Source organism: Neomonachus schauinslandi, chromosome 1 (genome assembly GCF_002201575.2).
Source record: "Neomonachus schauinslandi chromosome 1, ASM220157v2, whole genome shotgun sequence".
Classification (NCBI taxonomy): domain Eukaryota; kingdom Metazoa; phylum Chordata; class Mammalia; order Carnivora; family Phocidae; genus Neomonachus; species Neomonachus schauinslandi.
This window is the reverse complement of record NC_058403.1, coordinates 196,239,819-196,377,138: the sequence shown is the minus strand read 5'-3', so window position 1 is coordinate 196,377,138 and position 137,320 is coordinate 196,239,819. Positions and strand designations below refer to the sequence as shown.

Genomic DNA, 137,320 nt, shown 5'->3' with positions numbered 1-137,320 from the left:
TCTAGACACTAAAGAGACTATGTGGTGTGATTCTACTCCCATAAAATTCAAAATGATAATGGAGACCACAACAGTGGTTACTCCGGGAAAATCCTAATTGAGAAGGGGCACAAAGGTGGAGATGACACAGGTGAATACTATAAATATCGAATGAGCTGTGTCCTTGGATTTGTGAACTTTACTGTAAGTTAGAGCTTAATTTTAAGGAAAAAAATCAATAATAGTCCTCTATACCAACAAAAAACAATTAGAAAATGAAAACTTTAAATACATCCCATTCACAAGAGGAACAAAAACTATAAATTACCTATAAACCTTTAAAAATTATGTCAGAAAGGGCTGCTGGGTGGCTCGGTCGTTAAGCGTCTGCCTTCGGCTTGGGTCATGGTCCCAGGGTCCTGGGATCGAGTCCCGCATCGGGCTCCCTGCTCCGCGGGAAGCCTGCTTCTCCCTCTCCCACTCCCCCTGCTTGTGGTCCCTCTATTGCTGTATCTATCTCCATCAAATGAATAGATAAAATCTTTGGGCGCCTGGGTGGCTCAGTTGGTTAAGCGACTGCCTTCGGCTCAGGTCATGATCCTGGAGTCCCAGGATCGAGTCCCGCATCGGGCTCCCTGCTCGGCAGGGAGTCTGCTTCTCCCTCTGACCCTCCTCCCTCTCATGCTCTCTCTCATTCTCTCTCTCTCTCAGATAAATAAATAAAATCTTAAAAAAAAAAAATCTTTAAAAAATAAATAAATAAAAATAAAAATTATGTCAGACAAATAATAAAGCTTTACTGAAGGACCTAAAATTAAGAGGCACAATATAAACAGCTTCTCTGTTTTAATTCAACAACACAGCAAGCCTAGAAAGTGGCAATGAATAAAAGCCCTGGCAAAGAAAGAGAAATTGCATCAGATACGGTGGCGAACAAGGTCAGGACTATTTTAAGAAGTAGTAAGGCACTGTCTCCACAGCAAGAGCAATACCTGGTCACCGAGTTCACTAGTCAGGCCAGCACAGACATTTAAAATGCAGATCAGCAGACATGCACTCTAAGAAGCTTGGTTTGAATTTCAAATTCTATGGACAACATATTTTTATAGCCTCAGATTAAGCACTTGGGTTTGATATGAATCTTTTTGTAAAGAGAAGCATACTTGGTGCCTTCACACTGCACAGGTGTATCTGCAAATTTCCTCAAAACTGGTTTATAAATCCATTATTTCTATTACCTCTTCTGAAATTTGGGGCACCTGGCTGACTTAGTCAGTAGAGCATGCAACTCTCTCTTTTTTTTTAAGATTTTATTTATTTATTTGACAGAGAGAGAGAGACACAGCAAGAGAGGGAACACAAGCAGGGGGAGTGGGAGAGGGAGAAGCAGGCTTCCCGCCGAGCAGGGAGCCCGATGCGGGGCTCGATCCCAGGACCCTGGGATCATGACCCGAGCCGAAGGCAGACGCTTAATGACGAGCCACCCAGGCGTCCTGAGCATGCAACTCTTGGTCTCAGGGTCTTCAGGTCAAGACCCACATTGGGCATGAAGCTTACTGAAAAAAATTAAAATTAAAAAAAAACAAACAGATCCACTTAAGCGCTAAAAGCATAATGATAAAGTATTATGCCCTTAAAAAATCATATGAAATTTATTTAGTTTTTTAAAAATTAAACTTAAGTCAGGAATGCTAAGTAAAATTCTGGCAATACTGTATCTCTGGTTGACAATCCAATCCAAGGCACAAAATAGCAAAATCATTCTTAATTGAAAAGAACACAATGGACTGATAAGTAACTCCAAAAGAAAAGAACAACACACAAAGCTTGGGTTACACAGCCCTAGACTTTATGAAAACTTATTTCTAACCAATTTCAGAAATAATAAATTGATATGGACTGTGACAGGAAAAGACACATTTTCAAAATACCCTCAATTTCATGGACGAAAAAACTGAAGCAGAAAACACAAAAGCATGTCTGTTCTCTAAAGCACAGAACCAAGGGAACCTACTGTTTCCTTAAATTTAAGTGTGTTCTTGCTTTTACATATGTCTATAGGTGCTGATACAGATTAGGTATTTGTGACGGAGAGACAACAATCCTCCTTCCCTCAAACCCTGGGGACTATTTCAAGCACATGCTCACAAACCTCTCCTTTGAGGAGGAAGGAAATATAAGGACTGTTCTCAAGGTACACAGGGTTGCCAATCTGAGCCTGTCCTACCAATCTAACCAGGACTGACATATCATCTAGAAACCAGAAATGTGTGCAGAGGCCTAGAGCAATGTGGGAGATTTGAAATAAGAAAGGAAAAAAGGCTTAAAGGTATCTATTTTGTTGTTTGTCCTCAGAGAAGAGATGGCGGATTGTTTCGACTTTTGGGTCCTATCCCAGGAACAAGGGACACAGTGGCATAGTCCTGAGGACACCAGGCTGACAGCAAACAGGGAGCAACGAGAAAAGGAAACTTGGCAAGGAGGCCTGAAATGTGCCAGCCCATCAAGAAACAGCCAGAACAGAATTAATTTAGGACAAAGAGAGAAGACAGAATCCAGTGATCTCCTTTCCTGTTTTTATTATTCTAAAGATTAGAAACCCAACACTTCCTCAGATACATAGATACATATCTTTGTAAAGACCCTTTTGAAAGAGTCTCAACTGCGCTAAAAAGAGTCGGGGGTTGGGGGAGCTTAAGGAAAGAATTTTTCAAACACAGGTCCAAAGTAGTACAGGGGAAATCAAAATGAGAAAACACCCAAAGAAAGAAGAAAGGTGCCCCATCCCTTCTCACCTGAAATAGTGCCTACTCACAATTTATATGGGATTATTCTAACAAGAAGCTACAGGAATACTTCTGCTGTGACTAAATAGTTCAGGTGAGCCATACCTAAGCCAGGTAAGTTTCTGCCTCACACAATTACAAGTGAATCCAAACATGGTCAAGCCTAGAAAGTACATGTAGAAGGATAGGATAAAATTTTCTAAAAACAAAACACCACAGAACACTTAAAATGAAACTGTCTAAACTGCTAAAATATGGAATGAGGAGCTTCCTGGACTTACCTCATGCTACTGAGCTCACTGAAGACCCAAAGCTGAAGAGAGAAGCTTCTGCACAACTGAAAAAAAGATGCAGAGGGACAGTACCAGGCCTGTTCTCACAACCTCGGTTTTAGATGTGACCAGTAATTCTCATTCCTTTTCTCCACCTCCATCCTATTGTAGCTCCGCTAAAAGAGAAGCTGAGCACAGTGGGGGCAAGCTGACAGGACTGAGGCAAAGGTGAACTGAGGTGACCGGGAAATGCATATAGACACTTCTACTTGGGATTTTCCCTCACCACAACATCTTTTGAATAAAATCTGCTCTGTTGCAGAACAGAAACAAAAGAACAATATTTCTTGTCACTCACCAGAATTTCAAGTAGCTATAACTGGGTTTGTAACTGGAGGTCACTCCAGGTACAAATCTGTTACCTTGGACTAGGGATACTCACATGTGTCCTGCTATTAAAGAGATAAAATGTGGAAATAAAACCTCTTATACCTAGGAGACGTGAACCCAAAGCTCCGGTCACAGCATGACCTTGGGGACCTCATTTAGAACCCACCCCCATTAAAAATGATTATCAGCTTCAAACAAGAAAAATCTCCAGAGTAAGGAATTATGCAACCATGAAATAGCTCCTGTCTTCCCTGTGGTATCTCAATGATACCACAAAACTGTTAGAACTCCAAAAGGGTTTTAAATCACTGAATTCTGTACTATTTTAAAAGATGCACCAAGAGGCAGCATACATCTAAAAATCAAGATATGGCTACAACCCAGAGGACTCTTCTTTGGTGGTGAAATCACACTTAAACATTCTGATGCTACACTACTCTACAGATTATCTGAAAATATAATCAAAGACTAGATTACTCAGACATGGACACTGGACTGTATTCAGCTGTAGCTGGGAGGAAATGATGAAGTGTCTACCACAAAATAAAGATCCACTGAGTTTTGCTCTTTGGGGATAATCTGCTGCTACATATGTCCCACATAGGGGCTGAGACCAACTCAGGATGTCTCTCCCAAGGACTAGGTTCTTGGTATCCTATGTTCCTGCGTCCTGTGAGACCTCTCCCCCTCAAGGCCAAACAGCACAATTCCTTATACAGTCACACATTCAGAAAACAATACAAGGAGATTTCAGGGCACAAAAGTGACAGACACTCCCTCCATTTAAAACTACACATCACTGGGGGTGATATAATGACATATCTGAACATCTATCGGGTAGATAAAGACTTTACTAGCAAGTACCTACAAGCAGATGAGCAACGTGCAAAGTGAGTGTGGGGAAAGCCTATAAAAAGAGGTAAATGACTTGTTTAATGCCTCACAAAATGCAAGAGAGTTTGAAAGCTTCAAGAAGATTACATTCCAGGGTGCCTGGGTGGCTCAGTCGTTAAGCCTCTGCCTTCGGCTCAGGTCATGATCCCAGGGTCCTAGGATCGAGTCCCACATCGGGCTCCCTGCTCAGCGGGGAGCCTGCTTCTCCCTCTGCCTCTCTCTGTCTCTTATGAATAAATAAATAAAATCTTTAAAAAAAGAAGATTACATTCCAGGGGCGCCTGGGTGGCTCAGTCGTTAAGCGTCTGCCTTCGGCTCGGGTCATGATCCCAGGGTCCTGGGATCGAGCCCCGCATCGGGCTCCCTGCTTGGCGGGAAGCCTGCTTCTCCCTCTCCCACTCCCCCTGCTTGTGTTCCCTCTCTCGCTATGTCTCTGTCAAATAAATAAATAAAATCTTTAAAAAAAAAAAAAGAAGATTACATTCCATCTGTCTTCTACCCTCCAGTGAAACACCAGAATTACTACTTTTAGGAGCACCTGGGTGGTTCGGTCTGTTGGGCATCTGACTCTTGATTCTGGCTTAGGTCATGATTTCAGGATTGTGAGATCAAGCCCCACGTCAGGCTCTGTGCTGGGTGTGGAACCTGCTTGAGATTCTCTCCTTCCCTCTCCTTCTGCCTGCCCCCCTAAAAAAAAAAAAAAAAGGAAGAAAGAAAACAAAAATTTAAAAATTCACTGGGGTAACTTCCTGGAAAATGGCAGAGTAGGAAGCTCCAGGAATCCACCCTTCCACTAAAACAACTACTGAATTGGAGAAACTGAAGTAACTTTTGGAACTCTGGAGTGTAGCTGGAAAACATGAAGCTTCCCAAGGCAGAGCCTGATGAAGAGGTTGGTGAATTTTGGTAAACTTCGGCCTTTTGTGTAGCAACTACCCAACCTCCAACCCTAGGGCAAGTAGCAGTGGGAGGGCTGCCCTCATTTCTGGTGAGGCTTGCTGGAGGTTAGGATGGGCAATAAAGACCTTGTCCTCCAAATATGTATTCTGATTGATGATAGCTGCTTTTGATCACTGAGGAGCAGGCAGAGGCTGGTGACCACTGCTTTCAACACCCACAGGCTGAAACAGCTTCTAGAAACATTTAAGAGGACAATACTTGTTTTTACTTTTTTCCCCCTTTGGGAGATAGTCATTTAAGGAAATCTTTATCAGGTCACTGTCTAACTGCAGAAATAACTGAACAGAAATAGATACACATTTCTAATATTAGTTTGAAAAAGCCACAAATGGAAGTCTCTAGCACTCAATGAGCAAAAACTAACAATCACTGAGAAGTGGGAGAGTCAGATTTGTGAAATTAAAACATAACACTCAAATGTCCAGTTTTAATAAAAAATTACAAAACAAAGAAACAGAAAATTAATGACCATTCCTAAGAAAAAGAAAATGATAAAAAAAATTCCTGAGGAAGCAAAAACACTGGAATTATTATTAATCAAAGACATTAAATCAACTGTCTTAAATACATCCAATGGACTAAAGGAAACCATGGTCAAAGGGATTCAGGAAAATGTATGAACAAAACGAAAATATCAGTAAAGAGATAGAAATTACAAAAAGGACAAAACATAAATTCTGCAATGTCTCAAAACAGAAAAGTACAATGACTGATGTGAAAAACTCACTAACAGGGTTCAACTGCAGATTTGAGCAAACCTAAGAAGTATCAGTAAGACAACTGAAATTATTCAGTCTGGGAGGCAAAAAAATTAAAATAAAAACTAAGGAAAAGTAAAGAGTCTTTTTTTTTTTAATTTTATTTACTTATTTGAGAGAGAGAGCACAAGCAGGGGAAGGAGCAGAGGGAAAGGGAGAAGCAGACTCCCTGCTGAGCAGGGAGCCCAATGCAGTACTCATCCAGGCAGACACCTGAGCCACCCATGCGCCCCAAAAGTAGAGTCTGAAGGACCTGTGAGACATCACCAAATATAACAATATATGCATTACAGAAAGAAACGAAAAAAAGGGCAGAAAAAAATATTTGAAAAAATGGTAGCCAAAAACTTTCCAAACCTGAGAAAAGCCATGAATGTACATGTGCAAGAAACCTAATAAGCCCTTCTTTGAGGATTAACTAAGACACATTATAAAACAAAAACACACTACTGAACCGTTGAACCCCAAAGACAGAATATTTAAAGCAGCAAGAGAGAAGCAACTCATACTGGACAAGGAGAAACACTAAGATTAACAGCTGGTTTCTCTCCAGAATCCTCCAGAAGGCAGTGTGATGACATATTTAAAGTACTGACAGAAAAACTGTCATCTAAGAATTCTATATCCTGTAAGGCAATAAAAAGAAAATTGGAAAATTCACAAATCTGTGGAAATTAAACAACACCCTTAAACAACCAATAGGTCAAAGAAATTACAAGGGAAGTTCTTGCCAGAGCAATGAGGGAAAAAAAAAGAAATAAAAGGCATCCAAATTAGAAAGAAGTTAACTGTTTGCAGAAGACACAATCTTATATGTAGAAAACCCTAAAATGACCCAAATACACACAAAACCACTGTTAGAGCTAATAAATACATTCAGGAAATTTGCAGGATACAAAACAGCCACACAAAAATTGGTTGCATTTCTATATGCTAGCAATGAACAATCTGAAAAGGAAATTAAGAAAACAATCCATATCTATGTACAATAGTATCAAAAAGAATAGGGGCGCCTGGGTGGCTCAGTCAGTTAAGCATCTGCCTTCAGCTCAGGTCATGATCCCAGAGTCCTGGGATGGAGCCCCACATCGGGCTCCCTGATCAATGCAGAGTCTGCTTCTTCCTCTGCCCCTCCCCCATTCATGCTTGTGTACTCTCTTTCTCTGAAATAAATAAAAATCTTCAAAAAAAAGAAGTCTGTGAGTAGGTCACTAAGAGGCATCTTCTTTACTTTGTCTTGGACCATTCATTCTGGAGGAGATAATTGCATGCCATGAGGATACTCAGCCCACATGTCAAGGAACTGAGGCCACCTGCCAAAAGCCACGTAAGTCATCTTGGAAACAGACCCTCCAGCTCCAGGCAAGCTTTCAAATGACTGCAGTCCCAGAAGACATCCTAACTGCAACTTCATGAGACACTGTGAGCCAGAACCACCCAGCTAAGCCACTCCTAAATTTGTGGTCCTCAGAAACTGAGGCAATAAGTGTTTACTGTTTTAAACTGCTAAGTTTTGGAGTCAATAGATAACAAATACACAAGTCTTTTTTAGCAAATGATGCTGGTACTGGAACAAGAAGTTATCCATATGGGAGAAAATTAACCCCAAACCCAATCTTACAGAATACACAGAAATGAATTCCAAGTGGATTAGAGATCTAAATGTAAAAACTAAAACTCTACAACTTCTGGATGAAAACACAGGAGAAATCTCCAACATTGAGAGGTAGGCACGTGTTCCTCAGACACAACAAAAGGCAATAACCATAAAAGAAAATACTGATAAATCAGACTTCAACAAAACTGAAAACTTCTTACCTTTAAAATGTATCTGTGAGAAAATAAATAGGCAAGCCACCCCAGACTGAAAGAAAATATTCACAAAACATGTACCTGACTGGTATTCTATATAAAGATCTCCTAAAATTCACTTTAAAAAAAATTAACAGCTCCATTTTTTTTAAATGGGCAAAGGATTTGAACAAGTACTTCACAAAGGAAGCTATACAAATGACCATTAAGTACAGGAAAAAGTGCTCAAAATCACTAGTAATCAGGTAAATGCAAATTAACACCACAATGAGGTATCACTATACTTTCAGGAATATGGCTAAAATTAAAAACACTAACAACACACTACATGTTGCTGGGGATATGGAACAACCACAACTCTCATACATTATTGGTAAGACAATAAAATGATACAACCATTTTGAAAAGGTATTAAAAGTTTCTTATAAAACTAGACATATATCTACCCTATGATCCAGCAATTCTATTCCCTTCTACCTCCCTATTCCCCAAGAGAAATGAATGTATATGTCCCCCAGGAACACCTGTACAAAATCTTCATAGAAGCTTTACTCATAGGGGCGCTTGGGTGGCTCAGTCAGTTAAACATCTGCCTTCAGCTCAGGTTATGAACCCAGGGTCCTGGGATCGAGTCCTGCATCGGGCTCCCTGCTCAGCAGGGAGCCTGCTTCTCCCTCTCCCTCTGCCTCTCCCCCTGCTTGTGTGCTCTCTCTGTCAAATAAATAAATAAAATCCTAAAAAAAAAAAAAAGAAAGAAAAAAGAAAAAGCTTTACTCATAAGTCAAACACTGGAAACTGCCCAGAAGTCCATCAACAGAACAGATAAACTGCAATGTTCATGCAATGAAATAGTACACAGCAACCAAAAGGAATGAACTAGTGATACAAACAACAGCATGAATAAATTCCCAAAACATTAAAATGTGTGAAAGAAGCTGTACACAAGAGTATTATACCCTTTAGTATTATTTAGTACACAAGAGTATTATTCCATATAGTATTATTCCTTTTTTTTTTTTTTTTAAGTAGGCTCCACACCCAGCATGGACTCCAATGCAGGGGCTTGAACTCACAACCTTGAGATCAAGACCTGAGGTGAGACCAACAGTTAGACATTTAACTGACTGAGCCACCCAGGTACCCCAGTATTATTCCATTTATATGAAATTTTAAAACTGGCCAACTAATCTATGATGAAAAAATTCAGAGCAGAAGTTGTCTCTGGCTAGAACAGAGCAGCATTTTAATCCCTATATTAAAACAAATTTAAAACATAGGTGGTAGCAACAAGAGTGTTCTGTTGAGAAAATACTTATTTAATTATTAACAACTTAGGGACGCCTGGATGGCTCAGTCGGTTAAGCATCTGCCTTCCACTCAGGTCATTATCCCAGGGTCCTGGGATCGAGTCCCGCATCATGCTCCTTGTTCAGCGAGGAGCCTGCTTTTTCTCTCTGCCTGCAGCTCCCCCCGCTTGTACATGCTCGCTCACACTCTCTCTCTCTCTCTGGTAAATAAATAAATTCTTTAAAAAATTATTGGGGTACCTGGGTGGCTTAGTTGGTTAAGCGTCTGCCTTCAGCTCAGGTTGTGATCTCCTGGTCCTGGGATCGAACCCAGCATTAGGCTTCCTGCTCAGCGGGGAGTCTGCTTTTCTCTCTCTCTCTCTCTCTCTGCCCATCTCCACTGCTTGTTCTCTCTCTCTCACAAATGAATAAATAAAATCTTAAAAAAAATAAAATTAACAACTAATTTGTATAACTCTGACAAATAGCAGCTTACCAGTTATCAATGTATTATCTCTTGGCTCTAACCCCAACCTCATTGCCTGCTCTAAAAATGGAGCTGGATCCATTAAATATTTTTCCTTTGCCAGCTGATATTAAGCTTTGTCAGAAGACACTTGAAGAGATTTTGCTAAAAAGAAAAGGCTTCAGGGCACCTAGAAGGCTCAGTCGGTTAAGCTTCGGACTCTTGATTGATTTCGGCTCAGGTCATGATCTCGCCGTTGTGGAATCGAGCCCAGAGTCGGGCTCCATGCTCAGCATGGAATCTGCTTGAAATTCTCTCTCCCTCTGCCTCTACCCCACCTGTCACTCACGTGCTCGCTCTCAAAATAAATAAAATTTTCAAAAAAAAAAAAAAGAAAGAAAGAAAGAAGAAAAGAAAAAAGAAAAGGCTTCTCCACCTGGTTCTAGTATGCTCCTCTCACCAGGCCCCTGACAACACCCAGTCACCTCCCCTCAGTGCCTAGCCACTGGTGGGTGCCTGACTCCCACAATGCATCATGGTCAGCAGTACACAGTGGCCAGCAGCTTCCTCTGACACCTCACCCAAGTAGTTTTGTGGCAGAGTGCTTCCAGCAAGACTCCTCTCCATAAATGGCTTTCTCCAACATCCTAGAAGGTAGATTTCCAGCCAGTTCTAGCAGGTAGACTTCCAGCATGTTCTGCCAGTGTGGCACCACAATGACTTTCTCTGCCATCCATCTAGGCACCACCACTGCCTTCTCCAAAATATGGATCTTGGCCCTGGGAGGGTGTCTTCCTCGAGTGTCCTGTATCAGCCCTAGGGGTAATGGCTGTTCCTATATATGCTAATCCTATATTACTCAGAGCTCACTCTACTTTTTACTAGCCAATCTTTCATTACTCCAATCCCGTTACAGTTAACAATTCTTTTTTTTTTTGGTTTCTTTTATTGACACTTGTTAACAAGGTGGTGGAACATTCATTACTTTGGCAGGCATTTCCTTGAAAGCTGGGTGGTCTCTTCCAGGAATGTGGGTCACACATTTTCTTCCTTATGGTCAGAGGTTTCCTGTCATGGCACTCTTAGGGAAAAGCTTTTAGCATGGTCATGGAGTACAATGAAGGAATAATTGGTGAACTCTGGCCTACTCTGTCAGCCATGTTGGGCCTGTCTGCTTTGATCCGGTTTCTTGTGGTTTTGTTTTGCAAGGACAGACCTCGGACTTTCCATAGTGAGGCATCACTCCTTCTTCCATTTCTCCATTTTCTGTGTGCCCACGTCCTTCCCAGGACTCCCACGACCAGTGAAGATCCCAGAGCAACAGAGGCAGCTGCTAGCAGAGACACCAAGGAGCGTTAAGGGGCAGGGGACAAGAAGTCAACAATTCTTTATATTAAACTTTACCTGTTCCGAGGCGCCTGGGTGGCTCAGTTGTTAAAGCGTCCAACTCGGTTTTGGCTCAGGTCACGATCACAGGGTCCTGAAATCGCTCCACCCTCAGCAGGGAGTCTGCTTGCCCTCTCCCTCTGCCCCTCCCCCTGCTTGTGCAAGCGCCCGCGTGCTCTCTCTCTCTCCCTGTCTCCCTCTCTCAAATAAATATTTAAACTTTACCTGTTCAAATTCCTATGTGGTTTTTGTCTCCTAAATGGACACTGACAGTTGTTTCAACGAGTTGAAAAGGCTAAGTGGCATAGACTGAAAGTGAGAAATTTTATTATCTATATAAAATTCATACAGCTCTGCTTTATTCACAATTCTACTGATAAAAACTAATACAACACTGTAAATAGCCAAGTTATCATGCTTAAGGGTCCAAGCAGCCCTTCCTGGTACACTCTTCATTGGGAAGTTACTCAAGCTTAATATTTGGCTCCCTGAGGCCAAAGTTACCTTTCTTTGGAGACACTCATGAAATAGTTAATACAACCACATATTTTAGAATACATCTTCCCAAACACAGTAGAAACTTCTTAGCATTTATTCTATGTTTTATGCTAAACAAATCACTTTAATTTTCACGCAGAATATAAAACCAAAACAGCCTATGTACATCTTGTGCTTGCCTGAAGTATCTAGTGGGCTACTCGGCCCTGACCCATTCAACATCCTCCAGCTGAGCAGAATCTTTTATTTTTATTTTTTTAAGATCTTATTCATTTGAGAGAGAGAGAGAAGAGAAGAGTAAGAGGGAGAGGCAGACTCCCCGCCGAGCAGGGAGCCCAATGCGGGACTCAATCCCAGGACTCCAGGATCATGACCCAAGCTGGAGGCAGGTGCTTAACCAACTGAGCCACCAGGTGTCCCGAGCAGAATCTTTATAAATAAGTTTCAAAATACTCTCCACTAAATCAAGTTTGTGACCAAAGAGCAACTATAAAGTCTCCAAATCAATCAGGGACCATTAATATAAAATCTGCAAAAAAAACTTTTTAAAGTATATAATCAAGTATATATGTTGAGACCCTGTAGAACAAATATCGTACTAAGACTAACACAGTTCCTGTCCTCAGTAAACGGAAAGTGAGGATGGAGGGCATCCTCCCCACACTCTAAAAAATGTCTAAGATTCTATAGCTATCCCACCTGAGGAAAGAATGGTATCCTAGAAACCTTCACAATATTTTCAAGTGTGGGAATATAATCATGGAGGGTTTCAAATTCCCCAGAAACACTCTAGGTGCTAACAACCAGTGTCAATATCCATGGTCAGGAGAAACTTTTCTGAGAACAGCATTTGATAATGTTTCCATAGTCAATAAATAAGAGAAAAAATTGGGGCGCCTAGGTGGCTCAGTCGGTTAAGCATACAACTCTTGATTTCAGCGCAGGTCATGACCTCAGGGTTGTAAGATCAAGCCCCGCATCAGGCTCTGCACTGGGTGTGGTGCCTGCTTAAGATTCTCTCCCTCTCCCTCTGCCCCTCCTCCCCACTAAAAAAATAAAATTAAAATAAAAATAAGTAAAACTGAAAAACACAACATCTAAATCCTATAGCAGTTATTTGCATTATAAATCTAACTTTAAGCCAAATCACAAGAGTTGGTCTCCCACTCTCTCCCATTCTCTACCCTGGCAAGGGAACAAACCTGTTCACATCACTTCAACTACCAAAACAACGTTATAGTTCAGATACAAGGCCTCCATATGGTCTCACTGACTATACTGGTTTAGACAAAATTTCAATTTTTTGGAAAAGAAAAACTGAGTAACACACACACACACACACACGAAATAGCTGACATGGGAAGAAAGTACAGCAGCAAAGCAAGGCAATCAGTGTACCAGAGCCATTCACACAGTCTTCAGCAGACACAGCAACCAGACAGGCTGTAGGGAGCAAAGGCCATGGCTACCAAAGGGCTCCGAGATGAGGAGAGAGGAGAAACAAAGTCCCCTGCCTGGCTCTCATGACTTATTAGTCAAATGAAGAACTGCAGAATGAATTATCTGAACTTTTTCCTATGAAGGATTATTTATATCTTAATCTCAGGTTGCATGAAGACTAGAAATCTGACCTGCTCTGTTCAATGGGAATGACCCTAACAACAGTCCTATTCTTGAAAAGATAAAATCCTTAAAGGAAAATTGGATTTGTTTTTATCTCCCCTAAGTGCTTTTACCTAAAAGTAACTCTTGATGCTTTACAGGTGTTTTCTCATTCACCCTCAGAGTCTTGATAAGGATTTTTACCATAAAGAAGTTTTACACACAACTCCAAGATGTAGACCTTCAGCAGCCCCCAAGAGCCAGTATTTCAAAAGGGCCACAGTACAACAATAAGGCTTGCTCCACAGCACAGATTACATTTCCCCAGGTAAAATGAGTACCTACTCACAGCCCAGTTTCCCAGGTATCATGCCAGGGTGCAAAGCTGCTTAAAAGGAAAGGAAAAGTTGTCTACATTTAAAAGATGAGGAAACTAAAGCATAAAGAAACTAAGCAGATGAAAGCTAAAGGAGAAAAATGAAAAAGCTGTATCTAGTCTACTTTATAATTCGTTCTGAATCTAAACATCTGTCTAAATTCATGACAAATATGAAATGCCATGTTAGTTCTTCTTTTAAAAAAAGCTGTTCATTCTAGAAAAACCCCAAGCATCAAGATCTATTTTGTATATATAAAAAAATCACTATATGGAGGTTTATAGAGGCTTTATTCATAATTGCCAAAACTTGGAAGTAAGCAAGATATCCTTCAAAAGGTGAATGGATAGGGGTGCCTGGGCGGTTCAGTCAGTTAAGCATCAGGTCATGATCTCAGGGTCTTGAGATGGAGCCTGCAATGGGCTCCACTGCTGGGCCTGGAGCCTGCTTAAGATTCTCTCCCTCCCTGGGGCACCTGTGTGGCTCAGTTGGTTAAGCGTCCGCCTTCAGCTAAGGTCATGATCTTGGGGTCCTAAGATCGAGCCCCACGTCGGGCTCCCTGCTCGGTGGGGACTCTGCTTCTCCCTCTCCCTCTGCCTCCTCCCCCCTGGCTCATGCTCTGTCTCTCTCTCTCTCTCTCTCAAATAAAGAAATAAAAATCTTAGGAGCGCCTGGGTGGCTCAGTCAAACAGCTGCCTTCAGCTCAGGTCGTGATCCCGGGATCCTGAGACTGAGCCCCACATCGGGCTCTCTGCTCAGTGGGGAGCCTGTTTCCCCCTCTCCCTCTGCCCCTCCTCCAGCTTGTGCTCTCTCTCTTTCACTCGTTCTCTCAAATAAATAATAAACATTTAAAAAAAAAAAAGAAAAATCTTAAAAAAAAATTTAAGGGGCGCCTGGGTGGCTCAGTCGTTAGGCGTCTGCCTTTGGCTCAGGTCATGATCCCAGGGTCCTGGGATCTGGCCCCGCATTGGGCTCCCAGCTCCACGGGAAGCCTGATTCTCCCTCCCCCACTCCGCCTGCTTGTGTTCCCTCTCTCGCTGTGTCTCTCTCTGTCAAATAAATAAATAAAATCTTTAAAAAAAAAATTTTTTTTTAATTCCCTCTCCCTCTCCCCCTCCCCTACCCCACCCACCCCCACACGTGCGTGCTCTCTCAAAAATAAATAATAAATAAATAAAACAAAAGGTGAGTGGATAAATAAACTGTGGTCCATTCACACAATAGAATATTATTCAGCACTAAAAAGAAATGAGCTATCAAGCCCTACAGACATGGAGAAACCTTAAATGCATATTACTAAGTGAAAGAAGCCAATCTAAAAAGGCTACATACTGTATGATTCCAACTAGGGGACATTCTAGAAAAGGCAAAACTATGAAAACAGTAAAAATACTAGTGGTTGCCAGGGGTTCAGAGAGAGGGAAGGATGAAAAGGCACACACTGGATTTTAGGACAGCAAAACTATTCTGTATGATACTATAATGGTGGATACATGCCATTATACATTTGTCAAAACAAATACATTCTATGGAAGGTACAACATCAAGAGTGAACCCTAATATAAACTATGGACTTTGGGTGATAATGATGTGTCAATGTAGGTTCACTGACTAACAAATGTACCGCTCTGCTGTGGGATGTTGATAATGGAAGTGGCTACTGAGGACAGGGGGTCAGGTGGTACATGGGAACTCTCTATACTTGACATTTAATTTTGCTATAAACTTAAAACTGCTCTAAAAAAATAGGTCTATTTTATAAAAAGCCAAATTATTTAAATGTTCTTATTTTTTATCTGGGTGGTTGTTAGACAAATGTATACATGTATAAAAATCAAATTCTGTCCACTTTATATGTATTTTATATGTATTTACAAGTATATGTATTTATATGTGTATATATTTTATTTATATGTATTTCAATAAGTTACTTTGAAAGGAAGAAATTAATAGGGCAAACTAATCATCTGAGGGAAAATAACATCTGTGCTTAAATTAACACTGGAAGGCAGAGCCTTGACGACACATGGGCATTGTCCGAACACTGAGACTCCCTGGCTCTGTGGCCTAAACATCTTATTCTCAGTTTCCTCCACCGTAAAATGAATGCACTACTGCTTGTCTCATAGAGCTGTTAAAAAAGAAATTTTTTCTCATCCACTTAGTTATTCAAAAGAAAAACAGGCACACCAGGAAATAAAGATTCCAATCAAGTGAGAGGAATATTACATATTGGTTCTCTCTCCCAACAAACTATAAGAAATACAGTAAACTATAAATATAGACACTGGGGCACCTAAGTGGCTCAGTCAGTTAAGCGTATGCCTTCAGCTCAGGTCATGAGCTCAGGGTCCTGGGGCTCCCTGCTCAGCGGGGAGTCTGCTTCTCCCTCTCCCGCTGCCCCTCCCCCAGGCTCGTGCTCTTGAGCTTGCTTTCTCTCGCTCTCATAAATAAAAATCTTTAATAAATAAAGATACTTAATATTTTTAATAAAATGCCCTCTAAAGAAGCAGTATTTTAAGAGTTAATTTTCTCACTTCAACTAACTCCCACATGAAAGTTTCATTCATCTTAAATCCCCACCTTACCTTCCATCCAGAACATATCATTTTAGCAGCTCCATTAGAATCAATTTAATTCTTTAAGAGATTTGGGAAGCTTTAAAAGAGGACAAGAAACTAGTCACTGACCACTGCCCCAAGAAGTCAATGATGAAACAAAATGCAATACGCCAAACAGAGCTATGAATAGGCAAAATATGGAAATGACTTTTAATGGGGGGGGGTGGATTTAAGGGATGAACACTCCACACCAAAAGCACTGTGTGCTGCTTCCAGAAATGAAAATCTAGAACCCCTAGCTAAGACCCTCTGGTTGATGCCAATTTTCTAACACTACACATGAGAGATCGTCAGACAAAGAAGCTTCAAACTTTAAAAAGTTACCTGTAAATTACAATTAAAATTCATATGCAACTTTTTAAAGTAGCAAAATGCAGGCCACATGACTCACAGTCTAAAGAAGCAGTGTCCAGTGTGGCAACTGGACCTGAACAATAGAGAAATGAAGGATGAATTCTGTGAATCCTGTGAATGACCAAGAAACCTCCTGGCCTGCATCAATTAACAGAAATCCAGGGGAGCTTGGGTGGCTCAGTTGGTTAAGCGTCCGACTCTTGATTTTGGCTCAGGTCATGATCTCAGGGTCATGAAATCCAGCCCCGCGCTGGGCTCCTCACGGGGCATGGAGTCTGCTTAAGATTCTCTCTCTCTCTCTCCCTCTCTCCCCCTACCCACATTTGCACATGCACACACTCCCCCCCACCCCCCCCAAAAAGAAAGAAATCTAGAAGCATGACAAAGCACTGATGTAAGTTCTAAAGCAAACAGACCCCCCTCCATCTAGAAGCTTGTGTCCACTTGAAATAAATAGTTCCTGGTTACTTCAACTTGACACCTCAATGGAGTATCATTAGTTCTTGACCCAGTATAGGTAGATATGAAAATCTGGTAAAAGCAGAAAATGAAGCCTGGAGCTGAGAACTATGAGGGATGAATAACAACAAAACTGGGCCCAGGGCCCATAGGACTGCTCTTTAACTTTTCCTGAAACAGTGTCCCTCTGATGTAGTCTGGGAGTCGGAGCCATTCTACTCTCAGATGTATACTGAAGAGAAATGAAGGTATGTACACACAGACTTTTACAAGAACATCTATTGCATCTCTATTCATAACAGTCCCAAACTGGAAACAACCCATATGCCCATCAGCAAATGGTATAGCCATAAAATAGAAAACTATTCAGGAATAAAAAGGAACACAACAAAATGGATGAACCTCAAAAACATCATACTAAGCAGAAGAAGCCAGACACAAAAGACTTCTCATTATTCTCAGTAGTTCTATAAAGTCTTGGCTAACACCAAGTTAGCAAATAAATACCAAGCCACTACTCCTAGGGGAAATACCAGGTTAGGTTTCTGTGAGCCTCTGGTCACATTTTTGTCAACCAATCAATTCATAACCCTCCAGAGCTACATACATAGAATATATAACCTTGTATGTATGTTTCTGTTTAAAGACACTTTTAATATACAGTAGTCTCCCCTTATCCATGGTTTTGATTTGCACAGTTTCAGTTACCCAGCATCAACCACAATCCAGAAGCAGATGGTCTCCTCCTAAGGTATGGTCAGAAGGTCAGTAGTAGCCTAACGCTACGTCACAGTGCCTACGTCATTCACCTCACTGCATCTCATCATGTAGGCATTTTATCATCTCATATCATCACAAGGGTGAGTACAATACGATATTGTGAGACAATATTCATGTAACTTTTATTACAGTATATTGTTATAATTGTCCTAATACTTTATTAGTTATTGTTGTCTCTTTCTGTGCCTGATTTATAAATTAAACTTTATTATAGGTATGTATGTATAAGAAAAAACATAGTACATGTAGGGTTCAGTAACATCCCCAGTTTCAGGCATCTACTGGAGGTCCTGGAAAGGATCCCCTGTAGATAAGGGGGACTACTGGATATTGTTGACACATTAACACTGCACTCTCAGCCAACAGTACTATAATTCATGTCTGAACAAAACTTATCTAATACACGTATTTTTTCCATAAGGGGCATCACAACCTTCTCATGCTTAGGAAGATTAACGGCGCTTCAGAACTACACTTGAGAGGGCGCCTGGGTGGCTCAGTTGGTTAAGCGACTGCCTTCGGCTCAGGTCATGATCCTGGAGTCCCTGGATCGAGTCCCGCATCAGACTCCTTGCTTGGCAGGGAGTCTGCTTCTCCCTCTGACCCTCCCCCCTCTCATGTGCTCTCTCTCTCATTCTCTCTCTCAAATAAATAAATAAAATCTTCAAAAAAAAAAAAAAGAACTACACTTGAGAGACATTTTAAACAGCAAAATTCCCAACAAAAAAACACAAAAATGTGAAAAACCATGGCACGAAACAGACCATGAAAAGGACACTTGTTTACAGAATTAGAGCTAAAACAAGAAGGCAGAGTGTCACCTTGTTCCACTTCAGCTGGGAATGGACACAACAGGCAATTCAAATTTTTTGCGATTTCTGGTCGGCAAAGAATTCACCAGCGAAGTGGCTCAAATTTTCTTAATTCATTGCCAAATTAAAAAATCAGGAAATTTCACATAAAAATTCAGATTTCTTGTTTTCTTTAAAAAAAAAAAAAAATCACAAGTGGTGCCTGGGTGGCTCAGTCAGTTAAGCGGCTTCCTTCAGTTCAGGTCAGGATCCTGAGCCTGGAGCCCCAGCCCTGAGTTGGGCTTCCTGCTCAGCAGGGAGTCTGCTTCTCCTCTCCCTCTGCCCCTCCCCTCCAACTTGTGCTCTCCCTCTCTCCCTCACTCACTCTCTCTCAAATAAATAAATAACATCTTAAAAAAAAAAAAAATCAAGATGTGGTAACACAACTGGCTGGAACTGAGCAACAGTGACCCTTTAGATAAGGCCTGTGCTTGCTAGATCACCCTAGTCCCTATCTCTATGCAATGCCCTTACACTCTGCTTCCCTAAATTTGTCACCAGCTAGCCCGTGATGTAAACACATCGTTTACCAACACGGATGTTTATATAATATACTGCTGACTGTAAAAAGGTACAAGTCAGGATATATAGCATTACCTCATTTTTGTAAAAATTAAAGACAGGGAAAAAAGTCTGGTTATACACTAAAACACAGGGACGTTAAGGATGATCCTTTTTTTATTTCTTCTTGTTACTCATATATTATCTTTTTTTAAACTAGAGAATATAATTACTTATATAAGTTGTTTTTATTTTTTATTTATTTTTTAAGATTTTATTTATTTGACAGAGAGAGACACAGCGAGAGAGGGAACACAAGCAGGGGGAGTGGGAGAGGGAGAAGCAGGCTTCCCGCGGGGCAGGGAGCCCGATGCGGGGCTCAATCCCAGGACCCTGGGATCATGACCTGAGCTGAAGGCAGACGCTTAACGACTGAGCCACCCAGGCGCCCCAGTAAGTTGTTTTTAATAGCAGCTTTGAGTTATAATCATACAATTCACCTATCTAATGTGCACAATTCAGTGGTTTTTAGTATATTCACAAACATGTGCAATTATCACTACAATTTTAAACATACTCATCACCTCATAAAGAAACCCCATAACCTTATCTATCATTCCCCTATGTGCTCATCCACCTTCAAGCCCTAAGCAACCACTAATCTACTTCCTATCTCTATAGATTTGCCTATTCTGGGTATTTCATATAAATGGAATCATATAATATGTGATCTTTTGTGTCTGGCTTCCTTCACATGTTTTCCAGGTTCATCCATGTTGTGGATGTACCAGTACTTCATTCTTTTTTATTGCTAAATAATATTTCATCATATGCACATACACTTTATTCATCCATTATCAACTGATAAGACAGCTGTTTCCCCCCTTGGCTATTATAAGTAACACTGTATATAAACATTCACATACAGGTTTTTATGTGGACATGTTTTCATTTCTCTTGGGTAGATAACTAGGAGTGGGATTTGTGGGTCATATGGTAACTCTATGTTTAACCATTTAAAGAACTGCCAGACTCTTTTCCAAATCCTGGTAAAAGCACAGATCCATTGGCACAAATATACAAACTGCCGGACTCCTCTCTAACTGCATCATTTTACATTCATACCATTCTCTGTGTATGAAGGCTCTGATTTCTCCACATCCTCACCAACACTTGTCATTACCTGACTTTTCAATTACAGAATAAGTCGTTCATAAGCGTTCATTCAATCCTAACACACCCAGAGTTTTATGTACTTCAGGCTGCTCTTACTCACAGACATCAAATTTTAGACTTGAAAAGAGACCAGTTGGGGGCGCTTGGGTGGCTCAGTCAGTTAAGCGTCTGCCTTCGGCTCAGGTCATGATCCCAGGGTCCTGGGATCGAGTCCCGCATCGGGCTCCCTGCTCAGCGGGGAGCCTGCTTCTCCCTCTCCCTCTGCCATTCCCCCTGCTTGTGCTCTCTCTCCTCTGTCAAATTAATAAATAAAATCTTTTACAAAAAAAAAAAAAAAGAAGAGAGTCCAGTCCTAGACCTACTCACCTAGACTGCCCACCTTCTGTAAAATGAAGGGACAGGAGTAAATGATCCAAACTCCCACCCGCAATGAAACTTTTACAAGAGATTAGCAGCAAATTTTCTAAGCACTAAACAAAATGAAGTCACTAACGGGGATCCAGCCCTCAAGTGAACATGTTTTCCCATCAAAACTCATTTGCGGGGCGCCTGGGTGGCTCAGTTGGTTAAGCGACTGCCTTCGGCTCAGGTCATGATCCTGGAGTCCCGGGATCGAGTCCCGCATCGGGCTCCCTGCTCGGCGGGGAGTCTGCTTCTCCCTCTGCCCTTCCCCCATCTCATGCTCTCTCTCTCTAATAAATAAAATAAATAAATAAATCTTTAAAAAAAAAAAAAAACTCATTTGCAATGCCTCCTACATAAATGCAACTTTAAAACATAGTAGCAAATGACAGTCTTGATCTATCACTTTTCGTAAAAGAACCAAGGTATCTTAGGCTGTCCCACACAGAATCCACTGCTCAAATCCTGCTGTAATAGAGGAGGAGAAATAAAATCTAATTTGAAATTGGGGCAAAAGCACAGATCCAGTGGCACAAACACACAAAATCCCCTACTGCTCCCTTGCCCCAAGCCAGAGACAGAGTGTACTGTGCAGCCTTTCCCCAGCTGTCCCATCACTGCTCCCCACAGTCTCAGGGCAGCACTGGGAGGGCAAGCAGCAAATAATACTGACACAATTACAGCGGCCCAAGGTGGCGGTGAGACCAAAACCCAACCAAGAAGAAGGTCTAAGAAGCTCGGCACCCACTGCTATGTTCACCCAGTGCATGTTTTCCAAGAATCAATACTGGATCTGAGCCAGGAAAGGGATGGACCACACAGCCCCTTCCGAGATGCAGAATTACTTTCCGTTTTCAGGCTTCAGTTCTGCACTTTGAGCAAGTTCTGCCTCTGTCCTACAGCACTGCGGATGGGCCTCCATAAGACCCTACAGGTGCAAGCACTTCAGGCAAGGTAGGAGGTGGAGATCCATGGCCACCAAATCCCCATTTTCACGTGTTTATTCTGCCCATTTCCCTGTTTAAATACAGAAGGTATTTTGAACTCAAGACAAATTTAACACTCTTGTAAACATCTAGTTCTCATCTACTACATGCAGGGGTTAGGTCTTACCAGAGGAAATAAAAAAAATATTCTTAAAAGAGCAAATACTATTTTGTTTTTTGTATAAGGGCAATACCCCTTATACAATACACCCCTTATACAAGTACCCCCAGGGACTGGAATATCTGGGGAGTGTTTCATAAAGAGGACCTGAGCTGGACTCTAGAGAAAAGAGAAGTGGGGATGAAGAAGAGCTGGTATCCCACAGAGGAGCAAAAGCCATTGCACTTGGCTGGCAAGAGAACTGTGTAAGGAAATATCGTGTGTGGAATGTCTAGCAAATCATTTGGTTAATGAGGATTAGGATAAACCCTGGAGAGGTGGGCTGGGGCCAGCTGAGCAGCAGCACCTTGAATGCCAGGTTAGGACATCAGATCTCATCCCATAAGCCTGCAGCAGTTTCTGACTTCAGTGTAGGATCTCCAGTCTCTCCAAGTGTGTCTGTTGCTCATAACAGTTAAAACTGCTGACATTTACAGGTGAATTACATAAATACAAGGAAGAGTCTTTGTGTTCTCACAAGTAAGACCGTAGCAACAGACCGCCAGCCTCCTCTGGTTCAGCATCTTCTCCAAAAGGATCTCCTGATCAAGGAGCTGGTTTCTTTCAAAATTAAACATTCAGAGATGACAGGATCCCGACACAAGCACACAAAGTATTGTTGCTTGACTTAGTCAATTCATTCAGGCTTTTTGTATGACCACATACATGGAGCCTGTGCAGAGGAGCCAAGGGACCACAGGGAAAGAGCAACGTGTTCTGGAGCACTTAGAACTCTTCCTAGACCTGTACACTTTGCCCACGGTCTCTAACCCTCCCACCCTTGCAGGAAGGGGGCCTGACGGCCTGTTTTCATTGGGCAAAATACATCTAGTCTCTTAAAAGTTAATTTGACAGTTCCATACCATCCACAACGACAAAAGTAAGTTTCATTTCTTTTTCTGACTCTAATACAGTCCTACATTTCCTGTGTCTCCTGATGACACTGGCAGAGTATCTACCTCTTTAGAAGATAAAACCAAGTCATCACCATAATACTCACTTTCTTCTAGAGCAAAAAGAAGACCTTACCACAAGTCCAAAAAATGGTCAGAAACCAAAGAAATTATGTTCCAAAATAAAACTCGGGCATCTTGGACATTTAAGCAGGCTCTTCAGGAAGAAGCAAACACTGAGCTCCAAGGAGCACAGGAGCCAGGCAGAGCGTTAGCCCTGCCAGAATCACAGGGCCGTGACACTGGCCTGCCTGGGTTCGTGGGGGCTTTGGCCTGTTTCGTCTAGTCTTAGTTTTCAACTAAGTGAAAAACACTCGCAGGAACCACATCTAAGAAAGAGGTAGGTGTGTATTTCTCACTCGGGAGCAACAGAAGACTCCCGAGAGCATCAGGCTGGCAATGGACACGTTTCAGGGATGCGGGTCAGAGGAGATAATTTCCCGCTACCCCGCAGGCCGGCCTTTGGGCGCAGGGCTCTCCGACCTCTCCCCGCGGCCGTTCACCGGCCTCGGCGCTGGCGTGTGGGAGGCTCCACGGGCGGCGGGTCAGGACGCTCGAGCGATGTGTGAACGATGCTTGGCGGATGCCCCGGCCCCGCGCGCGCCAGCTCCAACCCCGCGCCCGCCGCCGCCCGCCCCGCCGGCGTCAGGCCGGTCTTTCGGCCCGGCTCCTGTCACTCACCGGCCCGGCCCGGGCAGCGGGCGCCCACGGCTCCCCACGGGAGCTGGGCCCCCCGGGCCTCCAGGTTTCGGCCCGCCCCCGGCAGGCAGCGCAGGTGGATGAGCCCCGCAGCAGCGGCCCAACACCGGCCGCTCGGTCCAGCTCCCGGCGCTGCCCACTGGGTACGGATCAACAACAAGATGGCGGCCAGCCGAGGGGGCAGGGGCCGGGCGTCATAGTAACCAGGACGGCGAAGAACCGCCCCAGCTGAGGATGTCTCCAATCAACAGCCTCTTCATCCGACGCCTAAGGGAGTGCTTCTCGCTGACAGGTCGGCCGACCTGTCACTCAGAGCCTGCCTCTCACGGCCCCTGCCGAACGCCTTGGGACGTGACTGTGACGGCGAGGGCTGGCGCATGCGCGCCGTTCCCAGAGTTGCTGGCGGCAGAGCTTTTACTGGAGGCTCTGAGGCTCTACCGCCCTTGGCCTTTTTGCGTGGGCAGCCTTTTTGCGAAGCCGGCAGCGTCTTCTCACACACGCGCGCACACTTAAAGAATGCCTGCTGTGTGCTATATGATTTTTTTGCCACCCACCCTGGAAGGGAGGGCTTGTTGTCTAGGTTCACTGGTGAGGAAACTGAGGCGCAGAGGGGGAGGCCTGGCCAAGGTCACGCCACCTCTGGAAATGGAGGCACCGGATCTCGTACCTCCTCCTACTGATTTCAAAGCATAATACCCACTTCCCAACGCCTTCCCCAGCGTTGCCTCTCATCAGTGGCGAGGTGCAGCCATGTGTGCTAACCCCAAGCAGTCCCTGGCCCATTGCCCACGTTTGTCCTTCTGCCTTGAGTTCAGTGCCCAGCACAAGCCCTGGCACACAAAAGAAACTCCTCTTCCTGCCCTAGAGCATCTTGTCTTGAGTGCCTGACACAGCTTTTGCCCTGGATTAGCATGATCTATCTCAGAGGCTGACTGTGAGTCCTAGGAAAATGGTTATCCCTTGTTCCTGGTACAGAGCACCTAACTCTGGGCTTGGCTTCAGGGTTAGGAGCTCAAATGCAATCACACAGCCTGGAACCACATCAAGTGCCAGAACTAGCTAGTTATGTGACTTTTGAGCCTTAGTTGCCCCATCTATAAAATGAGGATAACAAATGAGCCCTTAGACCAGGGTGAGTGCTCAGGAAAGTCTGCCTATAACCACTTCCAGTAACAGCCTGCTATCAGGTTGCTGCCACTGGGCCAGCTTTAACACCCTCACTTTCAGGGGAGCACCATGAAGCATGTTTTTCCTACAGCTTCTTCCCCGACCTGGGACAGCATAACTGGCTTAGGAAGGGAGGTCCTCCATTGCCCTGAGAGGGTTCAGGTTCACAGACTTGGCAGAGGGGAGAATATTGAAAGAACTTAGGGCCATCTCAGTAAAGGTAGCCTCTATCCAGAGAGCAGGTCCTCTTGGAGAGCTGGCAGTAACCTGAGACCTGATTCCAGGCCCCGCAAGGGGAGTGAGCCAGCACTGCATCCAACAGAACCTGCACTCCTGCGGGTTATTGTAGGCCACCTGGCTATGTGCAATGGCTCAGCTCAGCTCAGCATTGGGAGGGCTGAGGGCCAAGAAACCAGAAGAAACAGATCAGGAATAAGTGGAAATATCCTGTCAGAAGGGGGCTACCATCAATCCCTCCATGGCCATCCTTGCCACAGGGTTCTCAAGTCTGCACCAACTCTCACCTCAGTGAAAAAGTTCCAGATCCTTCCCAAGACAACGTCCACACACAGACTGCAAATGGCACTGGAGGTTGGTAAGGGCCCTCAAGCAGCAACAATATCCTCTGTTCAGTGGGAAATGGAAGCTCCCCGGCCCTCCCCATCCGCTAGAGCAGGTGGTCTCTAAAGGGACGGGCTGAACGGAGGCCTCCTATGTCCCTAGCAAGGATAACAGCCTCTTATCTCGGCGTTAATCACGGTCAGGCAGAGCATCATCCAATGCCTTCTCAAAAGAAAAATAATCCTACTGGGCGCCTGGGTGGCTCAGTCGGTTAAGCAACTGCCTTCGGCTCAGGTCATGATCCTGGAGTCCCGGGATCGAGTCCCGCATCGGGCTCCCTGCTCGGCGGGGAGTCTGCTTCTCCCTCTGCCCCTCCCCCCTCTCATGTGCTCTCTCTCTCATTCTCTCTCTTTCAAATAAATAAATAAAATCTTTAAAAAATAATAATAATCCTACTACTCCCTAGAGGGTTCCCGGAGGCAAGGCCCTCTCCAAATGAGAACAAGGAAGCACAGATCCCAGAGCTTCTCCCACAGGTGGATTACAAGGCTGGGACTCTGCTGTTTGTAATTTTGTTTATTGTTGAATCAACTTGAAGACTCAGCCCGTGATCATGGGAAAAAGAAATTCCACACATAGTGAAGCAGCTTCTTGGCCTCAGAGCCAGCGCCGGGCTCCTGTGAGCGTGTTGAACAGGTAATCTCTGCCTGTACCTGAGCTCAGATAAACAGGAGGGAGAGAGGGCACTGCTGGCCTCAGAAGAATAGCCTCCTTCCCTTAAAGGTAGGGGAAGACCTTCCAGAACCGTTGGTGAGACCCTCCAGCTCCTTGATCCAACTTGTCCCCTCCCTCCTTTCTCAGCAATCCTGTGAAGTCTGGCTCAAATGCACAGGGAAGCATCCTTGATTCCCACAAACTGGACACCAGCCCCCCCGAAGCCCAGTGCCAGATTACTCTGCCATAAATCACTGATGACAGTGTAATATCTGAGGGCCTCTTCCCTCACCACGATTTCTGCCATAGGCAGGAACCAGACCAGGTCTGAGTCACCTTCTGGTCCAACAGGTGTTTGAGAAACGTTGGCTGAAATGCGAATGGGGGTGAGAATAGACCCCACTCAGGGAAAGAGCAAATAGCGGATGCCTGGTGGTAAAAGGAGATGCTGAGATGGGCTGAGGAGAGAAAGTGGACCCAGGTGGAGAGTGGTTTGGGAAGAGGGGGACTCACGGGAGTCCTGTGCTCTGCCGTCAAAGAGCTGCTGATGGGAAGAATGAGAGGAGGCAATGAGTTGAGCCCTGCCCCCAGGGAGCAGCTGGAGGTCTGCTCCCAAGGGGGTCAGGGGCCCACCTGTTTCCTCCATCCTGATGATGCTGCCATGGGCTCTACCACAGGGGTAGCCATCCACAAGGAGGCAGGCTTGACAGGGGAGTACTCTAGAACAGCCTCAGTGCCCACTATACAGGATGGCAGGTTGGCATACCAAGCTCATGACACTGCTAGGTGTCTGGGGCATCTCCATCCTCGGTGCCTCCACGAACCCCTCAATGGACTCCTCAGTTCCCTGGATACTAGGGCAAAGTAAGAGTAGGAATAAAGGAAAAGGCTCTTGGTCCCAGCGTGAGTTTAAGGGATGGACTCTAGGCATAGAGGTATGCAAAGGAGGCTGACCTGTTTAGTAGCAGAGCCTGGGCTGGTTTTCTTCGTGTCTGTAGCATCTGGGCCAACCTAAAAGGCCAGGAGGAGGGACCAATCAGTGAGGGCAGCAGACCTGCTGGCTCCAGGAACCAGCACCATTTATCTGCCCCTTTATACTGGGGATAGCCAATGTCTGTAGGCAATGCCCACATTGTTACCCCCACCTTCCCCTGGATTCAGTCCTGTGCCCACAAAAAAAACCTCATTTGTAGGGGCAGATCAGGTTTGAAGCGGAGGGTACGGGGTCAGAAATAGGGATAAATGCCCAATGCACGACAAACTCTGAGTCTCAAGCACTGGGTCTCATCCACACCTACCCCACTCCAAGACCGGGCTTTGCCAATAAGGGAGACAACTTGCTCCCAGTGCCTCTCCGCCTCTGACCTGAGGACCTCTGGAGGGAGAGCAGCTCCCATTAATATCAGTTTGTCTGCACATCACCTCGGGCATTGTCATCAAATCTTGGTGAAACCACCTATCACAGATGGGGTCCATTAGTGGGCTGGGGTGAGGCAGAGAGCAGAGGGATAGGAACCTTACCCCTGGAAGAGCCTGCTGAAGAGCCAGCCCAGAGCCAAGAGAAAGAGGGCACTGGTCACGGTCAGCACCACCACAAACCAGGGTTCCGGCTGCCAGAAAGCCTCCGTGTCTGTCACAAGCAGGGGTGTCATCATTGAAGGCACCTGAAATGGGGGCCACAGCCCTTCCAAAATGTCCTGATCATCCAGCCTTCAGACCCCTCCAAGAGTTGGGCCACCACACACCGCAGAGTTGCTCTTCCAAATTGCTAGGCTCTTAACACTCAACGGCTCCCTCTGGAGTGCCTTCCCCCATTGCTCCGCCTGGAAAACTGGGTCTCATCCCCCTTCAAGATCCTCTCTCCCCACCTCCCAAGGTCCCAAGGGTCCCCCTCACTGCAGCTTTGCGGGTGCGGGTGGCCACTGTGCTGGTGCTCCAGGGAACGAGATGCACAATGACAGTGGCTGTGGTGCTGAGGTGGGGAGTGGAGGGACCTGCATCAGCCACCCGGATCAATAGCTCATGAGTATGGGGCTGCTCTGGCCAGGGGGGCCCCAACATGTTGTTGTGCACCAGGATGGGTCCTTGCAGGCTGAATCGGCTCTGACTATTCCCTGAAAGCAGAGTGGCAGAGGAAGGCGATCATTGCTGGCCTCGGCCTGCTCCTTCCCCAACAGCCAGGAGGTCCCCACGGCCCTCACCTCCCACGATGCTGTAGGAAAAGACCAGACGCTGTGGCTCCTGAGGAACCCAACAGGACACCTTGGTCACCTCCACACTACGGCCCAGGGGAGCGTAGATGGTGAGTTCCTGAAATGGGGGCTGGCACTCGGGGGCATGGTCGTTCACATCCTGCAGGAGGGTAGCCAGGTCACCCCCAATTCCCCAGGCCAGCCCCTCAGTCTCCCCCAACTACAGCCAGAGCCTAGAAGTCAGAAAACAGGTTCCAAAGGTTTCCATTATGAGGCACCACTTCCCTCCAGCCAACCAATGGAGGAAACTTAAGCCCAGTGTAGAAAAGTAGAATGCCAGAGGAAGATCTGAACACTTTCCAAGTTTTGCCAAGGCCTCGGGGCTCAATTACCTCAACCTCAATGGTAATGGTGCAGGAGCCAGAGCGGCGGTGGGTGGGGTCCTGGTCTTGGCTCTGGTCGGTCACTAGGACTGTGAGCCTGTACAATTTCTGCAGCTCATAGTCCAAAGATCCCAGGAGGTGAACCTCCCCTAGAAGAGGTGCCCCCAGCCTCAGCCTGCAGTCAACTCTGGTTCCACCCCTCCATCCCAGCCCTGGGGTGCGAGTACCGCTGAGATGGTCCACAGAGAAGGCGGTGGGCCCACCAGAGATGTCGTACTCAATGCCGTTGTGTGGGTAATCCTTGTCCGTGCCCACCACAGAGCCCAGCAGGGTGTGGGGCCCTGCATCCTCCCGGATCCGGAATGTGTGTGGGACACAGGCTGGGGAGAACTCATTGACAGGAGTCACCATCACCAATACCGGCACCTCAGCTGGAAGCCATTTGGCAGTCACGGAGCTGGCCGGGGGGTGCCCAGCCCTTCCCTGGGGTCTGAGGAGGGAGACATGGCCCTGCCCTGGGGGTCTAAGGAGGGAGTGGGTCTGGAGGAAGGAAGAGCAATAGCCATTCCTCACGGTGGCGGGGGGGGGGGGGGATGCTAGATGTCAAGGAGAAGAGAGATAATGCCCCACCTTAGGGGTCTGACCTGGAGACAACCCTGCCCTATTGGTTTCTGTGGGAGGAGAGGTGACCCTATCTTGAGGCTAGGGAGAGGAGTACAGAACAGCCCTGTCCTGAATGTCCAGGCCTGGGTATGGTCACTCACTGGTCATCAGGGGCCGACCACCATCAAGCACCAGGATGGAGGCTGCATGCTGAAAGCAGGCCCCAGGAGTGTCACAGTCCAGTGTGGCATTCACCTGGCCAGAGGGGTCACAGAGTGAGGCTGAGCCAAGGCCTGGGTGAGCCTAGAGCCACACTGGGCTGCATCAGGTCAGGGCATCCACACATAGTCAACCCTGAGCCTCTGTTTTCTGGACTACAAAGCAGATTGACTTTACCACCATCTCCTTCACCGCCACGGTCTCAGCTCCCACAGACCCTTGTCCCCCAACCCTCCACCTTCCTGTGCCGAGCACCCTGCACATAGGTCCGGAGGCGGGGACTGGGCACCTCCAAGGCCCTGCCTCGAAGGCAGAGGCTAGCTGGGCCAGGAGGGCTGTGGATCCGCAGCTCGTAGTCGAGGGTGGAGCCAGGAGAGTCTGGATCAGTGCAAGTGAAGGTGTTCAGCACCGTGCCCACCGGTGTGGTCTCGGGGATTTCAGTCCTGGGAGCAGAGTGTGGGCCGCAGGGCAAGAGTCGAACAGGACCACGAGCCATGGCCATCACCCCAATAGCTTAGGTAAGGTTCCTGTATACTCACACGAGCATCGCTGGGAGGCAGCGCGGGGGCCAGCGGTTGACCGAATGCACGTTCACGGTGAGATCGAGGTCAACACTGGCCCACGGCCTGAGCCGCTCATAGGCCTTCACCTGCAGCCTAGTGACTGCCGCGCCCCGGGCCTGTGCCAACTCCAGGGGCGCGGTGGTGCGGACCACGCCGTCCTCTGGGCAGGGTAGGGGTGGGGAATGCTGATTTAGCCCCTCCCCCAGCTCAGTCCTGTCCCCAGCCTCCCACCGGATCCACCGCAGCGGGAGGGCGCTGAGCCTGGCACTTCTCACCACCTCCTCCGAGGCTCGCCTCTAATTCTAGCCCAGCCTCCAAACGCCACCGCGCCCCTGTCTGCCTCGGCTCCAGCCTCGTTTCTCAGGAGGGCGAGGAGGTAGCGCGGGTCACTCTGGACCAGCCGCAGAGGCATCCCGCACCACCCCCACCCCCAGGGCCCCTCACCACGTCCGATGGAGAAGAGCGGGCAGGGCACTGGGGAGAGGATTTCGTAGCGCACGTCGAAGCCCCGGGCTCGAACCTGAACCACCTTACTGCCGGGGGCCAGGTCGTCCAGGATGGTGATATTTGGGGCCTGCCCCCTGGACCAAAAGGGGGGGCACTAGCTCATGCCCGCTCACACCACCCCTAGCCCTGTCCACAGGCCCCTCCCCCAGGAGTTCCCTTATACAGGAGCTAGCTGGGGACACTCCAGCAGAGCCACACCTTAACCTTACTCCTAATTCCCTGGGGCTAGGCCTGGCCACCCCCACTGTACCCAGGGTAGGGAAGCCTTACAGGAAGGAGATCTGACTGGAGGGAACACGCAAAACTTTCACCTTCAGCATCCCATGGCAGCTTCGATTTTGGCCAAAGGTCACCAAAATCTGAAGCTGGAAAACCTGTGGTGCACACAGAACAGGAAGGGGACTAGTGTGTCTACTGTATGTGTGTGCCTAGTCTTCCCTGCAAACAGGCACCCCCTGCCTCAGGCCCTCCACGGACAAGGAGCCCTAACCCTCACTCTACCCCAATACCTGTCATTCTGCTGACAGGTACTCCTTTGAGTCCCGTTCTTGGGGGCCAAAAGTTTTTCTTTTAGGATGCAAACAGCCCAAAACAGTGTGATATCTGAGTCATTCACAATATGATACCATCTTAGAGTTGCTAAGAACCAATCATTAAGACATGGAAGTTTTAAATCTTTTTTTTTTAAAGATTTTATTTATTTATTTGAGAGAGAGACTGAGAGAGAGAGAGCACATGAGAGGGGAGAGGGTCAGAGGGAGAAGCAGACCCCCTGCTGAGCAAGGAGTCCGATATGGGACTCGATCCCGGGACTCCAGGATCATGACCTGAGCTGAAGGCAGTCGCTTAACCAACTGAGCCACCCAGGCGCCCAAGACATGGAAGTTTTAAAGAAGGAACTTCTCGGGATGCCTGGGTGGCTCAGTCATTAGGCGTCTGCCTTTGGCTCAGGTCATGATCCCGGGGTCCTGGGATCGAGTCCCTCATCGGGCTCCCTGCTCCGCGGGAAGCCCGCTTCTCCCTCTCCCATTCCCCCTGCTTGTGTTCTCTCTCTCTGTCAAATGAATAAATAAAATCTTTAAAAAAAAAGGAAGGAACTTCTCTAACCTCCAGACGAGCCACTTTACCCAGAACTTTCTCTTCCTGTGTGACTGCTCTGAACACTCTCAGTTCTATTAAAGGGAGAGCTCCCAGAGCCAGGGATCCCTTTTCTTTCTGGAACTCCAGAACCCAGCACAGAACCAGGCCAACGTGGGAGAACAGCCAGCATGTGGAAACAGGTACGGATGTGGGCTACGTCTGAGCAGGGCAGCAAAATTTAAGAGGCCAAGAACAAACAAACCTCCAGGAAATTGTGTCCATTGCATGCCCCATCCATGGGTATCCCCAGGTTCCAAGTCAAGCTCACCTTTTTAGCCTGGCCTTTGAGGCCCTGGGATGGTGCCAGCAGCCAACCTTGCCCATTGATGGAGAAAGGTCCAGGGAAGTATGGAGGGTCCTGGGCACTGTTGATGCTTATCTGACAGGACAGGGATGCTGGAGGCCCCAGCCGCAGCCCCCAGTGCCCCCAAATCCCCCAACAACCCAGCTGGTACCTGCCCATACCCAGCTCTCCCATAACCCATCACTGGGTGGCTCCCCAACCTCCACCCTGACCCCTGGCCCTGATCCTCAATCTTTTCTGCTTTTAAATCAATTATTTTGTTCTTTTTTGTTTGTTTGTTTAGCAACATTTTGGGGGGGGATTACAAAAGTGATACAGAATTTTCATAAAGAATTCAGAACACACAGGAGAACCTGAAAGAACACAAGCCCTTAAGATGTCCTTGTAGGAACAGCCATGGTCACTGGGGGTGGGCAGCCCTCAGTGGCTCTTTCCAAGAACATGCATCACGCAGAGGCTTAGTGGACACTAAAGGGTCTCTCTGCAGTCTGTGTTTGGCCAGAGAGGAGCTGGGCCAAGGAGGGGCCAGGCTTGGTTTCCCCATGTGCCTCCCCCATCCTGTCCCCCCACTGTCCATGTGCTGGGCTCACCTGGGCACGCTGGAGTTCCAGGCCTGGGAGCAGCAGAGTGTACAGCTGGGCCCCAGGTGTGACTGTTTCCCGAACCTGAATGATTTCCCCAGCTAGCCAGAGGGGAGGTCAGGGAGGCTCTGTTCAGGCCATGCCCTCTCACCCCCCGCCTGCTGCCCCTGGCCTCACCTGGGCTGGCAAATCGGCCAGCGCATGGGCTATAGCCAGGGTCCCGGTACACATCCACATAGAGTGGTATCTCCATCACATGGTTGCCACATGTGAACCGAAGCTGCAGTTCATAGTGGCTCACCGCTAGGGCGTCCAGCCGGGCCGAGCTGCTTAAGGTCACCTGTGGCAGATGGGCAGCGTCATGTGGGACTCTAGGCGCTCCATCCCCCTACACTACCTCTGGTTTGGTGAATTAAGGGCCTGCCCTTGCCTCCCCATGGTTCCCATCTGGGCCCATGACCCTACCATGCCCACATAGATCTTCTGCCACCTGCTCAAGCTGGGTTGGTTGAAGAAGGTGGTGGGTGGCTGCACATGGACCAACTCCAGGACGGGCATGTGAGCAGTGCAGTTGAAGGAGAAGGAATGAATGACGGTGCCAGGTCCCTGGCTTTCAGAGACATTTATGAACCAGGGCAGGCAATGGAGTTCTGTGAGAAAGAGACAATTCAGGCTGGAGGCCCCCCAGGCTCATGGAACCACATAGATGAGCTCTTCAGCCTCAGGGCCAGGTCGCATCTCGGGGCCAAGCAACCATAACTCTTCCTTGTCCCCCACATCCAACCAGGGCTCAGCACATTGAGCAGAACAGGAGTGAAGACTTGGTTGAGGAAGCAGCCACGATAAGGAATGAGGGTCAGGGAGTTAGATCTTTGCCCTTCCCTGGCTCTCCCACAGCCCCTGCCTGCATGGTAGCTTATCCGAGAAGAGTCACGATTCCACTCCACTGTGGAGTGTGTTGGGGCATGAGAACTGGGGTTCCCCCACCCACCGGCTCCTCACCAGAGACAACCAGAGCAAGCAGAAGCACCGGGGGCCTGAGCAGGGCCATAGTGGCCTGAAGATACAGACAGCAGATGAGACTCCAGAAGACCAGACGTGTTTGTCAGGCCTACCCTGTTGCTAGGTCAGTTGCTTAAACACAGCTGGGCAGGCTGGACTCTTGGGCCTCCCAGATCCTAGCCCCGCCCATCCTGGTGACTTGAGCTCTAGACTCCAGGCAGGCATTAAGAGGCCTGGACAAGGGGCGCCTGGGTGGCTCAGTAGGTTAAGCATCTGTCTTCAGCTCAGGTCATGATCCCCGGGTCCTGGGATCGAGCCCCACATTGGGCTCCCTGCTCAGTGGGGAGCCTGCTTCTCCCTCTCTCTGCAGCTCCGCCTGCTTGTGCTCTCTCTCTGTCAAATAAATAAACAAAATCTTTAAAAAGAAAAGTTAAATAGCTTGCCCAATGTAAAAAAAAAAAAAAGAGAGAGGCCTGGACAACCCCAAGTTTTACTGCTTCCAGTGAATTCTCCCATTCGTTACTATAACCCAAAGGAAATGTTAGGGGGAAAGGATCAAGCTTCAGGTAGGGAAACTGAGGCTTAGGGAAGTAAGTCTTGGTCATGCAGTCTTTGGAGACACAAACACAGCACCCAGGAAAACTAGGTTAAGGACTTGCTACGCCACAGAGTCCAAACTCCAGTTGCCCACCCCGTCTCACCATTAAGAACATTATCTGCCTAGGGTGCCTGGGTAGCTCAGTCCATTAAACCTCTGCCTTCAGCTCAGGTCATGATCCCAGGATCCTGGAATCAAGTCCTGCATCAGGCTCCATGTTCAGCAGGGAGACTCCTTCTTCCTCTCCCTCTGCTGCTTCCTCTGCTTGTGCTCTCTCTTTCTCAAATAAATAAAATCTTTAAAAAAAAAAAAAAAAAAGAACACTATCTGCCTGTAAATCTGAGCCCAGCCATCAACAAAATCTCTTAAAAGTTGCCTACATCCCAGAAGCAAAAAGAATCCTTGGTGATATAAATCAAAATAGTGGTTATCTTTGGGGATATCAAGGGGGCACAGAGTGTCCTCCCTGGAGTAGCTGGGACTAGTCTATACCTCGATCTGGGTGACAGGTGTACAAGGGTCTACAGATTTTAACATTCATTGAGCTATACCTTTGAGAGTTGTCCATTTGTTATATTTATATGTCAATATTTATTTATTTATTTATTTTTAAAGATTTTATTTATTTATTTGACAGAAGAGAGACAGCGAGAGAGGGAATACAAGCGGGGGGAGTGGGAGAGGGAGAAGCTGGCTTCCCGCCAAGCAGGGAGCCCGATGCGGGGCTTGATCCCAGGACCCTGGGATCATGACCTGAGCCAAAGGCAGACGCCTAATGACTGAGCCACCCAGGCGCTATATGTCAGTTTTTAAAAAGTTGTCCACACTTGCTCTTTCTATTTCTTCGTCTCTCACTCTCTTCTGCCCACTATCATCCAGTTTGTCCCTCTCTTCGTGAAACTGCCCTCGTCAGAGTCCTCAGAGACCTGCATACTACTGACTTCAGTTCATTCTCCAATCTTACCTCCTCTAGTGTTTGATGCTTGCTCCTTGACTCCTAAGTGCCCACACTCTCTCGGTTTCCTCCCACCTCCCTGGCTGCTCCTGCTTAGCCCGTTTGCTGGTCCTGCTTCCCTACTACCACCAGGGCTCAGTCCTGACTGCTGCCCTCGGCTGTCTACACTCACCTCCCCCAACACATCCAAGCCCGTGGCCTTAAATACTATCCACTCGCTTTGCCTTCCAGATCCAAGGCTTCAGTGCCAATCTCTCTCCCAAATTCCAGAGTCACACACCCAGTGGCTGCCTCTGCATCTCATGTTGGATGTCCAACAGGCATCTCAAGGGTCGCATATCCACGAATAAGCGTTTGGTTTTCCTCCCCAAACCCATTCTTCTGCAGTCTCTTTCCTGGATCAAGTCACAGAAATCTCATCCAACCAGTTGTTCAGGCCAGAAATCTAGGAGTCTTGCTGGATGCTCCTCGTTCCCTATCCATATTCATGCAAAAGCAAGACTTGATTAGCTCCAAAACATACCCCAAAGTCACCCCCTCTTGTGCCCCAGCCCTACCCAGGCCCAGGCCCTCCCCTCTCTTGGTGGGTGAGGGCGGGAGCCTTCAGTCTGATTACAGAGTGGTTCTCCTAAAACAGCGGGGATTACCCAAACAGGAGCCAGCCCAGGTCATTCCCTGCTCAAAAGCCCAGTGCTCCCTATCACACCAAGAACAAAACCCTATTTTTCTTTCTAGGGTTGCTAGGAGCCTGGTTTTGCTGACCTCCTTCCCCCCAACAACCATCGTCTAGACACCTGGGCCTTCTTTATGTTAAGCCCTGTGCAACTCCTCTCTTCTCAGGGCCTTTAACTGGCTGGTGCTTCTGCCTAGACTACCCCTCTTTTTGTTTTCTTTTTTTGAGAGAGAGCAAGCATGGGGCAGGTAGTGTTCAGAGAGAGAGAGAGAATTTTTTAAAAATTTTATTATGTTATGTTAGTCACCATACAATGCATCATTGGTTTTTGATGTGGTGATCCACGATCCATTGTTTTCGTATAACACCCAGTGCTCCATGCAGTACGTGCCCTCCTTAATACCCATCACCGGGCTAACCAACCCCCCTCCCCCCCCCCCTCTAAAACCCTGTTTGTTTCTCAGGTCCATAGTCTCTCATGGTTCATCTCTCCCTCCAATTCCCCCCCCCATTTTTCCCTTCCTTCTCCCAATGTCCTCCATGCTATTCCTTATGTTCCACAGATAAGTGAAACCATATGATAATTGACTTTCTCTGCTTGACTTATTTCACTTAGCATAATCTCCTCCAGTCCCATCCATGTTGATGTAAAAGTTGGGTATTCATCTTTTCTGATGGCTAATGTTCCATTGTATATATGGACCATATCTTCTTTATCCATTCATCTGTTGAAGGGCATCTCGGCTGGGAGAGAGAGAATTTTAAGCAGACTCCACGCTCAGCGTGGAGCCCAACTCTGGGCTCCATCTCACCACCCTGAGATCATGACCTGAGCCAAAATGAAGAGTCAGATGCTTAATCTATTGAACCACTCAGGCGCCCCTAGAATACCCTTCTTGATCTCCCATGATGGCTCATTCAGATCCCATACAGAATGCTGCCTCCTCTGTGAGACCCCTCTCCCAGACTAGCCCATCCACCCTCCTTACGGCTATTTTTTTGTCTACTGGCTTGCCTAATCTGTCTCAAGTTAGACTGTATCCTGGAACCTAGCCTCCGATTCTGGAGCGGCCTCCAGGAACGGGCTCTGACCATTCTGGACAGAGAGTGCCGCCCTAATCCCCTGCACTCTCTCTAGGTTGGCTTGTGGTGCGGGCAGAGGGAATGCAGGTGTCGCCGAGGTAATCCCTGCTAACCGCACGCTCCCCACTAGAGGGCGGCCCTGCCTAGCTCTGCCAGACGCGGGGCTGAGAGGGCGTGGGCTGGGCCGTAGCCGAAGCCCCTCTCCCGTGCCGCCGCGAGGTCCGGTGCTTCCGGAGTCCTCAGAGGGGCCGGACCCATCATTTCCAGGGTTTGTCGAGGCCCTTCCAGGAACGGATTCAGTGACTCGTGCCCGGAGTGGGCCACAGCACTGCTAGGTCCGACGGTTGGGGGCGCTCTGTCCGCACGTGGGCGTGGCCGGAGGATCCGCGCGCTCACGGAGCCCCTGCGGGAGGGACCGCAGTCCTATCCCGGGAAAAACGGGGAAGCTGAGGCTACCGCGGGGAATCGCCTTGTCTTGGGTCATGCAGCCAAACCGCCCAGGGTGTGGGGGAGTCCCAGGCAGGACCCGCCCGGCTTCCAGCCACAGCCCCGCCCCTCCTTCCAGAGCCGGAGAGAAGTGGGGAGCCGGCGTCAGGCTCACTCACCCACTCGGCCGGGCCCGAGGGGCGGGGCCACTTCAGCCCCGCCCTGGCCCCATTGGCTGCGGCACCAGGGGCGGGGCGCGGCTGCCAGATGTTGGGGCGGTGGCGGCGGCGGCGGCCGGAGCTGTGGAAAGCGAGGAGCGGCGGAGCCAGGCGGAGGGCCGGGGCGCCGCTGGCCGGCCCGCTGGGCCCTCTCCGCGCCGCTCCCGCTGGAGTTCGAGGAGGAACTGGCAGGCCTGGCGGGGGCTCCAGCACGGGTATGCACAGCGCTCGGCTTGACAGCTTCCTGGGCCAGCTCCGCTGGGAACTGGTGAGGCTTGGGAGCGGGTGTGGCATGTGGGGACGCGTGTGGGGTGCCCAGCTGCCATCCGGCCCGAACGACACCCGGGTAGGGGCCCGGCCCGAGTGCCCATCCGAGGCAGGATGGGGGCGGGGCGGCGCAGATGGCCCAGATGGCCCGCATCGGGTTTCGGACGGTTGGGAGCTGCGCTGGGCATCAAGTAACAGCCGCCCAGCTGGCCTTGCTGCCGGGGTGACGGAGAGAGTTGGCGGGGAGAAAGTTCTTTTGGGGCGGATCAGGGGGCTGCGAGGGACTAAAGAAGTGCTGGCGCTGGTATGGATGCCTTCTACCCCAGGCTGACCTCCTTCCTCTACCCCCCACCCCCCGCAAGTGCTCTTTCTCTGAAAGAGGCTGTGAGCTTTGGGGAGCCGAATCCCTCAGGAAGCAGGGATGCTCCCCCACCCCCAGCCCTGAACAGGACCTACTTCCCGATGCAGGCAGGCCCGCAACCCTGCCTCCCGCCCTGGTGGCGGGTACCGACTTGCCCAGCTGTGCGTGCTGCAGCCTGCCGGACTGCCACCAGGTCGGCTGACGGGAGCCACACGAGCTACGTGTACCAGCGCCCCCATGCCTGCCCGGTGCCCGCTGGAGGCTTGCTGCCCGGGCCCGCAGGCCTCTCCAGCCCCCGGGTCTGCTGTTTTGGGACTGGTCTGGCCAGGCAGGCAGGAGTGACAAGCACTACCCCCTCCAACTTGGGCCCTCTCTTCCTCCACAGCTGTGTGGCCGGGACACAGGCTCACCCCCCATGTCTGGCCCCCTTCCACCACCCCCCAAACCCGGCCCACGTGTTCCGCTCAGCCACCGACTCAGGGCCTCAGATGCCTTGGAAGAGGACTCAGTCTGCTGTGTGGAAGAGGAGGAAGAAGGTGTGGCGATAGGAGACAAGGGTGTTGTCTTGGGGAGCCCCAGGGAGCATGGCCTGGACTGGGACTCTGGCTTCTCTGAAGTGTCAGGCAGCACATGGAGAGAGGAAGAGCTGCCTGTACTCCAGCACCCAGCACCCCCAGCGTGGCCCCCCCACAGACAGCGCCTCTCGGCCAGTGGCATTCCCCTGCCCAGCCGCGCTCCGGGGGCCAGTGCACCACCTGCCCACCGACCACGGCCCAAGTCCACCCCAGATGCCTGCCTGGAGCATTGGCGGGGGCTGGAAGCTGAGGACTGGACAGCAGCCCTGCTGAACAGAGGTCGCAGTCGCCAGCCCCTAGTGCTGGGGGACAACTGCTTTGCTGACTTGGTGCACAACTGGATGGAGCTGCCAGAGGCAGCGGGTGAGGGGGACGATGGAGGAGGGCCCCGTGCCCGTGCTCGGCCCCCTCAGTTCTTGCTTGGGCTCTCTGAGCAGCTGCGGCGCCAGCTGGCCAGGGCACGCAGGGCGGCTATGGCGGGAAAGAGACTATCGTGCCCACCTCGCCCGGAACCCGAGCTGCCTGCAGATGTCTCACGCTTTGCCGCTCTCATGCGCTGCCGCAGCCGCCAACCCATCATCTGCAGTGATGTCAGCTACCTCTGACCCTGCCCTCCAGCCTGGGACAATAAAAGGCCTTTCTCTGGACTATCCTGGTTCCATACCCCTGAGGCTCTAGGAGGTGGCCCCAGCCCTTTGAGGCACAGCCCAGGCAGGCGAATCTAAAGAGCCTTTTCTCTCCCTGTAGGGGTCCCCGTCATGTCCATGTCACACGCCCTGTGCATTACTGCCCCAAGTTTCATCATCCATCTCCACTTACGCCCTCCTTCAACAAGCATTTATTGAGTGCTTACTGTGGGCTCGGGATGCAGGGCTCCGTAGAGCCGGGTGATAGGGCTGCTGTCTTGTCACATAGCTCGTAGTGCAGGGGTGGGAAGGCAGTGTCCTCCTCCTCACCCTCACAGCTGAGCTCCAGCACCAGCACCCGCTGCCCTGGCTTAGGCATCCGGCCTGTCACCCGCTGCACCAGTTCCGTCACCCTGGTGGTGTGGTGGGGAAAGTGTTGGGGGTGATTGGCTAGGTGAGCAGCGGGAGGCAGAGCGACCGGGCACGGACCAGAGGGTGCTGATGGGCCATAAGGAGCCCAAGCCAGGGGCCAGAGCAGCTCAAGACAGGAAACATCTGAAACTATTTTAGGAGCAACAGGCAGGGCGAGCAGGAGGCAGGAAGCTGCGAGTCCCCTGGGAGTGGGCTGTGAAAGGGGGGCTTAGCAGGGTGTGGAGGAGCTGATGAGGCCTGCCAAGCAGGCAGCTGGGAGGCCCCTCCTCAGGTTTTTTGTCCTCACCCCACCCCCAGCCCATTTGCTGGCTCCATTTGGCAAAAGAAAGCCTCAGGAGGGTGTGAGGGGCCCAAACGGGGTTGGGAAGAGGAAAGACTTCACGTCTCCCAGCTCCAACCTCCAGAACAGAACAAGTCCTGGCTAAAGCCACGTGTGGGCTCACCTGAGGGCCAGGTGCTGGGCCTGCTTATTAGGCGACCATCTTGCTGAGTAGAGCAGGGCCTTCCCATGCAGCAGCATCGTCACCCTCAGCCCAAATTGTTCCTAGAGAGAGATGGGTCAGGCGCCAGCTAGGCCAGGTTGGGCCAGGCCTGAAGGCAGGGAGGAACGGGGCTTACGTGGAGATGGGCCAGCAGTAACTCCAGGGTCTTCTCTGGCTGCCCAGCAGGCACCTTCAGGCGGTTCCAACACGTCCAGGTCCATGTCAGGTAATGTAACTGGGGGGTGGGGTGGGGCGGGGCGTGAGAAGCTTCTCCCACACACCCTCCCCTTACCCATTACCAGCAGCTGATGGCCCCTTTCCTAGAGGAGGAGATGGACTAGAGGCAGGAAACAGAAGCCGGGAGGGGGTGGGGTTGGAAGGTGGGATCTGGGCCCAGAGTCTCAGCACCCTCCCCGCCTATGCTGGGGCCAGCACAGGAAATGGGGCTATGGGGCCCCCGCACAGGGAAACAGGCAATCCATCACGCAGGCTGGTTGTGTGTGTGTGTGTGTGTGTGTGTGTGTGTGGAAGGGGGGGCGTTGCTTCCTGAGGAAGCAGGAGCAGGGCCGCTGCAGTCACCGATAAAGCTGCTTGATCCTCAAATGCAAGGCTGGGAGCTGGGGGGTACATCCTGCCCCCTCATCCTGTATTGCCAGGGCATTGGACTACATGGGCACAGAGGATCAAGGGGCACAATGACCACTAGGGCCCCGCTGGCTGAGAGCCCCCAGGAGGGATGCACTCCGCATAGGCCTCTTCTTCCTGTCCCCTTTCCTTCCCTATTTCAAGAGTCTTGGGGTTCTAGTGCCTGGAGCTGAGGGTGGCAGGTGGCCAGGGGACAGGAAGGGGGCCCTGCCAGCTCCCCGAGAAAGCACAGTGGGGTCAAGCTGAGACGAGGCCAGAGGTGAGTTGGGGGGGATCCTCCCTTGCCCCCTCCCCCTCCACCATAGACAAAGGCAGCTTATGTGCTAGCTGGAGGAGAGGCCCTTCACAAAGGGGCTCTGTGTACTGTGCCCTGAGGGACCCCAGGCCTGCTCAGCAAAAGCCCAGTGCTGGCCCATGACCTCTCCCCTCTCCCCTGGTGAGGGCATTCTCTCCACCCCCTCTCTCCTGTGCCCCAAGAAAATGCCAACTACTGCCGAGCCTGGGCACACAGCCAGGGCATTCACAGCCCTGCACTGGAAGGAACACACACACACACACACACACACACGGCCAGGAAGGCCTGCATGTGTACTCACATGCACACCCGTGCACGCCGCCAGTGAAGAAGAGCCCTGTACTCCCATCTGGCACACAGATGTACAAGCGTGCTCCCTCCATGCCCACACACCATAGGGCCAGGGATGCCCAGACCCCTGTGCACTCATACGCATGCAACGAACACACACGAGCCCACCCGCGGTGGGGAGCTCAGTGCCCTTTAACTCGGCTTGGAGGGGGTGGGCCAGGGTCCCCATGCCGTGCAGGCAGAGGTTAGGCTCTGTTTGGGGCTAGGGCTCTAGTTCCCCCTCCCTACCACCTCCCCCTTAGGGGCTCTACTGGAAGGAGGAGGCTGTGAGGGACGTCTGGCTCCACTAATGAGTTAAAGCTGCAGCAGCCCCCCAGACCCAGGGCAGGGGAGGGGTGAGGGGTGGGGGTGGCTGATGGCTGCTTCCTGTGTCTGACAGGTCCCAGTCTGGCTTCACAGCAGGAAGGGGGCTGGAGGGAGTCTTAAGGACTCCCCCAGAGTCTGGGTTCTGGTGTGAAGCCAAAGCCAGAGTAGAGCCTATTTTGGTAGGTATAGGAAAAACCCAGGCCTGGTGGGGAGTGGGGTGTCCAGGGCTCACCTTCTGGATGGCTGGGGCACAAGGCACCCAGGAGCTGAAGCGGTTTTCAGCCAGATGCAGGTAGCTGTGGCGAAAGGCACTGAGGGGCCGTGGCCCGCCCACCAACTTGTACAGCTCCAGGCCCACCAGGCCCGCCACAGCGGCTGTGGTGGTGGCAATGGCTGGGATAATCTGGCCCACAATTCGCTTGCTCTGCCAAGGACAGGAGATTTGGTCTGGGCCCGAGGTATAGGACTAGGGTTTGACCCCCACCTCCAGGCCTGAGCCCCAAGGGGCAGAGTTACCTGGGTGCGGTTGGCAGGGGGGATCCCATAGTTCTGAGCACGCAGGCTTGCTGCTGCCACCACAAAATCCACATGGAAGTTGCTATCATTGTCCTGTGAGGCCTAATTCCCAGTATTGTTAACACGGCCCCAGAGTCCCTCACCATGGCTGACCACCTGTCCCCGCACAAGTCTTCCCACAATTCGGCAGTGGGGGGGGGGTGGTGGTGGTGGATGCTGACATCTGTCCCCCTTATCAGATAAGGAAGCTGAGGCTCAGGGAAGGTGATCTGCTTTGGGGTTCCTGCCAGGAGGAGAATTCAGGCCAAGGGAACTCCAAAGCCACCTTCTTAGCTCTTGACCTTCCCCAACAACCTCCCCATCTTGCCCCTCAACCCCTGCTTGGGCTCCCACCTTCTCGAACTTCAGGGGCTTGAGAGGAGGGCTCCTGCTCCAGACCTCCAGCACTTGGTGCAGTTTCTTCAGTTGCTCAGGGCCTGGCAGAGGAAGGGGGTGTTGGGCAGTTCTTAGCCCCCACCTTCTGCCCTCTCCCTGGAGCCTGGTGCCTATTCTTGGTCTCTCCTAAGCCTAAACTGACTACGTTCAGAGAGATCCCTTGATTGATGCTGCATTCTCTCCAGCAGCCCGAGCCCTGCTTGTGTGCGTGCACGCGCATGCATCCGTGCGTGCACCTACGGAATTCTGTCCTCACCTGGGGACCAGAGCTGGGTACTCTCCAGAGCCCAGTGGTTTGTGGGGGTCTTTTTTGCTGAGAATCTGCCATGGGAACAGAGGTGTGGGAGTGTGGGCAGCAGGGAGAGGGCCTACTGAGGGGCTAGAGGATGAGCCCAAACATCGAAAGAAGCAAGGTCAGAGGACCGGAGAAACTGAATTGGCGGCAGGGCCCCAGGGCCCCATCTTCCTTCTGTAGCATAGGCTGAGCACAGGGCCAGGCCTTTGGAGGGCAGATGGGGGGCCAGAGCCAGGGACCTCACCAAACTCAGCAGAAGCCCCAGCGAGGTCCAGGTCGTTAGGAAAGCTGGTGGCCGAGGGCTGGGGCACAGGCAATGGCAGCATTTTCAGTAGTTCCCTGAGCGCCGTCTGGTCCCGTGAGCCAGGCAGCCTGTGCATCCGGGCATACAGGTTAGCAGCCGCCAGCACGTAGAGGAGGTGTGTGTCCTGCAGTCAGACCAAGAGCACGGGCAGATGCACGGGTGTGAGTGAGCATGTACAGGTACGTGGGGTGGGGGTCCGCCCGTTTGTGGAGATGTTGGAGCGCCTGCCTCAGTCTCACGTGTGGACACCCATATGTGGACAAACGTGGCAGTCTCCCTCAGCATCTGTGCATCTCTGCACAATCCAGAGGTGCCCACCGCTGCTCTGAGGGGGTCACATCCCCGCCTTGGGGTTCCCAAGGGACCCCACTCACTTGGTTGGCATCAAACTCCAAGGGCTCAGGACACTGTTTGGGACCCGACCAGAAAAGAGTTCCATCCTCTAGCACCTAGGGAAATGGAGGCTGTTGGGCTCAGTCTGGTCCCCCTGAACCCTCAGCCTTCTGACACCTAGACACCCACTTTATCAGGTGGGAAACGGCTCAGCAGCTGCATGATGCCATAATGGAAGCGTCGTTGCCAGTGGCCAAGGGCCCACACTACACAGTCTTGCCAGGTCCGTGGACGCTCTCTCAGGACACCCAGCACCTCCTCCAGCAGGGTCAGCACCTGTGGCCCATCTGTTTCTGCCAGGGAAGTGAGCTCCCTGCAGAGAGAGGAGGAGGTTTGAGGCTAAGCCCTGAAAACTCTGGGGTTGGGGCTCTGGACTCACATCCACCCCTCTTGGTGGCCTTACTGATGGTGGCGGTTGATGGTCTCAGCAGACAGACAGAAGAGCCCCTCAAACTCATCCCGGGCCCACTGTGGGGGAGAGAGGAACCATGAGGTGTCAGGTGGGGAACAGGTCTGCAGCTGAGGGCGGGGCTGGGTGGGTGCTTCCTACCTGCACGGTGTGCTCGACTGTGCTGGGGAAGTGCCGCAGGGTACAGACAGGGTAGGTAGCATCCTCAGAAGCTAAGCCCGAGGCAGGGGCTCTGTAGGCCTCAGTCACATGTGGCACGAACACGGAAGCATGGCCCGAGGTGCCCTGTGTCCCCGCCTCCAGCAGTGGCTTCAGATAGTGGGTGCAGCGAGCAGCCACATAGTGGCCTAGCAAGGGGGCGGAGGGTCAGGAGTGGGGCTGGCACTGCCTTGAATAAGGGGCTGAGGTTCAAGGTCAAGCACTCACGGGCCTGGAAACTGTCCAGGGCGGCAGCCACGCCATCCACACGGGAGAAGAAGTTGTCCTCGTAGATGTGCTCTGTCGTGGGATCCAGTGCGTAGGTGAGTGGGGTCACCTGCAAGTCTGAGTTCAGGCGGTGAGTGGCCTCTGCAGCTACCTCTGCCTTGGGCCTCTGAGAAGAGAACAGGAAGATGCTGGGGTTGGGGGGTGGGGCACTGTGGACAGTCCAGGATGCAAGATGTGCACAGGGGCCAGCACTCACGCCAACGTCCTGGGTCCTGAAGAGGAACTGACGGCTGAGATTGGAGCGCTCTATGTGGTCCATGTCGGCAACAGTCACGCCCCCGCTGGCCCCGGCCCCCAGGCCCACTAGGGCAAAACCTTTGAGCAGCTCACAGCCGATAGCACCAGCACCCACCTGCCAGCAGGAGCAGCCTTAGCCAGAGGGCCTGGCCTGGCCCTCCCACAGACATCTCCCGACTGGACCACAAAGCTCACCACGAGGTAGCACTGCTGGCCCAGCTTCTCCTGAAAACCAGCCCCAAACACTGCGATTTGCCCATCATAGCGGCAACATCTCTAGGGGACACAGACAGGGGTCAGGGATGGCTGTGCTGTGTCTCCTACCTCTTACACTAACTTTTCCGGGTCAGGATCTCTGGACCATTCTTCCTGTTCCTTCCCTGGTCCTAAGTTTGGAGAAGGCTTGCACTCCTACCCCAGGCTCTTACCGGCGCACAGTCCTCCGGTGTGGGAAGGGGCTTCCCATCTTCTGGAAGGCAATCGAGGGCATCGAAGTAAAGCCACTGGTCCAGAGGCATGAACTTCCTGGAGATTGCCTAGAGGCCAGAACTTCAGTGTAGGGACTCCTGCCAGCTCCAAGCCGCCTGCGATCCAGGCTGGGCTTCACCAGACCGATGAAACCGCCAGGGCCGCTGTCTGGTGCTGGGCACCCTCGGCACGCGCACTGATCTCCACACCCTTCCCAGTCTCATCCTGCCTGAGCCTCTGCCCACCTTCAGCACTTCCTGGGCAGCCACTGCACCCAGCATGGCTGCCATGGGGCTCAAGCCACCAGCACTACTCAGGGCGACTGTCTGCACTAGAGCGTCATCCAGCAGCTCTTCCAGCGGCTCTCCTTCTGTCCCCTTCAGTGGTTCCAGGGACCGGGCCAGGCCCACCACCATCTCTGCATCATCCTGTGGAGTAGAACTCTGTGGGCACAGCGGCCCCAGCCTGAGCTCCATCCCCCACTCAAACCCTTCAGGCAGCCATCCCCCGTTTCAGAGTCCAGAGTGCTAACCATTACACCATGGAACCCTGCATCATCCCCCGTTTCCACAGAAGAGGAAGCAGAGCCTGAGTGTGAAGGCCCCAACCAGTTGCCAGACTGTGCAGCCCACCAGAGGATGCCTCGAAAATGCCTATGGAGGCTTCGCCGACGTGGGTAGAGATTTCAGCCCAGAACTGAGGGGTGAGGAGATGGCCAGGGTCCCCAGGCTTTGTGCCTGGTCCTTTCAGGGACCCGGTCTCTGGTCCGGGGACAGTGCTATCATTTCCTTTGTGTAAGTGGGAAGTGGCGTCTGGAATTATAACTCGGGTCTGTGAGATCATCATTGTTGCTTCCTGGCAGGTGAGACCCCAATAAGGCAGAGGCTCGGGGGAGAAGCAACGGGGCCACTCACAGGATCCCAAGGCTGGGGCAGGCGGCCGTTGAGGTGCTCGAACTGGTGCAGTGCACGGAAGGCCTGATGCAGGCAGCGGGCACGGTCAGCTTCCTGGGGACTCTGGGCCACCACACGGGGCTGGAGCAGGGCTACATCCAGGGGCTTCTGCGACAGGTACTCAGCTCAGGGTCAGGTTCAGAACACTGTGGGCCCCCTGGGGCTCCCAAGCGCCCGCATCTCAGGTGCACTTGCACTCACATGGCTCACAGTCTCGGATTTCTTGACCTCAGTGACAGCCCCACCACGCAAGTAACGGGAGAAAATGGCCGTGTTCCCAATCTCCAAGGTTCCGTCCTCTGGGGGAGATCCAGCCGGGTCAGTATGACCTCTGAACCTGAGTTGCTCTTCATACTCTATCCTGTCTTGTGCCTGTGTCCTTGACCTTGCTCCACACCGAGGAAGGTGGAGGGAGAACCTATCCCCAAGGACCAGGCTGCGTAAGCCCCCCGTGGGGGCTTGGGGGTGGAGCCTGGGGTTGGGTTGGCTTACCCTGCACATGGATAGGCCGGGGATCACAGCCATTGAGCTCAACCATGCCCTCAATGCCTGAGAAAGTCACCAGATCCCCATCATGGAAGTAGCGGGCATCGGCCTCTTTTCTCAGAGTGAGGATTCCAGGGGAGCCCTGGAGAAGAGGTGGTTTGGTTCAGGGGTGCCCCCCGCTTGGTCATCAGCTGAGCACCCACACTTCCGCACCCACCTGGGAGATGTGCTGGATGGCAGCTGTCAGAGGCTCTGCCTCCGTAGGGTCCTGCACGGTGAAGTCCTCGCCGAAGTCACTGAAGAGCTGCCTGGGGTGGGGTGGTACGGTCCCTGAGCCAGTGCAGTGGTTACTCACCGAGCTTGCGGTAAAGGGTGGGAGACACTAGACCCAGCCCAGAGCACCAGCACCGGGGAAGGGATGCTGGGAGAGGCTTGGAAGCCGGAGTTTGAGGGATTTACTGGAGCAGGTCTGGAGACTGGGGTGGAGGAAGCAGAGGTGTGGGACTGGGGACTACAATCAGGAGGGGATGCTAAGACAGGCCCCGGGGCGGGGGGCTGGGGAGGGGCATGGAGCTTGGGAACAGCCCTGGGACCGGTTGCCGCTTGTGATGTTAGGTTAGCGCAGGTTAGTCTCACTCACCCCACGAGGCCCCGGGTATCGGCCACCAGAAAGCAGATTCCGAGCTTGTGGCATAAAGCATCCACCCTCAGCTGCTCCTCCAGCTTCGAGGCAGTCAGCACCACCACCTGGGTGGACTCCGTGTTCAGCAGGGCCAGAACCACTGCTCAGCTCAGGAAGAGGAAGGGACCGGGCTCACCTGGAGAGTGGGGCAGGGAGGGTACCTGGAAGTCCAGCAGCAGCTCCTCGGTGATGTCACCTGTGTGCACACACACCTGGACGGCTCCGTTGAGCTTGGCCACAGGTTCTTGAGATGCCTCAGCCCTGCTCCTTTCCAAGTCCTTCTCTGAGAGGAAAAACTAGAGAGAGACCCAGTCTTCCTTGAGCAAGATTTCTCTTGGGCCCCACCCCCACCCTGGCCTGGGAACCCATAGCACCTCCCCTTCACGACCCCCACCTGGGCAGCCAGGTCAGACCAACAGGTGGGGTGGGGATCATGCAGCGTGAGGCTGCCCACACCCATCAGGACCAAGTTTTTGGCCACCTCAGCCCCCAGACCCTGAAGGCCTGATAGCAGGACCTTGGCTCGCCGAATCCTCTGCATGGCCGGCAAGTCCAGCACACACCTGTGGAGGGGGGAGAAGAAGGTAGGCAGTCGGAGGGCAGAAGTCAGAAGGCCACCCCACTCCCTTCCCCACCTCGGGCCTCACAGCTGCCGTGAGTATAGCTCCTCATCCAGCAACTTGGAGGTCTCCAGGACAGCCATTCTCAGGCCGGAGGCTGGGCAGCTGGCTGCCGCGCTTACAGGTGGGGTCGCTGTGTGGGAGGCTGGGCCAGCAGAGGCCAGTGCCCCACTGTAGCTAGTGCAAAGAGGCACTAAGCTTCGCTACTGGTCACAGCTTTCTTCCTGGCTCCTCTGTCATTTCAGGAGAAACGAAAGTGAAAGTGAAACTGGACTGAGCCAGCTCCTGGTCCCACCTCCAGACAGTTCTGGCAGCTGTAGGACACAGGCAAAGTGGGGCAGAACTCTTGGCTATTTGGCCTCTGGGAGAGCAGATATCTTTTTCTTTTTTTTAAAGATTTATTTATCTATTTGAAAGGGAGAGAGAGAGAAAGCGAGTGAGAGAGAGCAGGAGCGTGTGAGTGGGGGGAGGGGCAGAGGGAGAGAATCTTCAAGCAGACTCCCTGCTGAGCCTGGAGCCCAAGGACATAGTGCTCCATCCCACGACCCATGAGATCATGACCTGAGCTGAAACTGAGAGCCGGATGCTCAACCAACTGAGCCACCCAGGTGCCCCAGCAGGTATCTGTCTTGAGGAAGGGAGCCATGGGAGGGACCCATATGGGCTGGAGGCAATGGTCTCCTGTAGGTCCCTAGATGTCCCAAACCTCGGGCCCCATTCCCCTCAGTGTCGCTGCCTGAATGCGCTTCCTGCCCACAGAGTTCTGGCAGGAACCCCCGTGCCATGAACACTCACCTGGTCCATAACACAGGGCAGAGCCAGTCCCATCCCAGAGGCTGTGGGAGAATGTGAGGCTTACGTTGTCCCATCCCCAGAGCCCAAAGCACAGATCCAGGTGAAGCCTGACATCTTTGGGAGTACCTACTTGGCCCTGGGCCCGCTCCTGAGGATAAGGATTCCCCCTTGCCCACAGCTGCCAGCTCAGGACAGATGGCAGTCCTAGGTGGCCAGTCAGGGAATAAGTGCTGGGACTCAAAGAGATTGGTCAGTCTCTGAGTGCCAGACCTGAGAGTGGCAGCCATGGGGCAGCCATGATCACACGTGTCCTTACTTTTCATTTCACCTTTTATTTTGAAATAATTGCAGACCCAAAGAATGTTGCAGAAACAGTAGAGGTCCTGTGTACCCATCCCCCATAGATGTGTCCTTTTGCCTTCTCGGACACTGGGGGCCAGTTCTCTGGAGGGTGGTGCACAGCTCGCCACAAAACTCCACAACACCTAAACCAGATGTGGTCATAAATTCTTTTTTTAAATGGAAGTAAAATTCATAGAACATTAAAATAACCATTTTAAAGTGTACAATTGTCGCATTTAGTGTACTCACAATGTTGTGCAACCACCACCTCTCTGTAGTTTCAAAACTTTTTCATAACCTACTGAAGAACACCCCCACCACATTAAATAATCACTCTTCATCCCCTACCCCGATCCCCTGGCAAATACTTAGATTCTTTCTGTCTCCAGGGATTTACATAGTCTGGATATTTCTGTGAAAGGAATCATGCAAAACGTGACCTTTGATATCTGCTCTCTTTCACTCAGCATGGTTTTGAGGTTCATCCAAATTATAGCATGTATCAGTACTTCATTCCTTTTTATGGCTGAAAAATATTCCATCGTATGGCTGTATCACGATTTGTTTATCCAGTCACCTGCTGATGGACATTTGACTTGTTTCTACCTTTGGGACATTATGAGTAATGCTGCTATGATCATTCTTTTTTTTTTTAAAGATTTTATTTATTTATTTGACAGAGAGAGAGACAGTGAGAAAGGGAACACAAGCAGGGGGAGTGGGAGAGGGAGAAGCAGGCTTCCCACCGAGCAGGGAGCCCGACGCGGGGCTCGATCCCAGGACCCTGGGATCATGACCTGAGCCGAAGGCAGCCGCTAACGACTGAGCCACCCAGGTGCCCCTGCTATGATCATTCTTGAAAATGTATTTGGGTACTCGTTTTCAATTCCTTGGGGTACATACCCGGGAGTCGAATTGCTGCGTTGTATGGCAATGTTTAATTTTTTGAGGGACTAACAGCTGTTTTCCACCAGCAGTGTACAAAATTTCTATTTCTCCACGTTGTAGCCAATACTGGTTTTTCCTTTTTTTTTTCTTTTGATGTATACCCATCCTAAAGAATGTGAAGTAGTATGTAATTTTTTTTTCATTCAGTAAACATTTACTGGGTGTGTCATATGTACTAGGTACAGAAATCAGGGCCAGACTGTCTTCTTGTGGCTGGCTTATTTCACTTAGCAAATATCTTCAAGGTCCATCCATACTGTAACATATTACAGAACTTCCTTCCTTTTTAAAGCCACATTGTAGTCCTTATATGTATGGACCACATTTTGCTTATTCATTCATTGGTGGATGGATACTTGCGTGGCTTCCATTTTTTAGCTATTGTGAATAATGGCATTATGAACATGGATGTACAAATATCTCTTTGAGATCCTGCTTCCAGTTCTTTTGGGTATATATGCAAAGGTGGAATTGCTGGATCACATGGGAATTCTATTTTTAGTTTTTCTGAAGAGCTGCCATACTGTTTTGCACAGTGGCTGTACTATTTGACATTCCCCACAACAGTGCACAGGGTTCCAATTTGTCCAAATTCTCCATAACACTTGTTTTCTGTTTTTTAGATAGTAGCCATCCCAGTGGGTGTAAGTTTTAATTTGCACTTCCCTAATGTTTAGTGATATTGAGCATCTTTTCATGTGCTTACTGGCCACTCAGATATCTTCTTTGGAGAAATGTCTGTTGCAGTCTTTTGCCCATTTTTTTTCTTCAAATTTTTATTTAAATTCTTTTTAGTTAACATACAGTACAATATTGGTTTCAGGAGAATTCAGTGATTCATCACTTACATACAACACCCAGTGCTCATCACAAGTGCCCTCTTTAATACCCATCACCCTTCTAACCCATCCCCCACCTCCCTCACTCCATCAACCCTCAGTTTGTTCTCTAAGAGTCTCACGGTGGGGTGCCTGGGTGGCTCAGTTAGTTAAGCATTTGCCTTCGGCTCAGGTCATGATCTCAGGGTTCTAGAATTGAGCCCCTGTCAGGCTCCCTGTTCACCCTCCTCTGCCCTCCCCTCATCCCCCTGCCACTGCTTGTGCTCTCTCTCTAATAAATAAAATCTTTAAAAAAGTCTCTTATGGTTTGTTATCCCCCCTCCCCCCCGCATGTTCTTCTGTTTCGTTTCTTAAATTCCATGTATGAGTGAAATCATATGGTATTTATCTTTCTCTGACTTATTTCCCTTAGCATAATACACTGTAGCTCCTTCCATGTCCTTGTAAATGGCGAGATTTCATTCTTTTTGATGGGTGAGTAATATTCCATTGTGCGTATATACTACATCTTTATCCATTCATCAGCCGATGGACGTTGGGTTCTTTCCATAGTTTGGCTATTGTTGATAATGCTGCTGTGAACGTAGGGTGTATGTACCCCTTCAAATCTGTAGTTTTGTATCCTTTGGGTAAATACCTAGTAGTGCACTTGCTGGGTCGTAGGGTAGTTCTATTTCAACTTTTTGAGGAACCTCCATACTATTTTCCAGAGTGGTTGCACCTTTTGGCATTCCCACCTACAGTGCAAGCGGGTTCCCCTTTCTCTGCATCCTCACCAACATCTGTGGTTTCCAGTGTTGTTAATTTTAGCCATTCTGACAGGTGTGAGGTGGTATCTCATCTTTTGCCCATTTTCAAATTGGGTTTTTGTTGTTGAGTTTTATAAGTTCTCTACATATTCTGGATATTATCCCTTATCAGATATATGACTTGAAAATACTTTCTCCTTTCTTGGGGTTGCTTTTTTACTATGGGGATACTGTCTTTTGGGTGTTAATCCTTTTTTTAAATGTTTGATAGAGGAGCGCCTGGGTGGCTCAGTCGTTAAGCGCCTGCCTTCAGCTCGGGTCATGATCCCAGGGTCCTGGGATCAAGCCCCGCATTGGGCTCACTGCTAGGTGGGAGGCCTGCTTCTCCCTCTTCCACTCCCCCTGCTTGTGTTCCCTCTCTCGCTCTCTCTGTCAAAATAAATAAATAAAATAAAGTGTTTGATAGAAAATAAAATAAATGTTTGATAGAATCACCAGTGAAGTTATCTTGTCCTGGGCTTTTCTTTCTTGGGATTTTTTGTTTTGTTTTTTAAATATTTATTTAGAGGCACCTGGGTGGCTCAGTTGGTTAAGCAACTGCCTTCAGCTCAGGTCATGGTTCCAGGGTCCTGGGATGGAGCCCTGCATCCGGCTCCCTGCTCGGCGGGAAGCCTGCATCTCCCTCGTCCTCTCCCCCTGCTTGTGTTCCCTCTTTCGCTGTCTCTGTCAATTAAATAATCTTTTTTTTTTTTTTAAAGATTTTATTTATTTGACAGAGAGATAGAGAGCACAAGTAGGCAGAGAGGCAGGCAGAAGGAGAGGGAGAAGCAGGCTTCCCGCCGAGCGGGGAGCTCAATGCGGGGCTCCATCCCAGGACCCTGGGATCGTGACCTGAGCTGAAGGCAGCCGCTTAACCAACTGACCCACCCAGGTGCCCCATAAATAAAATCTTTAAAAAAAAAAAATAAAGATTCCTCCTGCTCGGCAGGAAGCCTGCTTCTCCCTCTCCCACTCCCCCTGCTTGTGTTCCTGTTCTTGCTGTCTCTCTGTCAAATAAATAAATAAAATCTTTAAAAAAAATTTTTTTTAAATAAAAAAAGATTTATTGAGAGAAAGGAGAGAGTATGTGCACGTGCGAATTGGGGGAGGGGCAGAGGGAGAGAATCTTCAAGCAGACTCCCCACTGAGTGTGGAGCCCAACACAGGGCTCCATCCCATGACCCATGAGATCATGACCTGAGCCAAAACCAAGAGTCGGACACTTAATCGACTAGCCAGCCAAGTGCCCCATCTTGGGAGTTTTTTGAATACTGGTTCAATCCCCTGACTAGTTGCAGGTCTATTTATATTTTCTCTCTCTTCTTGAGTCGGTTTTGTTAGTTTCTGTGTCTACAAATTTGTCCATTTCAATTAGGCTATCCAGTTTGTTGGTGTACAGTTGTTCACAATATCCTGTTATAATCCTTTCCATTTCTGTAAAATTGGTTACAGCATCCCCATTTTGATTTGACTTTGATAATTTGTCTTTTTTCTCTTAGTCAATTTATTTAAAAGTTTGCCAATTTTCTTGACCTTTCAGAGAAGCAGCTCTTGGTTTTGTTGATCTTCTCTATCGTTTTTTAGGATTCTGACACTAATTCCTAAGTGTGTATTTTATTCCATACCACCAAGCAATTTTCCAATGCCAACTGCACGTCCTGCAATTCAACTCAATTCTGAGACCATCTACCTGGAGACAACCTCAGATCCACTTCCTGCTCTGGCACCAGTCAGCTGCTTTTGCAACTGGAGCTGCTATCCCCACAACCATGAGGAATAGGGGATGGTGGCTGGTTCAAGCCTGGCTCTTCCTCCATCAAGTACTTTCCTAGTTGTCTAATGAGGTATCAGAGTTCTGAAATAGTTGATTATAATCGCTCTTTCCACTTCTTTGTATTTAGGTCTAGCAATAACTGTTTTGTAACCATCACCACTATCTATTTCTAAAACTTTAAAATCACCCCAGGCAGAGGGAAGGTAGGTGAAATAGGTGAAGGGGATCAAGAGTACCCTTATTGTGATGAGCCCTGAGTAATGTATGGAAGTGTTGAATCACTATATCGTATACCTGAAACTAATATAACACTGTATGTTAACTATCCTAGAATTAAAAAAAAAATTTTTTTTTTTAAGTAGGCTCCATCCTGGGCCTGAACTCATGACCCTGAGATCAAGACCTGAGTTGAGATCAGTAGTTGGATGCTTAACCAACTGAGCCACCCAGGCACCCAACTGTACTGGAATTCTTCAAAAGCTGGGGTGGTGGGGGGTGGGGGGGTAGTTTATATAGCGAGAAAACAAATCACCCCAGACAGAAACTCTCTAACCATTAAGTAAGGACTCCTCATTTTCTCCTCACTCTAGGCCCTGGTAACCTCTATTCTATTCTACTTCTGTCTCTGAATTTACCCATTCTAGATACCTCATTTAAGTGAAATCACACAATATTTGTCTTTTGAGTCTGCATTATTTCCTTAGGGGTCATAAGTTCTTAACCTGCAATGCTGACTCATCAGGTTCTCACAATTGGGAGGTTAGTGCTACTGTCCCCACATCAAAGAAGCTGAGACACAGAGAGGCTAGTTTGCCTAAGATCACTCGGCTGGCTATTAGGCCGCCGCCGACTGCACCCTTAAGTCGAGACTGCACTTCCCCTCATCAAACCTTGGTTCAAGGTGGCAGCAGAGGCTCCAGCTCCCATAACCAAGCATTACTTTCTCTCCGTGATGCTCCTCCAGGTGCGCTAGAGGCAGCGGGGCATGCTTGGCCCGAAGCATGAGGGCACTCACCTTCACTCCCGGTGCCAGGCCCGTGCTGGGCCCCGCAGAGACAGATGAACCCCCCTGCAGTGGTGAGAAAGGGAAGCTAGAGGTCACAAGGGGAAGTCTAGGAGAAAGTGCTCTTGAAGTTAAGACTCAAAGGTCACTGATTATTTATTTTGCTTGCTGGGAGTTCCCTGTATGGCTATACCTGTTAACCCGTCTGCTTTCCAGCCTCTGGCATTTGGGCTGTGCCCAGCTTGGACTGTGGACAAAACTGCAGTGGTCTCATTCCTGCTGGAGTCTCCTTGTGCCCTAGGAGGGGGCACATGCCTAAGGGTAGGACTACTGAGTCTGAGTCTAGGCGAAGGCCCTACTTCAGAAAATTATGCCAAACGGTTTGCCAAAGTGTTGATGCAAATTCATACTCCCAGAGCCATGAAGAAAAAATTCTATCTTTTTTATTTTACATAGAAATCGTCCCCCCCCCAATCTTCTCCCCACCATGATCCCCTCATTCCCCATCCTGCTCAGTTCTGGCCACGCCTAGCAGCAAGTCAGAAGCAGGCAGAAGCTTGGGCAGGCTGAAGCTGCCCAAGAAGCCTCAGGCACTTTGGTCCACACAGTCAATAAAAGACCTTAGTCTGGAGAATCAGAAGCAGCCCAGCCACATCTGGCCACAAACAGGAGCCTCAGACAAGGAGGAAGTCCTGCTGGCCTCACTTCAGCAGCCACACATAGGCCCAGTACGGTAGACCCAGTGGGGGGGGGGGGGGGGGGGGGGGGGAGGGTAAGTGCAGGTAAAGCACAGTTTCTGGGACTCACCCTCACCCCCATCTTTTTGTCTATCCTTGCCCTTGGCGCTGGTCCTCGAAGTGGGGTCTTGCCCCCCAAACCCCTTGCTGAGCCAGTCCTGGCCTATGAATTGGAGGCATGTATCTGGCCATTGATCCGGCTCACTATTCTCACTACCACAGGAAGGTGTCCAGCTTGGCCTGGGAGGGAGGGAGCGCTTTCTTCACCCCCACTCTCTGCTTAGTCTTGGGCTTGGGTTTCACAGGCAGTGGGCGGATCATCGTCGTGTCAGTCTGAAGAAGCCGTCAAGGAAGAGGCCTAAAGAGGAGACTGGGCAGCAAAGGCTTAGGCTTGGGGCGTGGGCAGCTCTGCTGTCCTGAGGGAGGTCCAGCTCCACACAGCTGAGGCTGTAGCCACTGCCAGGCTGGGGCTGGGGGTACGGGTGAGGGACGGCGTGGCTAGCTCAGCTCAGCCCAATGTCACAGAACAAGGATACAGGTTGGATGAATTTTGTCCGACCTCCAAGCCCATCGAAGCCTGTCCTTACCTAAAGTAGAAGGAAGAAGTGAGTGGGCCAGGTTAATAGGCTAGGGGGCTGGCCCCCCAAGAGGGCTGGCACTTGCCACTCGTGGGAAGCCATACTCACTGTATCTCTGCTGCGACAGGGCTCTGCCTTGGCCCTCTTGGGCTGTTTCTGGCCTAGGACGGCATTCCGGATGAAGACAGGAAAGGCACTAGCTAGCTCCTCATCTGGCTCTCCCACACAGTGCTGGCCGCCCAGTGAGAGCTGGGACTCCTGGAGGGGAGACCCCAAAGCCAGACTTGATGAGCCTGATGGCAGCAAAGGAGGGGGTGGGTCGTGGTGGTAGAACAGGACCAGGATCTCTGACGCCTCACCCAGAGGCAGGAAGGTTAATGAGTAGAGTTCCCAGGTAGCTCCGAAGTGCTTCAGTCCTGGGCCAGGAGTGAGAGGGCTCTGGCAAGACCCTGCCCTCTCGGAAGCCCAGCTTCACACTCGGTCCTGGCAAGGGTTGGATGGTGACTGCCTGACTTCTGGGAAGCCTTACCTGCTTAGGGCCTTTGGGCATCTTCTTGGGGATGTCCTGAACGGGAGAGCTGTGAGAGCGAGACATGAAGGCAAGAGGCAGGTGAGCAAGACACAGGGCCGGGCAAGCCAGGCTCAGCACACGGCCCTTGGGGAGCCACCAGGGGGCACGGCTGCTGTAATGGCTGTGTGCTGGGCAAGGCCCCTCGGTCAGCCGCACCCCAAGTGCAGGTCTGTGAAGAGCTGGACAGTCACAGCTGCCAGAGTGGGGAGGGGGAAGTTGGACCATTTTCCAATCTTGCGGCTTCCACTTGGAGCCAAGCCAATGTGAATGCTCCCCAAGGCCTCAGGCACCCCACCATGTCCTGGGCTCTATGTGGGGATGGAGATCCACCACCCACAGGAGGAAAGCCAGTCATGTCCTGAGACAGGCAGAAGGCACCTCATGAGCTCAGACTTAGCTGCATCTGCCCAGAGAGGGGCCACCACCACCCTAAGACCCTCGGTACAGAGCTCATAAAGTGCTCCCATCACACAGGACTAGGTCATCTTCCTAGATAATCTGTGCAGGCAGGGTCTGCGGGCAGAACTGATCATGGCCCCAAGCCCTGGCCATTCACTCCCAGCTCCAGAACTAGACACAGTGTTTCCATCCAATTCCTGGGGACACTAGCAGCTGAATACCCTTTCCTGGTATTTTCCCAGGTGGGTAGAAGGACAGTAACCTAAGGCTGACCCTGTGGCTTCTCAAAGCCATGAGGACAAAGGCAAGATTGGGCCTGTCAGCTCTGGACCCCATCACTCCTGCCCCCACAGACCGTGGTGAGGCTACATGATGACCATGGGAAGATTGTCCACTTGCTGCGAGTTTGGCCCTGGGGAGGTTGATCCAAGGTGGAAGCATCCTGGGTTCCCTCAGCCTCCCTGCAGGCCCTGAAGATGATAAAAATGTCTCACCCTTTACAGCTAAAGAGACGACATGAAGAAGCCAGGGCGTGCAGCAGGCACTCGTAGGTCCCCTGACGGCAGCCCGCACACCCAAGGGTTGCTTTCCACGGCTACCAGGCCCGGCCCTGTACGGCCCAGGTGCCTCCAGCCCCAACGGTAGGGAGAGGTGGAGAGTCCAGCTGGCTCTCCCTTTTGCCCTCTCCCCAGGCCTCTCCCACCTTCACTGCTTAACACCTCAATTTCTTTCTCTCATGTGCAAAGTCTCCAATTAGGAGGAAACCCACTCTGCCCTTGACCCCCTTACCTGAGCAGCGTATACCTACATGTACCTACGGGAGTAGTTCTCGTCTCCCTGATGAACCATACTTGGCCTGCCTGGTCAAGCAGACAACTTGCCATTCCCAGTCCACTGCGCCCCTAGTGCAGGTCCCACCCATCCCACTGCAGCTCCCCACAGCTTCTTACACCTGCCCCTGCGGGATACCCCCTTAGGTGGTGGGGCCCTGGGCTCTATGATTTGAGATGGTTCTAAGGAAGAGCCAAAGAGGCACACAATGGAAGAGGAAGTTCAGAGTCCCTGGCTCAGGACTCTGGTGGGCAGGCATTCAAGGTATGGGGAGCACACACACCTTCCAACATCATCAACCCAGACCTGCCCCTACTGGGACCCCTGTGTTCTCTCCAACTCACATCACAACCCCTTTGCCTAAAGGGTGGCAGTGATGACTAAAACAAGCAAGAGAAGAGCTTTGCACAGAGTATTCAGGAGAGGGAAGAAGAGGTGGTCAGAATCAAAGTCATGGTCAACTCCAGGTGACCCTCACTGCCCTATCAGCCACTCGGAGTGATGAGGGCAGGGCCTGCAGAGACCTCTTGGTCATCCTCCCTCAAGGCTGTGGACAGGGCCAGGGACTCCCACTTACTGTGCTATCTCTTGGCAGAGCTTCTTGGCACGGTCATGATGGATGCTGGAGGGCTGGGATGGAGGTGTGTCGACATCAAAGGTGGCGTTGAGGTCAATGTCATCACCAAAGGCTGGTCGGCGAAGCTTCAGGCTCAGCATCTCCATGGGGGCTGGGCTATAGGCAGAGTTGGCCCGGTTACTCTGGACCACCATGGCAGTCCAGAAGGACAACAGTCCCTGAAGCATCAGAGATGGCTTGGTTCCAGGGGTCTGGAGCCCACACCTGGCTCAGGGCCATCCTGCAAGGAAGCCTGAATCTCTACAGAAAAAAACCACTTGGCTTAGTGCTTCAGTCATGGGACCAGTGAAAGTCTTCAAGACATGGAAGGAAGCAAGCAAAACACACACAAAACCCAAGAGTACAAACAAAAGGTTGCCTTTTGACCAAACAGCTTCATTTCTCAGAATGCAGTGCAAGGGGCCAGAGATGTGACCACAGATTGATATAGATGGCAAATGGCACAATATTGGAAGTGGTCAAATGACTCCCCAGGGGGCTGGCACTTTCACAGCCTGAATATGATGCAGACATTAAAGTAGTGTTTCTGGAGAGTAAACTTAATAACATGGGGAAATGCTCATACACTACATTTAAAAAGTAATACAAAATTCTGTATACTAGGCGATAAAAGAAAAAGAAGACAAGTTGGACTTCAAAAAAATTCAAAATTGTGTGCATCAAAAGACACAATCAGGGCACCCAGGTGGCTCAGTCAGTTGAGCATCTGACTCTTGGTTTTGGCTTGGGTCATGATCTTGGGATCGTGGGATTGAGCCCTACACTGGGCTCTGGGCTTGGCGCAGAGTCTGCTTGTCCCTCTCCCCCCTGCCCCCATGCTCTCTCTCTCACAAATAAATAAATAAAATCTTAAAAAGACACTGTCTGGGCGCCTGGGTGGCTCAGTTGTTAGGCGTCTGCCTTCAGCTCAGGTCATGATCCCAGAGTCCTGGGATCAAGCTCTGCATCGGGCTCCCTGCTCGGCGGGAAGCCTGCTTCTCCCTCTCCCACTCCCCCTGCTTGTGTTCCCTCTCTCGCTGTGTCTCTGTCAAATAAATAAAATCTTAAAAAAAAAAAAGACACCGTCAACAGAGTAAAAAAGCAATCCACAGAATGGAAGAAACTATTTGCAAATCATCTCTCACATAAAGAGCTAAAATCCAGAATATAGATAGAACCGAAGCTCTATAATGGAAAACAAACAACCCAGTTCAAAACTGCGCACAGGGCTTGAATAGACTTTTCTCCAGAAACAATCTACAGATGGCCAGTAAGCCCATGAGAAGATGCTCAACGTCACTCGTCATTAGGGTGATGCAAATCAAGACTACCATGAGATACTACTTCACACCCACGAGGATGGCTGCTATGAACAACAACAACAAAAACCCCAAACAAACAGAAAATAACAAGTGTTGGTGAGGATGTGGTAAAATTGGGACCCTGGGGCGCCCTGCTGGCCCAAGGTGTGGAGCAGGTGACTTGATCTCAGGGTCATGAGTTCGAGCCCCATGTTGGGTATGATTACTTAAAAACAAAATCTTGAAAAAAAAATTGGAATCTTTATGTCCTGTTGGTGGGAATGTAACATGGTACATCTGCCATGCAAAATAGCACAGCAGTTCCTCAAAAAATTAAAAACAGAATTACCGTATGATCCAGCCATTCCACTTCTGGGTATACATCCAGAGCTGAAAGCAGGATGTCGAAGAGATATTTGCACAGCCATGTTCATAGCCGCACACTCACAACAGTTAAAAGGTGGAAGGCAACCCACGTGTCCATCCACCAGCGAATGGATAAGCAAAATGTGGTATATACATACAATGGAATATAATTCAGCTTTAAAAAGGGAAGGAAATACTAACACCTGCTACAACATGGATGTACCCTGAGGACATTATGTTGAGGGAAGTAAGCCAGTCACAAAAAGACAAATACTGAATGATTCCACTTATATGAGGGATTTAGAGTAGTCAAAATCATGGAGACAGAAAGTAGAATGGTGGGTGCCAGGGGCTGGAAAACAGAAGTTATTGTTTAATGAGTAGAGTTTCAGTTTTTTAAGGTGAAAAGCATTCTGGAGGTGGCTGGTGGAGAGGAGACCACATTATGTATGTAATGCCACTGAATTGTGCACTTGAAAATGTTGCTAAATTTTGTTAGGTATGTTTTACCACTGTAATTTGGGAAAACAACTCTATGGAAAGTACAATTTTGGTGCACACACATCCCCCCACCCCTTTCCCCACATACAGAGAAAAGACTAGAAGAAAATAAACCACATGTCAACAGCGAGCTCTGCGCTAAGTCCGTATTTTCCAAATTCTCAACAATGAATGTGTTGTTACTTTTATAATGGGGGGGGGGCTGGTATTCTGTTAGAAAACTGCAGCCACTAGGATTTTTCTAGCCCACCCAGGCCTGGTGGGGCTCCCTAGCTCCTGTGGTCAGAGAACTCTGGGGAGTGGCAGGGCAGCCCCAAGAACATCCTCTATTTCCTTCCCTTAGGGACCTTGTCATCAGGGCTGCCCAAAGCCCTACTCCCACTGCTCTAGGACGGAGGGATGCACTGTGAGGGTATGAGCCTCTGGCCGGGGCCCATTGGGGCATGCTGATCGGAGGAAAGGGGACTACGTGCACTGATTCGGGTGGGTAAGCAATGTGGGAAGCTTGGACTATCTCTTCCTTTCCCTGGCCAGGTCCCTGGAAGCTCCACCCCTTCTTGCCTGCAAGTGAAAACAAAGGTTGCACAAGCCGCCTCAAACCAATGCCATGCAGGTTGCTTTGCTTCCCGCTCTGGGAGCCACAGCAGAAAGCGGCAGCCAGAAGCACTCATGGCAACATTTCTGTAGTCTCTGTTAATTCTGCCACTATCGACGGACCCCAGCAAGTCCTCTGCCACTGTCTCCCACCCGAGGGTCAACAAGCCTCATCACACCCCGCTCTCCATAGCCACGCCACACACGCACACCCCCAGCCCAAGCCGCACACCCTGGTGGCTCCCGCGTGCCCCAGCCCTGACAGCCAGGTTCACCCCTCACTGAAGCGTCTAAATGCAAATGGCACAAGCGCCTCTTTTCTTGTCATGGGATGTGGCCTGTCATGGTGTGTGGTCGGGGGCGATTGGGGCTTCGCCATCTTGGGGCTTCGCCATCTAACCCTGCAGTCTGTCTACCCCACTGGAACACAAGCTCCAAGAGGACTGAGAGGGCCTGACATGCAGCACGCCCTCAGTAAGAACCGGTTATAGAAGTCTAGGCCTCGGGGCGCCTGGGTGCTCAGTCGTTAAGCGTCTGCCTTCAGCTCAGGTCATGATCCCGGAGTCCTGGGATCGAGCCCCGCATCGGGCTCCCTGCTCGGCCGGGAGCCTGCTTCTCCCTCTCCCACTCCCCCTGCTTGTGTTCCCTCTCTCGCTGTGTCTCTGTCTGTCAAATAAATAAATAAAATCTTTAAAAAAAAAAAAAAAAGAAGTCTAGGCCTCGCTCCGGCGTGGAGTGGTAAAGAAAGTAAGCAAAGGCAGGTATGCAAAGTCCCTGGGAGCCTAGAGGCATCCCTCACTGTGGATGCCAGACACAGAGAACATGTGTGTGGAAATACCCTGAGGCCCACGGAGTGGGAAGTGGAGGGAGCACTGTGGAGCTTGTCGATAACAGCCTTGATAGGCTAGGAAAAGGATTTTTCCTTCCTGCCTTGAGGCAGTTTGAGTTCTAAATGTTTGACCACATGAGATGGTCTTCGAGACTATCGGCTCCCTATGAGTCAAGCTCCTGACAGCGCCCTTGTGCTACCTGGGGCTTCCAAGCCAGCGTGGCCAGTGGGCTCTGAGGGTGGAATGGGGAGGAAGGACCAGATACGGCGTCTAGTTTGTCCAAATCAGCAACACGCTGGACCTCACAGAGAGTCATGTGCCCATCAGACTCCCACAGCCATTTCTCAGTCCAACCCAAACTGGCGGGGGGCAGGCAGCTCTAGCTCCAGGAAGAGACACTGGAGGGTCTGAGGTAAAAAGGAAAGAGTACGGATGAGGAACTAAAGGTAAAATGAGAAGGACAGGACACTGGCTTGTTGGCACTCGCTCCCCGGTGCAGATGCTGACCAGGTAGTATGGTGTGGGGAAAAGAATGTATGTGTAAGGAAGCTGGTGGTGAGGAACACAGATCAAGACGCGGCTCCCAGTCTACTCATAGCCGGGTGTGTGCTTACGGGCTCACTCCACGAGTGCCTTAGGCACAGTGCCAAGAGGCCTGGGAGTGTTTGGTGCGGGGAGGAATGACGTGAAGCCGGGGGCTGATAAGCCGGGCAGACAGGAGGAGCGGAGGATGGGTCACCAGCCTCACCTGGAGGTGGCGGCCAGGGATAGACAGGATTAGGAGGCACCACAGAGCTTAGATGGGCAGACTCTGGCAACTGATTGGATGTGAGGAAGAAGGAGCATAATGATTTTCCAAAGGACATTGAAAAGTGGCTCAAATAAAAGGCTGGGCCACTGGGTTATGTGCTTTCCGTCTGGGCCATCAGCTGGGCAGCTAGGCAGAACAGCCCAGAGATGCTCTTAGCTCGGCTTCTGTGACACTCAGGAGGAATGGGCAGCCAGTCCCGGCAGGGACACCCGTCCCTCTGCCTCTGGCTCCCTCTGCCGGCAGCTTTAATGCACACATTCCTGAGACCAGCGGAGAATTTATTTTGGTGACTGGTTTCATGTTTGTTTCAGAATCTGGGGCAGACAAATGCATTTGGTAAGCATTTCATAAATAGGATGCGTGAGGACAGTCAATACTCCTGCCCCTTCCCTACCCATCCCTAGGTCCTCTCTGGCCTACCTTAGCTTTCATTGTCAGCCCAGAACTTGCCTCAAAGCTGCTTTCCAACTAAATCTTGGCTATGTCCCAGGGCAGGAGGCCCACAGCCTTCAGGCCCACATGGACCACCCACCCGACCAAAGCCAGGAGTAGTGAAGACCCTTACCAGGGACTTCTTCCAGCTTATGACCCCTGCACCACCCCAGGAAGTCAACCAACCTCTCTAAAACCAGGCGGTTGACAGTCTCACTGTCCACGGGTGGCAGGTTCAGGGTTTCCTGCAGCATCGTTAGCTTTTTTTTCAGGCTCTTGGGGAAGGAAAGAGAAGAGTGTGAAAGGAAGGCTGAGGCAGCAAGTCCAGAGAGACTGTCAAGGACATGAACAACATGCACGACAGGCAAGCCCACTGGGAACAGAGCAAGGCCTGAACCCCCAACATCCTGAACCCCCTGGATCACCTGGCCTCAGAACCCCTCTCTGGTGAAGCCTCTCCTCTGGTGAGGCTATATCCCTGGGGATATAGGTACAGGACAGGCTGTAGGGGAAGACCCATGGTGCTGTCTGTCCCCTACTGAGGAGGCCCAGGTTCCAAATCAGGGCCAAGGTACACATCCTGACCCACTCTGACCCAGGAGGATGCAGGGAACCCAGAACCACCGCCACAGACTGGGACACAGGTTTCTAGGTTCTTGGAGGACACACAAATGACCCCTCGTTCCCGTCTGGCCAGGGATGTTCCTTACCACAATCTCCTTGTCAGCACTCTGTAAATCCTTCTGGGCCGACTTCAGCTCCAACTTGGTCTGGTCTAGTTCAGAGTAGACTGTCTGCAACTACAAGAAAGTATAGGGAGTAAAGGACAGGCCAGCAGATGGCCATGTGCTCTGCCCCCACCTGCTGCTACCCAGTGCATGCTCACAGAAGCCCAGGGTCCAGAAGAGTCTGAGGACACATGGGGAGACCGTGGCTTTGTGGGGCCTGTCCATGCCCATCTGGAGCTGCCCAGGAACTAGGGCTGCATTCTAAACCCGACAGCCCATGGATGCACCGGGCCCAGAGATAAAGCAACTGTGCTGACTGAATGGGGTTCCAGGTACGTTCCTCTTACTCTGGGCCTGGGACAAAAGCGCGCCTCTAACACTGTCACATTCGGGATCTGCCCGGGGCCAGGAAGGATAGAAGGGAGCGTAAGTGTGCACGTACTGGGGGGGATGCCTGCATGACCTGCCACTCTAAGGGGACAAGCCACAGAGCCAGAGCCAAGGCCCAATAACCAGTCTCTGTGAATCACCCAGAGGCCCCATGGAGTCTGCTGCACCAACAGGCCCCATGGCTTTGCTCAGGAGACAGGACCGAGCACGACAAAAGGATAGCCCTCGCTCCCCTCACCTTCTGCTCCCCACCGTTACCTTGCTTTTGGAAGAAAACAAGTCCTTCTTCAGTCTGTCCGCCAGCTCCCCTGAAGCCTTCCGTGCCTCTTTTAGATTCTCATACTCTCTATGAGGGGGCCAGGAAAAGAGATGTCAGAACGGGGCACCCTGTGGTCAGACTGCACCACAGCACCAAACAAACGCAAAGCCCAGGCTGTCCCCTCAGCCAGTTCTCGTTCCTACTCTGACACCTGAGCCCAGCAGCGTGGTGCTGCGGAAGGTCCTGCAAGGAGAGCAGGGGAGTCTCTGTTCCCTGCCTGTCCTGCAGGCACTGGTGATTGGAGAGGGTTTGCAGGAAGCCCTGCCCTCACGAAGAGGCCCCCTATACCACGTGGCCCTCATAGGAGACATCTGGGATCCTCCGTGCCTGTCAGCCAAGTAGCTCCCTTTCCCCAACCTCACATCCACAGTAGCAAAGTTTCTGATGCAAGTCAGGCAGAGTCGGTGAGTGCTGATAGGAAACAGGCTCCATTTATCATGATGGGGCTTATAGCCCAGAGAGTGGTGCCAACCTTCTTAGAAATAACATTTATATTCACACTCATTCTCTCAATAACCCAATGAGGCAAGTTATTACTATCTCCATTCAGGAAGCTGTGGGTCAGAGGCCAAGAAACTGGCTCGTGGCCACTCGGTGAGAGGTGGGGTCAGGGTTCAAACTGAGGCAGCATAGCTCCGGAGCCCGCCCCTTAGGTCTGCCTGCTCTGCTTTACAAGAGACGGGCAGCAGAGAGGGGCCGTGGCTTAGCTCCCGGACTGGGCCACAGGGGCCGGAGTACGCACTTCTTGAGGGACACGCAGTACACGGTCAGCTGCTCCACCGCGGACTGCCCCACACCCATGTCTCGGATCATCTCCTCCACCTCGGGCCGCTGGCTCTGGAGCAGGAGCTCGATCCTGAAAAACACCCAGCCCACGGCATTTACAACCTGGAGGCTTATGGGTAGGTACCCAGTGCAGCTCGGCTTTCCCTTGCTGCTGTTGCTATGGTGACAGCCTGGCCTGCCAGCATGCTTCAGCAGGCGGGTCTACCCGAAGGAAGGCCCCACAGCAGAGCTGAACACAGCTTCAGGGACGCTGCTGGGGAAGGATGGGTGCTGACAGGTCCTCAATGTCAGGGATCCTTGGAGAAAGGTCTCTGGAGCACAAGACCTGCCAGGTCACCGGGCCACGGGCAACAGGAAGAGGGAGGACTGAGGCAAGGGGCCCCATGGAAAGTGGAGGAGCCCACCGAGGCCGAGCAAGGACACCTGGGCCCACACCCAGTTGGCCTGAACCCCACATGGCCTACGGAGGTTTGCGCCACAGAGGTGCCAACCCCTACTGCAGTCCTAAGAGCTGGGCCCTCTGGGGGCCGTAGGAGCAAGGGCAGAGGGAGTCCTCAGCTCCGGGCTCACCGCTCCATGGTTTTCATCTTGCTCCTGAGTCGGCGCGCCTCCTCCTGGGCTTGTTTGCTCTCATCCTGCTGCTGCTCCAAGTACTTCATCTGCTTCTGAAGAGCAAACACACCCGTGCCTACCTGTTGCTTGGACGATCCCAGGGCCCGTGGCTAAAGTCATCCTGAGACCTCTACTCTAGAACTGTCTGCTTTTCCAAGTGCTGATAACCGTGTGTGCCCAGCCTCCAGGGAGGAAGGCTCCTGGGCCCCACTCTGGCTTGTGCTTTTTCTGCTATGAGGCCCTATGCCAACTGCTTCCTCACCTCCCCGCTTGCTTCCTCCTGAGATATGTCTCACCCCAGGCACAACCCACTGCCACTAGCTAGAGGCCCACTGTGGGCTGCCAAGGTCCTGTGGCCTAAGGGCTCACGGTGCATGTCATGTAGGAAGCTGAAGAAACACAAATCCAGGTCTCATTATCCACCATCTAGACCCAAGGACAGTTATCAGTCAGGCTAGGAGAGCTGAACCAGAGGCAGCTAGCCAGGCTGCCCTCAGCACAAAAGCACTCCATCTCTGACCTGGGAATGCTATCAAAGATGCCCGCTCTGCAGCCAGGTCCTGATTCACTCCTTCCCTCCCACTGGCCAGGCCACGTGATCCAGCCCAGCCACCAAGCAGGAACAGAGACAACGAACACCCTGGGGCTCTGTCTGTTCACAAAGATGGCTCCCTTTCCCTTTCAAATGGCATCCAGCAAGGACTGCTCCTTCTTACGAGGCCAGAATATCAATTGTGGGCTCAGATCAATCGCCTTATGCCCCTTAGAGAGCAAGAGGCTCACCAACCCAGGCTGATACAAAATTCATCTGGGTCTAGAGCAGCTTGCTCTGCAGGCTTTGATCTGCCCGGTCAGCTCAGCACAGCTGACTTCAAAGGCCCCCTGCTCCTCTTTGGGATGCTGTTTGATCTGGCTCCAGAGAGCAGCCCAGCCAAGGACTAGAGTGCTAATGGAAGGTTCTTCCATCTGGCTTCATCGGTGGAGTACAAACCACTTTTGGAAACAAGGTCCAGCCTCACTGAGGTCTTGGCTGAGCTGCCCCTCCGAAAAGCGCCAGGAAGGCCTCACCTCTTCAGACTACTCGGTACAAAATCCATAAGCACAGCCAATATAACCCCTCGCTTACGGACTGGATGGGTACAACACTGGAGGCCTGGGGAAGAAGGGATTTGCCTCCACTTTATAACTGCACAAACGAAGGTCATGACCAAGGCAGAGCCAGAAGATAAGGCCAACAGACTTGTGCCCACAGGACCCGGGGACCCACCTTGAGGGTGGAGCACAGCATTTCGGCCTTGTCTAAGGCCTTCTGCAGAGATTCCACAGTGGCGTTGCGCTCTTCCAGCGTGTCCCGCAGGGTGTCAATGATGACCTGGCTGTCCCTTTTCTCCTTCTCTGCAGCAGGGGTGGGAAGGGGGAAGGCCCGTTCACCCATCAGCATAAGAACCTGAGCCCTTGGGCTCCAGCACTGCACCCCTGAGCCAGGTAAGGAACAAGTCCCCGGTCAGCAAGTTGGGTGGCCCACTTCTCTCTCTGGCATGCACCAAACCAGGGAAGCTAAGCCAGAGTCTCTTCATTCAGGGGATGAGACCCTCTTTCTGTTGCTTAGAACTACCTGAGTAAAGATTTCACCGCTGTCCACTCCCATGGGTCTAGTTAATTCATCATCTTAGAACCCAAGCAGGTTTCCTGCCAAACTCAGCAGCCAAACACTCTCCTAGAAATAGTCTGTCCCATTAGGCAGCCCCCTCCCAGCCTCGGTCCTGGGCAAGTAGCCTCAGACAAGGAGAAGAAGCTCATCTGGCCTAGGTGGATGGCTTGAGGCACCTCCCTTTCCTCTCCTTTCCTGCCAATCACAAGAGCCAGCAAAACTCTTGGATATAGAAAGCAGGGAGAGCCCCTAGCTTCACCAGAAAGCTAGAGGCATTCCTCCCAGGGCCTCTCCCCCAAGCACCTAGGTCAGGAGCTTCCCAGGGCCCCCTGTCTCTTACTAACTCACCTTTCTGGGAAAGCTGGGCTCTCGTATTATCCAGTTCATTCTACAAGGCAATATCCACAATAAGAAGCAGAAAAGCATCATACCTGGCTTCCATAGCATCCCAAAAAGCTTGCAGGGAGATCCAGGAGGTGAAAGTGAGGCCTTTAGGTCCAGGGAGGCACAGACCCTGTCACGGCCAGGCTAAGCCAACAGTGAAGAGATATGTCTTGCTTTATCTCTATGCTTTTTTTAAAAAGTAGGTAAGATGGAGGAAAATAATCTCAAGTACAAGACACTGGCACAGGGAAGGAGGCAGAACAGGGGCAAGAGAAGCGAAGCTGGACCTGAGTGATCAGTCTCACAGCCAAGGCCTCCATCACCTCCTTGGCCCTATGCTGGCCCTTACACTCTCTGGGCTTCAGCTGTACTCACTGGGGACACAGAGTGCGGATGGCTAAGGACCTTGGGTCACCACTCCTTCACTGCACCCCAGGTCCTGCTTGCTTCAGGCTACTTCTCTCCAAGCTCTGAACTCACTCTGTGTGTCACGAATCTTCCAACCCTGATGAGATAGGTAAGCTGGGACAACTTTATGTCTCCGGATGAAACCTCACACGTGCTGGGCTCTAACCACACTACTGTGAGGGTCAAATGAACCTCTCAAAGCCCGTACGTAAGTTACAGAGCCACGGCCACAGAACCACTGAGAGGTTCCCACTCAGGAGTCCGGAGCACTCAACACGCCCATGGGCAAGAGAAGTTTTCCATAAGCAGGAAAACCAGGCACTGCAGAACTGAAAGGCTTGGCCAAGGAAGGGTTCATGGTGGTAGCAGGACGGAATCCAGGCAAATCTTCCTCCAGATCACCCTTTCCAGGTCAATACAAGACTCAGAATTTCACATGTGACCAATCCTAAAGCCCAGCCCCAGTAGGATAAGCTCCCTGCTGTGAAAATCCCCACCCAGGACTCTGGGGCAAAAGCTTTTGGTGGCTGGGCGGCTCAGCGTAGGCAGAACATCCTGGAGTGCACGTAGTGGGTAGAGAAGGGCATGCACGTACTGCCAGAGAACAGACACCAATCCAAAGCTCCCCCGAGTCCCCTGGCCCCCACACTTAAGCAAGGTACCTACAAGCCCTTGCTCCAAACCACTCAAGATGTTGTCTCTCTGTCTCCTAGATCTGGCTTTGAAAGCCAGAAAGAAACGAAGCTGCCTTTGTTGTCTTTATCACAGGGAGGACGCAGCTTAAAACCAGGAGCAGTTACCATGACGATGAACATGCTGGCTTTAGCACAAAAGCTCTACGTTCTTGAAGCAGTAAGGTTCCAAGGACATCACGGCACCCTGGGGCCAAGGCCAAATGAACCCTGGCTGACAGATGCCCAGCAAATGAACCCGCAGAGTCCAGGTACATTTCGAACCCCAATCCTGCTTCCTCAAGAGGTTTTGGCCAATCCAGCACAAAGAAAGTTAAATCTTGGGCTTGAAGGGAAGAAGTGTAGGGGGGAATTCACCCATTCTCCCCTGCATTGTGGGTTTCTGCCCTGGCTCACATCCTGATTCCAGGGGTTCTGCCCTCCATTAGTGGCCTGGGAAAGACTCAGGCACCTGGATATATACCAAGCTTCCCCACAGTTTTGAGGCACAGACAGGTTTGTGAATAGGGTCCACACATCTTCCCTGGCTGAGGACTAGAAGAGTTTTCTGATCTGTCTCTAGCTGTCCAAGCAGCAAAGTGGGCTGGGAAGGATGGCTGTAGAAGCTCTGCAAGGTGAGAGAACGTCGGGAGAGACACTCTGGTCTTTGGAAGGAATTGCTCTGAAATCCCAAGGGTGAAGGCTCACAGTCACATGGCTCCTCTCTGCCCTAACAGTGTATTTCTCCAATGACTGGGTCTTATCATCACTTTTCCTCTGCTCTCCTCCCCTCTGCCTTGAAACCTCTATGACTCTCCCTCCAGACTCCATCCCCACAATCTACACACCCACCCTGTGAGGGAGCAGAGAGTAAATTCTCAGACGGCTTGGGGTTCAATAGAATGACATAAATCCTGGGTACCTTTAAGAATTCTGCATCTAAGACACTCTCCTCCTCTTGGGCAAGGTCAAAGAAGAGCTTATTGATAACGGTTCTTCTGCCAACCTGGATGGAAGGACAAGAGAGAGTATGACTGTATAGCTGGGTCATGTGCAAGGATGACAGGGATGTACATGCAGCTGAACATGCAGCCAGGCCTGTTCTCAGCCCTCACTTTTCATGGCACATCCCTTGGAATCAGATGAGCTCTGTAACCCTACAGTCACCCCACGCTGGTGCCACTGGTTTGGTGGTTACTAAAGTCATGTCACCGCAGACCCACGAGGTGACTGTTCAAAAGATACCCCAACTCTAGGTGCTGGGCATTGAGGATGGGGAAAGGCAAGGAAAGAGGCTAAATTTACCTAGGTGAAAACCGGCCCGGGCAACAAGTCTATCTGCCAGCTACTCTTGGGCATAAGCAGGCCTCCTGAGCCACTTACGAGCACAAGGCTTAATCAGCCTCAAACCAAGAGGGTCCAAAAAGGTCAAAGACACTGTTCAGTTTCAGAGATCTTCCCTGATTCCTGCTCCCTGGCAAGGAAAAGATGTCTTCAGCTGAGGTGTTTTTACCCCATCACCCTCACCTGGATCCGGCACTGGGGGCAGGTCCGACTTGGTGCTGTCTCAAACCACTGAATTAGGCTGGAATGAGAAGCAGAGAAGCAGACTGGTGAGCCCTTGCTTGGGCAGACACACAGGCCAGGTGGGCACCCTGACCACAACAGTGTCTGCCTCACTCCTGCTCGGCCCGACGCCTGACCACGAAGGAGGGCAGTACTACAGGTGGCACGGCACATCCCACAGGGCCCCACTGGTACAAGCACTCGGACCAGGGGCGCCTGCGTGGCTCCGTCGTTGAGCGTCTGCCTTCGGCTCAGGTCATGGTCCCGGGGTCCTGGGATCGAGCCCCGCGTCGGGCTCCCTGTTCCGCGGGCAGCCTGCTTCTCCCTCTCCCACTCCCCTTGCTTGTGCTCCCTCTCTCACTGTCACTCTGTCAAATGAATCAATAAAATCTTTAAAAACAAAAACCAAAACAAGCACTCGGACCAGTTGGCCCTTTTTTTTGGCCCTGTTAGGGTCCTCCCGACCCCTAAGCTGCTCTTTTGTCAGCATTCGGGTCTCTGACTGGGAGGGAGCAGGAGCCAAAGTTCAGGGTCCGTCAGAGATGGGGATTCTAATAACACCCCCACTTTAAGCTGGGACTCCAAAGGGCTAAGCTTTCAGAGGAAGGGTAAACTAGAAGCAAATGCAAGTCGTGGGAAAAGCAAAATACAGTCCAGCTTCATATCCTCTATGTGAGTGGTCCAACAAAACCTCAAGCCTTCAACTCTAATTAGTCTCCTACTAGTAGACTCTCCCACCAGAGACCAGGGAGAAAGAGTCCTTTCTGGAAGATAATACCATCATCCCAGGCCTTAGTTTTTTTCTATAAATAACTTTCCATATATTAGGACAAGATAAATTCAAAGGCAGCCAGGCACAGTGGAATACTATACAGCAACAAGAATGAATGAGTCTACAACTAAGAACAATATTACGGATGAATCACATACACATAACATTGAGGAAGAGAAGCCAGACACAAAAAAGGTATATTAGGTATGATTCCATTTACATAAAGTAAATGTTTTAGTTGTTTTTTTTCTTTTAAGTAAATAGACAAGGAAAAAAGCACTACACGTGCACACCAGAACATATGCACGAGGACTTCGGATACGGGAACTGTCAGACACAACATAATATGGCATGCTAACGAAATAAAAATCAAGACTGAAAGTATCAGTAGACGGGCGCCTGGCTGGCTCAGTCGGTACGGCATGTGACTCTTGATCTCGGGGTTGTGAGTTTGAGCCCCATGGTGGGGGTAGAGTTTATTTTAAAAAAGAAAAAAATTTATCAGTAGAGAACTACAGAATAAAAGGTGACATGGCAGAATTTAATAAGCACCAAACATAAATTCTAAAATTAAAAATGGCCAAAATTAAGAATTGGATGGACGAGTTTAATGGCAGTTTAGGCACAGTTGAAGAATTAGTAAAATGAAAAGACAGGTCAGAGAAAACACTGAGACTTAAAAAGATGGAAAAATATAGAAGAGATGACAAAAGATATAAAAGATACTGTGAGAAGGTCTAGCATACATATAATAAGGAATTCCAAAAAGAAAGTATTAGGTGGAATTATGCATTTTCCCCAAGAAGTCTATGTCCTAATTTCTCAAACCTGTGAATATTTCACGTTATATGACAATAGCAATCTTGCAAATGTGATTAAGGATCTTGAGACAGGGGGCTCCTGGGTGGCTCAATCAATTGAGCGTCCACCTTCGGTTCAGGTCATGATCCCAGGGTCCTGGGATCAAGCCCCACATTGGGCTCCTTGCTCAGTGGGGAGCCTACTTCTCCCTCTGCCTCTTCCCTCTACTTGTGCGCTTTCTCTCTCTCAAATAAATAAATAAATCTTAAACAAAAAAAATAAAAGGATCTTGAGACAGGGAGATTATCCAGGTGTGCCCCCATGTAATCACAAGGGTCCTTAAGTGAAGCAGTAGTGTCAGAGGCATACAGAGAGATCTGAAGATGGAGAATGGGGCCACGAGCCAAGAAGGGCATATCCCCATTTACAAACATTGACTATAATCCAGTAAACTCATTTTGGACTTCTGATCTCTGGAACTGCAAGATAATAAATCTGTGTTGTTTTAAAACACCAAGTGAGGGGCACCTGGGTGGCTCAGTCATTGGGCGTCTGCCTTCGGCTAGGTCATGATCTCAGGGTCCTGGGATCAAGCCCCACATCAGGCTCCCTGCTCTGCGGGAGGCCTGCTTCTCCCTCTCCCCTCCCCCTGCTTGTATTCCCTCTCTCGCTGTGTCTCTCTCTGTCAAATAAATAAAATCTTTAAAAAAACAAAAAAACAAAAAAAACACCAGGTTAGTATTAATTTGTTTAAACAGAAATGAGAAACTAATATGAAAAGAAAAGAGATAATGGAATAGAGACAATACATGAAAAGATAATGGCTGATAATTTTCCAAAACTAATTAAAGAAACTGTTCCACAAGTTAGACAACCATAAAGAATCCCAAGCAGGATAAGTAAAAAAATGGTAACAAAAAGAGCTGAAGTGCTATGTTATTGTCAGACAAAATAGACTTTAAGTAAAAAAATGTTACAAAAAAATAAAGAAGGACTTTATATTTTGATAAAAGGTACAATCCAACAAGAAGAAATAACAATTATAAACATACATGTACCTGACAACAAAGCCCAAAAATATATGGAAGAAGATTGGACAGAATTAGAGAGAGAAACAGACAGTTCTACAATAAAAGTTGGAGATGTCAATAATCCACACTTTTAATAATGGGTAGAACAATCAGACAGGTAATCAATAAGGAAATAGGGGACTTGAACAACATAAACCAACTAGATCTAACCCACAAATACTCCACCCAATCACAGCAGAATACACATTTTTCTCAAGTGCACAAGGAACATTCTTCAGGATAGACCATACGTTGGGCCACAAAACAAGTATCAATAAATTTTAAAAGATTAAAATAATACAAAGTATCTTTTGTGATCACAATGGAATGAAACTGAAAACTAGTAATAGAAAAAAAAAACTGGAAAATTCACAAATATGTGGAAATTAAACAACACACTCTTTTTTTTTTTTTAAAGATTTTATTTATTTATTTGAGAGACAGAGAGCACGAGAGGGAAGAGGGTCAGAGGGAGAAGCAGACCCCCCGCCGAGCAGGGAGCCCGACGTGGGACTCGATCCCGGGACTCCAGGATCATGACCTGAGCCGAAGGCAGTCACTTAACCAACTGAGCCACCCAGGCGCCCTAAGCAACACACTCTTAAACAACTGATGGGTCAAAGAAGAAATCACAAAGGAAATTAGAGAATACCTTGAGATGAGTGAAAATGAAAACACCACATACCAAGACTTATAGAATACAGTGAAAGCATGCTAAGAGGGAAGTTGATAGCTGTAAACACAGACATTTAAAAAAAAAAAAGGCACCCATTAGATAACTATTATAAAAAAACAAACAAAAACAGAAAATAACAAGTGTTGACAAGGATGTGGAGAAATTGGACCCTTGTGCATTGCTGGTGGGGTTGTAAAATGGTGCAGTCAAAGTGGAAAACAATAAAGCAGTTTTTCAAAAAATTAAACATAGAATTACCATATGATCCAGTCATTCCACTTCTGGGTATAACTCAAAAGGAATGAAAGCAGGGACTCGTACAAAAACTTCTAAACCAGTTCATAGTAGTATTACTCATAGCAGCCAAAACATGGAAACAACCCAAGGTCCATTAACAGATGAAGGGATAAACAAAATGTGGTACTTCCATACAATCGAATTTTAGTCATAATAGGAATGAAATTCTGATACATGCTACAACATGGATGAACGTTGAAAACATTATGCTTAGTGAAGCAAAACTCAAAAGAAAAATATTGTATGCTTCCACTTATATAAGATACCCAGAATAGGAAAACTCAAGGAGACAGAGGGTAAAATAAAGGTTTTCAGGGGCAATGGGGAGGGGGTAATGGAGAGTTGTCGTTTAATTGGTACAGTGTTTCTGTCTGGAATGATGGTAAAGTTTTGGAAACAGATAGCAGTGAAATAGATAAAGGGAATTAAGAAGTACAAACTTCCAGTTATAAAATAAATAAGTCATGGACATGAAAAATACAGCGTAGGAAATATAATCAGTAATACTGTTGTATGGGGGCGCCTGGGCAGCTCAGCTGGCTGGGCGTCTGTCCTCCACTCAAGTCATGATCCCAGAGTCCTGGGATCAATCCCACATTGGGCTCCAACCCCACATTGGGCTCCCTGCTCAGCAGGGAGCCTGCTTCTCCCTCTCCCCTTGCATTCTCGCTCTCTCTCAAAAAAATAAATAAAATCTTTTTTCTAGATTTATTTATTTATTTATTTATTTGACACAGAGAGAGAGCAAGAACAAGCAGGGGGGGAGTGGAAGAGGGAGAAGCAGGCTCCCCGCTGAGCAGGGAGCCCATGAACCCTGGGATCATGACCTGAGCCGAAGGCAGTCGCTCAACCAACTGAGCCACCCAGGCGCCCCATAAATAAAATTTTAAAAAACAAAACAAAACACTGTGGTATGGTGACAGTGACCACAATTATCGTGGTAAGCATCGAGTAATGTGTAGAATTGTTGAATCAATATGTTGTGCACCTGAAACTAATATAATATGGTATGTCAATTTTATTTCATTTTAAAAAAAGAGCTCTGAATCAACCAGGCCACACCTGCTAGGGGAATCTTTCCTCACCAGCTGTACGTTCAAAGGGTCAGCAGGACGGCCGGATCAGGGAGGACTTCCTTGCCCTTCCATGGGTTTTTGGTATTTTTTAAAGATTTTATGTATTTATTTATTTATCTGAGAAAGAGAGCGAGAAGCAGACTTGCCGCTGAGCGGAGAGCCCGATTTGGGGCTCAATCCCAGGACCCTGAGATCATGACCGGAGCAGAAGGCAGATGCTTAACTGACTGAGCCACCCAGGCGCCCCCTTGCCCTTCCATGTTATCTTGGGTTTCTTGGAGTCAGTGAATACACTGGGGTGTCTGACCAACGAGATGACTCTGGGTAGAATAATCCCAAACCATCAAGCAAACCACAACAAATCGGATAGCCAGAGGCCTACCAGGTTATCTCGAAGAAATAAAAGGCCTCGTTAATTTGGCCAAAGTTTACCTCCGCCCAGAGGTGTTGAAGTCACACCTCTCTGCCAGCGGATCAAGGAGCCCCCTACTTTATCTTTACTGAACCAACTCTGTTTCTCTGGACTCAGTTCAGCTGTCACCTCCTCCGGGGAGCCTGCCCAGACCCGCCTCAGTCCAGGTCGGGAACCTACGGTGGGGCTCAGGCTAGTGCCGTCTTAATCACCTGTCTGGGCTCCGCCCGGGGACCCCATACCCCACAGTTCCGTAGCCGTACCAGGCCGAGAGCCCGGCCCCGCCACTACGGTCACTCACCACTGCAGGTGGAAGGTGTGGCCGCAGTGGATGGCGGCCACATCTCGAGAGTGGTCGAAGAAGTCGGAGCAGATGGTGCACAGCGCACGGATAGGCATGATGACTGGTCTAAAGGGGATGAGGCAGCCGAGGAAACCTCGACCCGTCCAGCTTCGCTGCCGCGCCCCCGCGTCCCCGCGGGCTTCGAATTTGGCTCCACTGCGCAACTTCCGGGAGCGAACCGGAAGTGGCTATAAGGAACGGGGAGGCTGGGTCCGGATTGGACAAACCATGGGGGGCGGGGCTTAACGACCGAAGAGAATCCTGGGGCTGAGCGCGGGACTGTCAGCTGTAATTCTCCAGTGGCTCCCGTAAGGATTCGGCAGGTACTCGCGGCAGCTACGCCGTCGGCGGGCCCCTTTCTGGGGCAAGACAAGACATTATGGTCCGACGCCAGATCTGGTGCGAGGCGCGCCGGGCATTGGCTCCTCAGCCCTGTTCTGTCAGGGCAGCCTTCTCTGCACTTCGAGAGTCGAGAAGACCGAAGCCACAGGGGAATGGGACGATGGTCCCGATGGAGAGCGGTCCCCTGGGCTCTGGGCAGTGCCGTACGCCCGTAGTTCCCACAGACTAAAAGAATGCTCCACCCTCGGGGCGCCTGGGTGGCTCAGTTGGTTAAGCGACTGCCTTCAGCTCAGGTCATGATCCTAGAGTCCCGGGATCGAGTCCCGCATCAGGCTCCCTGCTCGGCAGGGAGTCCGCTTCTCCCTCTGACCCTCCTCCCTCTCATGCTCTCTGTCTCTCATTCTCTCGCTCTCAAATAAATGAATAAAATCTTAAAAAAAAAAAAAAAAAAGAATGCTCCACCCTCTCAGCCTTCGGCTCTGAGTGGTCCTAGAAAGATGGACACAGGTCCCAACCCCTCAGGACACCCAAGCTTACTCTGGCTTTATCCAAGCAAGGCATGATGATCCCTAAGTTTGGAGGCAGCAAGGCCAGTACCCTGACTTTCGCTCTTAGCTCTCAGGAGGACCAGCATGCCTCTGGACTGTATAGTGGGGTTACAATTTTGGAGGCCCAGATGCTTTATAGACCAGTGACTAACAAACCCTTTTATTGATTCCCACATCAGAGAAGTTATCTTTGGGGTTCTCCCTGAGAAAGAGCAGCATCCCTGGTGAATTCATCTGGGCCAGTCAGGACTGGAACAAGTCTTCCTAGCAGTTTTCATGCTTAACTGTTTTTAGCAGTGTTACTACCCTCTCCCAGAAGAAACCTTATGTAGAGCCCCATGATCTAACGTTGATTTGTTCCACCTGAAGTAGACCCAGAGTGAAGTTCTTTGGGCCTGTGTGGAAAGCACGGGCATTGTCCACAGGGAGGAGGAATCAACACAAAGGGCAGCATAGAACCTTTGTGTACTGCCCACCCTGCACCCTCTCCCCAACCCAGGGAAGCCCACTTTGGCCATGGGCAAGGTCTCTCCCTATGATGGCTGGTCTGTGGTGAGTTTCAGTTATATGCCTAAGTCAAGACAAGGGCTCCTTGTTCAACAGGACTTGTCAGAACAGCAGTCCAGGGGGTTTTCCTTGGCGCAAGCCCAGGACAGGACCCACCACCCACATGGATTTCTAGCGTCCAGAGGACCCGCCACAATCAAGGAACACACAGTGGTAAAGAATGATCTGTACCCAGCCCAAGCAATCCTCATGGCACTGAGCACAGACATGTGAACCTACTCCCAGCCTCTTCCCTCCCCACTGCCTTCCAGGGGCCCCTCCCCAGTAAGACAGAGGAAGCAAAGGCAAGAGGATGGCCAGAGGCTTTGGCAGGGTGACATTTATTTGCCAGGTTCAGCAGGCACACAGTTAGCCTACCGACCTTCATACACCAGAGCAGACCCACAGGCATGCAGGGAGAAGGGCAGGACTGCCACTGGAGTGCCGAGCAAAGGCCAGGACCAGTGTGGCTGCCTGCCCAAGCTGTGGTGGGGTCTGACAAAGGGTACCTGCCAGGAGCCTCCATCAGGAAATTGGGGAGCCTTATTCCACTTCCTCATCCCAGTAAAAGCAACTCAGCATAGCTCAGAGGCACCTGGGCCTCTCTCTAAGCCCTGACAGAAGGGGAAATGGGTCACAGACATAGAGGGGTGGGGGTGGGGGTTCCTCTCTATTTTATTTTTCAATTAGGAGAGCAGAAATTTGCCCCTGTGAAGGGCAACCCTCAAATCAGATTATGGGACACTGCCATGTGGCAGGCCCCCTGGGATGGAGAGGACTGTAGCCTGAGCCTGAGGAACACCATCAGAGAAGAGCCAAGGGCCATCAGCCTTCCCTGTCTGGCTCAGGGTAAGGACCCAGCTAAGCTGGTGCACTAGGTACTGGGCCTACACTCTGCCTTCCCAGTTTTCATTGCCACATCCCAACTGTTCCCTCCTTCCCCTTACAGGCTCATGAAGCTCAGGGCACAGGGCAACCCACTGTAGAACCCAGGAGGGCAGGAAATACCACAAGGATATTATTGGTGGGAACTCTCCAGGAACAAAGGTGGACGTTTCTACCCCCCTACTCATTCTCTTTCACTTCTGAGGACCCCCAAAGCTACCAAGCAGTGCCCCCAACCATGCGACCAGTCTTGTCTTAAAGCATACTGCCCTAGATTTGTACATTCTCTATACCAGCCTGTGTCCATTCTTAGAGCAGCCCACATACCACAGGCACATACCTTCATGTGCAGGAGCCTAAGACCGCTGACAGGGCCTCGCTGGAGGACCAGCTCTCAGGGCAAGGCCACCCAAGTTTAGGGCCTGGGAGAGGATGGGACCTGCAGGGCCTGCCTGGGGAAATTGTGAGGCAAAAAGGGAAGGGGAAAGGGAGCAGGGACCTCCTGAGTATCCCTAGAGCAGCATCCCGCAAGGAACAGAAACTGGTGAAGCTAGCGAAAGACAGAAAAGCCACAAGGAATCCATGCAGGGGCTGGGGCCGGTCCTGCCTCTGGCCTGCCCACCACTCACGCACATACACACAGGAGATGAGACTGCTCTCCCGTGGCCCCCAAACATGCCCCACACTGGGAGGCAGGGGCAGGAGGGAGCAAGGGCATCATGCCAGTGACTCTTATGTACAGTGAGAAGCCCCTCATCCACTCTCCCACCCTCCTGCCCGCCCCCTGCCCCACGCCAGCCTGCTCACTCAGCTGGTCTCCTCCCTCCGAGACTCCTGGGCATAGCCAGCAGCCTCTTCCCCTTTACTAGAGGGTGGAGCCTGGCCTGTTGTGCCCCCGGGGGCTGTGCTGTCCGGCTGGGCCAAAGCCGGCTCAGGGGTGGCAGCTGCCTTGGTGGCTGGTGTGGCACTGCTTTGGGTGGTGGGCATGGTGCTCTCTTCCGTGGCTGGTGTGGCTCTCCCATCAGTGGCTGGAGTAGCACTCCTATCGGTGGCTGGGGTGATGCTCCCATCGGTGGCTGGGGTGATGCTCCCGTCGGTGGCTGGGGTGACACTGCCATCGGTGGCCGGGGTGGTACTGCCATCGGTGGCTGGGGTGGCACTACGGTCTGCGGGGGCTGCATTATCGCTCTTTGCGGCAAGAGCAACAGCACCCGCTGTGGCTGAGGTGGCACTGCCCCCAAGGGCTGGGGCAGCCCCACTTGCAGCTGCGGCCCCGCCTGCAGCCCCAGCAGTGGCAGTGTCTGTGGCTGGGGCAGACTGGGCTGTCGCTGTGCTGGACTGCTCCGGGGCCCGGAGCCGTTTCATGAGGGTGGTCACTCGGACAGCCTTCTGAAAGGAGGGCAGCAGAGAGAGGCCCAGAGTGAGCTTACAGAAGCCAGATCCGTTCCTTGGCAAGAGCCAAAGCCAGACCATTCTGAGCCAAAGCCTCTGACCACCCCAGGGGAGCAGGCCAGGGACCCAGCTGTTCACACACCCACGTAAGGCAGACGGTGGCTACAGCCACACCTGATGGCTGAATGAACGCCTTTGTGTGGCTGCAGGGGTGTGATACAGGCAAGAGACTGTGTGGCAGAAGGAGCTCTTGGCATCAGTCCAAGAAAGGGAGTCATCCGAGCCTTACCTTCCACTTGGCCCTGGCAAAGTTCTTTTCAATCTGGGCACAGACACCATCCTTGATGTTCTTATCAGAAGCAGCATTGCCAGAAATCCTAGAAAGGGTGCAAGTGCATTGGGATCTGAGGGAGTATAGGCCTTCATGGAGACTGCCCAGCCCTCTTCTCTTAAGATCCAGAGGTTACCAGGCAGGCCCTCTGGGCTGGGCCTGAGCTCTGGGCACCCCCAGCCCCTACTCAAAGCCTCAAGGATGGGGGCTACTAGATGTGAGGAGGACTAGGCCAAGGGAAACCTGGCCTCTCCTTCTGTCCTCCATGGGCCCTGCTCACCACTCATGGGAGATGGCCTCTTCTGCGGTGATGCGCTGGTCTTGCTCCACCTCCATCAGCCTTGTTACCAGGTCTTTGGCTGGGGACAAAGCCAGGGAGAGGCTAGGCATGGGCACCTCATCTCACTGTCTATGGGTGATGAATGGGCTGGGAGGTAGGAGCAGAGTCCAGCAGAGAAGGCTGAGAGCAGGTCCCCCACACCAACCCTTCCCTTTACCCACATGCTGGGCACCTCCTCACCCGCCTGTGAAATATCATCCCAATACGGAGAGTCAAACTCATAGTCGCCAGCCAGGATCTTGCGGAAGAGGTTCTTGTCATGGTTCTCATAGTCATCTTCCTCTACCTCCTCATAGAAGGGGGGGTTCCCTGAAAGCCTGCATGGGGAGCCAAAGGGCAGGGTCACCCAGGAAGGCCATGGACACAGGACCCCACCCGGCCTGGCTGCAAGCCTGTTTGCCTGCCCATCCACTCACAGGATGTACATGATGACTCCAATGGCCCAGCAGTCCACAGGGCGTCCATATCGCTGCCGCCCTACCACCTCCGGGGCTGCAAACACAGTGTCCATCTGCTGGTCAGTACCAGGCCTAGGCCTGGTACCACTCACACCACTTCCCGGGCTAGACACTTCCTTCCCCCCCTACCCAGAGCCACTCCTTGAAGGCTGTCTCCCACCCTGCCCCTGCCCCACCCCCTGCTTGCCCAGGTACTCGGGAGTCCCACAGGGCTCCTTGATGAGGCCATTCTCTAGCTTAGCCAAGTGGAAGTCACTGATGACGATCTTTGAGTTCTTCAGCCGATTGTAGTAAACCAGGTTCTCCAGCTGCTCCGGGCAGGAGTGACATGTGGGTGAGCAGAGAAAGACTCCATGAGGACCCCAGAGGCTAGACTAAGACCCCAAGGTGCTGCCCACCTCAGCCCCAGGCTGGCTGCTGTCAGACCTGGTTCCTGGCCTCACCTTGAGGTTCCTGTGCACGATCTTGAGTGAGTGCAGGTAGGCCACGGCCTCCAGGACCTGCCGCACCACATTGCTCGTGTCTCGCTCGGAGTAGTAGCCCTGGTCCAGGATCCAGTCAAACACCTCCCTCCCCGTGGCCCTGAGGGACACCAGCCCCTGAGCCCGGCGTGGGCAGGATCGGGGGTGGGGCAGGAGTACTTGGGCAGGCTGCCTACATCAGGGAGCTGGCTGGGCAAGGCACAGGGACCCAGGACCCCCAGGGTCCAGAAAGGGGGCTTTCCCTGGTTGCAGAGGGCAGAGCAGGTAAAGGCCCTGGGGACTGAGGAATCCTGGGACCCCAGGCCCACACTCACAGCTCCAGGAAGATGAAGTACTCCTTGCGGGTCACAAACACATCCACCAGTTGCAGGATGTTGGGATGCTTCACCCTGGCGGCAGGGAGAAGGGCCAATAGTTAGGGCTGGGTAAACCCCTAAGAGAGGCTCTGGTTGCCACTGTGGGCCACAGCAAACTGGCCAGGGCCACAGCAAACTGGCCAGAGGCTGGTACTGCTTGAGGCCCCCTGCCCTTGAAACCCTTCTCTGCTACCTCTTAGGCCACCCTCCCCCTAGGCTTCACACTCACATCTTGAGGATGCCTATCTCGTTCTTGGCCGCCTTCCGCACCTTGCGGCCGTCCCGCTTCTGGAACTTCTTGCAGGTGTGCAGCTTGCCCGTCGTCTTGTCCTTGGCCCGGAAGATCTCACAGAACTCCTCACTGCAGCCGGAAAGCACCCCACTCAGCCCTGGCCTCAGTGTGGGCTGCCCTCTGCTCCCCTTTCACCAGCCCTTGCCCACCCACCCTTGACCCCCAGACCCAGCACTCACGTCTTGATGACCTGTCCCAAATCATATCTGTCAGTCACCTCCGACGGCTGGTTATAGTTCTTCTTATCACCCAGAGTCACACACCCAAACGGCATTGCCAGGGTCTGAGCTGCAGGCAGGATGGAGTCTGGCTCAGCTGTACCACAACATGGAGGCTTCTCCCCGCAATACAGAGGATGCCTCTGGGAAACCCCAGCCTGGCTCAGGCCAAGCAAGGGCCAGAGACTGCATCAGAAAGGGCTAGAGGCTGGTCAGTCTCCCACCCCTGCTTTTCTGGTCGTGGCTCATGCCACTCGGCTCGGCTGCCTGAGCTACAACAGCCCCCACTTACGAAAAACATTAAATTGACATAGCAAGGAATCATTTTGTATTGTATACATTCAACAACAACAACAAAAGATTTACCAAATGATTTCTTTATATTTCAGCTATCACACAGGTGAAGGGGGCTATAACCACCCACCCAGCAGATGGCCATCTCTGAAAGTCTGAAGATCCCAAGTGTTGGCAAAGACGTGGAGAACATAAGCACTGCTGGTGGAGGCTAAGTCTCTCCTTTGGAAAACAGTTTGGTAAAACTGCTAAAGTTGAACATGCCCCATGAACCAGCATTTGCACTGCTAAATATATGCCCTACAGAAATACATTTATGCAGCAGACCACTCATACAGGAAGGCTCACAGTGGCAACATTCGTAATTGCCCCAAACTGGAAACAGCCCACATAGCCACCAGCAGCAGGACGTAATATGGCACAGTCACACAATGGAATATTACACAGCAATGGAAATGAAGGAGCTACAGCTACACCCGATCACGCTCTCGCTCACGCGGTGAATTTCACCAACATAGTGTTGAGTGGAAAAGACACAAAAGAGTACATAGAGCATGATCCTATTGATACAGAGTTCAAAACATGCAGAACTAACCTGTACTGTGTATGGATACAAACACTCTGGTAAAACTATTTTCAAAAAAAAGCTAGGAAATAAGTACCACAAGTCCTTCTGAGAGAAAGAGAGTAGTTGTGATTGAGTCAGGACACGGGGAGATTCTGGAGGGCTGATTTCTGAACCTGTGTGGTGGTTCCACAGGTGTCTGTTTTTATAATAATTTGTAAAAATGTACGTACAAGTTGGGGGGCACATTTCTAGATTTTTGTTATATTTCACAATTTTAAAATGTTAATAAAAATTATGGCCATCCTGGGGCACTTGGGTGGCTCAGTCGCTTAAGTGTCCAACTTTTGATTTTGGCTCAAGTCATGATCTCAGGGTCATGGGATCGAGCCCCTGTGTTGGGCTCTCTGCTCAGCGAGGAGTCGGCTTGGGATTCTCGCGCTGTCTCCCTTTGCCCCTCCTGCTCGTGCTCTCTCTCTCTAAGTAAATAAATAAAATCTTTAAAAAAAATTATGGCCATCCATATGAAAGAATACTTGGTGGTTATTACAAAGAATATAGTAGCAAAATGTGCTATGGTCAGACAGTTTCTGAGATGTTAAATGGAAAAGCAAGGGACAGAATGATGGGTCAAGGATGCTGCTATTTGGGTAAATTTTTTAAAGCTTATATACCGATGTATACTCACAAACTCAATTCTGGAAAGACACCTAAGAAAATCAGAGTGCTCTCTGGGGCAAAGAATTAGGTGTTAGAGGGGGAGATTTATATCTTTTATTACTTTTCTGTCAGAATTTTTACTACAGGGGCACCTGGGTGGCTCAGTTGTTTAAGCATCTGCCTTTGGCTCGGGTCGTGATCCCAGGGTCCTGGGATCGAGCCTTGCGTAGGGCTCCCTGCTCAGGGTGGTGTCTGCTTCTCCCTCGCCCTCTCTGCCCCTCTGCGTCCCATTGCTTTGTGTTCTCTCTCTTTCTCTCATGCTCATGCTCCCTCTCTCTTTCTCTCATATAAATTAAATCTTTTTTAAAAAAAGAATTTTTACTACAATTACCTTTATTGATTCAATAAACGTTGTATTCAGGCACAGCGCTTGGAGAGTTTCCTCAGAGAGAGGACGCCCATTTGGGTGGAAGTGAGGAAAGGCTTTGAGGAAGAAAGGGCGTCAGGGTTGGGTCTTAGAGGGGAAGGATTTGCCAGGAGGCATGCAGGGGTAATAGTCTGGAAAAAAGTTAGACAAGTCTGCCAGCGAGTGCCTCGCTGCCGGGGCCCACAGGAGGCCTGGGCAGTCAGGTCTAGGGCATAGGTCCCTGGCCAGGGGTGGGTGTTCCAGGCACAAAGGTGACCACACGCAGGCACTCTGGCACCTGGGGCCTGGCACCCGTGGGTCTGCAACGCCACTCACCCAATCCTCTCGTGCGGTGCTGAGGGGGGACTGGCTCCAGCACCCAAAGGAAAGGGCACTCGCAGCTCTTGCTAGAGGTCAACTTCAGGAGGGGAGTTGGTGACAGTGTCTGGACCTCCATAATGCCTGGCCAATGTGATTCTGGGGCCACGGCAAGCTCAGCCTCGGCTGACTGTGCATATTCTCCGCACGATGAGCACCCGCTGTGCACCGGGCCCGGCCTTCTGGCCTTGACCACCTAGATGCTCCCCTACCTGGAGTCACTCCCGGCTATAGGAGGGAGTGGAGAAGGGAGGAAGCCACCCCCAGAGAAGGCAGCTTGGGTCACCGCGACTCTGCCAGCCAGGGTCAAAGGCCAGGACCCCCACCAGCCCCGTGGCCAGCCCTGGCTTTTGCTTGCTTCCTCCTAAGCAGAGGCCACCCACTTCCCAGGGGTCATAGTCCCAGAAGTTTTCCCTCAAATCTGCCCTCAGCATTAGGGAACAAATTCCATCATTCCCTCATCCGGGTTGTCTGGGCTCAGGGAATGCAAATGCATTTCATCAGCGTGATTTAAGCCAGGGCTTAAGCCATCTTGTGAGGCACTGCGGAGGCAAACAAGGGAAGCTTTGAAGATCGTCCCCGACTGTGTGTCTTTGCCGCCATGGTCACAGCCCTGCTCCTGCGTCTGCCGGAGAAGAGCATGTGGCTGGAATCCCACACTCGCAGCTGAGAGCAGAGGCACAGCCACCCACCACTGCCGGCCACCCATCTCTATGCCCCAACAATCTGGGGGAGGGGGCCCGTATCAGTCCCTCAGTGGCGCTACTGCACCGCAATTTCCTTTCCAGGCTGGAATCCAAGGCCTGCGTACTGGGCGGGAGGGTGGTCCCTTAGGCTGCGGGCCCCCCAGGAAGCTGGGAGGGACCTATGTCCCAGCCCTGTTGCTTTGCTTACACCGTTCCCGGTGGCAGGAATGCCCTTCCCCCAAAGCCTCCCATCAGTATCCTATTTGTCACAGCAGAGTTATTTATAACGTAAAAAAAAAAAAAAATCAGCAACTACCTAAAATCCAACAACAGGTGACTCGCCAGCTCAACTGTGTCCATTCGATGGCAGGGAGTGTGGGCCCTGGTAAGGGCCCTGCCCACCTTGGCCTCCCTGCGAAGCAGCCTCCCCATGAGCTAGGTGTCCAGACAAGGGCTTAATCTCTTTCTTCTTTCCTTGTGATTTCTGACATTATAAGGTTGTTGGTGCAACAAATCGTCTAAAATGATCCTGCTGCTCCAGACTCAAAACGGCCCTTCTCTGAGATACCTTCCAGAAGCTCCACCTCCCCCCGCCCCGCTCCACCAGCTCCCAGCTCTGCCGCGTGGCGGGGGAGGTTTTGTATATGCCCTGCCTGATCTTGCCCTTGGCCATGCATATGCACTTGTGCCCACAAGAGCCCAGGGGTTGGTCTTGTAGTCTGTCTCCCACCACAGAAATCCAGGCCTCTGCTCACAGTCACATCAGCCTGGATCCACATCCTAAAACCTCATGGCTGGGGAAGGGGCAGATCTGCCTCTCCCCCCTACCATGGGGGCCCTGATCGCCGCCAGTACTGCTTCTCCTCGCCAGCCTAAAACACTCATCTGTCTCCACCCGCAACCTAGCCCCAGGGCAAAGAAAGGAGAAAAGGGGTCCCCTCCATCCTCACCCACTCCACCACCTGCTACCCACTGCTGCTGCTTGGGAGGCTGCTGGTGTACGCACCAAGCCCCTGGCACCTGCTGGCAACAAAGGGGGCCTGGACCCTGAAGCTGGGAGGAGCAGTCAAGGGACAGCTTCAAGAACAGTGGAAGGCCAGGGGTTTGCTTTCTCACCCCCATGGCCCAGCCAGCCCAGACCCACTACCCAACAGTGAAGAGCTCTCCTCCCACTGACGCAGGACCTGGGCTGTGCCATGAGTCCATACTGGGACACGGGACAGCACAGAAGCCCCATAGCGGCCGTTTCCCTAGAGACATGGCTCCTTCCATTTTCTGCAGAGAAACAGTGTGCACGGGGGAGCTGTCCAAAGAGAGCTTGGGGGAAGTACGGAGCCTGGCACTGCCACTGCCCCCCAGCTGGCTCCAAGGGTGCCTGAGGCCCAAGCGCTCCCCAGTTACTGCTTGCTCCTCGGTTCTGACCCCTGGGCTTGGGCAATCGAGCCTCAGGCAACCCTGAGGGAGCCTCTGCCTGTTGGTGCCCTGGTAATAAAGGGTCCCCTAGGGGCCCTACTGCAGCCTTAAGCAAGTCTGGCTCCAGAGGCCCAGTGGTCCTGCACTGGAGTCCTGTCCCCTCCTCCACCGGTGTCAGCCTGGCTCAGGCCCCACCTTTCATAGCCATAAACAAGTTTCCTGCTGCCCTGGTCCTCTCCCATGTGGAGTTCCAGAGCTTGCAGTAAATCTTGGGAGGCCAAGAGGGGCCCAAGAGGCCTCCAGCTACCTCCCGACAACTGTGGGCAACACCTCCCAATTTAGTGGCAGCTGTGAACACCAGCCTTCAGATACCCCCTCCCCTTCCCTGCTCTCTCTCAGGGACTGGGGCTGGGTTTCCTGCTACAAAGGACATGCCTAGGCCCAAGCCTTGCCTGGCCCATAGCTGAGGTCTCACTGGAAAGATGGGGGTGGAAATGGAGACTTCACCCTCAGGGTCTGGTGTCAGGAGGCAGAGCCAAGCTTCTAGCCCACTGCCCTGGGACATGGGTAGGGGGCTGCCCTGGCTGGCCTCAGGCTCTAGCCAAATCATGGTCCGCAGTTCCTGCTGTTGACTCTCCCATCTAATGATGGAATAAGGAGGGGGGGGGGTCTCTCCAGTCTCAGTGGTAGGCGTACAATCCAGTGCTGTGTCCAGAAAGTTCAGCCTTGAACCTGGCATGGCAGAGGTAAGAGCCAAGGCCCTCCCAGGCACCTGGGATCCCAGTCTTTGAACCCCTGAAGGAAAATCCCCTGGGGTCCCTGCTTCCCTGTGGGTGGAGGAGGGAAATGAAGGGGAAGGCCCCAGAGTAAAGGATTGCTATGGTGATGGAAGTTTTGAAACAAAGGGAAGGGGAATGGGAGAGGTGTTGGCCAAAACCCTTCTCCAAGAATTCCCTGAGACTGGCCCGACTCTTTCCCCATGGGTTCTGTGACCTGACGCCATCAAGGAAGGGGAGGTGGGGGAAGTGAGAGACTTTAGAAAAGAGAAAGGGGCAGGGACAGAGAGGGACAAAGGCAGAAACTGTAATGAAAGGGGAGCAAAGAGGTGACAATAAAAAGGACACAGGCACAATGACACAGGAGGGGAAGGTGGGCAGGGGGTTCTGAAGGGGCCTATGGGTGCCCAGCAGAGCCCTAAGGCCCCCACAGCCATGTGCTCTGAACACCTGGGTAGGAGCTGTCCGTGGTTCCTGGACCGTTGACACTGAACCCTCCTATATCCCTCAGATATGCATTGGACTTGGTGTGGGAGGCATAACCATGGCTTGGGAGAAGAGGTCAGCTGGTGCAGTCCCCTCCGAACAATTCCATGGCCCCTCTCCCGGTCATCAGGCAGCTTAGGTAAGGCAGGTCCATCATGTGGAAGACACAAATGTGGTGGTGGGAAATGAAGCTCAGAGACCTGGCTGCTTCCCTTTATAGCCCCTCCTCTCAGCTGGCCCAGCTCTGCCTAGACTCCCCAGCCACGCCCCCCCCTTATCCGAGGTCCTCCCTAGGCCTTGGGTCCCTCGGGCCCCTCTTGCAGTTCGGCCTAATTCCCTACTGCAGCCGTCCCCCTTTCCAACAGTGGATCCTGTCAGGGGGGCCAGAAACAGCACCCTGAACAACCCAGAAACAACTGCACAGCACCAACCCCCTCCCTCAGTTTCCCTAGATGGAGATCATGGACTCTGCAGCCTTCTCCCAGGGCAAGGACTGCCCATCTGCCAGTGAGTGGTAGCCAGGCCACGGGCTGGAGAGGGTCAGCAGCAGATATGGGAAAGGTAGCCTTTGGCACCTGGGGGTCGACACCAAATGCTGTGAAAGAAAGGCGGAGAGACCTCTGCCCCACCCCTGGGGCCCAGCCTGCCACCGAGGGGAGTAGAGACACCAATTTCCCAGCTGAGGAAACCGGGGTCCAGCAGGTGGCTAAAACTCAACTGGGAAGGTGAGGGTGGGGGAGGGGGGAGAACCAGGTCTCCCTAGGTGGTCCTGGGGGGCTCAAAGTCTGGGCCTTAGAGTGGGGCAGCAGGACAGGGGCCGGACTGGGGCAGGCTAAGCTTTTGGTGAAGGATAGAGGGCCCTGCTCCCCAGAAGGAAACCTGGTGGAGCAGGCTCTGTCTAGGGGGTGCGGACAAAAGCAGTTTGGCAGAGCTATGGGGGGCTGGGAGAGCCTAGGGTCTCTGCCAGACACTACACGCTGGGGAAGGCAGAAATTCATTTGTTCGTTGTCCACCCCCCCCACTTCCCCAGCCCGGGGCCCTGCTCCCCACCGTGGTGCCACCCTGACCCCCTTCCCCAGCGCTGCTGACTCGCCCCCGCTGGCACAGCAACACACATGCGGGAGGCACACGTGTGAGCACCAAGCCCCGCACCTCCCAGCAGAAACATGTGCGTCCCCTACCCCCACCGCGCAGCGTTGAGTCGGTGCCCCGAACCCCCCGCTGGCCCCCACGTTAAGGCAGGGAAGCAGGATCTCGGCTAGGGGGCTGCTGGGCCCCAGGGGCTTGGAGCCTCCTCCCCCACCCCGCGGCAGCCCCGCCCAGCCCCCTTCAGGTTGTCGCCCATAAAGAACTCTCCGTTGTCATGGAAATTAGTGACTGCTTAGCGGGAGGAAGGGGACCCGGGGGCAGTTGGGAGGGGTTGAAGGAGGCCCTGGGAGTCAGGAGGGTCGGCTCAGCCCCTGACCCCTACCCCCGTGGGGCACCACGAATGTTCGAGGGTTAAGGTTTTCACAATTAGGAGCCCAGCGAGACTGGGGGCGGGGGAAGGGGGCAGGGAGGGGAGATTCGCCTGGGCCTGAGGCTCAGAGGCTTCCCCTGGGACCCCCGAGCCGTCCGAGGTGACGGGGAACTTTAAGCCCAACCCCGCACGCCGACCCCCGGATCTGCAGATCCCGCGTGCTGTGCCCCCGCTGGGACCCCAAGCCCTCGAGGAGCCCCCGCTCACTGAGCGAGCCGAACCTTGAGTCAGAGACCCAATCCCCCAAGACCCCACAACGTGCGTTCGGGGGGCGCCCCCCCGCGCGGCCCGCCCCGCACCTGCAGCGCCGGTCAGTCACACGGAGGAAGCGATCGCGTGTTCAGTGGGGCGCCGAGGGCTCCGGGGGCGGCGGGCAGAATCCGCTCCGGGCACGCGGGGCAGACGCGGCGCCAGCTGCAGCCGCTTCGGCTCGCAAACCTCCAGCATCTCCCGCCGCTCGCCGGCACCGGATTCGCACCCCGGGCCGGGGGCGGGCTGGGGGCGGGGCCTCCCTCAGCCGGCTCCGCCCCGGCCCTGGCAGAGCCTGAGGCCAGAATCCCACTCCGAGGGGGGCGGACGACGGGTGCCAGCGAGTCGGCGAGCAGTGGCCTGCCCGGCGCCGGCCAGGCTCCCAAAGACTCCCTCAGGCCCTCGGACTGACTGGGCAACAGGGGCCAGCGGGGTCTTCCTATGCCCCTGATAGGGAGCCGGCCGGGAGTAGGAGGTGTGGGGAAAGCCTGAGCCCTGGAGCCGCACAGGAATCTCTTGGCAGGTAGTAGTCCCCAGGGGATCAGCGCTCTGCCTAGCTCCCAAAACCTGACCCAAAGGGCAGAACCTACTTACAAGAACAAAGTGGGCAGTCGCTAGGGCAAACTGCATTACAGACTGGCATCCCCTAGCTAGGAATAGTAAACACATGGGTGAGTGTGCGAGCACGTGGTCAGTGAGGCCTCCAGACCGCGGTGGCAGAACCTCCTATCCCCCCCACCCCACCCCATTCAGCCTGTCTCATCCCCAAGTCCCAGCCAGGGTGGCTGGCCCAGTCTGGCCCTTCCTGCGGAGCACTGAATTTCCCAGCCTATAAAAGTCACCTATGACATGGTGTGGATTCCACTTTCTTTCGAGCTTAATCACCCTGAAACACCTCATGAGCAGCATCACCACCAGCAGCCCAGGCTGGGATATGGGGATACAGAACTATTGCACCAAGGTGCCCCAGCAGGCCTGTCCTCTGATGGGAGGAAGCTGAGAACTGCCAGAAAGAAGCCTTGAAGGAAGCCCTGAAGGAAGTCCATTTCTCTGTCCTTTGTCAGGGAGGCCCAGGGACCCAGGGCTTGCCCCTCCCCACTCACAGGCCCTGAGAACCATCCTGAGGCCCGTGTCTGAAGGCCAGACAGGCTTCTTGGTACCTGGAGCTGGCTTCCACCCCCGCCTCAAACCTCCCAGGGAGTCTTCTGACCCCATCCTGGGTCGGGTCATCCCCAAACCCTTGGATGTTGAGTGAGTGGCTCCCCGTGGCTGCTGACAGGAGCGATTGCTTCGGTGAGGAAGCTGAGGCCGGGGCCGGGAAGGCTGGCCTGGGACATGACCACTCACATAAGGCCCCTCAATATCTTCCCCCCGATGAGAGTGTCAAGGGGCCCTTCACAGCCTTCCCTGGCTTTGGGTCACCTCCTGCAAGCCAGACGGATGCCACCTCTGGGCCCTCTGGGCTCTGGGTGGTCTCGGTCACAGCACCGACCCCACCACTAGGTAGGAGTTCCTGGCAGACAGAGGCTCTGTTTCATCTCAGTACGCTCAGTTCATGTCTGCAGAATGAAGGAATGAATGGCCTGGCACCCAGTCCTTCCTGCTGTCTGCCCACTGTCCCTGAAGCTCTGGTTTTCTGAGGTGTATAGTGCCGCTGAGCCGTGGCCTGCCGACCCCGCACATGCGACACACACTTTCCGTCTTCCCTGAAGGTCATGGCTGTCTAGGGACGGACAGGCGGGCCCGAGGAGAAGCAGGCATGGGGGATTTAGAGGCGGGGGGAGAGGTGGTTCGCTAGAGCCCTGCCTGCTGCTGGCAGTGCTCCACCTCTTCTTGGTCGTGTGCACACTCCATGTGCCTGTGGGTGAGCGCACGTGGCGGGGTGTGCGTGTACACGTGTGAGTGTGTCTGTGTGTGTGTGTGTGCATGCGCGCTCATGCCGAAGGAGATGGCAAGAGCACAGTGTGCGCGGTGGTGCCCAGTGGCACGTGGGTCTGCATTCTGTGTGCACCCAGGCGTGCTTGCTCGCGCGTGCACGGGGACACTGTTTCCAGTCCCTGGAGCCCCTGGTCCCTGGAGCCACCAGTCCCCTTCCGGCCTGACACAGGCCTCAGGACTGGGGAGGCTGAAGCGGGGCGTGAAAGCGGGATGGGGGGAAGAGGCTGGGCCGTGCCTAAGGGCTGGCAGGGGCTGCGACGACCCTACATCGGCGGCTATTTGCAGCCTCCCCACCCAGGGCAGCCCTTCGCTCTCAGGCATTGCGGGGATAGCCGGGTCTTGGCCCTTGGTGGAGAGAACAACCTAAAGATGAGAACCCAGGGTTGGGACTGGGGCCTGGCTTGTCCCTCAGCCCCCGCTCAGGGAGGGAGGCACGGGCAAGGCAGGGCTTCGGTGTCTTGGCTTCAGGCTGCGGCCACCCTCCGGGCAGGAAGTAGAGGTACCAGCTGGATGCCATCCTCTCAGCTCTTCTAGGCCATGGACTAGGCCCACGTGGAACTTTATTCCTACCTCCGCTATTCGGAGCTAGACCGGGTCAGGGGCCATGGCTTCTCACCAGCCCCCCCGCCCCCCCCCCCCCCCCCGGCCAGAGGAATGGCCTGAGGTCCTTTAGCATAGGGCAGAGCCTGGGAAAAGAGCAGGGGCAGTTGGCATTGGCATTGTCCAGGAGCCTCTCTGAGGATACCTGCCCTCCTGTGGGTGGGGATAGCCCAGCTTGGAAGGCTGAGGAGGAAAAGGGAGCCCAAGGTTGAGAGTTCTGGCTCCCACCAGAGCTAGCCAGTCAGAGACAGGAGAAAGTGGGAGCCTCCCTCTCCACGGAGCCTACAAAGCCGGCCAGACCTCATCACTCAGCACAGGTTGTACCACCCACCCAGGACCCAGGACTTGTCTGCCACCCCCCATGACCCTGACTTCCTGCCCCAGGGCACCAAAGGCCAGCACTCCCATACCCTCATATTCTGACTGGCCCGCAGAAGCATAGAGCTCTAGCCGAAGTTCAGACTTTAGGGGGCACCTGCATTACCAGGCCAGCTCCCCCAAGAAGCCCAAACTTTGACAGGTGCCCTCCCTTGGGGGCCACAAACGCTCCACGTCCCCAGCCATCTTTGGAACTGTTAGGCTGTTGTCCACGTTGCTGTCCTCAGCCCCCCGTAGAGGGCCCAGGATGGAGGAGGGCGAGCAGTCTTTTCCTCTGGAGCTAGGGGAGGGGGCTGTTCCCCCCCTTCATGACTCACTCCAGGCTGTGTGGGTTATTACATTATGTTTGAAATTGCCATGGCAACCAGCTGGCAATCAAGGGTAATTGCACTTGTCGCCGGGGCAACGGGGCAAAACCCACAGCAGCCACTGTGTGTGGTTGCCCTTGGGGGTGCAGTAAAGGTCAGGCTAGACCCGAGCCAATGCCAGCCGAGGGGTTCTGAGGTTCTCTGGAAAGGATAGGATTGCCAGACCCCATGGAGTTCCCATGTGCGGAGGCAGGGTGTGCCTTGGGAGTGCCGGGGCCCCCGTCCCTGACTCCGTGCCCGGCCTCTCTCTGTCCTTCCCCACGCCACCGTGTGTCTAAAACAGGCCACAGTGCTCGAAGTCAGCAGAACCAGAACTTTTATGTGCTCACAGATGGTACTTGTAGATGGCCCAAGGGCCTTCCTCCTCGTACTCATGGCGGCTGAGCCACAGACTCTGGAAGGAGTCCCGGGACGCCATGATGGAGCCTCCAAGCCAAGCAGCGACAGCACGGTGGGGCGAGCCCAGCACAGTGGCTCGGGGGCCCAGCTCCTGCCTCAGGCGCTCGGGAAAGCCATTCATCAGGGTGCCGCCGCCGTCCAGCACCACATTGGCCAGCAGCTCCTCCTGCTGCTTGGCCTCCAGCCGGCTGATGCTCAAGAGGGCCAGTTGCGGGAGGCCAGGCTGGTTGAGGCCTAGCAGACTGGGCTGGAAGAGGGCCTCAGGGCAGCAGAAACGCTCAGAGCCCAGTGTGATGACCTGCTTGTCTGGAAGCACGAAGTCCACCCGGGCCTGGGGCTGGGTGCGGGCCATCTCAGCCGTCATGTTCATGGCCACGTAGCAGCAGGCCTCCTTGATCTGGTTGACCAGCCCTACCTTGGGCGGCGAGTGGCCCCCTGCCAGCAACAGCTGAGCCAGGTACTCAGTGAGGTCGGCACCAGCCACATCCAGACGGTAGGTGTCCAACGGGGCCAGATTCCCAGTGAGGATAGGTGCCACGTAGGAGGTGCCGTGGCCACTGCCCAGCACCAGCCCAGTGGTGCGCCCGTAAGCGTAGAGCGCCAGCAGGGCCTGATGCGCCGTCTGCATGGCAGGCACGTGGAAACGCTCGAAGAGTATCTCGGCCACCTTCTCCCGGTTGGTGCGCGGTGAGATGGGCGAGTCGGCCACCAGCACAGCCAGCTCCTCCGGCCGCACGCCCAGCCTGCAGTAAAACAGGTGCTGCCACAGCCCCTCCAGGGCGTCCCAGTCGGAGACCACTCCGCGGTTCAGCACCGAATAGGAGGCCTCCTGGTTCTCAGGCACCGCATCCCGGGGCTCGGCCTGGGCCGGGCGCTGTAGCAGCTGCACACGGGAGGGCACCACGCTGAGGACATGGTCCTCCCCGGCCAGGCCACATTTGGTGAAACCTGTGCCCGTGTCGATCACCACCGCTGCCATGTCCCGGTAGGGGCCCCGCGAGGGGCGGCAGAGCATGAGGGACTGCGCCGGCAGAGCATCTGTGCTGGGCACCAGCTCGTAGCAGGCCCCGCGGGGCAGGCCGAGGTGTGCAACCACCGATGAGTGCGCCATGTCCTCGGGTGTCAGCTTGAACCAGGGACCCTGGGGCTCCGTGCCCACCATGGCCACGGGCAAGACCTTGCAGCCGGGGCCAGGTGTGGAGAAGGTGACCAGGGAAAACTGCTCCTCCTGGGTGCCCGGGGAGCCGCCAGGTTGCCAGGAGGAGAGCCGATGTGTGGACATCGGATCAGGGGCACCGATGTCGACCTTTTCTCTGTTCATGTAGACACACACATCCTCAGGGGCCAGGGGCACCTGAAGTACCCCCACATGGGCCGGCAAGCTCAAGTGCTCCCCTTCCTGGCACAAGGTGGAGGCCTGGCCAGGTTCCCTGGTGATGGGGGGCCCTCCTGAGACGATGGGCTCTTTGGAAATGGGGGGTTCTTGAGAAAAGGGAGGCTGCCCAGTGAGAGAAAGCTGCCTGGCAAGAGGGGTTCCAGTGAGAAGGAGCTGACCAGGAAGGGGGAGCTGCCTGGTGGAGGGGGGCGGCTCAGCTAGGAGTGGCTGTCCAGAAAGATGGGTCGGCCTGGTGAGGGGGCACTGCTCAGCAGAGGGAGGCTGACCAGTTGGAGGGGGCTGTCCAGAAAGGGGATGCTGCTTGGCTAGAGGTGGCCGACCACCGAGGGAGACCTGCCCAGCACCCTCAGCCCAAAGGCTGTCAGGGTGAGCAGTAAGGACCTCTTTCTGGTTGTGGTTGCCTATATCCTCCTGAAGCAGGGATTTGGGCCCCTCCTGGGTTGGGGCTTGTGGGACAGGCTCTGGGGTCTGCTCTGAGTTCACCCACTGCAGTTTCTTGGGCTGGACTGTGGAGGCATCTTGCATCCTGGAAGTGTCCAGCATCCAGATGGTACGGCTAAGTTCATTTTTTTCAGCATCAGATTTGGAGCAGCCCGGACCATGGCCATGGCTCAATCTCCTCTCACCAAATTGGAGGGGCATCCCCAGTGGAACGGGCCTAGTGAACACTCTGATGGGGGTCTCGGCACCAGGGGAGTTCTGTGACTCCAAGTTGAGCCTGCCCTCCTTGGGAACCAGGGCCACCTCTCGGTAGCTTCCAGATGAGAGGCTGGAGGGCACAGGGCTGGACAGCATGGGCGAGGTGGACCAGAAGTTGGAGCGATTGTTGTCAGGGGAAAGGATGGGCATGGCTAACGGTGGAGCGGACAACACATTTTCGGGGACATAGATGGATGGGTGGCTGGGCATGACACCCAGCAGCACTGCCCGTGGACCCATGGGGTCATGGCACAGCAGCCCCATCCTGGTGTTCCCCGTGGCCATATCGAACACCAGCACACGGTCTTCCATAGCATCCCGGAGCTGGCAGGTAGGGGCAGTGGAGGGGGGGATCTGGATGGCTTCCCTGGGAGACTGGACTGGTGACTGCTTGTGGCAAGACACTTGGTAGGCAGACCGTGGCCCACTGGAGCAGGTATTGTTGCAAACGTTGAGAGGCTGCTGGTCTGGCCGAGAGCTGCAACTCCCCTGGTTATTCCTCTGGGACTTGGGGCTACCCAGAGGCCCTGAGCCTGGTGTTGGGCTGCCTGGCCCAGAGGTACAGACCGGCGGCTTCTCCGCTGGGTTCTGGGGCAGGTTGGATAACACCTGCATTTTGGCAACCTCGAGCTCCTGGACATGGTCTGAGGACTCATTTGGAGAAGGCGCTGGGGTGGGAGGCTCCTTCTGAAAACCAAAATCCACTTTGTCCTGGCAGGATGAGACCACTTTGGAAGACTCCAAGAGGACTGGCCGTTGGTTGCTACTCTTCCTGAGCAGGGGGTCTTGGGACAGGCCACTGGTCATGGTAGCGGTGTCTGTCGAGTGATCAGAGTTGTAGGTGTCAGTTTCAACTGCTGCCGGCTTTGGAGTTGGAGCCACAGCTGGGGCATCTGCCTGAGTTGGAGTTGGAGGAGCCTGGGCCGCACATGGGCACTTGCCCTGGTCCTGACCTTGGGCTGGAGCCGGGAGAGGACCTTGGGCTGCGGCTGAGCCCTCGTCCCCCGAAAGGAAATAGGGTAGCCACCGGCTCTTCCTGCTGCCCAAGGGGGCTACCTGGTCAGGGCTGCAGGGGCCTTTGCCCCAGCCCACCAGGACTTTAGCTGGAACCTTGCCCTGCCCTGCAACCTGCACCTGAGCCCGGGAGCGGCAGAATCCATGCTGGATCGAATCACTGATGCTGTCACTGTGTGTGCACACAGGTAGGGCCAGGGTCCTGTTCTCCATGCTGGGATGCGCTGGGGTTCCCACGATGGAGCTCGGAAACGGGCTAGTAGAGGGGAGTCTCGGGGCATCTTGGGAGGCCTGCTCGCAGACACACTGGGAGCCAACCTCAGCAGGATCCTGGTGTAGCTGGTGAACGGGCTCAGGGGCATGGGCCTGGGAGGCAGGGCCACAGGTCCTATCAGTGATGGCCTCAGTGGACAATGACAACCCCTGCGCGAAGTATACAGATCCCGAGTTTACCCATGGTCCCTGGGACCCTCTGAGGCCACCCCCCGGCTGCTGGCTGCTGGCCGAGGGGTGGCCTTGGGGGCCCGGTGGATCAGAGTCCCCCACCTTCTTGGTGACTTCCATAGTCCTGCTCCATGCCCTAGGGGCCCTGCCCCCACTTCATTGCCATGGCAACCCCACACATCACAGCCCCTAGTGACCTGGGTGGGGGGGAGGTGACAGAGTGTGGGAAACCAGGGGGGCCCCACCCCCCTGAGGAACGGGGCCTGCCCAGGGAACCTTGGGAGACAGAAAGGCCCAGGGACCCTGGTGAAGTCTGCCAACCCTAGGCCAGCCTCCTCTCCCCTTACCAGCCAGGTGACTGACTACTCTCTCCCCAGGCCAGCAGTAGGGTGAGCGTGGTGCCCTTGTGGCAGGAGCTGGGAGTGGCGGTGTAAGGCCAAAGGAGAAAGGTAGGCAGGGGAGACCGGCATTCCTGGTCTACCTCAGATGCCAGACTTGGTTCTTTCTCCTCTCTTTCCGTGGGGCAACTTGAGACGTTAGCCCTGACCCAGGGATGAGTTCCAAGTATGTGACACAAGGCCCTTTGGGGATCAAAGCCCCTTTACCACTGAGTCCTGGGACACAGAAGAGGGTGAGGGGCCCAGCTCAGGCCCGGGCTCCTCTCCCCCGTATTCCCTGGCCCCTGCTCCAGGACAGCAGCTCCTTGGCAGTCTTTCTGCTCCAGATGGTTCTCCTCTGCCTGTGCCTCATAGAGCCCCCTCCCCAGAGCCACATGTCCTTGAAGCCTAGAACCAGTATCCCACAGAAGTGGGTATGGGGGCGACAGGGGTGGGGGTGGGGCCTTTGCTCAGAATCCTCAAGTCAGAATGTTCTAGCTCTTGTCACATTGTGTCAACTTGGCCAGGAGGGGGGCAGAGCACTTAGCATAGGGCTAGGCCACAGTGGACACAGGGCCAGCCAAGTGGCAATTATATACAGATGGGGCACAGTAAGGACACAGTGAGCACAGGGCTAGGCTATGGGGTGCGGATATGGTTGGTGCCGGACTGGGCACACAGTGGGCAGAGCTGTGTATGTAGTGAGGGCAAGCTGGACACAGGACTGGGCCTAGAGTGGGCACATAGGAAATGTAAGCTATTAGACTGGGTGGACACTCCCACCCTCCCTTTCTTAGATGGGCAAACATAGGACAGAGAGGGGTGGACGACCTGCCCAGGCCTAGATGTGTCCTACAGCCATAGAAGACAGGCCTGGGCAGCAGTTTGGGGACCCACCCATTACCACAGGCCTACTCTGGAGGTTCTGACCTGGGACGGGGTCAGCCCTCCTCCCTCCTCCCAGCTGTGAGCTCTGAGCCTCTTCCTTCTGGTCCCCAGGCCTGTGTCCTTTCAGGCCTCAGTCTTTCTGCCCAGGAAACAGGTCTGTGGAGAATGCAGCTATCGGCTTGTCCTCTGAAGCCGTGTTTTCACAAAGGTTAAAAATAGTGCTTACAGTTGGCCGTGGGGTGTGAAACGACGTGACCAGGGACCAGGACGGGCACTGTGCAGCATCTGCATCTTCCTGACAGGCACTGGGCAAAGCCTGACTCAGCCCCATTCAGGCCCCCGGGCCTCCTCCACCTCCCCCAGATGCTGCCTTCAGTTCGGCGTGGGGACAGATGTCTCGGACGCTACTGCTCATCCCCCACTACGGCCCAGGAAGGTGGCAGAGCCGAAGGGTCCGTGGCCTGCTTCCGTGTATGCACATATGCACACACTCACTGAACACTATCAACTTCATTAATCTCTGGCCCTGAGCAAACTGATTTCTTCCCGCACAACAGAGATGCTCGTGGCAGCCTCTAGCGCAGGTGCGGGGCGGGGGGAGCTGGGGAGGCAGGGAGGGAGGCCCTGAGAGCCCCCTGCCTGTCCGACCACTCAGCCATCCCCATCTCCTACAGAAGTGGGGCAGAATCCTCCTTTCCAGGGCTGGGAGCTTTGTGAACAACTGACCTGAGATATCTTCCTGAGGTATCCTCAGGAAGGGAGGGGGGCAGAGCCAGCTGAAGGGTATGGCCCATGAAGGCAGGCCCAGAGAAAGCAGTCCTGAGAGAGGAGAAAGCTCTTCCCCCCTGGGAAGCAAACACCCCTTATAAGAACAATGACTGGCGCTGATTGGGTTCTTCCTGCGAGCCGGGCAGTGCTGAGGGCTTGTAACCCAGCCTCTTAGTGATTGGATGAGCTGGGCATTCTCATCCCTATTTAACAAATGAGGAAATCAAGGCACAGAGAAGAGAGAGAACTCACTGGGAGGGATCTCAGCGAAATGAGCAGTAGAGCCAGAATTTGAAGCCAGGCCACCAGGCTCTGGATCCACACTTCTGAAATTTAGGTACCACCACTGGATCCCATGCCCAGGACTGGCAGGCATGGACCCTGCTGGAAGGGAGCCAACATGCCTCCCTCTGAGTGCTGCAGCCCCAAGCCCCCACCTAAGCTGTGTCCCACATGACACCTTCTCCTCCTCCCAATAGCTTAGCAGGTGGCTCAAGACTGGGTGGGGCCTTTTCCCTGTTGGCACCTCTAAGCCAGTGCCCTCCTGGGAGCCTGGCATCGCTGAATAGGGGCCAGCTACACACCTTGCTGAACCAGGCTGAGTCCTTTGTACTCAGAATTCTTGCCCAGCGAAAGCCCACTGCATTTCATCCAGGTAAGGGGAGGGGCAGCAGGGCAGCCAGAGAGGCTCCCAGGCTAGACCCCTTCTGCTGAGCCCCCAGGGTTCGGGCAGGGACATTGCCACTGTACCCCTCCCCCCTACATGTTTTTAAACAGTCTCTCACCACGAAGAAGGGCAACCAATTCTATTTCTGATTCTGGAAAGTGAGGAGGGCCAACATGTTGCCATGGCAAACTGGAGAGCCCCTCCCCGAGGCTGAGCCCATTCCCCAGGCTGAGGGCTCTCCGGGATAGGGGGGCGTGCCCAGAAGAACTGGAAGAAGCCCAGTCTGAAGACAAGGCCATAAGGAGTCTCCTCTGTGAGGGCAGGTCCTGACATCACCTCCTCTCACACCTCACCTGGCCCTCTCTGATCAGGCCTTGGGGAAAGGCCCTGACCCTTGTGGAGAGGGTCAGGCTTCAGGAGATGGAGTCAGGGTACTCTGAGAAACCATTCTTCCTTGTGGATCAGGCTAGAACCCTCCGACCTAGGATGTCTTGCGGGTGGTGGGCAGGAAGGGCATCGAGGGGAAAGGGAAGGTTCCAGGACTAGCCAAGTCTCCCAGACCTGATTCTCCAATGCACCTGTATTTTTGGCTTCTTTGTGTTCTCAGGAAACAGCTCTGTCAAATCCTTGGCCCTGCACTCTTCCAGTCTACCTGTCTTCCCCTCCCTGTGCCCTGGGAAGACTCTGGATATCTCCAAAAATCTAGGATCAAAAGTTGCCATAAAGGGCTCCCAGCGGAGGCAACCACTTGGTAGTGGAGTGAAAAGCAAGGCCTGTTTCCCCAGAGGTTTATGCCCACCGTCCAGGAGCTCATACACCAGCCCTCCTGCGCCAGACCCTGAGGATGCAGATGGGTAGCATTTAGATCTGTGAAGGGAGGGCCTTCTGGGTAGAAGCACAGCCCAGGTAAAGGCAGGCTTCTGAAAAGACCTAAAAGGACGTTGTGCTCCAACCTGCTCGGGGTACTAACGAGAAACCGAGGCCCTCAGGGAGGAAGGAAGCACCCTTGGTCTCCTGGCTCCACAGACTGTTCGGTTGTGTTCTGTGTTTCCCTCTCCTGACCCTCCTCCCTGGGGCTATCCAAGTGACCTCTGAGCACTAACATCCTGCTTCCCTGAAGCCTGTCCTGGCCAGGGTGCACTCATTCCAGAGAGGCAGCGGGGCCCTCCTCCTGCCTGGTCTCCCTGCCTGACCCCGAAGGAAGACAGCCAGGGTGCAGAGAACTCCAGCCCCAGGGGAGCCCTTGGTGGGATGAGGGGTGATAATCTACTCCTAATCTGGAATGTGGAATGCAGATCCAGGAGTGCCAGGAGGATGTGGCTTTTGAGCTCTAAGGCATAGGAAATTTAAATAACAGATGTTTAAACAACCTTCCCTGCAAGCCGTGGTGCAGTGACCCCTCTGCTGAGACGTGTTACAGCTTAAAAATAGCCCACAATGAACTGCTCTGAGCTCCAATTGACTCAAGCTTACGTAACTCTGCGTGAAAGATGGCCAGCCGCACCAGCCCGGAGGGAGGGCGAGGGCACAGGCGCCCTGAGGGCCCGGGGCTGAGGCCAGCAGCATCCCCAGCCGGGAGCCAAACTAGGTGGGGACAAAGGAAGTGCTTCTGGAAGCACACATCATTCCACGACTATTGGGAAGAGACCTCTGACCACATCTGCAGAGAGGAGCTGAGATCTGCCCTCCCTTGGGGTCCTTGAAGAACCCAGGCCCCGTGGAGGGAGGGGGCAACTTTAAGAACAGGTGGCTGGGTCAGAGCCCGTGGGCAAGGGGCCATGTGGGAAGGGTGACTGGGGCTGCCCAAAGGATTCTTTTTCCCCTTCGAAGAGGTGGCCCCCCAGCTGGGAGGAACACGCCAGCAGGACTGATGCCTGGCTGAAGCTGGTACCACCGTGGAGTCCAGGAGAGGAGCTGGCTTCTTGAGAGCCTCTAAGTCGCTACGGTCCGGGCTGCACAGGTGAGGCTCGTGACATGGGGAAGTGAGCACTGACTCCCAGCTGACTGACGATCCTGGGATCCTGCTCTGAGTCCCCTGCCTTTCCTGATATGTTCCCAGATCCCAAGTGCCCAGGCCAAGACTGACCACAAGTGGGCATGCAGGCGGCTAAACCAACATGAGAGGGAACAGAGGAGAGAAGGCAAGGATGCCCCTGGCATCGGGAGCCTCATGAGCTCCCTCTGCCTCTGCCCTTGCTGAGCCCCAAGGATGCAGCAACTTCCCTCAGCTCCTACCACCTGAGTTCAAAATAGGAACCACCACGGGCCTCACATCTGAGCTTCCGCGGAGCAACAGGGACAACCAGGGCCTCCTGTCACAGGCCCAGCAAGGGCAGGCTGTCAGGGCCGTAAGTGCCCCTGTTTCCCTGATAAGGTCAAGGCTGCCAGATGGGTGGAGTAGAAGTTGTAGGGGAATGAGTAGCAATGGTAGGGCACAATCCCAGAATGATCTTGGGATTCTCATCCTGCAAGAAGAGTGTGATCTCGGTGTCTCCCTCTAAAGGGCACTGTGACCGTCCCTGCTAGGCCTAGCCTGAATATCCTGGAACCAGGGACAGAAAGATGCTCAGGGCATTGGAGGGATAGAGAACAAGATGCAGAGGCTGTGGGGAGGCTCAGGAGCAGAGCCACCCTCCCTTATAGAGCCTGGAGCTGTGAGTTCCTATCTGGGATGGACTGATGGGGCTGGGGCGTTCAGGAGAAACAGTCATTTCTAAGGATATCAGAGTGAGATGGCTGGGATCCAGGTGTCACACCTATGGACTGAGCGGGGTCAGGCAAGCCCTGCCAACTGCTGGGCATCTCCTGCCAAGCTTTGGGCCAAGGACTCCCACCAGGGGAGGACCAAGCATGAAGGCCATGGCTCCAGGTCACCATCCTTAAGCCTGAAGAACCCAGCCCACCCAGGAAGCTACCACAGCCGGATGTGAATGTCACAGCTGCCCAGGCTCTTCTGGCATCTCACTCGTTGGGTTAAAAACCCTGCCTGGAACAAACCTCAAAAGAGTGGCAGGAGAGAACGTGGCTCAGCCGGCCCCTCTGTACCAGATGGGGAATACTGGGGGCCCTTCACCGAGTCATCCCCACTCCTCTGGGCTGGTGTAGCTCCACCTCTGGGCTGGTTGGACCCTCACAGGGCCAGAGCAGAGGCTCTGAGTGAAGAGATGCTCAGATCCTGGGTCTTCACAGAGGGGAGTTCTCCAGTCCCAGCATGGAATAAAAGGTGTTCTTCATCAGGGCCAGGTAGATGGGGCTCCGTGCTCGGCTACCGATTCCTGGGGCTGCTTCTCCCCAGGCAGAGGCAGTAATTGTGGGATGCAGCCTGGGCCTCTCTGAGCCTCAGACACTCCCAGCAGCAGCCATGCCCCCCCTCCCCGAACCTGGCACTGGGGTCCTGCTCTCTCCTATAGGCAAATGAAGTAGCACCACTGGTGGACCTGTGGCCTCATGGGCTGCACGGAGGGAGTGACTGGTGAGGCCAGTGTCCCAGAAGATCCCAAGGTTTGGAACGGGTCAATATCTGGAGCTCTCAGGTGTGACCCCAGAGGGCCTTGGGATCCCTGGGAAAATTCTCTGAAAGGCTGGGATTGAGGCCTAAGGAGGATCTCAGACCAGACCCATGGCCCCCCATCAAAGCAGGTCGGTCGGCCCCATGCCTGCTCTCCAGGTGCCAGACAACAGTGACACCAATGGGCAGTCAGGAGGCTGTGAGTCATCTGCAGCTTCCTTGGCCCCAGCTCCCATCCTGGCCTCCCTCCAACCTTTACCGGCACCTGCTTGCCCCCAGCCCCACTGGGCTGCGATAGAGGGAGATGAGGCCAGAGAGCTGGTACCTGCTCTCCACAGCTCATGGTAGAAGACTGGACTTCCAAAGCCCCAAGAGAAGCCTCTGCTCACCCCATCCCACCCTAGTGGCAGGCCTAGGCCCACCATGGCCACCAGCAACCTTCCCGTTGCACCGGCCACCCACCGTGGCTGAGATACTACTCAGGCCTCCCCCAGGGGAAAGGCAGCTCAGCCTTCGCTGGCCCTGGAAGCCACTCGGAAACCTTCTGTCTCCCCCAGCCCATCTGGGGGCCTAGAACTAACCCTCCTTTTCTCTTCTCCCTGGGGGCCCCTTCAAGAATTTGAAACCCTGAAGCAGTTCTAGTTCCTGACACTCCAGCGGGACTTGCGACTACTCAGGTGGCTCTGAGGATGGAGCTCAGAGCCTGGGGGCTGTAGCGCTGGGAGGAGGAGGTGCAGCTGTACCATGATCCAGGGGCCCAAGCACCTGCTTAACTGGGGTCCCTCTCTGGAGAATCCTGGCCTTGGAGGCCCCTGGCTCAGAAATATGTCCGAAGTCCGATATTGTGGTTGCACAGAAAAGCTGACACCCCCTGAGCTGTCCCCTATCACCCTTTTCTGAGAACCCTCTCCTGCTAAGCTCCCCTCCCAGGCACAGACCCCCTCTCTTATGAGCAGGCGAGCCAGTGGTCCATGAACTTCAGAGGCTCAGTGGGAAAGGAGCCTCAGTCCAGCTTCAGAGAGGCCTCTGGGCCTTCTCCTCACTCCCCACCCAAGGCTGGGAGCTCTCTTCAGATCCCCAGGATGAGGTCAGGGCAGGAGGACTGCAAGTTGGAGAGATGGAAACAGCCCTTTCTAACTAGTATGGGGACTACAGCTGGGGGGGTACTCTAGGACATTCCACTCATCTTTCTTCCAACCTCAGGGAGACACAAAGGATTCCCCCTACACACACACACACACACACACACACACACACACACACACACACGGACCAGAGGTCCCTGGCTGAGCATGCAAGCCTACAAAACCTCCTCTAGGTCTGAGTGAGGATCAGAGGTACAGTGGTAAACAGGCAGAGTCCATCTCTACCTCTCCAGATCATAGACCCCTGATCTTTGGAACCCTGCGCTTGAGCAGAAGAGCCTCCTTTTAAGCTTTATCCACATGTCCTCGGGGTCCTTAGGCTCCCCATGGCAGGGCCTCCTTTGGCCTGAGATGACAGTGTAGGCAGCAATATGGGTAGAGAACAGCTGGGCAGCTCCATTCCCAAGGAAACCCCCACTCAATCTACCAGGGAGCTCTTCCTCCAAACCCAGGGTTCCATGTGTGACAGGGCAAAGAGCTGGGAACTCACAGGAGAGGGAGCTTGCTCCCCTTAGGGTGAGCTGGGGTCTCCCAACTGGCAGGATGGAGGCCACAGGGGTCCTGAGCAAGACAGAGGAATGAGAATGACCACGATGCACACCCTGGGCCCCGTCACTGGCATGCCAGCCGCCCCCTTTAGCATCCAGGGTGTGGGAGAGGAGCAGCATGAGGAGGAAACTGTTCTTGCTCTCCGGTGGCGTCTGCCCCTCTAGTGGCTGTTGTGTGGTGGCCTTGACGAGTATAAATAGCCTGGGCCATCCAGCATCTTGAAGCTGGTGCCTTGAAAGTGTGGAGCTGAGGCCTTGTTGCTGGCTCATCTCTCTCAAGGCTGCAAGGGCAATGCTGGCAGGATTTGGGGGGAACAGCGGAACTGGTCTCCATGCCCTGATAGTGTGTGGGGGGGAGGGGTCTGTATATGTGTGAGGGGAGCTGCAGGTGGAGCAGCGAGCTCTGAGAAGGGCTAGAAAGGGACAGACACGGGCTGGCTACTGCACGCCTGGGTACTCAACCCACCCTTCTTGGTTCCATCAAGAAGTCCCCAGGGCCCTGTAACCTGGATCGGGGCCTTGCCCTGCCCTTCCTGTTCCCTGGAGCCTTCTTGCTGACCCTACCTGTTTCCAGCCCCAGAGTCTTTGAATGTGCTGCTCACTTCGCCCAAAGCTCTCTTCCCACACCTCTGCTTCTGGCACAGTTCCCACCTGACAGGGCCTTAGCAGAAATGTCACCTCCTAGGGAGGCTTCCCTCACCTCTAGTCTCTCTCTAAAGCTGCCCTCCATTCCCTCAAAGCAGCCTGCCTCTCTTTCAGAGCACTGACCACAATTTGCACTCGAATATCCGTTTGTTCATTTACTAGTTCAAGGGCCAGTGCCTGTGCGGTCACTGTTGAGTCTCCTGTGCCCAGCAGGTCGGGCACACACCGGATACCCCATAAATACTCATTGCATCGAGGATCACCCCACTGCTCCCTCTGTGGAGTGAGGGGCCAAGGGGCCCTGCTCCCTCGGGTCGCCCCTGAAGGTTCAGGGGCAGAGACAGGACAGAGGCCAGCTTGGGCTGCCCCGGGCCTGGCAGGGCCCAGAGGCAGGTTGGGACGAACTCCCTGGCTGCTAGGCAGGGCCGGTCCCTGGGGCCTGCCTCGGGCTGGGGTCACGTGGGCTGCGGTGGCTCTGAGAGAGGCCGGGGCCGACCCATGCTCCTGTGCACAGGCGTGGTCTGCGACTGTCCCAGGGGCTTGCTGGCCTCATCCGAGGCACCAGGGCCCACGTTCACGTAGGCTGCAGGCAGCTGCACGTAGTGGTCCCCGAGCAGCCTGGCCACCACGTGCACCACTTCCTCCACCAGCACCGCGAAGGTGGGTCTCACCGCCGGGTCCGAAGCCCAGCAGCGTTGCATCACAGCATACCTGTGGGGGGAGGGCCATGTCAGAGCAGGGTGCATCCCCAGCTGGAGATTCCGGGCGGCCCACCCGCTGTGAATCCCCGAGGGCAGGCCACACAGCGATGAGGACAGGTGACAGGGCCTACTGCCGAGCGCTGCCCAGTCAGGGGCGGCTCTTCTCAGCCTTGCGGATTGCTGTTCCAGTCCTGCCTCCCCACCTGGCAGAGGCCCAGTTGTCCCGAAGGTTAAGAGCTTGGACTGCCGTGCCCAGTGACCTGAACAGTGTGATCTTGGGCAAGTTCCTTAGGCTCTCTGTGCCTCTGGATCGTGCCCTGATCACAGAGCTGTTGGGGCAGAGGGTGGGAGGACGCGGGTAAAGTGCATAGCTTAGGGCGCAGTTCGTGAGCTATCACAGTTATGTCTTTTAGGAAGGAAGCCCGTGTCCGGTGAAATGGGGATTAGAAGTCCTGAGCCTCGGACGTGGGGGGTGGCCCCAGTGGCACCGTGATTCCCAAGCTGTGTTTCTCTGGGTTTGCCTGGTGGGTCCTAATACGTGCTTCTTCATCTTGGAAATGCCATCCCTGCCTTAAGTGACACTAAGTGCCCTGCACACAATAATCTCCTAATTCTCAGACTCTCTGACAGTGGTACTGTCATCATCCCAACTTTACAGATGAGGAAACTGAGGCCTCGAGAGGAGAATGGACTTGGCCTGGTCTAATGGATGCTGTGGCGGTCCACTCAGATCCCAGCGGCGGCTGCCGGCTCTTGCTGAAGCCCTCCCTAGGAAGTGCCCTAGGCAGAAGACAGCTGCCTTCCCCAAGCTCTCACTGTGACCAGTGACTTACTAATGTCTAGTCCCGGGACCAGGCCCCTTGATCTAAATTTTGTAATACTCCGAAGAGCCACCCCAGATCAAGCAGCCGCTGTGGGATGGGCTACAGCCTCTGCTGCATCACAGGGCATGGCAGCCCAGCTTCTCCCCCAGCCCAGTCCCGCTTCCCTGGCCCCCAGTCTACCAAGAAACCCCCGGTCCATATAGCCCCTGCTCAGAGGCTCTCTCAGGGAACCTGACCCGGCGGGGCAGATGGGCGGTAAAGGTGATTTCCCTTACTTCAGACCAGATGCACTAGTGAAACGAAAAATAAAGATCAAACCCAAGGCAGGCAGGGCCGGAGGAAGGGTTACTCATACCCTTTTGGAACACAGCCTGAGACAGGAGTCATCAACCACCTTTACCTGTGACCTGGTTCTTCCTGTCCTAACCACAAAGCCCTGGGCACGGGCAAGGCACGCGGACCACTTCCGCAGCTGAACCCTCGCATAGACCCACCGGGCAGGCACGGGGACAAAGCAGCTGCCACCGTGCCTTGGGAACAGGGAATCTGAAACTATATTCAGTAGGGAAAAATCCTGATCTGGAGATGTGGAGGGGGCTAGTGTGGGAGCTAATGGAACCTTTCCTTGAGGTTAAGTGAATGGAAAAGATGGAAAACAGGCCCCCTTGGCGGGGGTGGGGTGAGAGGAGTGCTGAGAAATCAAATCACTGGCCTCAACCCAGACTCTGAGTGGGGAGTACCGTTACCATGGCAACCATGATATCCTTCCAGCACTCAGCCCCAAATGGGGGTGGAACCGGTCCACAGATGAGGAAACTGAGGCCCAGAGAGGGGCCCTTTCCAGGTCGACCAGAGGATCAGTCAGAGAGCCAGCCGAGAGCTTTGTCTCCTGCTCCTCCCTTGTTTCTGGGGCCCAACTCCCTCCCACCTCCACCTCCGCATACTCACAGAGAACTGGGGCAATACTCAGGCTGGGGCAGGCGCCGACCCTGGGCCAGGAATTGAGTGAGGTCGAAAGGGTCAATGTGGGGGTATGGTGGGGCGCCCCGTGTCAGCAGCTCCCATAGCAGCACACCAAACGACCACTGTGGGAAGGGGAGAGGAGACTCAACTCTTACCCCAAATTTGGGGGCAGGTGGGCCCCCCAGGTCCTCTACCTCCCAGAACCCTCCAGCTGGAAATCAATCAGAGCCCACTCCTCAATACCTCATAAGCATCTTCCCTCAGTCTCTTCTTACCACCTGACCCTGCCCAGAGTTGGGCCTGGGAAGGCCCTGTATTGTCGGCAAGGAGCCAATGAGTTCACAGCCCCCTCGTGCCCTGGCAAGAGGAGTCCATCTTAGACCTGCTCCAGAGGTGGGCAAATGGGCTGTGTGGGGGGCTGCTCAGCTTGGGGACTCCCAGGACTCAGATCATCAGCTGGAGCTGAATGGGCAAGGCCAAGGGCTCTCCCAGGACACTGAGGCCTTGTGGACTCTGGGACAGGTGTGGCCTCACCACGTCAGACTTGGTGGTGAATCTGTAGGTCTGCAGGCTCTCCAGTGCCATCCATTTGACAGGGAGGCGAGCATGGCGGCACTGTCGAACGCTGTAGTACTCCTTGTCCAGGATGTCGCGGGCCAGGCCAAAGTCAGCCACCTTGACAGTGAATGACTCGTCCAGCCTGAGGGTGGGAGGGAAATAACACTCAGGACTGGCCCCCACCAGGCCCTGAACCCATTTGTTCCAGGCCTTCACAGGGCTTCAGAGCCACAGTGTCCAATCTAAGCCTGCGCAGGGCAGACAGAAAAACAGAGGGCCGGAGAAGGGTGGACATGCCGAGGGCTGCACAGCAAGGGCTGGAGTGGGGGCCCTTCCCTGAGGTGCCTTTAGGCAGCTGCACACCCTGGTGCCCTGCCCCCCTTGCTTCACCCCAAATGCTCTGGCCCCTCACATGCAGTTCCGAGCAGCCAGGTCCCTATGCACAAACTTCTGCTCTGCCAGGTACTCCATGCCGCGGGCTACCTGAAGGCCAAAGCTGATGAGGTCCTTCACTGTGGGATTCTGGGGGCCACAGGTGAGTCAGTAAGCAAGGGCTTAGCAACGCATCCCCAGCCACTGCCCACGTCTCCTGACCCCCTCCCCGCCTCCCCCCGCCTGCCCTGGGCCACCTGAGCACGGACCCGCTGGGGAGAGCGGATGAACTGAAGCAGGTCTCCATGGCGCATGTAGGGAAGCAGCACACGGGGCAGCCCTTCCGGTGGCAGCATGATACCGATGAGAGCCAGCACGTTTCGGTGGTGCAGACCACGCATGAGCAGCCCCTCGCGCAGGAAGGCCTCTACCTCCTGCACCTCCGTGATGCCTGCAGGGTGGCTGGAGTCAGGCTCAGACCAGGGAGACCCTCTGCCAGGGTCAGATGGGGAAATGGAGAAGAAAGGTCTCCTGCTCTGGGTCACTCAGCAAGGTGGGGGAGCACAGCAGGGCCGGGGACCGTCCTGGCCTCTTCCCCACTTACGACTCAGCGACTTGATGGCACAGTGGATTCGATTCTGGTCCTTGTCTATGTATTCTCCATGATAGACAACTCCAAAGTGGCCTGGTGAAGGGGAGATGGTGAGGGGGCCCCAATGGCCTGGGGTGCACACCACATGCTGTCACCAGCAACCAAACCCCAGAGCACCAACTGGCCAATCTGACATTAAAAACAAGCAGCAGCTACACGGTGACAGAGCCTGCAGCCCACCCATGCCCGCCTAATCTGCCCCAGAATCCACTGAAGACAGAATGATTTCCTACTCCACAGGTGAGCAAATGGAGGCTCAGAGAGGTTCTGTGGTATTCCCAAGGTCACAAAGCTTGGTGAAAAGGCCAGAGCGGAGTCCTGCCTAAATGTCCCTTGAGCCCATGCCATCTCAGGACTCCATCTGTGCCCCAGCCCCACCTGTCTTGGCCCCCACACCTTTGCCAATGACTCGGTCACTGTGGGTGACCACCCGCTCATGGGGGATCAGCACATCCTTGACTTCGGCCAGGAGCGCAGAGTCCAAGTCCCCAAGCTGGATGGATGCTGTCCGCAGCAGTGGGACGCAGGACCCATCCCCACTGTCTGAGGAGGACGCTTTGTGGTCCCGGGTGGTGGAATCCGGACCATCCGGACCATCGGCATCAGGGGCTGCTGTGGAGGAGATGGAGTGAGGGGCCTGTGGAGTAGAGGGTGTGGCTCTAGCTTTCAGCGCTTCCCCCAGCTCACCAAGGCCATTTCTGTAGTCAGAGCCCAAGCGGAGCACAGGCAAGGGCACGGCTCCGGCCCTCCGGTCCAAGGACACCAGGTCGCCTGGGTTTAGAGAGAGGACTGTGGAAAGACAGCCCTTGGTGGCCAGCCTCTCCAGTGCCCCAATGGTGAAGGGGAGATGGTGAGGGGGCCCCAATGGCCTGGGGTGCACACCACATGCTGTCACCAGCAACCAAACCCCAGAGCACCAACTGGCCAATCTGACATTAAAAACAAGCAGCAGCTACACGGTGACAGAGCCTGCAGCCCACCCATGCCCGCCTAATCTGCGTGGGGGATGGAGGGCAGGGACGGTGGAGGGTTAGGGCTGAAGCCCAATGACTTGGCGGTCTGCCCTGTACCCAGGGGGTGTGGGCAGACCGCCAAGGCCTGGGCAGAAAGAGGATACAGAGACTTGGAGAGGCCATGGTTTGGGGGTACAGGCTGAGTCGGGAGGGGAGTGGAGAGCTCACCTAGCTGTTTCCTCCGCCAGTAGCTGAAGATCAGCGCAGCAGCCAGCACAGCCACAAGCAGGAGCAGGGCCAGCAGGAGACCGAGGAGTAGCCCCTGGGGGACCCCCTCCAGGCCCGGCCGTACCACCCTGCCCAGGATGTGACATTCATCATCCACGCAGACCTGGGGGCAGGTAGCAGCTCAGGCCCAGCCTGCAAGCCCCGGCCCACGTCTCCCGTGGAGGGCCAGCTGAGCTGCCTACCTGCAGGGGGACACCGTCCTTGTCGAGTTGCAGGGAGGGGGGCAGGGGGCAGATGACCACATCTCCCCAGAGCTCATGCTGGCAGCTCTTACCATCCACGGTCACGTTCACATCCACACAATCAGCCACTGCGCCCAGCCCAATATACTGCAGAGACAGTCATGAGGACTGGCCAGTGCCCCCATCTCCTTTGGGCAAGGCTTCAGCCCTAACCCTCCACCGTCCCTGCCCTCCATCCCCCACGCTTACCTCAAACTTAATGGCATGCTCCTCAGGCTTCAGTGGAGCCAGGTCAATGCTGGGTGGATGTGGTGGGGGCAGGAAGCGAAAGCCTGGCAGTGTGAAGCCAGCAGCTCCATCCCCCCGGGCGCTCAGGTTCCCCGTCACCCACCCCTGGGGGCTTCGGACCACATATTCGGGCAGGTGGCACGAGTGCTGCTCCGGGAGCTGCCCCTCACACTGCTGGGGCCCAGGCAAGAGTGGTTAGCCAGGCGTTCCATCTCCCGCCACCCCGGTCTCCTCAGCCCAGCGTGGGGTAGAGCTGGAACTCAGCCTTCCTCCCTCCTGGCTAGTGCCCACTTGGCAGCTGCCCGTGCCCACTCACCCTGTTTTCCACTGCCCTAAGCCCATCATGGAATGACAGCACTAGGCGCCACGCCGAAGTCAGATGCTGGCCACGGATGGTGACGTGGGAGCCACTGTGGAGCAGAGCAGTGTGGTGGGCTTAGGGTGCTCTCTCGGGCTGGCTCCCTCATTCCTAGGAGACCAGAGCGGGCAAGGGGGTGGCACTTACATGTAGCCACAGTTGGGGCTGATGCCCAGCACAACAGGGTCTTCCAGGTAGTGGAAGTTCCAGGAGCCAGGCACCACAGCGCCCCCCACCTGCAGGTGAATGGGAACGCTGGCCGTAGCCGCCCCAGGGGGCGTGGTGCATAAAAGCTGCCCCTCGATGACCCTGCAGAACGGGGTGGGGGATTGGGCTCAGGATCACCCTCCGTGATGGCCAGACCTACCTTCTCCAAGGGTCGGCCAATCCCTCCCAGTTCCTCTGTTGGTCATCCCAACCTGCCCATACTCGGTGGGTCTGTTTGAAGATGGGGCCATTAAGTCTTCCAAGAAGGCGGGGTGGGAACACGTTCCCCACAGCCTTGGTTGGAGCTAATAAACTCTGTGATGGGCTGTCTCACCATCCCCAGACCGCCTCTGGGCTGAAGGGGGCAACAGAGCCTTCTTCCTGGACCTGCTCCCTACACTGACCATATGACTGAGCGCTCCTCTCTCTGCCCTGGCAGGATCCAAGTCCCACGTGGTAAGGGCTCCCCGGGGGGGGGGGTGCCCTGTAGCCTCCCCTCCCCTGGCCTGTTGGCACTTACCGTTCCAGTGGGCACTCAGTCCCATTGACCAGCACAGCCTGGCTGGTGCCTAGAGACAGGCCCTTGCCTTCAAGGGTGAGGCGGGTACCCCCTGCCCGTGGGCCAAAGAGGGGTTTTACTGATGTCAGCACTGGCTCCTAAGAGGGTATGGAGGTGGCTTAGCTTGGCATAAGAGGCCTTCCACTCCAAGCCCCTCACTGCCCATATTGCCCGGCTGGCCAAGGGCACAGACAAGGCAAGGTGGCCTCACCATGAAAGAGAAGCCTTGTAGCATGGAGGTGCCATCTATCCGGAAGTGCTTGCCTGGGGGCATGTCGGTCACGGTGAGGCTGATATTGGCTGGTCCAGCTGGCTGCATGTCCGAGGGCTCCACCTCACACTCAAGCTCCTCTACAAGGTTTTTCCGGGGCACTGGTCTAGGGCACCAGGGGAATCCAAGGTCAGTCAGGGGTCACACAGGCTTGGGTGCATGCCTACCACATATCAGGTCTGCCCTGAGGCCAAAGACGGCATCTCTTCACTCCCCTTCCTCCAGGGTAGGCAGGATCTGGTGAGGCAGGGACTAACCTTGCCCAGTTCCACGACTCCACAGATGGGTAGGGCATATACAGGCTCAAGAAGGGACAGAGATGTCTCCTCAGACACCAAGCAGCCAGAACCACTGCAGCTTGCCTCCTACCTCCTTGCCCCCAGCAAGCAGAAGACAGGGTCTCAGAGGGAAGGGGCTGCTTGGTCACCCCTGTCAGGGACAGAAAGGGCAGAGACCAGATTATACCTGAGGTTTGAACTGTCCAATCGGCAGGGACTTTGGCCCACGGTGACTTGATGGGTGCCCTCACGCACCAGATCAGCAGGGTTCAGGTAGAAGTTGGAGCCACACAGGGTCAGCCTTGTGCTGCCCCTTCGGGGTCCACTCTGCGGGTAGAACTGAAGAGGGGGAGAGAGCCTGAGTCCCTTGTGTGGGTCAGGGCTCTCAGCTGTCTGCTTTCCCCAGAGTTTTTGGTCATGCCCCTTGCTTGCCCTCCCTCCAGTCCCCTAGGCCACTCCCTAGTCCTCACTCAGGCACTTTTCTGCCTCCAAGTCTCTGCATGTGTCATCCTCTCTACCAAGAATACCCTTCTTGGCGATACTGAGGACATTCCAGGCCTGAGGATCATGGTTAAGACATGCTGACCCCCCGCCTGGGGGGACGTCAGACTCTTGATTTTGGCTCAGGTCATGATCTCAGGGTTGTGGGATCAAGCCCCATGTTGGGCTCCACCCTCAGCAGGGAGTCTGCTTAAGATTCTCTCCCTCTCCCCCTTCCCCGCTCACGTGTACATATGCACTCGCGCTCTCTCTTAAATAAATAAATCTTTAAAAAAAAAAAAAAGAAACTAAAAGAAATAGTATTTAAAAAATTTTAAAAAGACATGCTGAGCCCCACCCCAGGCCTAGCTTGTCCCACCCTTACCTGTGCCCTGCCAAGCAAGTCATACCTCAGTAAGCTCAGGTGGGCAATGATCCTGTTGCCAGGAGCCAGGACACTCCTTCTGCCGGCCACACATGTCACCACACCAGCCACAGCCCATGAAACGCTGTGCCCGCAGACAACTCCCACAGGTGAGGAAGTGGCGGCAGCCCGGGCCCTGGATAGGTACCTGGAAGACCTTGGAGTGGCAGACAGGTGGCTCAGGGGTGCTGGGAGGGGGAACCAGACCCCATAGACGCCCTGGTTATTGTAGGTCAGGGTGGCGGGATTGGATGGAGGGGCTATGCTCCCACAGTCCTGGCTCCAGGCCTGACCCCAGTCCCACCTTACCTGGTCCCCAGAGGCAAAGAACAGGTGGTCTCCGAGGCGACTGACATCCCGTTGCGTGGGCTGCCCGTTGCTGCCCAGTGAGAAATTGGACACATACAGCAAGTAGTTGAGAGATCTGGCCAGTTCCACCTGGGACAGGTCAGCTGTGAGCAAAATGGAAATGCGGATGGGGACCCAGGGACAGGGAGCCATGGAGATGGTGGGAGTCCTACCTGTAGGATGCGCCCATCGGCTGTGCCCATGTGGGCCACTGTGACATTGTCGAGGCGTGTCACGTGCAGTGCAGTGACCTGCACTGGTCCTAGCAGCCCGTTGAAGAGGTCCACACGTAATAGGCTGCCGCTGACCAGGAGAGGGAAGTGATGGCAGCTGGTGTTGTGGCTGGGGGCCTCCAGGCCAGGCTGGGGAGGGCCAGGGAAGGGGTCAGGGCTCATCACCTCTGTCAGTGACCACAGCAGCCCAAACCCCCATCCCTTACCTAGCTTAGCTAGATAAGGCCCCACGCCTGCCACTTACCTGCCCCCTTCCACCTATGGGTCTCTCAGAGGCCAGGAAAGAAGGCTGGAAGACCGGCTTCTCCTATGCCTTGCTCTGACCTGCCATGTTCATTCTGATAATGACTTAGAGTCTTACGGGCCCAACCCCATTCCGTCCTCACAACCGCCCTATAAAGTGGGTGCTCTCACCACTCCCATTTTGCAGATAGGGAAATGGGCTCAGAGTGTATTTGGTCACTTGTCCGGGGTCTTACAGCCTCTCAGGAAAGGAGCCAGTAAGAAGTCCGAGCTCTTGACCAGTCCTCTTCCGCCCCCTGCCGGTTATGCCCTGCACTTCAGCCTGGGCTTCTGTTTCCTCTCCAGTGTAAGGTGGCTAAACTCTGAAGGTAACTGAGCCAGCATGGGATTGGTAACATGGTCCTTCTCCCTGAGATTCCAAAGATCTCCCTGCACCTCCAGCTGCTACCTGGATCCCCTTCAGGGTACAAAAGGGGAAAACCGAGGCCTGAAGGCTAGGCCCCAGGGATTGTGAGACACCTCTCCTCTGCTCTTAACGGGAAGGTGTTTGAGGGGCTGCACTCAAGGCTCCAAGGCAGGACTGTGGAAGCTTCTGAGAAATCAGATCAGGGTAAAAATGCAAGGTTTTGGAGGTGAGTGCAAAGCGCAGGCAGGGCTAGTAGCCCTAGCTGCTTGGGACCTTCCCTTGCTAGCCCTGAGGCTCCCATCAAACCAAGTATGCTTAACCTAGTGCTCAGACCTCGGTGCTGATCAGGAGCCCTGGGGGTGCAGAGCTGGGCGCAGAAACTCTACACACTCTTCGTCTGTAGCCTGGGTGGGTGGGAACTGGGACTCTGTCCTCACTTGAGGCAGTGAAAGGGGCCTGGCCTTCGCCGGAAGCCATCCAGGTGTTTTCAGCATGACTCAGGGACAGGTGAGGCTGAGGGGTGGAAAAGAGGCCCTACTCCAGTCAGGGCCACACCCCTGTCTGCTTGCCCCTGGGTTCCAGGGTCTTAGCTCTGGGTTTCCAGGCTTGTCTATGAGCCCATGGCTCCTGAAAACATGACTCAAGTGTCCAGGGCCCCACAGAGGAGGGTGACTGCTCCAGACTTAAACCCTACCTGAACCCACAGAGGGCAGGTGCCAGATAAGAGCCCCACAGGCTTCCTGAGGCCAGCCACAATCAGCACACAGTGGGTGTAGCCCTGGAGACTACGTGCCCCGTCACCAAGCAAACACAGTATAGGCTGGTTCACACACCTCCCAGGGGCCTGGCCAGCTTGTGAGCCATCTTGAGATCAGTCCTCCTAGAACCTGGCACTGCCAACTCATGCTGGCTGTCTTCTGACCTACTGACCACCAGCCAAGTCAGGGAGAGGTTCTGACTCCCCGAGGGAAAGCGAGGAGGGCAGGCGGGGCTGCCCAGGCCCAGACGAGGGCCCTCCACCCCTAGGGTCTCTGCAACCCAGAGAGACTCAGCTGAGGGAGTGAGGCTGGAAATCGCCCACTCCTCGCTGTCTGTTAAGTTCTCCTCCCACGTCTGAGGCATCAATAAGAGCTAGAAAGGAATCAGTGGGGAATGTCACAGAAGGGCCAGGGCCACAGGGCAACCAAAGACTCTGAGAGCAGTGCCTGTGAGTCAGCTCACTGAAAGACCACTCCTCTAAGGCTGTTCACCCCGTTGCCTTGGTTTAATCTCTTATAAGCTAGGGTAGGACTGTTTCAATGGCTCTAAAGGGTCGGTTTGGGTTTTATCCTCAGCATCTTTTAACGAATGTCCTGTTTGTCTCTCCTCCAGCTCCCTGACACCATGGCTGGAGAGAACCTGGGTAGGGCCTGCTGGAAAGAGCCCCCAGTTCAGCATGGGCTGGGAGACCTCCTGCCTGGGGTGAGAAGGGAAACTGGAGCAGGGCCCCGACTATAGTGGAAGAAAGCCTGGGACTCCTTAGTGGTGAACCAATTCCAACCACCCCTTCCTAAGGCTTTACTCATCCCCAGATGTTTACAGTTGCTTGCACAAGACTGGGGTGAGCCTCCTGGAATTTACAAGAGCCAAGCCGCCTCCACCATGTCCTACATCCTCCCCACAGAGAACTCCCATAGAGAACAATCGGGGATGAGTGTGTCAGTGAAGCCCAAGCCATGGAGGCTCTTGGACAAGCCCCCAAACTTCCAAGGCCCAGAAGGCTCCCTGAATTGGGGGTGGGGGCTTTCTCTGACAACTCCTGCCCACCCTCTTTGGAGAGCAGAACAAAACAAGTGCTTCCAAAGGGAAAACAGAACTGTGTTGGTGAGCAGCTGTATCTGTGTGACTCTGTTAGCATCTGCCGTGTGGGGGGCTGTTTCTCTGTGTATGTGCCTGAGGGAATGTGTGGTGGGCCGGTAGGAGGGGATCCCATCCTTCTACCCGGAGTTTGGCAGTGTGTCTGCAAGAGACAGTTGTGATGCAAGCTGGTTCTCACACAATCTGGGAAACTACCTAAAAAATCAGAGGCCATGGTAACTGAGAGGGTGAAAGAGCAAAATGGAGGAGCAATAGGGGCTAGCCTGGCTGGGAGGTGAACCTCCAAGGTAGCCTGGGCTTGGCTGATCCCCGCACCCCGGCACCACTCCACGCCGCTGCCCCAGTGCTAAGGAACTGGGTGGAAGAGAAAACTTCTCCCCTCCTCCCCTTTCCCCTCTCAGCCCCGCTCACTGGATTCAGCCACCTGCTCCCAGGTGAGGGTCCCTCCTTTCTGCTCACCGGGTTGGGGCAAAAACTGGGCGACTGGAAGAAGTTGAGGCCTCGCTGCAGGCCGTGGAGGACAGGAGACTCACAGCAGCGCTTCACACCCTGCTCGATGAGAGTGTCCACCAGGTCGATGGGAAAGGCACAGACGACAGAGTTGGGACTCACACCGGGGCTGCTGTCTCTCTGAGCCGAGAAGACTCCAAATAGAACTTCCTGGCCCTCGGTGATGCTCAGCTCCGTGGCCAACCGGCTGCCCACGGGAGCCGTGTGGGCGGCTCTCAGTACCGGGTAGGGCTGTCCTCCCTCAGAGGCCCTGCGGCGCCGGCGTTTGGGCGCAAATCGGCAGTCGAGGACCAGCTCACGGTAGTCGTCCAGGTCGGGCTCAGCAGCGCTGAGCCGTGCCAGGCGCGAGTGCAAGGCGCCCGGGGGGGCTGTCTCGCTGACCCGCTGCACGGTCAGGAAATAGACAAAGTCGCCGGCGCGGAAGCTGTACACGTACTCGATAGGGTAGGAAGCCAGATGCTGGGGCAGCACCGACAGTGCTGCAAAGCCGGGTGCGAATCCTGAGGCATCGGCCTTGAGGCGCCGGATGGACACTGAGCGGGGGCTGAAGCTCGCGGCCACCGACTCGTCCAGCGAGGATGCTGAGTAGAAGTAGGAGGCATGGCCCTGCTCAACCACGGTCACGACGGTGCCCAGAGGGCTGGCCACACAGTCAGGGCACTCCTCAGGTCGGTTGTGGTGGGCGGAGAAGAGGCAGACTGGCGGTGCCAGGTGCAAGGCTGTCCCTCTGGGCTGAAGCTCGTGCAGGAAGCAGCGGCCATGCAGGCTCGAGCCGCAGCTGACCAGGGCGGGCAGCGCGGGCTCCAGTACCAGCACCTGTGCATCTGTGTCTTCCTGTGGGCCGTGGGGGCTCGGGCCACAGGCTGCACATGTCTGGCAGCCAGGGTCCCCAACAGGGCCCGTGGCCAGGCTCTCTACCGGCTGCAGGCCAGGCCCAAGCACGTACAGGCGATTGCGTGTAGCCACGAACACTGCACTCCCGTCCTCGCCGCCCTCGTAGGTCGTTACGGCCTGCACCGGAGCTCCGGCCAAGAAGCTGGGCACCTCGTACTCCACGTCAAAATCGCGCAAGGCAGCGAAGGAGGTGTGCGGGCACTGCCAGGACCCTGTGGCCAGCAGCGGCGGCAGCAGCAGCAGCAGCAGGAACAGTGAGGGCTGAGACGGCAGCGGGAGAAGCTCCATCCAGGCCCAGCTGGGCCCCGCAGGGACTCCTGCAGGCCCGGGCCTGGCTGGGAGCAGACTCGAGGGATGTCGAGGCTGGGACCCGCGTCCAGAGCCGGTCCTGAGAGCCCTCCGGCAGCTGAGCCCCGCCCGGGGCTACCGTGACGCCCAGCGCCCTCCCCTGCCCTCGGGTCTGAGCACCTGGCACCAGGTGGACACACAGACACCGCCAGGGAACAGAGAGGCCGCCTCACCTGCCGCCCCAGCTGCCGCCCCAGCTGCCGCTCAAAGCCTCAGCTCAGAGCAAAGTCGGCCCGAGGGCGCTGGGCGGGGCGGGCGGGGCCAGGGTGTGGGGGCGGAGCTGTAGGCGGGGCCTGCCGAAGGCCTGGAGTAACCAGCCCCTCCGCCCACCCGACTCTCCAGGCCCTCGCAGGCCTGTCACCTACACTTCCTGGGCGCGTTTTTCTCCGTGGCGTGTGGGTGGGTGTGCGTGGAGTGGCCCGGAGAGAGGTAAGGAGGCCTGAGCCGTCCCTCACGACCCCCCAAGCCCGACTAGGCTGAAGTGAGGAGGGAAGGGGGCCCAGCACCAGTGAGGGTTTGAGGACCACCTGGCTTATTTCTTCCCTTGTCACCAGTATACAGCAACACACTCAGACGCTGGTTCCCGAACAGGGCCTGGGGACCCCTGAGAGGCCAAGAATGTGTGGAAGACCAGAGGGGAGACGTGGGGCCCTCCAGTGGTACTGCTACCCTCTGTGGTCAGGAGCCATCGTTCCTTGGGCCTGCCCTGGGATGTCAGTGCCAGGATGGTGTGAGGAAGGTGCGTTGCACCCTACCTGCCCAAGGCGGTAGGGGTTATGTGTTGGGGCCTACCGTGCTGGCTAGACATTAGAGTCAGAGAAGAGGCAGCTTCTGTGGAGGCCCAGCCCTAGCTCTGGTACCTCCACGGCTGCCTCAGTCCGCAGAATTTGCAGGATGGGGATAACAAAACACAGTGCTGGCCTTTGCTGGCTGTGCTCCAGTACCCCCTGCTATGGGGGGAACATGGGCTTTGACAGGGGACCTCTAACGTGCTCTGTGAGCTATGCTGGGCCTCCGTCTCTCTGTCTCTGAAATGAGGATGTAGTTCTAACTAGGTGGCTGCCCAGAGTTCTCTCTCTGGTGTGTGAAGTGTATGGGATTGGGAGGAGGAGAGGCTACACCTGGATTTCAGCAGCCGCTCCTTGATAACTGCTTCTCCCCAGTACTGGAGAGGGGCTTTTGGGGGATGTCGTCAGCCTGACAGCCCCCTCAGCCAGGTGGGCCTGGACCCTGGGCGGGGGGAGGTTCATAGAGTGGCCCTAGGCTGAGGTCTGAGGGATCTGTGAACTGTGGGCCCCAGGGCTTTGGAAGGTAAGAGCGGTGGGAGAGAGAGGAGCTTTCAGCCCAGCAGGATTCATTCAGCCTGACTTTTGGAGCTGTATCTTCTGTACTCCCCCATCCAGACCATACTCCTTGTTCCTCCTTCCAGGAGCACCTTTTTCCTTTCCTCCTCTTGGAACTTAGACGGCACCTCCTCCAGGAAGCCCTCCTGATCCTGTCAATGCCAGATCCATTTTGTGGGTCCCACAGATCCTGTGCTATACCCACCCCAGCACAGTTGACTCTGGCTCCCTGGCTCCCCCTTTTCCCCATCCCTAGTGCTGGACTCCCTCCCCGCTCAAGGCTGGAGGTCAATGAGCACCTGGTGGAGAGAGGAAATGCAGGAGTGGGCAGCCACACCCAGTGCTGGGAGGATTCCAAGCCTCAGGCAACGTAAAAGGCACTCCCTTCTCTAACCAGAATTGGCCCGGAAATGAATAAATACCTATAAAAAAATCACGGCATGGTTCCTGTGTTTCACAGCCAACATGCACATGCCTGATAGTCATGCACGGCAAAACTGAAATGAAACAGTCTCTGCTGGCACTAGGACATAGTTTCTTGGACCCCCATCCTGCCTCAGGACGTTCGGAGAGATTTTTGTGGGTTGGGAGGAGACTTCAGGGCCCTCCTTGATCACCCTATCCACCCGTTTTGAGGGTTGGGATACAGCAGTCAACAGTTGATTCTTTGCTGCCACCATGTGGCCAAGATGTTGGCTGCCCCCAAGCCAGCGTCCCTTCCTGGGCAGCCCTGGTCCTGGAGAGCAAGCATCCACAGGAGCAACCCCTTCCTCCTCCCCCAACTGCTCAGTCTGCAGGAGGGGGGAGGCAAACCATGTGGGGGAAGTCTGTGCTAGGTATAAGTGCTCCCCCAAGCTGAGCTCATAAGGCCTGGCCCATATTTGACTTAGGACCTGCCCAACTACCCTGGCATCTGTGACCTCGAAGGAGTGCCCTCTCTTCCCATTTTGGGCTCTCACACCCCTCTGAACACTACTCCAAAGAACTAGTGCTGGCCTTTTTCTCCAACCCAAAGAGATCATCTGAGTGTCAGCAGGGGATCTCTCTAACCACGGTATGACCGTATCATTCTGCAGCTTTAAAACGTTCAGTGGCTCCCCAGTGCCAGAATTTTACCTGGACTTCGAGAACCCTAGGCCTTGAAAACTCCTCCGGCTTCGGTGTAAACCAGTAATACCAGGTTCTTTATCAAGTCCTTTGCTTTGCACGTGCTGGTTCCTCCACTAGGAGCACCTTCCCTGTTTGCCTGTTATTCCTTCCTTGATCCCCAGATAAACCCCACACTTTAGGTGCCTCCTGATTGTCACCACCCCTTTCCACACCCACCCAGAATAGGTGCTGAACTGCAGAGAAGCTGAGAACCCTACGAGGATCACAGCAGCCAACAGGGGCCCCTAGGGGCGGACCACTGACCAGAAGAATGCTGATAGCAGTCATGGCATCACCCGGGCCCCAGAGACAGCGGTTTGGTGCACTGGCCAGGATCAAGGGGAGAAACAGAAGCAGGAACAGGCAGAAAAGAGACCTAGGGCACATGTGCAGGGTGAGCAGCACCACCAAGCCTGTGGCTGTTCCCCAAGGACTCTGGGGTCAGGGCAGGTGGCTTGCGGCCATACCCATTCTAATGTGATCCAGGATGGGGCCAAGGGCAGGGACTATGCTGCCATTTCCTGGGACAGCAATTGAACCATTCCAGTGTACCCTTGGCCCATGCTACCCACACAAACTTCTTTTCCCAACATGGGTTGTTTTTAGTGGCAGAGTATCTTAGCCCAGCTCTCAGAGACTACATGAGGGTGATTCACTCTACAGTCTGAAGACCATACTCAGTGGGCACGTTTCTCCCATAAACATTTCCTAGGTCTTCTGCTCCCCTAGCCAATGAGATGGTTAAGTTGTGGCAGAACTGGAAAAGCCCCCCACCCCCGACCTCCCACCCCAGCAGCAAGGTAGAAGCTTTCTGAGCTGTGCCTTGGGTTCTGCCCAAAGAGGGTCTCGGGATAGAGTGAATGGGGCTGGGCCTTCACTGCTGAGCCTCCAGGGATGTCCACAGTGACCCCCGTGGGCTGGGCCATTCCAGGGTATGGGGTGGCTGAAGAGGGCCCAGTGTGCCTAGTGGCATCTGCCCTTCCTAGGGCAGGGTTCACCTCTCCCCAGAAGTCAGCTGGGTCTTCTTGCAGGCCCTCCAGCTCACTCCTGGGGCCATCCTGAGGAATGTACTGGCTGGAAGTACAGATGCTGAGGTGGATAGCCCTTCAAGCTGGGACAATTTCCCCAGAGGCCTAGAGCTACGGTGAAGCTGAACTCTGAATCTTGAGGTCTGTGCTGAACACTGGACCACCTCACCAAGGGCTCCCACCCACACGTACCAAGGCTCAGACTCTCCCTAGTTGACCGTCCGAATCTTACTCAGCTCAGCTACTGCTGAGCTACTGCAGCCCAGTAAGCAGAGCCACACCTCCCAGAGCGTATGACTGGTCCTTTGGGGCACACCGCTGGGGGCCCCTTCTAGGAGTGAGAGGGGAGGCGCCGGGGCTCCGACTGAATGTTGGGGTGGGGCGGTGGGGTGCAAGGCCAGGAGGTGCTGGAGAACACTTTATGTGTGGCAAGACTTTAGCTGAATGCAGAGAGCCCCAGTCCCAGTTTTGACTCTGAGTGCCGGTGGCCTGATGCTGTGCAAGGGAGGGAGAGAAGGACTCAAATGTGCATGTGGCCCTGTGCGTGGGGGAGCACGGGCAAGGACCAGGGAGAAGGATTCGGTATCTGTATGTGAGTGAGAGTGGGTGAGTGAAGGGACCAATGACAAGGCCCAACGAGTGTCTTCCCCAAAGCACTTTAATGCACGCACCAACCCACAGTCCCCACCTGCTGCCTGGGCAACAGAGGCCAGCCCACGTGGAGGCTCCCGTGGCTTCCATGGCCCAGTGTGCCGAAGAGGGCTGAACCCACACACGTTGCCATCAGTAGGTGAGGGGCGTGAGGATGAAGAGGCGGTCTTCTTCTTTGCGGATCCAGCGCATCAGCTTATGGATGGCACTGACGGCTGATGCCTTGGTCCCCAGGGGGCTGTAGCACATGTAGAGCTCAAAGGCACCTGTCACCTGGAGGAGGGGGCACAGGGTAGTCATTGAGGTTAGGTAGCCCTCAGGCCCTCTGCCCGGGATCCCGATAAAGCCCAGGCCAGCCCAGGGCCACCTTACCCAGGCCAGGAGGTTCTCATTGGGGCCTGTGTAGTAGATGGTCTTGAGTGGGCGGGAGGCATTGTGGGCTCGGCTGTGCAGGTACTGGTAGAGGCCCAGCAGCCGCTCCTGCTCCTCTTCACTGGTGTATGGGGCCTCAATCTCAGGGCTGGAGATGGGGGGGGGGTTCGCAAAGAAATGACTTCCAGTGCCTTCTCTGGAGACCCAGAAACAAACCATTCCTAACCAAGGAGACTCTGCCATGTGTCCTACCCTCGAAATGTTCTCCCAGGATAGGGCACTGTCTACCTACCACAGAAGACTCTCCAGGACAGGGCTAGGCCCACCCAGACTGGAGCCCTGTTCTTCCCCCTCCCCCAAGTTCATGGCATCTTTGGTGACCTTCCCTTGGAGAGGCCAATCTGAGTTTAGGTGTCTAAGACAGAGGGACAGGTCTGAAGTGGAGGAAGAGTGATTTGGGAACCCAAAAAGGGGTAATGGGAGGATCGAAGATGCCACATCTGGCCCCAGCCCCTCTGTTGGAGGAGTACTGTGCCTCCTGGCCTGGACTAAAATGACCCCTAAGGCAGACTTGCTCCAGGGCAGGAGATCCAGGAGACCTCGGTTCCAGCTTCCTTCCCTGGGTGTATTGGGTATTTCAAGGCCTTCTGGGTAACAAAGTGGAGCGATGTATGCCCATAGGGAACAGAGGGATAGGGAGACTGGGTCCCTGATGTCAGAGGGAAGCAGATCCAACATGTCAGTCCATTCCCAGAGGAGCTGTCAGCTTCAGGACTGCATCAGGGCTCAGGACCAATCCTTCTCCCCATCCCCACCCCTATCTCCCTCAAAGCAGTGTCCCCAAGGCCCTCCCTCACCTGGTGAAGAGTCCCGAGCTCTTTGACTTATAGAGGAAGTGGCGCAGGTCCGGGATGCCCACTTGAGCAACACTGTAGTAGGGCGTGCGCAGGGCCTCCCGCAGCGCCAGGTGGGCTCCGCGCTTCCGCAGGCGCTCCTGAAAGCGGCGGCGGCAGTCAGAGACTGCAAAGAAGTCCTCGCGGTCGGTGGAGACGAGCAGCAGGCAGAGATCGGTGTCAGGCTCCAGGTAAGAGATGTGTGCGTGGAAGAAGCCGGCTGCATTAAATTTGGGCAGGCACACGGGCGTCCAGGCCTCGCCCTCGCGGAAGGACGAGGAGGAACTGATGAGGTTGAAGAGCAGGTGCAGGTCGATGGGGTGCAGGAATTGGTCCTTGCGGCGCACTAGCGCCACGAGCTGGTTGCGCGCCAGCAGGATGGAGAAGACGAGGCTGCGCGCACGCGCCTGCTGCAGGCTGGCACTCACCGCGTCGCGCACCGTCGCCGCCAGGGGCAGGCAGCGCGCCGCCCCCATGAGGAAGCTGGGGTCTCGCGCCATGAGCTGCAGCAGGTTGTCGGTGATGCGCTCCGAGCCCGAGAGCAGGCGCCGCAGGTCGTAGTTCTGCTTCTGCTGGAAGATGTGGCTCAGCTGCGCGCCCGTGAGAAGGCTCAGGATCTGATAGTAGATGTAGAGCAGCTCCTGCGCCAGTTCCTGCGCCGACTGCCGCGTGCGCGCCACTGCCACCAGCACCAGTGGGCTCCGGCGCACGAATACTACCTTGTAGCCATCTGAAGGTGGAGGGAGGGCGTGTCAGCTTCTCCGGGAAGCCTTCCTGGATTGGCCTTGCCCAGCTCCCTCGGAACCCTGGCTTCCTACGCAGCTTGTCGCCTTCTACATCCTCTCCACCCTCCCTCAGAGCTCTGCACACAGTAGGGACTTAAGGATGATGAAGATAAAAACGGCAGCCCAAGGTCCCCTTTCCCTGAGGACTCCAGGCCTGTCCCTTCCACTTGGTTCACAGACTGGCACCAGCCAAAATGCAGTGAGCACCTCAGAAAAACATGCTTGTGTTAAACGGCAAGAGCCAGGACCTGGGGCTTTTTGGTCACCTCCCCCGACTTCTGGTTCTCTCCAAGGGCAAAGCCCACATCAGAGCCACCTCTGGCCCTCACAATAGCCCTGTCAGGCAGGCAGTGTTGCTATCCATGTTCAGATGACAATACTGAAGCCCAGTGAGGCGGAGGGACTGCCCTTGGACCCCTTCACATAGCACATCCCAGGCCTCTCTAGTCCCCGGGGGTCCAGGACCTGCTATGAATTAACCCTGGCCAGGGGAGCCCTCCCTGCCCCCCTTTCCAGGTGGCTCACCTGCATGGATAGAACGAATGGCATTCTTGTCTGCCTCCAGGAAGGACACCAGGGCCACCATGACACCCATGGTGCTGGAAAGCGCCTCCTCTGACCCATAGCGGGAGTACACAGGCTTCCCCGCCTCGCTCAGCACAAAGACGTGCTTCTGGTGCAGTCGCCATGCCTCAGCAGCCTCCTCGTCATCCCCCTCGCCTGTGCCCTCCCTGGGGGGTTCTGTGGCTGGCCGCCCAACTGCCCCTGAAGACTCTGGCCAGTCCTCAGAGCTTCCTGGCAGCATCTCCTCCTGCAGGTCTCGGGCCACACCCGTCAGCTGGGTGCTCAGCTCACTGAAGTCCTGGCTGATCTGGCGCATGTCTGCAGGCAGTGGTGGGGGACCCCCGACACCCTCCTTAGGGCTGTCCCCAGAAGCTGCCCCATCCTCCGATTCCGTCAGGTCCTCGTAGGAACGGGCATGGACGAACATGGCACCCTCCTGCCCGGCACCTGCCAGCCAAAAGCACTGGTGCTTAGAGCAGGACCCGCTGGCAGACCACCTTACCAGCAAGGTGCCTAATATGGCACTCTAGCCTCACTGCCTGTCCTGGCGAGACGGGCCGCTGTTCCCTCCTACTACTGCCTACTGTGAGTTATGCCTCCCTGCCACTGAGAGCCCACCAGTCTCCGCCCATCACGCTGGAACTAAGACCCAAACCCCTCATGGCTGCGGGGGCGGCTGGTATCTGCTTGCTTCTCTCACTCTCATCTCACAGTCCTTACCCATTCCACTCACACTGACCTTCATCCACCTCTTTGGACACCCTCAACACACCCCCACCCACCTCAGGGCCTCTGCACCTGCTGTTCCCTCTGCCTGGAAGACACTGGAACCTCCTCATATGGCCGGCTCCTTGTCACACTTCAGCTCTTAGCAAAAACGTTAGTTACCTCCTCACCTGACCTCCAACCCTAGGCACTCTGTCACATCTCCCTCCTTGACTTCTCTTGTGCCACTTGTCAGTTGTTACCCTTCTCCCCCACCGCAGTGGGGTTCCTGCGTTCAGTGACTCTCTCCCCCTGCGAGAAGTCTCCCTGACTCTGCTCAGGCCATAGTTCCTAACCCACTCCAGTGTAATGGCCCCACTAGCTTGTGGCTCCCCTAAGGCAGGGACCATGTCAGTCCTCCTTTACTGATTTTTTTTTGACAGAATAATTCAACAGATATATTTTGAGTCTCTACGAGGAGTTTGGTACTCTACTAGGTATTGGGGATACAACCACTCTGTGCTCAAAGAGCTCAGGATCTTGGGGACGAGAGACGTGCAATACACACATAAACACATAAAGTTACAAAATAATGAGTATCCCGTATAGGGCATGGTCAGAGCAGGCAGGCCTGACTTGTGAGGAGGTGATATTTAAGCTGAGAGCTGAGGAAGGGAGAAGGAGCCAGGAAGGTACACTGCAGACCCAGGGAACAGGAGGAGGACCCAGGCTGGCACAGGGTGAGTAGCCCAACACGAAATGGAGAGGAAGGCCGGACACAGCCGGACTGAGCCCAGTTCCCTGCAGTATCCCCGGCACCTGACAAATAGCCCAGGAGTGACTGAACAACTACGGGAATGAGTGGGAGCGAAAGACTGGTTGGGAATCCCAGTGGCCCTGGAGGCTGCTCTCACTGTCAGCTTCCTGGAGCTGCACACTCTGCCCGTACCTGGCTCCATTCCCTGAGCCAGTCCTGGTGTGGGGCTCTCAGCTCTCTCCATACTCTGCCCATCAGAAGGAGCCAATGTGCCATCAGGGCATTCGCTGCTTCTCTTCCTCTGCATGTCAGCAGCCATCCTTCAGGCTCGCCTGTGGGGAAAACAAAGGTGTCATCGAGGCTAAGGGGGAAGGTGCTGTTGGCAGGAGTCACTGGCATAATTAACGTGGTAAGTACAGGAAAGCATCCCTCACCAGGACCCAACTAGCTTAAACCTCCGGGGAATGGGTTCTGAGTAGTCCCCTCTAAAAAATGAAGTATGTTGTTCTTTTTCTAAATAGAAAAGGAAGAAAGAATTCATTGTACCTACTCACTGTAGAAAACTTGGAAAATACAACAAGGTCTAAAGAAAGAAATGTCACCATTCTCCCACCTTTCAGGATCTTTCACTGTTCGCATTTTGGTGTATTTCCTCCGTTTTTTTTAATGTACATAAAAGGTAAATTATTTTATTTTATTTTATTTTTTTACAAACTGATAACAGCAGCTAACATTGAGCGCCAAGGCAGTGTGCTAAGAAGTTCAGTAGACAGTTATCCAAGCCTAATCACTCCGCCCTGGGGCAGGTGCCCGTGTCTCAGGCTAGCTTTATAGATCAAGGGACTGAGGCTGGGAGAGTTTAGATACCTTGCCTGATGTCACAACAGGGAGGAAGCTGGAAGCTGGGAATTGAAACAATTCTGTATCCTGCTGTCTTTCAGCACACATCCTACCACGAACATTTCCCCATTCAAAACTGGGTAGACCAATAGTGCTTTCTGGATATTTGCAAAGAAAGAACACGCTTGTCTTCAGGCTGGCTTTTTTCCGAATACACTGTTGTACTTTCTGATTTTGGCACCGGGGCTTGCCTTACAAATTACAAACAACTAGAGATATGACGGTTCTCAGTGCCCATCTGATGGCCAGGATAGACTCAGCTTGATCTCTGGGCCTGGTGGAGGTGGCTGGGAGTGGATGGCAGGGATAATGAAATTGGATGGCTCACCTGGAGTCATCCCTTGGGCCCCTGAATGGCAAGCTGAAGGGCCTTCACTTGGGGGGCAATATACATTCCCAGGGGAGGGGTTCCATCTGAGGCACTGACCCTTTCGTGAAGAGAGATCTGGCTGGATAGGCTAGAAGGGCAGCAAAGACCAGAGACTCATGAAGAGGTCATGCAGGCAGGCCAGGGGCCTGGGAGGGACTGGTGTTAGTGACCGCATCCCTGCCTTCCTAGGGCAGAGTCATAAGGAATAACTGAGACCTTGTTTCCCACTAGCTCTGCAACCTTGGGCAAATGGCTCCTCCCTGAGCCTGGCGTGAAGTAGGTGCTCAAAAATGTTCACGAAGAGAGCAATCTCAAAGAGACGGCGTCCCCATCACTCGCATTTGTGTGGTCCCAGGTTGTCTGTATCCACGAGCACTCTCTCAGACCCCCCAGCCCCATCCCACCAGAGCTCCTATCAGGGAGCTCCTGTATGTACCCAAAGAGCTGACTTTCAAGCTCCTTTTGTTTTGTCATCTTTGTTGGAAGCTATGGAATCCTTTCTTCAAGTGAGTCTTTTGCAGAAGTTCAATGTGCAAAACAGACGGGGCATCCCAGTGGCCATTGCACTGAACCTGGAGCATTGCACAAGTGAACGCTGGGCACCCCTGGCCCACAGCACCACCCCACATAGAGTCGGACCAAAGAAACATCATTTGGGAGAACAGCCACCTTTGTGGATTTTCTAGGCCACTAATCCCATCCATCAGGACAATCAAGAGTGATGGTTCCTAGCATGAGGACCACCTTGGGCCCCCTTGTCTGACAAAGGGCCAGAGTAACTAAGAGGCTACTTGCCCTCAACAGCAACCTGTTCAGAAAGGTCTGCTCAGAGACAGAGATGGAGAGCCATGGGAGAAATCCCAAACAGGCCAAAATAACCATTGTAACACCACAGAGGCCAGGGCAGTGGGTGCTACAGTAACGAGGGCATGGCTAGGTCTTCCGCAAGAAGACACAGGCCCCACGAGAACCTTGGAGACCATTCTTTCACAAGCTACCCTAAAGGCCAGATTGGGGCCTGCACTGCTACATGAAGAGAGAGTGACCCCAGAGAGGTGAGTCTGTCCGAGTCCAGGCAGAGGGCAAGCTGCTACTGACAGTCCCAGGGCTGTGGCCAGGGCTTCTGGACCTGGCTCCCTGGATGGAAACCTGGATTGCTACGTGCTTCCTTCCAAGGAGAAGGTCCAGAACCATTGCTTTAAGTTACCACATTTCAGGAAACCTGGATTGCTATGTACAACCTTCCGAGGAGAAGGTCCAGAACCATTGCTTTAAATTACCACATTTCTGGGGCACCTGGGTGGCTCAGTCGGTGAAGCATCTGCCTTCGGCTCAGGTCATGATCCCAGGGTCCTGGGATTGAGCCCCGCATCAGGCTCCCTGCTCAGCAGGGAGCCTGCTTCTCCCTCTGCCTGCCACTCCCCATGCTTGTGCTCTCTCTTGCATGCTCTCTCTGACAAGTAAATAAATAAAATCTTAAAAAAAAACAATTACCACATTTCTATGTCGCCTCACTTTCCCACTCCACTGGTCAATCAGTTTACAACTTCTCTCTTCTCAAACTTGCCTCACCTGCTTCTCCCATGCTCACTCAGTGCTATCCGTGATACCGCTGAGGAAACAGAAGTCAGCCAAAGAGAACTTCCAAGATTCCCACCACCAGCTCACCTCACCTGTCAGACGCTGCCTTCCTTCTCACTGAAGATGAGCTGTCGTGCTCCAGCGGGGGCAAACTCCCCCACTCTAGTCCCTCTCGCCCTCACAAGCATAGCGCATGGCTTCAGCAGCTGTCCCTCTCTCCTAGATCATTGGTTTTCCCTTCTCCCCTATCCATCACCAATATGCTGACGCTTCGTTTTCAAGACACCTTCCCTGGGGTGTGTTTACTCCGTTATAATCGACTGAGCTGTACTTATGATTTGTGAACTTTACGTCTGTCTTATTTCAATTAAAAAATTAAAACAAACCTCCCTCTAGGTTCCACCCCATTTTTTTGCTGCCCTTTATAAAACAAACAAACCTCAAAATAGTAAATAATACTTGGAGTTTAATTAGTCAGGTGGGCTAGGTTATGTTGTATAACAGATGAATGCCAAAATGGCAGAGGCTTTACACCTAAAGGCTTATTTTTTGCTCACGCAAAATCTACCATGGGTCTGGTAGTAATTCAGCTCCCTTCCAAGCAGTGATTCAGGAATCCAAGTTACTTGCATCTCATAGCTCTGCCATTGGAATACGTACTTTTCCCACATCACTGGGCAGTGGAAGACAGGGCTTGGAAGGTCATGTATGAGCTCTTAAATACTTCAAAGCCCAGATTGGCCAGAACTAGTCACGTAGCCAGAGGGACTGGGAAATGTGGAGAGTCGTGGATATTTGGTAATCAAGAAGTAAATCTACCACAGCCTCTCCACTTCTCCCACTCACTCTTGAAGCCATTCCAACTAGACTTGTGTCTCCATTACTCTAGTAACACTGTTCCTATCAAGGTTGCCAGTTGACTTCAGGATCATCTCACTTCACTCAGTTGCAGTGGATACACTTGATCATTTCCTCTCTTTTGAAACATTTTTTTCTTCTTGGCTTCTGGTACACCACTCTCCTTCCTTGGTTCTCCTCCTACCTCATGGACCATTTCTTCTAAGTCCTTTTTGCAGTTCTTCTGACAGGTAGGGAACCCAGATTTCAGTCCTTAGATCTCTTCCCTGTCCTCATTCAATCTACTGGTAATCTTATTCAGTCTCATGGTTTTAAGTTCCATTGATACATTAATGATTCCAATTTTTTATTTCCAGTGCCAATCTCTCTTCTGACTTCTAGAAGCACACACATTTAACTGTCTACTTGATGCCTGCCCTTGGATGTCTTACAGTATCTCAAAGTTCTATGTCCAAAACTGAGTTCCTGATCATCCTCTTAAAAACTTATTCCTCGGGCGCCTGGGTGGCTCAGTTGGTTAAGCCACTGCCTTCGGCTCAGGTCATGATCCTGGAGTCCCGGGATTGAGTCCCGCATCGGGCTCCCTGCTCGGCGGGGAGTCTGCTTCTCCCTCTGACCCTCCCCCCTCTCATGTGCTTTCTCTCTCTCATTCTCTCTCTCTCAAATAAATAAATAAAATCTTAAAAAAAAAACTCTAAAAAAACAAAACAAACAAACAAACAAAAAACTTATTCCTCCCATGGGCGCCTATGTGGCTCAGTTGTTAAGTGTCTGCCTTTGGCTCAGGTCATGATCCCAGGGTCCTGGGATCGAGCCCCCACATTGGGCTCTCTGCTCAGCGGGAAGCCTGCTTCTCCCTCTCCCACTCCCCCTGCCTGTGTTCCCTCTCTCACTGTCTCTATCTCTGTCAAATAAATAAATCTTAAAAACAAACAACAAAAAAACCCCACTTATTCCTCCCAGAGTTTTATCCATCTCCATGAAAGACGTCATCCTCTCAGTTATTCAGAAAATGATCTTGGAGTCATCTCTTTTGCTCACACCTCATATACCGAACCACTAGCAAATCCTGTCACCTGTACTTTAGAATACAGGTGCACCCAGCAAAATGTCACTCTTGTTAATATTTTCCCCATAGAATTCCTTTTAGTTTTTAATACCCAACTGTGGTAGCCAGCCTTCAAGATGGTCCCCAGTGATCCTCAACTCCTGCTATTCATGCCTTTGTGTACTCCCCTCCCACACCGAACAGGGCTGATCTATATAACCAATAGGATAATGTGAAAATGACAATGTGGGTTTCTGAGGCTAGGTCATAAAAGATACTGTGGCTGCTGCCTTTCTCTCTTGGATCACCCTCTTCAGGTAGAGCCATTAGCCATGTTGTGAGGACACTTGAGCAGCCCTACAGAGAGAACCTCATGGCAAGAAACTGAGACCTGCAAACAGACAGTATCAAATATGCCAGTCACGTGAGTGAGCAATCCTGGAAGCAAATCATCTGGCCCCAGTCAGGCCTTCTGATGATTGCAGTGTCATGAGAGAATATGAGCCTGAACCATCCAGCTAAGCTGCTCCCAAATTCCTCCCAAATCCCCATAGGAATTGCGTGAAATAATAAATATTTATTATTGTGTTAAACTGGTAAGTTTTGGGGTAATTTGTTACACAGCAATAGATAACTAATACAACAAACTTGTATTGATTCAGCTTATGTTTATACAGAAAAAAATGCATATTTACATCATCAGAACTTGATCTAGATTTTTATCAAAGTAATGTGCATTTAAAGCCTCAAATTATATTCCAAATCAGACAGTGGAGTGGAGTGGCAACAAAAGGGGCTTACTTGCATCGTGGCTGTTGCAGGTACTGAAAGAGGCCATGATACTGCATCAAAGCAGCAAACAGTGTTTGGTGATCAGGAGGAAATGCTTTAAGCATTTTATATCCTAACACTATAACTTACTAGGCATATATTAGATATATATTTTTCCTGGGATTTAGTACCATTTTAGAAAATTAGGGATTGGGGATTGATGAGGGAAGCATTATACTTTTCCCCATTTAAAATAATGGGAAACAGACACTAAGTTAGTGATTCCAGACATAATGCCCAACTTTTGTAGATTACTGATGTTAAATGGGAAATACCCATATCCAGAACCCAACCACTGCTCATCACTGCCACCACTACCACATTGGTCCAGGCTACCATTCTCTCTCTAGGAGTGTCGCACCTGTCTTTTAACCAGTCTCCCCACTTCTGCCTTTGTCCCTGCACAGTCTTACCCTCGCACAGCACTCAAAGTGATCCTCTTGAAAAAGAAGTCAGGTCATGTACTTCCCCTGCTCACAACTCTGTAATGGTTCCCATTCATTCAATGAGAAAGCCAATTTCCTCACAGCAGTGCACAGGCCCCACTCTATCTCCCCGCCCCCCCCCCCCCACCATTACTTCTTTGACCTCATCTCCTATCCCTTCCCCCACTCGTTTTACTTCAGCCCAGCCACAACGATCTCGTGGATTTCCTTTAGGAAATCCTGAGCACTTTTTTTACTTCAGAACTTTGCCCTTGCTGAGCTTTCTGCCTGGACCACGTCTCCCTGCCTTTCCCTCTGCCCCCCACCTTACCTAGTCCACCGCTTGGGCTAGATATTGACATGACCCGCTCTCTCACTTCCTTCAGGTTGTTGCTCAAGTGTTACCTATCAGAGAGGCCTTCCTGCAATATCCCTGATTCTCACCCCTTTTGCCCTGCTTCATTTTTCTACATTGAAGGTCACCCTGTGACCCGCCACAAATTTCAGTATGTCAGCTCCACACACAGGAAGAGTTTAATCAACATTTGCTAGATAAAAACTTTGGGAGGGAAAAGGTGAAAGATCCTCAAAGAACATCCAGTTATAATGCAGCCTCTGGAGATCCCTGCCTGTGGAGAAGATTTGTGTTTGGTAGTAGTCAAGTGCTCAAGAACAATGGCCCTGGAGTCAGAGGGACCTGGATGAACCTGGTTTGGTTTTATAAGTCTTTAGTTTTCTCATCTATAAAATGGGGATAATGATAGTGCTGGTTCGCTGGGTTGTGGGAGGATTAAATGAGATAATCCATGTAATTTGGTTACCCTGGCACAGAGTAGGCACTTGTACACTCAGTGCTGCCATTAGCACACCATGATTATTTTTACTTAGCATTCAGACCATATGTAGCTGCACTTACAGACAGATCCAGTGGTTTCTGCCCCATAAATCAGTCCTTTGAGAGCTGGCTCACCCTGAACCAGGCCCTGAGTGAGCTGGCTGGGGAAAACATGATTCTGACCTCATGAAGCCAGGTAGGCTCTGGCCTGAAGTGAGCCACCTGTGATGTCCAGCCAAAGAGATGTCTGTGGGCCTAGGACTGGGAGTTCCTCCAGGCTTACTGGCTCTTCATTGGGCCTGACGTTGTAGGAACAGACCATTGGTTTTCTGCTGCTCCTGGAAGTCTCTCCCAAGTTGAACTCTTTGGTTGGCCACATGCCCCTGCTCTGTGCCTTGCACCTTTGGCTCAAAGACCCAAACAAGGTCTACAGCAACTTGCCCAATGTCTTGGGGGCCCACTACCCACCAATCCCTTGTGGGCTTCAGGTGAATGAGCCCAGTGTGGCTGAGGGGTACCCAGCATGGTACATGCATGGAGTGAGGACAGGGTCAGCTGGCTGGGGCTAGCAGTGGCTTCCTTTACAATAGTTCCCCTGCTACCTGAAATCATGTAGCACCTCAGCATCTCCAAGGCCAATCTGGGGATCCAGCCAGAAGTCCTGATGAAGCAAACAGTTCTCTGGACACTTACTCTGGAAACTAGGCAGGGAGGGTGAGTGACTCACAGCAAACCCCACCCCAGCCCCCATTGGAGCCATAACCTGCATGACTGAAGCTCCTGGGAGGCTGGGCCTGAAGCCCCTTAAGCAAAAGAGGTCTCTTGGGACCAGTCCCATATGTGCCCTTGGGGCCCCTTCTCAGGCAGCCTCTCTAGAAGCCCCCAGGGCATGCTACTTTACCTAGAAGTGCTCTGCTGTGTCCACAAGCAATGTCATCAAAGAGGCTGGGTCCATCAGCCCTTCTTCTGTGCCCACCCTGGAGCAGGTAGAGCCTTCAAGAGCCCCTCCCTACTGGCTCCCTACCACTGTTGCTCCCTCTTCCTGCTTAAAAAGTGCTCTGTTCTCTTTGACTCCTTTGGGAGTGGGCTCCAGATGGGAGGGTGGTGCCAGGATGCATGGGTGCGTGGCAAACAGGGCCCTGGTGAGGCTGTGCTGTAGCTGTTTCAGCAGGATGCCTACTCCTGCTGAGAGCATGGCCTGGTACTTGTCACTGCTAGTGGCCACTCCCCTCTCTGACAAAGGCTGCTCACCCTCCCCCAGCAAACTGGAACCCAGAAAGGGCTGCTCACTCAGTACAAGGAGCAGACGTGTTATCTGAGCCAGGGCACCCTTGAGAGCAAAGTCCAAAGCCTCAGGACACTTCCAGGAGCTGCCCCGCTCACCCCACGGTCACCTCTGCCGATCTTTGAGAGGACTTTATTGGGGGGATGCCTTGGGGGCCGGGGGATGCCTTGGGGGCCGGGTCCTACCTGGCTACTGGCCCCTACAGGACTTTGCCCTCCCAGCCAAAGGAAGGATTCCGGTCTTCGCCTTTTGTATTCTCCACCTGGGGGCCAACCGGCTAAGGCACCCCAAAGAGACTAAGACCTCCTACCGCAAATGGCAGCGTAGGCAGCAGGGGCGCCCTCTCTTCAAGCCCCTCGCTCCAAGGATGACAGCTCTCCAGTCTCTCGGTACCCCCAGGCCACGTGGGTTGGCAGTCGTACTCACCTGTTTCTCCGGGGGGCCCTGGACGCACAGAGATTGCCGGTCACTGCACTCTGCCGGACCCCCGGGAGAGCACGGGTGCCCGGCCGGACCTGGACTGTGGGCGCAGGTTCGCGGGGCCACGGCCCCCTGCGGACGCAGACATGGCCACTGTACGGGCCACCGCCCCCTCCCACCGCCCCTCGCCCGGCCTCCGGCCCAGGAAGACAGCCTTCGCCGGCCTCTCGTGGCGGAGGCCCGGCTCCAGCCGCTCGGCCCAGCCCTGCCCGCCCCGGGGTGCATTGTGGGAACTGTAGTCCGCAGCTCGCTGCCGCCTCCGACACTCTGGGGCGGGACGGGGCGCGCAATCCTGGCAAAGTCGGGGGCGGGGCCTGACCCGGGACAGGGTTTGTCTCATCCCGCTCAGCCCTTCTCTTGCGTCGCGGCCTGGCCCAAGCACTTCCCCGGGACCCAAAGGCATGGGTGGACCAGACCCCCAGGCCCCCTCCTCCCCGGCCAACTAGAGGTTTATTTCAAGGGGAAGGAAGAGACGTTGGGGTTGTTTCCTCTATTGACTGTGGAAGGGCAGTACAAGTTTAGGGGCTGGATAAATGTCATTAGTGGGTCCAGCTACACTGGTTGTAAAGGATGTAGGCACATCAATTGTTGCTAGACATCTTTTTAGCCTCGTTTTAATATATCAGTATGAGGCTCTAAAACAGTTCTCAGCTTTGACTGCATTTAAAACGACCTGGGGAATTTTTAAAAATCACTAATGCCTGGAGATTTTGATCACTTCTAGAGATTTTGATTTAATCGAACCGGGATGGGACTCAGGCATCGGTATCTAAAAGCTTCCCAGGTAATGTGCCAGGGCAAGGAACGATGGTTATGGGCATTTGTAATTTCCTAGACACAAAGCAATACAAACGACAGGAAAACAAAGTTTTCCCACACAATTTTATTTTTGAAGTACAGTTTAAAGAAGTAAAATTAGGGGCGCCTGGATGGCTCAGATGGTTGAGCGTCTGCCTTCAGCTCGGGTCATGATCCCAGGGTCCTGGGATCGAGCCCCACATCGGGCTTCTGGCTCAGCAAGGAGCCTGCTTCTCCCTCTGCCTCTGCCTCTCTCCCTGCTCATGCTTTCTCTCTCTCTGTATCTCTGTGTCTCAAATGAATAAAAAAATCTTTAAAAAAAAAAAAAAGTAAAATTAGAGATTAACAAAAATACTGCTCATGTTTTCTCTGAAGCAATGAAATTACTTTATAGCTTTCTGGTTAATTACCCCCACAGTTCTAGGATGAAGGAAAAAGTCTGAAATCACTCCTTTAATTCTCCCTGTTGCTTCAAGCACCTCAATGCAGTGTCTTGTCTCCATCTCAGCCCTATACCGGAATTGGAAAGCTCTGCCCCTGAGCTTCTCTTATGGTCTCAGATGGCTGCCACTTAGAGCCTACCTCCACAATACAGGTCTGTGACTGAAATGATGACAAAACTGTGCTTTGCGCTTTTTTTTTTTAAAGATTTTATTTATTTGACAGAGAGGGAGAGGGAGAGAGCAAGCACAGGCAGGGGGAGTGGTAGAGGGAGAGGGAGAAGGCTCCCTGCTAAGCAGGGAGCCCATGTGGGGCTCGATCCCAGAACCCTGGGATAATGACCTGAGCTGAAGGCAGACGCTTAACCGACTGAGCCACCCAAGTGTCCTGAGCATGGGACTCTTGATCTTGGGGTTGTGAGTTGGAGCCCCACGTTGGGTGAAGAGGTTACTTAAATAATAAAATCTTTAAAAAAAAAAAAAGTTTAAGCCAAGAAGATCTCATATTCTCTGATTGGTACAGAAATATCCTGGCTATATTCCATTAACCAGAAGTTGCACCCCATAGAATTGATCTCAATACAAGACAAATTTAAAGTTTCCTAACATACCTAACGAGTCTCCTCAACAGTCTTTATGTTGACCTCAAGGTTTCTTCTAGAGTCTCACTCTTGCTTTCAAG

At 53.2% G+C, this 137,320-nt stretch overlaps 9 protein-coding genes across 16 annotated transcripts in view; 1 reads left to right on the top strand and 8 right to left on the bottom strand.

Annotated features, from left to right (window-relative positions):
• IP6K1 (inositol hexakisphosphate kinase 1) overlaps positions 1-23,571 on the bottom strand; it is a 56,656-nt gene extending 33,085 nt beyond the window's left edge. The window contains exon 1 of the mRNA XM_021686882.1: positions 23,391-23,571. The gene's annotated coding sequence lies outside the window, so the exon portion shown is untranslated. The remainder of the gene's footprint in view (positions 1-23,390) is intronic.
• Positions 23,572-25,793: 2,222 nt separating this feature from the next.
• CDHR4 (cadherin related family member 4) lies at positions 25,794-33,393 on the bottom strand. The gene is made up of 19 exons (XM_021687027.2): positions 33,345-33,393; positions 32,808-32,992; positions 32,520-32,682; positions 32,352-32,443; positions 31,726-31,836; positions 30,588-30,691; positions 30,255-30,391; positions 29,787-29,970; positions 29,537-29,690; positions 29,190-29,283; positions 28,653-28,856; positions 28,435-28,574; positions 28,052-28,202; positions 27,747-27,964; positions 27,372-27,514; positions 26,805-26,861; positions 26,617-26,704; positions 26,364-26,391; positions 25,794-25,849 (listed from the first exon to the last, which is right to left on the bottom strand). Exons 1-19 carry the CDS (start codon positions 33,391-33,393, stop codon positions 25,794-25,796), a joined length of 2,358 nt encoding a protein of 785 aa, XP_021542702.2.
• A 3,961-nt stretch (positions 33,394-37,354) lies between these two features.
• INKA1 (inka box actin regulator 1) lies at positions 37,355-39,161 on the top strand. Of its 2 annotated transcripts, none has more exons than XM_044917143.1 (2): positions 37,355-37,512; positions 38,311-39,161. In XM_044917143.1, exon 2 carries the CDS (start codon positions 38,341-38,343, stop codon positions 39,103-39,105), a length of 765 nt encoding a protein of 254 aa, XP_044773078.1. In that variant the 5' UTR covers positions 37,355-37,512; positions 38,311-38,340; the 3' UTR covers positions 39,106-39,161. The 2 variants fall into 2 exon arrangements, with proteins under 2 accessions (XP_044773078.1, XP_021542701.1); XM_021687026.1 differs by having other exon boundaries at positions 37,355-37,565.
• A 160-nt stretch (positions 39,162-39,321) lies between these two features.
• UBA7 (ubiquitin like modifier activating enzyme 7) lies at positions 39,322-48,004 on the bottom strand. Its single transcript, XM_044917138.1, has 24 exons — positions 47,949-48,004; positions 47,696-47,864; positions 47,463-47,597; positions 47,260-47,366; positions 46,837-46,927; positions 46,626-46,761; positions 46,335-46,432; positions 46,095-46,241; positions 45,426-45,608; positions 45,141-45,248; positions 44,908-44,988; positions 44,672-44,827; positions 44,416-44,581; positions 44,131-44,336; positions 43,984-44,048; positions 43,710-43,893; positions 43,562-43,636; positions 43,128-43,311; positions 42,547-42,629; positions 42,154-42,246; positions 41,870-42,061; positions 40,177-40,275; positions 40,002-40,102; positions 39,322-39,539 (listed from the first exon to the last, which is right to left on the bottom strand). The coding sequence occupies exons 1-24, from the start codon at positions 48,002-48,004 to the stop codon at positions 39,350-39,352; spliced, it is 3,105 nt and encodes a 1,034-aa protein (XP_044773073.1). The 3' UTR covers positions 39,322-39,349.
• A 7,318-nt stretch (positions 48,005-55,322) lies between these two features.
• Positions 55,323-76,047, bottom strand: LOC110577633 (TRAF interacting protein). Its single transcript, XM_021687025.2, has 15 exons — positions 75,898-76,047; positions 70,454-70,511; positions 69,849-69,932; positions 67,812-67,851; positions 67,080-67,207; positions 65,771-65,865; positions 65,157-65,270; positions 64,354-64,441; positions 63,688-63,777; positions 63,164-63,252; positions 58,104-58,259; positions 56,255-56,303; positions 55,834-55,983; positions 55,684-55,734; positions 55,323-55,480 (listed from the first exon to the last, which is right to left on the bottom strand). The coding sequence occupies exons 1-15, from the start codon at positions 75,993-75,995 to the stop codon at positions 55,361-55,363; spliced, it is 1,410 nt and encodes a 469-aa protein (XP_021542700.1). The 5' UTR covers positions 75,996-76,047; the 3' UTR covers positions 55,323-55,360.
• A 3,020-nt stretch (positions 76,048-79,067) lies between these two features.
• Positions 79,068-89,716, bottom strand: CAMKV (CaM kinase like vesicle associated). Of its 2 annotated transcripts, none has more exons than XM_021687022.1 (11): positions 89,612-89,716; positions 82,091-82,199; positions 81,849-81,980; positions 81,578-81,652; positions 81,225-81,363; positions 80,969-81,089; positions 80,740-80,815; positions 80,504-80,640; positions 80,264-80,342; positions 79,942-80,029; positions 79,068-79,649 (listed from the first exon to the last, which is right to left on the bottom strand). In XM_021687022.1, the coding sequence occupies exons 2-11, from the start codon at positions 82,183-82,185 to the stop codon at positions 79,068-79,070; spliced, it is 1,524 nt and encodes a 507-aa protein (XP_021542697.1). In that variant the 5' UTR covers positions 82,186-82,199; positions 89,612-89,716. The 2 variants fall into 2 exon arrangements, with proteins under 2 accessions (XP_021542697.1, XP_021542699.1); XM_021687024.1 differs by lacking the exon at positions 89,612-89,716 and having other exon boundaries at positions 79,068-79,426; positions 79,538-79,649; positions 82,091-82,185.
• Positions 89,717-93,170: 3,454 nt separating this feature from the next.
• Positions 93,171-96,917, bottom strand: LOC110577591. The gene has a single exon (XM_021686972.1). The coding sequence runs from the start codon at positions 96,915-96,917 to the stop codon at positions 93,171-93,173; it is 3,747 nt and encodes a 1,248-aa protein (XP_021542647.1).
• An 8,526-nt stretch (positions 96,918-105,443) lies between these two features.
• Positions 105,444-118,731, bottom strand: MST1R (macrophage stimulating 1 receptor). Of its 5 annotated transcripts, none has more exons than XM_044917113.1 (20): positions 117,248-118,731; positions 114,223-114,411; positions 114,011-114,139; positions 113,688-113,858; positions 112,985-113,136; positions 112,460-112,625; positions 112,210-112,346; positions 111,630-111,791; positions 111,441-111,534; positions 111,086-111,298; positions 110,837-110,983; positions 110,595-110,757; positions 110,101-110,184; positions 109,810-110,025; positions 109,366-109,446; positions 109,031-109,212; positions 108,802-108,911; positions 108,366-108,531; positions 107,817-107,953; positions 105,444-106,054 (listed from the first exon to the last, which is right to left on the bottom strand). In XM_044917113.1, exons 1-20 carry the CDS (start codon positions 118,478-118,480, stop codon positions 105,799-105,801), a joined length of 4,188 nt encoding a protein of 1,395 aa, XP_044773048.1. In that variant the 5' UTR covers positions 118,481-118,731; the 3' UTR covers positions 105,444-105,798. The 5 variants fall into 5 exon arrangements, with proteins under 5 accessions (XP_044773048.1, XP_044773053.1, XP_044773047.1 ...); XM_044917118.1 differs by having other exon boundaries at positions 109,810-110,022; XM_044917112.1 differs by having other exon boundaries at positions 110,101-110,202; positions 111,086-111,295.
• A 3,966-nt stretch (positions 118,732-122,697) lies between these two features.
• On the bottom strand, positions 122,698-135,598 carry MON1A (MON1 homolog A, secretory trafficking associated). 2 transcript variants are annotated; one of them, XM_021687018.2, is made up of 6 exons: positions 135,347-135,598; positions 126,980-127,119; positions 125,287-125,772; positions 123,941-124,706; positions 123,084-123,231; positions 122,698-122,984 (listed from the first exon to the last, which is right to left on the bottom strand). In XM_021687018.2, exons 2-6 carry the CDS (start codon positions 127,104-127,106, stop codon positions 122,844-122,846), a joined length of 1,668 nt encoding a protein of 555 aa, XP_021542693.1. In that variant the 5' UTR covers positions 127,107-127,119; positions 135,347-135,598; the 3' UTR covers positions 122,698-122,843. The 2 variants fall into 2 exon arrangements, with proteins under 2 accessions (XP_021542693.1, XP_044773045.1); XM_044917110.1 differs by lacking the exon at positions 125,287-125,772 and having other exon boundaries at positions 122,704-122,984.
• Positions 135,599-137,320: the final 1,722 nt, after the last annotated feature.

Coding starts and splice junctions, on each gene's coding strand:
- CDHR4 (XM_021687027.2), bottom strand. CDS start 33,393: ATGGCCCTGCTCAGGCCCCCGGTGCTTCTGCTTGCTCTGGTTGTCTCT. Junction 32,444..32,519: donor TGGCCGATTTGCCAGCCCAG/GTGAGGCCAGGG, acceptor CCCTCTGGCTAG/CTGGGGAAATCATTCAGGTT. Junction 30,392..30,587: donor TCCAGTCAGATCTCCTTCCT/GTAAGGCTTCCC, acceptor CTTTTGGTCCAG/GGGGCAGGCCCCAAATATCA.
- INKA1 (XM_021687026.1), top strand. CDS start 37,515: ATGCACAGCGCTCGGCTTGACAGCTTCCTGGGCCAGCTCCGCTGGGAA. Junction 37,566..38,310: donor GCCAGCTCCGCTGGGAACTG/GTGAGGCTTGGG, acceptor CTTCCTCCACAG/CTGTGTGGCCGGGACACAGG.
- UBA7 (XM_044917138.1), bottom strand. CDS start 48,004: ATGGCTGTCCTGGAGACCTCCAAGTTGCTGGATGAGGAGCTATACTCA. Junction 47,367..47,462: donor AGCTGCTGCTGGACTTCCAG/GTACCCTCCCTG, acceptor GAGTCCACCCAG/GTGGTGGTGCTGACTGCCTC. Junction 40,103..40,176: donor TACTGCTGGCCCATCTCCAC/GTAAGCCCCGTT, acceptor ATCTCTCTCTAG/GAACAATTTGGGCTGAGGGT.
- LOC110577633 (XM_021687025.2), bottom strand. CDS start 75,995: ATGCCTATCCGTGCGCTGTGCACCATCTGCTCCGACTTCTTCGACCAC. Junction 65,271..65,770: donor AAGATGAAAACCATGGAGCG/GTGAGCCCGGAG, acceptor GGTGTTTTTCAG/GATCGAGCTCCTGCTCCAGA. Junction 55,735..55,833: donor CCTGTCGCAGCAGAGATACA/GTGAGTATGGCT, acceptor CTTCTACTTTAG/GTAAGGACAGGCTTCGATGG.
- CAMKV (XM_021687022.1), bottom strand. CDS start 82,185: ATGCCGTTTGGGTGTGTGACTCTGGGTGATAAGAAGAACTATAACCAG. Junction 80,641..80,739: donor GGAGTCATCATGTACATCCT/GTGAGTGGATGG, acceptor CTCCCCATGCAG/GCTTTCAGGGAACCCCCCCT. Junction 79,650..79,941: donor TTGCCAGGGCCAAGTGGAAG/GTAAGGCTCGGA, acceptor CCCTCCTTTCAG/AAGGCTGTCCGAGTGACCAC.
- LOC110577591 (XM_021686972.1), bottom strand. CDS start 96,917: ATGGAAGTCACCAAGAAGGTGGGGGACTCTGATCCACCGGGCCCCCAA.
- MST1R (XM_044917112.1), bottom strand. CDS start 118,480: ATGGAGCTTCTCCCGCTGCCGTCTCAGCCCTCACTGTTCCTGCTGCTG. Junction 110,758..110,836: donor AGGACGGTGTCCCCCTGCAG/GTAGGCAGCTCA, acceptor ACCTGCCCCCAG/GTCTGCGTGGATGATGAATG. Junction 108,912..109,030: donor TCATCCGCTCTCCCCAGCGG/GTCCGTGCTCAG, acceptor TGTGGCCCCCAG/AATCCCACAGTGAAGGACCT.
- MON1A (XM_021687018.2), bottom strand. CDS start 127,106: ATGGCTGCTGACATGCAGAGGAAGAGAAGCAGCGAATGCCCTGATGGC. Junction 125,773..126,979: donor GGCTCAGGGAATGGAGCCAG/GTACGGGCAGAG, acceptor TTTGGCTGGCAG/GTGCCGGGCAGGAGGGTGCC. Junction 124,707..125,286: donor CATTCGTTCTATCCATGCAG/GTGAGCCACCTG, acceptor CTCCACCTTCAG/ATGGCTACAAGGTAGTATTC.